Source organism: Rhopilema esculentum, chromosome 16, assembly GCF_057945365.1.
Source record: "Rhopilema esculentum isolate cy_ngs chromosome 16, ASM5794536v1, whole genome shotgun sequence".
Lineage (NCBI taxonomy): Eukaryota > Metazoa > Cnidaria > Scyphozoa > Rhizostomeae > Rhizostomatidae > Rhopilema > Rhopilema esculentum.
Window position 1 is genome coordinate 2,791,543 of NC_142830.1, and position 142,676 is coordinate 2,934,218.

Sequence of the window (142,676 nt, forward strand, 5' to 3'; positions counted from 1 at the left end):
ATTATAAGGGGGAGGGGGGCAAAAAGTTGCTCTCAAACTGCGTACGTACTTTATGGATTAATCACATTATCTTCCTTTTAATATCCTCCTCTCCCAGATCCCCAAAACAATTGTCTTTTTTGAACGATTCATAATATGTATTGTTGGGTTCGTGTTAGGTTTCTTTTGTTTGTTCTCCAAATATGCATTCTTTGCACTTAGCAACAACATCGCTATCTTGTGTTTACTGACAGGTAGAGGGTTGTGTTGCCTTGGTAACGCATGAATGAAGGCGTTTTGATTGGTTAGTATGTCCCATAAACAATTTGATTGACAGGAGCTGGTTGAGGAAAACTACTAGTCTGGGGCGTGTTCATTATTCGTGTGGAAGAAGTTGATTATTGTTGGTGAAAGTAAGGCTCGCTGTGTCGACCAAAATCTACAATATGAGTAACGACTGGCAAAATGGCACCTTTGGTTGCTTTAGCGACATTGGTAATTGCTGTTTCGCATACTTTTGCCCATGTATAGTGGCAGGTAAGAACGCCGAAGCCATGGGCGAAAACTGTGTACTCTACGGATTCCTATCGACGCTTGGTTGCATTGGCTTATTCACGCAGTCGACTATTCGCCAGAAAATCAGAGAAAGATACGGAATTCAGGTACGTGAATTAACTATACATCCTTCAGGATTCGTTCCTTGTGCCAAATTGTTTATTCTCAATCGTTTTTGTAGCAATGAGTCCTCACAAAACACATATCGGCGCCATATCATGCACGTCGGGACATTTGTGTGATTCCATTTCAGGATCGTATCATGCATCCTTTCCTATGGAATTTTCTCGATAAAGAAAGCGCTTTAACTCGATCTGCTAGAGGAATCATCTGCTAATATAAAATTTCAAGGAAAAACACATTTGCCATGTCCGCTTACTTAAGGACTTTCAACGACCAGGACAAAACCTTGATTTCCCTTTTAGGGGCTCAGCGCTATGAAACCTTGAATTTCAAGACTTTAATACCTTCAATGAATTTCCAGGCTATAAAACCTTCCTTTTGAAGCACAGTTTTCTCGTGGAGGCGGTGGATGGTAAGGCAAAACAAAGAAAACACGAAAGACGCCCTTCCTGTGGCGATTGGAAGTGGTTGATTTTTTGTGAACCCCCGTTCGACGTTGCGACCTTTATATTAATGCACTGAAGCAAAAGAAAAGTTTCTAGCATCCTGGTGGTAAAGGAAAGTCCCATGTATCTCTTTCATTTATATGGTCACATGAAGTAAAACAGCAAGCTAGAAACTTCCAAACAGGGGTTTTTTCTATCAGTATGGTTTAGAGTTCGCATTACCAGTTACTTTCAAGTTTATTGTGAAGTAGCTGCGTCGATTCTGTATCAAAGCCCAATGTTTTCCTTAACTGTAACTAACGAACAAGGCCCATAGTTAAAGGTAATGTGTCCAGCTAAAGCAAGCAACTCTGCGGGGGTTTTCAGAAACGTGATTTTTCATATCATCGCCACAGCCATTGCGGTCATTTTGTTTATTTACCCTGCTGTGAAGTTTGGTTTTCATGTGAGCAGTTTTGCATCGCAAGAACACTAACCAATAACAAGTCGTTAGTTTTATATTACTTGACAAGTTGGGTATACGCAGTCTTTTAAGAGTGTTTACATATTTCCAATTTTGTAGTCTTGTCAGTTGTAAAAAGAATCAATTCCTGTCTTCATGTCTCTCTGAATGTTTGTTTGTTTTTTTTCTTTTTCAGCTCAGTATTTGACGAATTGTTTATTTTTTACAGGGGAGTTTCGTGAATGATCTAATGTGCTATTGTTGCTGCCCTCTTTGCTCGCTCGTACAGGAGAGCAACGTGAGTATTTTCCCAATTTATTCTGTATAGACCAACTAGTGTAGATTTCAAGTTCAAGTTTAAGAGATTAACTTGATGTTTTCTGCCAAGTTGAAAGATATTTTATAACCAAAACAAACTCACGTGATTTGGTACCTAGTGAAAAAGTATTTGTTCATGAGACCAAATTTCATCAATTTTGTCACAACGCTGGGCTTATATTGGACTATTCCATTTTTTCTCCATACAGGAGGGGGATGAAAGTAAGATTTCTGTTAATCGTATATCCCCCGGAAAGTGAATTTGAAGATCATGATCACTCTGATTTTGATTCTTTCAACCCCCCGGAAAATTCAGGTCGTTCTTTTTACATTTGTCTGATACCCCCTGGAATATCCTTCGTGCCAGACCCCCCTGGAATTTTACTTCCGTCTCCATGTACATATATCAAATGGAATAGCCCATTGTCTTCTAAGAAGAAACTTTAAGGTTATGTGTTCCGAATTCAAAGTTTTCAAAGCTTGTCTTTCTATGGCGTCAAGACGTTGAATGTTTTATTTCTAATATTGTCTGTGTGGCAGGAAATAGCAGGTTTGTCAGCTGGGGGTTTACAGTAGCAGGTCAGACCAATGACAAACGTAGGCCAAAATGCGCATGAACAGGGGAAATAAAAGTAGGTTGCGCAAGGCAGGAAATATTTGAAAGCATGAGCCCTTTGAATAACTTTTAAAACTCAAAGAGAAACTGGGCAATATTCTCCTGAAAAGAATTTATTTGGTACGTTGCATTTGGTTTTAATATTGTAGCATTGCTAAGTTATATAAAACAAAGGACTGTACGCAAAATCTCGACTGAAAAGGCCGAAAAGAACAAATATAAGTAGTAGGACAGAAACAAATTATCCAAGTAATTTAATTCTGCAAAAGTCCTAAATTGGTAAATTCTGCCTGAAAAGGTCCATGGGATATACCGGTCGGTGAATGTCACTGTATTAACAACATTGCATGAAAACTTTAGTGCGTAGCAAATTCTGTTATGGGGGGATGGGATATTCAGTTACTTGAACATGGATTTAACTATTGTGCTTTGTAATGTTTACATGTTGATCGTGGGTCAAACTAGGTTGTTGAAGATTACGACAAAAGGTCGGAATCTTTTTCTCATTTCTGTTGATTCAAAAATTGCAAGCCCCATTCTACTCGTTTCTTTCTTTACTCTTTGTTGAACGACGAATCGTGCCACGGAGGGGTCTGGGTCCTTTTAGAAAAAGGAAACTCATTTTTCGTAAATAAAAATTAAGGCTATTTACAGACAGTAGGAAGGTTTCATCGAAAAACTTTACCCACAGAGCAAAAGGTTTTGGTGAAAGGGGCGGCTTGCAGGGCTATTAGTGTTATTAGTCTTAAAACAGTTTTTCCACAGCTCTAAGCATGTAGTGACCGTCATTGTTTATCTTCATAGACTCTGACTTGGATTCGTGCTCAAGGCACCGCAAGTCAATAGACTTTTATTGAAATTCTTTCGCCTTCAATATCCTTAGAAAATGTCAACAATAGCCCTTGCTAACATTTCCGTTACTAGGACTCATTTCTAAAAACGCGAATCACAATTTCCTTTGTTTTTACTCTGTGTATGTGACGTATCGTCATAGAAAACAGGGCACAAAGCCATTGCATTTTACTCGCACGTTATTATCCTCCTCAGTCTAATAACGCATTCCGGGATATCGGCCGCTTACTTTGTGAAACATATCGCAAAAAAATAACTACCATAATTCAAACTTGTTCTGTGCACTGGGTTGTTTCTCGAGTTTTTTTTCCGTGATTTCAGCTTGAAAAAGTCTAACGCACGAATAACTTCTTTCGCTTATAAACGATGGCTTACCTAAAGACTTCTCTTCTCTAAACAAGATCGTTACAGTGTTAACGAGACATTCCCGTGGATTTGCGGGGAACAAATAAAGAATGATACTTATTTTCGTTGCCCGGGAAGCCCTCCATGCCTCCACTGCTTGGCTGACTAAAAAACAGTTTATTTCTGGTGCCAGCCGCCAGCAAATTTTTGAAGAAAAGGTTAACTTGAGCGAAGTTAAACACATAGCTAAATACTTTTGGGACCCCTTTTGGTCGGTGGCCTTTTTAACCATTCTGAGTTGCCCTGAACTACTTTACGCCACTGAATTATGTAGGTATTTTGTCATGTTTTTGTTTACACTAATTTTAATGTGAATCCTTCCTCATTTCCTAGGAAGTCAAAGCTCACGGCGGTGCCCCTGGTGGAATGGCGATGGCTCGGTCTTGAATTTTCACCAAGAACCTTTTTAAGTGCATGACCACATTTAATGACTTTGTGAAGAATTTTTACAATCTTCAGTAAAACCTTTTGTATTGTTTATGCTATGCACTTCAAGGTTATGCAGCTTTTGAAATATTAACCCTTATTTTTAAAATATATATTTTAACTGAATTGTTCTCAACGGGTTGCTGTGTTGTTATCTGCTTATTGAAACCAGTGACCCTGGCTATGAACCCTTGTTTGGGGCGCTTCTTGTATCCGGAATTCTGACCGCATTCCCTCAAGTAAGACAGTTGCTCCCTCTTTAGATTAAACTTTCGCTTAAAAGTAAAGTGGGTGGTTTCTGGAAGAGTTTGGAAGTTTTTTTTATAAGAAGAAGAAGTTATTGACTAATACATCCGTGCTCTGCCAATCTTCTTCGCACATAGCTAGATCAGCTTGTGCTGCTTGTATAATGCTGACTTCAGCATAGCATGAGCTTCAAATCTTTGATTGGTTAATAAAGCAGACACACCCCCGAGTTCTGACCAATCAGATAACGGAAAACTGTAAACAAATGCCAACGAAGGCCACTTTTATTAATTTTAGCGCTACCCACTAAAATTACCCGGTGTAAGATCTGTTACGATAGATTTCAAAAATTTTAACTGAATCGTGCTCATAAAACGTGAGAGCAAATTTTTGTCGCGAACTTTCTCTATATTCTAAATACTCTTTAATGAGAGCATCCTAAAGATTACGATTGCATTTCTCCACTATACACTGCAAACATTTATCTTAAAAAACCCTAAGTTGAACGAAAAAGTTCTGGTTCAGCATTGACAGTCCAGTTAGTCATTCTCAGAATGCAGTCGGTTTAGGCGTTGTGGATTAAAGACATTTGATTTATATAATGTTGCCGAGCTGCTTTTCAAAATCAGATTGAGAATCAATCTGCTATCTTGATAAATGACGATACACATGAGTATAACGAAGGTTCTGACGATTGATGATGATGCCAAAAACTTTTCAGGTACAGTAGAAACTAGGCCTGTCCACCGAAGGTCGAATAATCTGTATTCGGTTACCTGTTTCACTATTCTGTTAGCTGAAGTCCAAAGCGAATATTCGGTTACAAGCGAATAGTGAAAATAACCTCACTGTTGGAGGTCCACGATGGTTATTTGAATAGCCGTGACTCATCGATAAGCGTTGACTATTCGAATAACAGTTACTATTCGAATAACTTGTGACTGATCGAATAGCAATTGCCAACCGAATTAAATAGCACTGACTGGTCGAATAGCAAGGATTGTTCTAAAGGAGAAAGGCAACTTCCTATCTTCAATCTTGGAGAGAGTTTCGTGGATACGGACCTTCTTCAATAATCGCAAACCCAAGAGATATTTATAAAGCCACTGAAGCAAGATTGTAAGGGGGCAGGGGGAGTGGAGCGTGGGTTGCGGGTGGAGGTCATGGGGCTTTTCCTCGGGAAATTTTTGTGTTACAGTGCCTCCGACGAAGGGAAGGCCGGGGGGCTATGGCCCTACCACTATCTTGCAGAATAATATAACTTTTCACAAAATCGTTTGTTGTGACTGTTAAATTTTCTTTTGCCCCCCCCCCCCTCAACTTCCCAACCTGTGTTGCAGCCCTTGCTAGAAAGCCTTTCACTCTTAAAAATGTTAGAAAAGGACCATTTTTGAAAACGTATGACTATGGTTTCTTGTAAATTTGATACTGAATTTCTGGCCATTAGGGGCAACTAATGCTAGGGAAGGTTAGAGAAAACATTTATTTTTGAAAAAGAATCGTTTTAAAAATTGCTTTGCAGCACAAAACACAGGAAATATCAATAGGAAAACAAAAAAAAATTAATGGTTCTGACTTATCGAATAGTAATGACTGATTAGTTATATTCACAGGTTGGTTACATTACAAGAAATTTTCAGATTGCAGTTAGGCGCGCGACCAGAGCGAATCAAGTGGAAACCGGCCTTTAGACTGGAATTTGGAATAGCTGCCTGTTATTTAAGAACCTATTCAGGCTGCCACAAAAACCTAGGTTCTTTTTATTAGCCGGACTAACTTGTCTTATGCCAGGTAATTTTTAAAACATACCTTTGTGCAGCTGATTTTTTTACTGGAATTCATGAAAATGATGTTCTGCACGAAAAGGTAAAATTAAGTTTAGGATTTCTCGGTATGAGATTTCGCAATAAACATATCGAAATTCATAAGAATCGATTAATATACCCTTTTTCCACGTTCGAACTTTGGTAAAACGAGGTTTCAACATAGAATAGAGGCTCACTAGTACCAAATTTTTCTGAACTCTTTTCTGAACGTTTTTTGAACTCTAAGCTGTCTAGTTTCCATACTGCTCGACCTGATGACGTAATCAGTTTACCCTAACCCTTAGCCTAGCCCTAAATCTTTACTTGAAATAATTAATCATACTAATTTATGACTATTAATCGTGCTTATTTATGACTATCAGGTCGAGCAGTATGGAAACTAGACAATTCCGTTGAACTCAGCATATCGAAAAAGATAATAATCAATTATTTTGCAAAACTATTGCTAGACGTTCCAATTGTGATGAAAAGTAGGTTTGAACATGAAATAAAGGTTATCTGGTACCGAATTTCCCCGAATATCGGAGTTAGCATTGTAAATTCCCTCGATGGATGCTCGCCTGGTCTAATAACAAGGTTGAGACAACACCATCTCACGAAGGCCCTATCACGAAAGTGAGACAATTTTAACTATAGATATCGTTAAAGAGCAGTAGCAGACGGGTTGTCACCCCCTGGTCCACCACAAGGACGTTGCCTGTTGACTGCACCCCAAACCGCATGCCCTCTTCAACAACCAACAACAACACTGAGTGTGCCATGAGATATTCTCATGTGGAAAATTTTAAAGCTATCTGCTTGACATGATATTTACAATTTACAAAGTCAAAATTTACTCTGAATCAAAATCCTGTGACATCAGGATATTGAATGCCTAATTTATTCTTATTGAACAAGCATCGCGTTAACTTCTAATTCTTATTGAAATTTTGCTTTTAATGGAAATAAAGAGAAGGTAAGACAGTTTCTAGCTGAGATGTTTGTCTTAACGGCCTTAATGGGCAACTATTTGTAAAAACAGGGCATTGACCCAGACTAGACTATACAAATTAAAGGCAATTTTCTATTCATTACATTGTATTGGTTTTTAGAAAGCTGTAACATGTTAAAAGTATCTATGAAATATTAATGTCCTGAACTCGCTTACAGTAATCATTCACCCTTGCTTTCACGTAGTTTTACATTTTTCCGAATGTATTGAAGAGTGAGAAAACTTATTTGCAATATTTTCATTGCTTTGACACTTTCCCTTTAGTAACTCTCCCGAATATTTAAAAAAAATGTTGGTATCATTATTTGTCACATATTCTCCAAATCTTCTGGTGTTTCAGTGAAAAGATGAGAGCTTTGAAGCACTCGTACTATAACATATGACGTAAAACCTAGGCTGGTTGCCAAAGCATTTCTTGCTCTCTTTGTTTTCGACCTCAACGATTTGTAAATACCTGCAGTCATTGGTCATATAGCTAGAAGCGCAGATCGAGATATGACAGTGGCAAGGACTTTTCTGGGATTACGTCCACTCCATGGCAATGAAGAGGTGTTACGTAGTGAATGCTTTTTTGGTTCAGACTTGCATCATGCTTGTCAAAAGCCAATTCTCTACCTTAGGCAACTTCTTTGTGCCTTTGAAAGTCGACGATGAAGTCAGCCTTGAGGAAGGTGAAACATTTATCACGCAAAACTTTTTAAGTTGCAGTGGAACAGAAACTTGTTCTCTTGTCTTCAAAGAGAAGAATACTGAAATGAACTACCACTTAACAAAAGAGCGTCGTTCTGTGCTGAAATACAAAACTGAGGGTGTTTTGTGGCAAAAAGTGAAACAACCAACAGGTGTGGTTTGTCACTATTTCTGCTTCCTACATTTAGTTGTCGAATATAAAAAAGGTATTGGCTTTTATGTGGAAAGAGTAAGCAAATTCTAGGTTGTCAAAATATAAGAAGTTGCGTTCTAATGATTTTGGTTGGACTAGTCAAGAGAGTAATTGAAATTGAAAATAGGAGAGGATAGATATAGAAAGAGTCTTTTTTCGTTTGTGTGTAGAAAAATCAATACCTACTTCAGTTTATCGTCATCAACGTCAATACACTGATTTGAATATTATATAGACATCATTAGCCACAAAACTACTTATTAGTGGAGATGTATCACTTCTACTGAATATGGTGCTAATTAGGTTTGATATAAACAGACTTTATATGTATCGCAATATTATTTCTTCAGCAGATTGCAAGGACCTGTATGACAGTGGCAAAAGAGATAGTGGCATCTACCATATAGCCAGACCTAATAAAGAATTGTTTGAGGTTAACTGTGATATGGAAACAGATGGTGGAGGTTGGACTGTGTTACAACGACGTATTGATAATTCGACCGATTTCCAACGTGCCTGGTTTGATTATAAACATGGCTTTGGCAGTATCGACAAGAATATGTGGATTGGCTTAGAGAACATGCACTTGCTCGCTGGTCCTACTGTTAGCAGCAGTCTTCGTATAGAAATAAAGGATCGCCTGAGTGGAGAAAAAATATTTTTCTCAAACTATGACACCTTCAGTATCGGCAATGAGACCGACGGATACCGACTGCGTGTTTCTGGGTATTCAGGAACGGCTGGAGATGCTTTTAATATGAGTGTTTCCGAAGATTTTGCACAGAATGGACCCAATTTCCAGATATTCATGGGCAACGATGGTATGAAGTTTACGACGATTGACCGTGACAATGAGGACAATTTTTTAACCAACTGTGCAGTTGAATACAATGGTGGATGGTGGTATAGTATTTGTCATAGCTGTCACATTAATGGGTTAATTCCACTTTCAAAAACACCAAGCTATACATGGAGAATCGTGGATTCACGTTACTGTTGCATCAGTTTTTCTGAAATGAAAGTCAGACGTAACCATGTATAAGACAAATGTTTCTAGGTTCAAGATTGTTTGCTGTCGTAAAGGCTCGTGTATCTGCGGTTAAAGGACTTGCAGGTCTTTTCATTCAAACCATCGTTATTTGATTACTTCTCTTTTGAAGATCGTATCACTAGACAAAATTGTTTACGTGTTTATGTATGTGATTCAAATGTATTCATTCGCTTTATGTGGAAAAGTAAGAAAATGCTAGACTATCTTACAAAATATAGAAAGTTGCTTTCAAATGATTATGGTTGGACTAATGAAAAGAATAATGAAATAGAAAATACGGAAGTAGGATAGATATTAAAATGGCTGTTACATTGCCCTTTGTTCATCTGCTGCCAGACTACTCACTATGGCAAACATCACGCCATCTTGTTAGTCATTGTAGACAACACTTGGGTAACAACAAGAAAGGGAAAATCATATTATGTGTCTCTTCATACACGAGGGATCATAAAACAGAATTCTTTTAATGACTTCTGCATTTGAGTATTTAATTTCTGCGTTTGAGATAATACTAAAAATTACGCGGATTTGCCAACGCTCAATTTTATGACTGCTGTTATTAAGATATTGTTCAGAATGGTACTCTAAGGTTTTAAGTAACGAACCGACCTCCAAAATTAAAGAAAATTTAAAAATTTTATTTACATTGACAGTTGGAAATTTGTTTTAGAACCACATAGTCAATTATTAGTCAAGATGGGAGAAGGTTCCTTCTATTTTTGACACCAGTGTTTACCTTTATTTCATCTAATTGAAAAATTAAATCGGCAACGTGGCCTTGGCACCCCCTAAGAAACTTTCCTAGCACCGCCCCTGAAGGAATGGCCCCACACGTAATCAATAAAGCCCTTCTCTACCGCTGCGTCTGTTTTAGCTTACTGCACCTTCTTGTTGATGCAGTTAATAACCATGATCTTTCCTTATTTATGTTAACTTTCCGTTAACTTTCGATCACTTTTTGCAATTATCAATATCAAACATATTTATGTCACTCCTTTAATTTTTCAGCAAGCTCGTCTCGAATGCTCTTATCAGTTATTTTGAAGAAGATGGTACAGCACTCGTATATATCTTAGTCACTAAATAATCAACATGGCTTACTCAAATCTCTATATCATTTGAATTAAAGGTCCATTACCACACTGGATTGTCTTTTTGGGAAAGAACTAATGTTTTTCCTCGTTGCTTTCAAACTGAATTTTCTTGTTTGACTTCTGGTTTCTGCGACACCAGCCTGAACATAGATCTGAGCAGGTCCAAACTGAAAGTCAAAATAATAAGTACTTCTAATTGGTTTAATTGAGATCTAATTGTTCTTGTATTAACTAGAATCAAATAGTTACATCTTAAAGTCCACCACAGATAAGGAGTATCTTGCGAAAAAGAGTGAGCACTGACCCTTAAGGAACTCCACAGGTAAGAGGAAAGTAATGGGTGGCAAAAGCTATGTCCATGTGTGAATTCCCACTTGGCAAAGTCCCCCAAAAATTGGCATTCTTTTCCAGAAGCGATTTTTAGAAAAGCAAATCTATTTCCTTGAATACATCGATTCTTGAGTTTTGAAATGAATTTGATGCTTTCAATCACGAAACTTTACCAAATGGACCAAAACACCATGACATCGCAGAATAGCTGTATACTATCCAAATGATCAGACACGGACATCTGATAAAAGGTTGTGTGTAGATAATAGCTAATTATAAAATTGGCGTTCCGCAAGCTACTGTGCTGGTACCATTACTTTTGTTTCAAGAGACAAGCTTAAAATGTCAGCAGTTATATGTGAATCTCTTATCCTTATTGAAAAGTATATCTATTGTCATATGTCAGCCTTACTTATCATTCCAAAGCTCTTTGAAAATCATTCTTCTGACCAAATGCACAGTTTATAAAACACAAAGGTCATATTTCCTCTAACCTGCTGAAGTTATTAATCTATTAACAGTAGGCTGCTTTGAGAAGAAGCTTATTTACAACTAATAAAACCCTATTAAAATGGTTAAATTCGTAACATATAGACAAGGTAAAATTGAAACATTTAATATCTAATAATATGCAGAAACGACAATAAAATTCACATTCACACTTAGCGACTTTTGCATTTTTAAATCACTGAAGCCCACTTGTTGCTTGTAATTTTTACGCAACCTGCGATTACATTATGCACCTTTTTTCTCATCTGCAACATAGAACAGAGATACATTCTGAATCAAATGCAGTAGTTCGACTTTCGGGAGCTGAAACAAATTTTCAGTTCTGAGTCAAGTTTTGGATAATGATGTCATTTATAAAGTTTGGGTTCAGAACTTATTTTGTTTTAAATATTGCAGCCACTTGCACGGAAAAGCACATTAATTATTTCACATTTTTATGCTGACGCAATGGTGGCACCAAGGGGTGGCTTCTTTAAGGGGAGGTTAGTTATCCCCCACCTTTGTCAGAACATGGTCCACCGAAATTCATCACAATGAAAAGAGTAGGTCATATTTTCTAAGATTTACAGCTAAGGGAAATAAACTTGGTATAGAGCACTAAAATGAAGCAAAAAGGACGTGGTCTCACGTGCCACGCCAGCTACCTTTTAAGCCTGCAGTAGCTGTTGCTGCAACTGGACGTAAACATACCATAATCATTATGAATAATTGGAAACTGTAATCAAAGGCATTCGACACAGTTGGAAGGATTGTAAAGGACATTTGTCGGGCAAAAGAAGAAATTTGCTTTCTCATCCTCTTGGATAGTTGCAACCATTCTGTAAGAATCAAAACGTATTAACATTTCTGTAGCAGCTAATATTTCAAAGCTTGGCACTGAAAATACTTGAAATTAAATCCTTAATATTCAAGTAAAAAAACCCATTAAATCAGCAAATAGAAAAGTTATCTTATGAACACACCCTGAGAGATTGAGACAAGGCTTTTTCGGCATACTGCACCTCTCCAAAAAATTTTTCTGGTTTCTCTTTTGGACAGGGCCGTCGAGAGCCAACTCGGCCCCAGGCGATTCACAAAGCTGGACCCCTTAACAAAAGGTACATGGCCACCCCCTACCGTATCCGGAGAGCTAGGGGAACGCCCTTTTAGTTACAATTGGTGAAAAATATTTTTAAGGATCTTTGCAGAAATGAGCAAAAACATTTTACATAAATCAAGGACATGTTTTCCCTGCGATAAACTTACAGGCGTTGGTTCCATATAAGTAGCTGAAATAGTAGCTTTTTCCGCATTATAAATAGAGCTTATTACATTAATACGGGCCCCATCAGAGCACGGGCCCCGAACCTTTCACACCTCCTAACCCACCCCCACCCCCTCTCGATGCCTCTGCACATGTTGCAAAAAGATTAGAGTTTCCGTTTTGAATTGTGACTGCGCTTCTCTCCGTTCTGTAGCTGCTGCGGGGGAACATTTAGTTTCTTTAGGTCCCTGCAATAATGCATGTGGCAAGGGTAAAACCATTTGGTTTATTTTCGCAAGAAAATTTCCGGTTTGCAGTGTTTATGAATGTTTACCTTACGTAGAAAATCCAAGGCAAAAAATCTGCAGGTAAGTGCTTTGCTGACTGGTTGCTGGTATGTAAATTACGATAATGGCCTAACCATTGGTTAGGCATTAGGTAAACAGATAATTCCTACCCCGGTGCGGAATAATTGTGTTTCATAGAAACCTTATCGTTCTGCTTGCAAAGATTTCTATAGATTACTGTGTCACCATTCAAAATTTCCCTGGAATGATATGCTTGATGGGGGTTTCATGTGCTTGGACGTCAATGCTGTGGTTGTGTTTGTCCTTTGATGATAATGCAGAAAGTCGCAGCTCGATCTGAGATTCCTAGATTTGCTATCATGGTAACAAATACGTAGAGGGACTTAAGAAGACAACGTGGTATCATTATCTGTGTGAAAGTCTTCATGCAAGTTTGAGATATTATTGCCAAAATTGAACTTCAGTTGCAAAAGGCAAGGTGCGAAACAACAGAGATTTCTTTAACATAGGTTATTGTCATCTTCATGTTGTATGAATGATTTACAAATCCAATGAATGTTTGAGTATAATGGGATATATGATGTAATGTCCAAAGTATGGGTTTGATGTACCTGTGCTAGGAATGCAAGTCTGATTAACTGTGGCTTTTTACATTATGAAGCGTGTCCACATAAATAAGCACCTTTGGCAAAATATAACAAAAAATATCTGGAAATCACAGGTAAATGATCTTAACTTGCATGCTCACATCATGATGTGCACAAAAGTCAACATGATAACCATGGTTTTAAGGGGGTCAAGGGGGCCATGGCCCCAGACCCTGTGCTAATGATAGCCAAAAGGGGCCCCACTCCTAAGAAAAAAGATAGAAACTGTAAAGAACAAGGACCTGCAGATGTTTTTGGCACTGTAGTCCCTAAAACAGCCACTGGATATATCTTGGCAAAGGCTGTACATGGGTATTAGCCAGTCAGCAGAGTCATGTTTTTTTTAACAATACAACTTTTTTCTTTGTATTGACAAAGAAATGCAAACAGACTTTTTCTAGTACAATACTTCTACAACTTTAATGTGGATATGCAGTTTCCTTGTCTTTAATCTGTTTTCATTCTTTTTTTCAGATTACTTAGATAGCAATGTTTTCTATCAATCATTGTCTTAACTAAGATGAACGAATAGTCAAACGTTGCCGGTTAAAAATGGATGTAGAGCCTTTATTGGCTCATAGGGAGGACAAGAATATCAATTCAAAATCGGTGGTACAAAGAAGGCACTGCAGAGGATCTGCTGAATCGTGTCAAGAGGTAGAACTGACAGATATGGGACAGTCTAACACAAGACATAATAGAATTGAAGATGCAGCTGGCTCAGACTGGAGCCTTCCTGACTCAATCATTAAGTGTAAGCTATTCAAATTCCCTTTCAGTGTTTTTATCATGACATCTGAACATGGGCTTTTTGTAGAGTAATTTGACCTTTACCCTTTATGGATTAGATTTGCTGGTGATTAAGCTATTAGCCTCACATGTTTCCACTGCCTTAGATATGCCAAGATTCTTGCAATTTCCTTTGAAGAAGGGATAAAAGCATGATTATATTTTTGAGAAACCTAAAAATAATAAGCCTTTCTGACTGTAAAATTGACAAGTTATTACACAAAGAAACTCATCATATATTTAATTGAATTGTACAAGAATTCAGCCAACAATCAAGAAAAATAAGTTTTGTGTTTTGATATAAGAATAAGCAGTATTATTAAATAGCTGCTTGAAATGCCCAATGATGCTCACAGCAGTGACAGGTAAGATGATGGAGCATGATAAACCTATTCAATTCCAATAAACAATTGACAATGTCCATGTGTCAGCAGTTTAGAGCCATCCTATGTTAGGAGTCAAACAGGAACAAAATTATGTCATGGCCTCAGCTTACAACAGCCAATGCTAATCAAGCAAGTTGCACCTTGGGTTTGCTACCTAGAAACCTCTCTGCAAACTCTAAGTCAAAGCTACAGCAGGCAAATCATTAGCAAGACTTATGCTTGATTATGCATCATCAGTTTGGGATCCCAATCATCAAAACAAAATTGAGCAGCTGGAAAAAGTTCAAAGAAAAGCTGCCAGATGGGCAGGGCTTTTCTTTTACCCTACCTTAAAATACCGAAACTTTCAAGGTTATTCTTGATTTTATTGCCCCATTAGCCATGTTATTTGCAAGAATAGAGAAAGTTGTTTCAACTTTGATTAAGTTTCAGTAATTCTTGTATTGTTAAGCCACCTGGCTAAAGCTAATTGGTTTTAATAGATGTATAGTGTGTTAAATGAAGCCACATTCTTTCTTAACAGTAAATATTCAAGAGATCTTGGAACTGAAGGATGTCTTCAAAAGGCTTGCACTGCTTTCTCCAGAGGACCAGTGTATTAGCAAGCAGACCTTGTAAATATTTTAAAATCATGTTCAATGTTAAAGAAATCTTCCTTATCATAATTGTGCTCATCATAATCATCATAATCATTAGAATTGTCCATCGTGATCATCTGTGTCATCATCATAATCATTAACATCATCATCATCATCATTGTCATAATCATCATCATCATCATCATCATCATCATCATCATCATCATCATTATGATCATCATCAACTATAACTACAATAATGGGTCATCATAATCACCAACCAATTCACCAATCATCACCACCATGTTAACCAACATTATAAAGCGTAGGGTCTTGTACAGATCCACCTAGAGGGGATGGCAAGAGGAGAAAATTGACCTTCAGACCCATAAGCAAAGAGGGAAATTCATTGGTCTCTGTTTTAAAACAAGACTCTTTCTTTATGACATGGTGATTTATAAAAATTGTATCTGTACTGGGAACATTTTAAAATGTGTAAGGAATGTAATTTGAAAACAAACAAATAAAGTTTGTTGTGTTTTTTTTGAATCCTAATTATTGATATGTGCTTTATTAAATCCAAAAACAAGTAAGTACTTTTTTAATTCCTTATTAAACACATTAGCTTTATTGCTTAGGGTAGAAATGGACCCAGACAACGGACCAGCCCCTGGGCCAGGTGTTGCTCTTGGGAACCCTGGTCTTATGTTTGCTAAAATATTTCTCCAATGAATATCTGTGAAATTAGTTTGTGGATCAATGTTTGGTTTTTTTCTTTATCATTCATCAACTTATTCTTTTTCAATTGCATCTCATTGTATTTGATTGCTCCTCATTGTTTTGCGCTGCCCCTGCCTAGGGTCTGATGTTATAACTTCATTTTTTACTGGCATATTTTGAACAGTTTACCTCATGTGAATAGCAAGCATTTATTTTGAAACTAAAATCTACCGTTTTTTTCAAAACTAAATGATCACAAATTGCGTCTTGATTGCCTTTCCATGTTCTTTCATTCGGAAATATTATGGTTGAACTAAATTTTACCAATTTACTCTAGCTTGCACTATTTTCCACTTGATGGCATGTTGGGACAGAGGCTTTTTGGAATTTTCGATAAAGATAAAGACGACAAAATCAACTCAGGAGAATTTCTGAGTGAGTAGTTCTGTTTTTTATTGTTGCTACTAGATGAGTGATCTGGTAGTTGCTTGTACGCAATTCAAGAATGTGAGAAGTCTATTGTTTATTAATCAAAAGCTAGTATTGTTTTTGCAGGTGGCCAGAAGGCTTGTTGATTAAGTGCCATTCAAATCGGTTTTGGTGTTATTGAAATACCATATTTTACTCAGATGAGGGATTTTTCCTCGCATAATGATGCGAATGAAATTATACAGCCACCATTTTGTAAGCAATCTGGATTAAAGTACCAGAAAAGAAGGGCCGGACACGTGCCATTCAATTTTTTTGTTAAAACATGTGAAATTTGCCCTTTTAATCAAAATAGTTTCCAGACTCGTGGTCAAATCTTTTATTAACGAGACGTTTTTTTGTAGTATCTTTAATGACAACAATAATAGTATCTTAAATAACAACCAACCCCCTTTCCCGGTCATCCTGTTTGTGGGTACTATTTTCTGAATTTGTTCACCTTATCATATCGTGCTGTCTTATCAGCCACGGGCTCCTCAGATAATGGGTCAAAATGCACTCCAATCTTATCATTCGCAACCACAGTTTTATTGACAAGTGGAAGGGCCGTTGTAAATAGATTTTACCAAGGAAGAGGAGTTGTAGGATAAGAAATTGTCCGCTAATTTAGGTGTGACGTGTTTTCTGTTGGTGCTAGATTTGCCGACGAAAGGCGGGACTTGACAACGAAAGGCAAGACAGATCCTTATTCCAGCGTGACTGTGTGACTCCCCCAAGCCCCTTTATCGTGGCAACCCCGCGTATGACATTATTAGTGAGATTCAAATTTTAACCTGTTTCAGACCCAGATTGTATATTTTTGCTCGGACACATGCAAAATGTCTTTTCATTAGCCTTTGAAAAGTACCATATACTATTATAGTACTATTATACTATATAAGTACTATTATATGCAAGCCAGTTTGCCAGCGTTTAAGGTTATATTTCTAAATAGGTTGATTCACGTTATGTAAATACTCGCATCATGCTGAATAGTAATCAGATTCCCACATAATGCCATTTATAATTTATGACGTAGCTTGCAATCTGACGTAAACAAGGTTTGAGAGTCATTTCGGAACTGATTTTAATAGAAACACATGTATATGTGATGTAGTGACAATCTCATTTACAATATGTGGAGGGTTTATTTAGAAAAGGAACTATAGGAGAGAAAACACATACTGCTTATATGATAGTGCTTATTGTGAAAACATACTGGTTAAAAGACATTATTTCCTGCAGTCAATAGGATTCTAAACTCATCCCATCGAAAACAAGAAGCATCATTGCAATTTTTGCTTTTTCTGATCCTTTGGAGCTCTTGTATTTTCAGTTTTGACATAAGTTATGGGTTTCGTCAAACTCTTGAGATGGTTAGAGGCTAAAATTAACACTCGAGCAAATCTGAATCATACCTAAGTTGATTTAGTGCTGCCACCCATTTCTTTACTAGCAGAATGCTAACACAGAGTATCGTCGCAAGAATCTAATAAAACGTCTTTGTAGAAAGCTGTTCTTGTAGATCGTCTCTATAGTGATGGCTTACAGATTCTCTCAATGAAAGTCATAGCAATAGCCAAAGACTGTGTTTAGCATCTCTTTAGGATCCTTGATCTATTGGATTTTGTTGGGTGTTGTTGAAAATTTCTAGCTTCTACTCCACGCTTAAGTAAATTACTTCCCAGTTGTTTAAGAAATCAAAACATCATAACTAAAGTTCTCCTTGCTTAGGAACAGGAGTTCATTCTAAAATGGCCTTTACCCATTCCTTACTCTTCGTTCCTTCTTTTTAATAGAGAGTAACTTTTAACTCTTTTTGTACAAACCTCTGCATCAAATGTTAAGGCCAACAGAATTCATTTATATGCAATCAATATGTCGGTCAGTGCACTTTCACACTTCGCCATTTTCTCATTTTCCAGATTTTTCGGCAGATCTTAGTGTGGTCTGTAGTTATGCAGCATAAACTTTAATTTTTTCGTGTTAGGGCCATTACCTTCATTCATCCCAGTATCTTCCCCCTTGCCAGCTCTTGTTAAGGTTTTAAAAAGTTTCTCAACAAGTGTAGTGTATTGGCTGACCCAGCGCTCATGTTGTTTCCACAGTTTGTAACCCAAGTATAACCCAAGTATGTGCTACAACAAGTATAAAGCATGTGGGGAGCATAGGATATCAGATATAATCATCATCTTTACACCAGATTCCCGCCGATTCCCTTTTAAAATTAGTACAGAGTGCAAACATTTAATGTTTTTGCATAACAAATACTTTTATCTGGCAACTTAAATACTTTTATCATTTCTCATAATATCCTACGAATTCTCCGAACAATGATTTATTTTTTTGTCCAGATGTTCAAATTTATATTCCGAAGTTTGGTTTCCAAAACTAATTCCCATTCTTTTTGTTTCCACTATATATCCTCAACTGCCCTTTCGTATGACACTGAAAATCCTTTTCTTTATGTTCTTTGTTTCTTGCCGTTGCTTTTCTTTCAAAGAGAATCACAACGCTTATTTTTCACGCCACAAATTTCAAAGTTTTTTAAACATTCAATTGGCTTTGGTATCATGCTTAATATTAAGTTTTTGTTTTTGAATGTAATCTTCTTTGAATTGTATTTTAATCGAAAAACAAGGCTCTTTACATCAGAATTTTTAATCAATTTTGCCTGCGTTGCCCCCGTGATGTAGGTTTCCTTGGCGACGACCATATAAAGGACACGAACAGTAAAGGGACTTCACAATAATTTTGTAAACACACATGATTTGTTAGATTTCCTTCGCTACCTCTTATTTTATCATTAAATAAAACATGGTTTTTCTTACTTTTTCTTTCTTTTTAACCCTCTCTGTATGAATCCCTCTATCATTATCTGTGTGACTCTCTGTATCACTCTCTGTATCACTCTCTGTATCACTCTCTGTAACACTCTCTGTATCACTCTCTGTAACACTCTCTGTATCACTCTCTGTATCACTCTCTTTATCACTCTCTGTATCACTCTCTGTAACACTCTCTGTATCACTCTCTGTAACACTCTCTGTACCACTCTCTGTATCACTCTCTTTATCACTCTCTGTATCACTCTCTGTAACACTCTCTGTATCACTCTCTGTATCACTCTCTTTATCACTCTCTGTATCACTCTCTGTAACACTCTCTGTATCACTCTCTGTATCACTCTCTGTATCACTCTCTGTATCACTCTTTTCATCACTCTCTGTATCACTCTCTGTAACACTCTCTGTATCACTCTCTGTAACACTCTCTGTATCACTCTCTGTATCACTCTCTGTATCACTCTCTGTATCACTCTCTTTATCACTCTCTGTAACACTCTCTGTATCACTCTCTGTAACACTCTCTGTATCACTCTCTGTATCACTCTCTTTATCACTCTCTGTATCACTCTCTTTATCACTCTCTGTAACACTCTCTGTATCACTCTCTGTATCACTCTCTGTAACACTCTCTGTATCACTCTCTTTATCACTCTCTGTATCACTCTCTGTATCACTCTCTGTAACACTCTCTGTATCACTCTCTGTATCACTCTCTGTAACACTCTCTGTATCACTCTCTGTATCACTCTCTTTATCACTCTCTGTAACACTCTCTGTATCACTCTCTGTAACACTCTCTGTATCACTCTCTGTATCACTCTCTTTATCACTCTCTGTATCACTCTCTGTAACACTCTCTGTATCACTCTCTGTATCACTCTCTGTAACACTCTCTGTATCACTCTCTGTATCACTCTCTGTATAATTTTTTGTATGACTCTCTGTATCACTCTCTGTATCACTCTCTGTATCACTCTCTGTATAATTTTTTGTATGACTCTCTGTATCACTCTCTGTATCACTCTCTGTATCATTGTCTGTATCATTCACTGCCCATTCTCTATATCACTCTCTGTATTACTCTTTCCAGGTGTGGAAATTTTGTAAAATGTTCCATGCTCAGCTTTTTTGCACTCTTTTCTTTGCCGTATCCTTGAAGCATTGTCAGTGGAAATAAAGTGTAAATGAAGCTGAATTCTTCAGAGAAGTCAAAAGATTTGCATTGAAATAGCATGAACTAATCCCAAAAATCAGGCAGAGAATACTTATACCAGAATCGAGGCCATAAAATGTTCAAGGTCTACCTGTTATCTAAAAAAGAACCATAAAGCTCTTTCTCTGTCCAAGATTCATAATGAGAACCTCAGCTATTTGTTTCATGAGCGCTTTCTCCCTAACATATCTTATATTCACCCTCTGAAAAGGGTAAAAGAAGAACTATTCAATGTTCATACTGAAATTCTTTCGAAACAGCCCATAACCTTTTCTTTGCTTACTTGTTTAAATTTTAAGCACTAGTTGTCAGAAAGTAAGCTGTTCTCGTAACCTGGAAAGAAATACAATACTTAATTCATTAAAAAGAAAGTATGTGATTCACAAAGAAAGAAAGAAAGTCACAAATTTCGGACCTTCAATCTTAATCTTTTCTAGTTAGTGATCTCACCGTTATATGCACAAGCCAAAGATACTATAGCATACATCATGAACTTTCTATTTTTACATTGTGCATAAATCCTCTTTTTGTATTGGCATTCAAAATAAATCTCAAACTGGTACAGAAATGCTCCTTTTTGAATTCTCACCCTCTGTTAATGTTGATAAGATCAATTTAAGCATGTTTGCTCATTTTAAACACCTTGATTCTGTTAAGCTTTGCTAGACCTTCCGGAGGGAGAGCAGGACCAGATTTTTCTAATTCCAGTCAAAAGTTAGAAATGCTAAGGACCTCCGTCTTACGTGACCTCATTCTCTTTCTCATCGATTGCAATGTCTTTTATCTTACAATCTGTTTCCCAGCATCAAAGTATTTCTCATTTTGTTCGGAAAAGACACCAGATAAAATGCTTTGCCTCGCAACCTGAAAATGAAATGAATAAAACCAAATATTCACGAGACCTAACAATACGAGGAGTAGAAACTCATTTAATTTATGAAAAAAGTTTGAACCCAAGTCTATCTTTCATCCACTCTTTCATCACAAGCCACTTTATCGTTCTTAGTTAAACTCTGATATAAATTCTTCTCTAACACGCCCAGTTTAGTAGTCTCCGTATACCTTGAACTGATATTATTCGTTTTGTATATGCTATGTTTATGTCAATATTTCAAAGTTATTTGGCGTTATTAAATACGTTATTTGAATACGTCAAAGTTATTTGGCGTTATTTTGCAACCTCGCTTTAGTTAGTCTCGTTTACATCACGATTCCCAGTTACAATTACATAAATAATTATGCAGTGAATCAGCTTATACATACTTACCTAAAAATCTCTGTATTGAAATCCTAGCTTGTCTTTATTGCACTCTATCTTTTTAGGTATTCTATTAACTCTATCTTTAGCTGTAAACTCACGCCGTTTTTCATGTTAGTTAGAGAGTTAAGAGGAAGATTAACGATTGTGCCCGAGAGTTATCTGAAGATACTTAACTAGTTCTTGGCATACAATACCCTAGGCACCAAAGTCCAAAATTTGGAATTTAACATATTTATCCTTGGGTGCAATTCAGTTAGATAATCAAACTGCTTTCCAAATGTCCCAGCAAAATAAAAAACCTAACTACACCCTTTTTTTATGAGAACCAGTAAATTTATGTTCAGGCTGACTGTTCTTAATTTTTTCGAAAATCTGAGGCTGGAATGTTCTTAATTTGTTCTTAAATTAAGAGGCTGTAAGCAGTGCTATTGCTAGCTTTTTCGCTCTAAGGAGGTGTTCAGGCCTCATTTGCCAACAAAGTGAGTGAGACAGCCTTAATTTGCTGACAAATTTGAATATTCACCGAAAAAGCACCCACACATCGCTAAAAATCCTCGATTTTGAGAAAAAGCGTTGTTCAAAATTGCATTTTGCAGAAGCTCAGCCTCAGCTTGTTCTTAATTTGTTTTAACTTTTGACCAGTTTTGAGGCTCGTGTTCTAATAAAATTGTTCTTATAAAAAAGAGTGTATTAAAGATAAAAACCTGTTTGTCATAATTAATGGGAGAACGGGATTTCCCGGGCTCTGGCACCCAGGCTAGGCTAACACGTTCCACTTTTAAAAATAACAATTAGAAATTGAAATAACAATTGGGTTGACGTAGGCAACTATCATCACCATGAGATTTGTGTGCAGGAGACATTTCTATTGTTTATGTCGATGCATATTTACAGATGTACAAGGAAGGAAGAGACGAAAGGTTTATCGATAAGTTTAAAGATAGATTTTGTCAATAAGCTATGGTTAATGCTATATTGTGTATTAAAATCTTATTTATCGAATTATGAGCTCAGAAGAAAGAGATCGCTCGATTCTACCCTTGAAATGTTATGTCGCTCATAATGTACTGTTTTGACTTGATGATAGAATATTTTTCTGTCTGCAGGTGGGATATCGCTGTGCCTCCGTGGAACAATGAGCGATAAGTGCAATTTGTTGTTCCATATGGTAAGTGATACCCTTTAGTGACAATTTTATTAGATTTCTAATAATCTTATTTATTGGATTTCGAGGCTAATCATTTGAACGAGGCATAGCTGAGGACACTTTTCGTTTGTTCAGACTGTCTCTCTGCCCCCTAAAAAAATTAGAAAGCTCATTTCGCAATTTATCGAGGGCATCCCCACAAATCATCTTATGATATTATTTTAAATACTTTGCCCTTTATCTAAAATACTTTGCATCGTTTTTATAAGAAAGCTTTTTCCCTTTCTAGTGAAAGTATATATATATAGTTACGTGTTGGTCTTAGAATCTACCACATCCCAACATTAATCCAGCATTTATTCTGTATAACACACCTTTATAGAACAAAAGTTCGCAAGCGTTGGTTATTTTATGCAGAATTAAATCTGCTTACTGTTTTTTGTTGAATTGAATCATCAGGGATTTTTTAACATGGTTTTTTATTTAATAGATTCATTCTAGGTATGCCAACCCAATGATATGTTCATATTAGGTGATGCTGACCTTGAGAGAGCATTTTAATGATTTTTCACTAATTTGTACATATTAATAACACCGGACAAAAATGAAAAATTTCTTTCCTTATTAACGTAATGCTCTACATTATTTTTATGAGAAGCAATTCTTGTGATATTCTTGTATTTGGCCAGTAACAGACAGCTATTTCCCTCATAAATTCTCTTATAAATTTACTTATGAAAAACTTTCGGTGCATATCAAATAAAGTAATAAACAACATAAATGATTGCTAAATTTTGTCTGTTTTTTTATAGTTCGATTTGGATGGTAAGTGAATTTTTGTTTGACATTGGTTGAATTGCTGATTTATGTTAAAGCTTGAACTATTATGACTAATTCAGAAACAGAAAATCTATTAACTGGTTATTCTAAGATAATATATTAATTGAGCCAAAAATTGAAACTATTCCACAAGGCCAATATTGGACATTTTCCTGCTCTTTCAATAGTTTTCTTTTCGTATTTTAATTTTTTTAGTACTAATTCAGATTTTGATTGTTTCCATGTTAGGCAGAGCTGTTTTTTGAGAAATTTTTGATATTAACATTTTTGAGATGCATATTTGAATAATCCTTTTTCATGTAATGTTGTCATTAATTAGAGGCAAAACAGTGGTTCTTAATAAATTGACAACTTTTGTGAGGCCTACATAGTCAAACAAATAGGATTTTAAGGCCACAAATATGATATTCAGTTTTTATAAATGCTCTGCAAACCAAGCTTCGTTACGTTTTCTAGCTCTGTTCAAAGATACATTGAAATGAGAAGGCTCGCCTAGCTATTAAAATTCTAAACAAGGTTTTATTAATTACAGAGGACGACGGAGTCTCTGAAGATGAGCTGTATAGAATGTTAGAGCCAACTCTCAAAGCAGCTGACAGGTAGAGAACTTTCCACGCCTTAGAAAGTCATGCGTTGGCTTAAGTGAATGAATTCCTAAACGCCTGATGCCTAATCTTTTGTCTTAGCCTGAAGAAAGTAACGCTTTTTATAGTCTCTTTACAGATAGTATATTTTAAATAACTGTAACAGAGGTTTATTTTAAGACGAGCAAATTGTTTGAAGCCAGGCTCTAACTAATAATACTGCACTAGGAAATACATTTACCCAGTTATTGATCGAAATAGGCCAATGAGAAACGCGAGCACGTGACTTTTGAGGTTCCCCAATCAGTGCCGCTTGATAATAGACAAACGGCACTGATTGGGCAACCTCAACAGTCATGTGCTCGCGTTTCTCATTGGCGTATTTAATAATACTGCATTACAATTCAAAACTGACATTCTAAAACCTACTTCTTTGATGGCCATCGTGGTTTAGAGCGGAAAATTTCATGATTCATTTTGAAAAGATTTTAGCAAATATTTACATATTTCATGTAACTTTTTCTCCCTAAAAAAAGTTTATCCTTTCCCTTTGACCATTAAATATGCACCTCATGCTTCCATTCCATAAATTCCGACTTTGATTTTTTGAGATTAAGAAGGAGACCATCATATCAAGGATAGTAGTCTGAATTGCATACCACGCAGTTATCCTTGTTATTGAATCAGTTTTCTTGCAAAATATAACATACAATGTAATCTTTGTATCAATCTGTTTCCTACTTACAGCCTCAAACGCAGCAGTGAACAAGATTCAGGTTTCTATAGTAGACTTAATTATTTCATTCAAGATTTATTTTATGTACCTCTTTGTTGTATTAAGTTTCAATTTCAGTTTCAATGTTAAGACGAACCTGTGCTTGATTATAAAAATAAAAAACCTGTAATGCGAATGGATGGTTTTTCTTTTCTAAAATTAAGTCAGGGAAAAGATGGAGATAAATTTTATGACCTAGAATACATCTTCAACTTTAAATAAAAAGCTATTCAGTGCCTAATATTTACATTCAAGTGAATGTTATCTCTCTGTTTGAATGCTCAATCATAAACCCATACTCTAATGGCATATGCTATTTGGTTTTCCTGCATATTCCCCTCATTTGCCAGCTACAGTTTATATACAACAACTGTTATCATCGTAATAAATTATCATAATTAACTGTATAATTTAGACCTCGTGTTCTCCCCAACTCTCTGTTATTTTATGATATTGGTGAGCCTACACGTTGTTCTTTTCTCCGATATATTTCTATTATATGGTAGATAACACAACCTCTATTTTCAATTCTACTTTGTGTCCCCTTTCCTGTATTCTATTGCATCCTCAGAGCCCTAAGTTATTTGTGTATTTTTTGTATTTCAGAAAGCGGTGACTTAAGTGATACTGCTAGAATTCTTGTAAACGAGGCTTTTGAAGAATGTGATGTAAATCAGGTTAGTGAATGTTTTGTCCTTCCTGAGATATTTTCCAGTTGGTTTAGTTGAGGCGTGGTAAGGTTACATGGATCATGACTTGACAATCCTTCACAATCCTTCTTTGTACCTAGAATTCCCTATCAAAATTACTTGGAACAACCAGTCATCTTCAAGCCAGATTTTTAGTCAATAAAGTATATAAATGGTTAGGATTTTTTCAAAGATTTCATTTCATATACTTCTGAATATGTATTTAAAATGTATGACTATTTTGAGCTTAAATGACAATTTTGCAAAGAGGTATTTAAAATTTTGTATTGTTGATATTATCCATTACATAATGCTTCTTGTTTTTATAATTGTGTTTGTTGTACCAGAATTTTACAGCAAATAGTTTTAAAAAACACCATTTACTGGTATGAAGCCATATCATATAACTGTGAGCTTAAATGGAATATACCGAAATCAGTATTGAAAATGCTTTCTTTTATACTCACTTAAAAATCTCTGATAGGCCAAATTGGCGCGTTGATATTTTTTTTCGTTATCATAGCATAATCAAGACTTATGTATTCTAGACCGGTAGGCTATCACTGGAGAACTTTCAGGCTTGGCTGGGTGGACACAAAGAGCTAGTCAGAGCAGTATTTAACTATCCATTTCAAAAGTTTTTAAAGAAAACTTGGGTAATGCTTTCATTTTTCTTTTTATAGCACCAATCAATTTTGATACTATTAAGACGAAAATAGTCTTTCTTTTTCTCGTATGACCCATTCCGTATAGTATTTTTTAACTTCCAGCCTGCTTTAGTTTACCCTATTTCTAGTTTACCTTTGTACATAGAGGTAGGAATCGTGAATGGTTAGGCACAAGAGGCATGTGCCCCCAGTTTTTAGAACCAGAGTTAGAGTACCTATTTTCAGCTCGTGCCCCCTGTTTCATACATGTGCCCCTCCCAGTTCTGAAATGCTTGCATCTATGCCTTTGTACAGTCCCTTTTTTTGCTTGAAATTGGTAGTGGACTTGAGTTATCTTTCTAATACAAATTCAAATAATCTATCTAAACTGATGTTGGCGTTCATCAATGCTGCTCAATTTAATCATAAATAAAAACTAGATTTGGTTCGAAATTGTTTTCTGAGAAACGACGTATGTTCTTTTATAAAGTTGAATTAAGAAACCGATGCACTTCTTTTCTGACCATGATGATCAACAAAGAAAATCTCTTAAAAAGCATAGACATAGAAATTTTTATCTGATCAAACGATAACGAAAGAATCGTTTACACTGTTTCATTATGTACGGTTTCTTGTTGATCAAAAAGATTTGCGGGATAAACTCGAAGATAAAAAAACCTTTACTCTCAACTTCAGAGTTTGATTCTTTTTGTTCTATTCCGTAAAAGAATTTTAGATAGAAGAAGAGTTTGCTGTAATTTAAACTGCGTTTTGTGTTTTAAATTCCGGCAAATTTACTTAATGCTCAAAATCAAAGACAAAGCATAATCTCACCTGGTCGCCTACAGAAGTACGCACTATCATACGACACTACCCACTGACCTTTTAAATATGATAGTCTCTACTCAGTTATTCCTTTATGCAATTCAACATTCTTTCTTTCTCCACTCTTTCAGCGACCCCTTAATGATAGAGACATTGATCTCAGAGTAAGTCGCATTAATTTCTACCTCATTTTTAGCTTTTGTTACCCGTACATCTATGTTTCCTTGCACAAGGCCGTTCTAAGAAGCATCTTACAATCGTCTTGGACATATACCAAAGCGTGTACAACTGTTAATGATGGACCTGTAAAACAGATCTTTACATTAATACATCACTTACGTACGTTTTTATGCAATAAAAATAGCCTGTTCAGCCTAAGATCCAAAGCTAAAAAAGTGTTTTATGTAAAAAATGATCCATCTCAGCAGAGAAGACGTGGTACAAAGGAGGAGAAGGGGAGGGGGATCTGTTTCATGATGGAATCAAGCCGGTTCCACACTTGCCCCACGATAAGAAGCGGGAAAGCACTTTGTACCCAAAATTTGCTTATTGCAAGAGTAATTAAATGTCGGTTTGAGTATTTGTAGATTTTAGCCCTTAAAGATGACTTTAAGTAGAAAAATATGAATAAGGTAATTTTGAGACAAGCATTTTTACCGATATACACCCAATGAATTCAGTTTCACTCTCGATCATCTGCAGTACGGTTTCCTATACCAGTTCTTTTTTATCCAGGAAATAACCCAGCTAAGGCTAATAAACTGCAGGAGTAATTTTCTTTTCAATGGGATGGGGCAAGGGGGAATGGATGAGGAAAGGATCCCATAATGATGAGGCGTATATATATGGAGAGATGAGGCGTATATGAGGATAACAGGCAAGGAGATTGTGGTGTAAGAAGGGGACGTGGCAAGGGGGGATGAGGTCAGGAGGGGATGATAAGGAATTCAAGCAGGGTGGATTTTTTAGAGATTTTTACTTTTTGTTTCAGAAATACCAAGAATTCAATGCAAGGGATAAAAGAAACAACAGGTCAGTGATTTTCCTATTTTTTACAGATCAAAATTATTTCAGCTTCTCTGACTGTATAATCTGCAACACAGACGTTACAAGCTCAGTCATGTTTGCAAAAAGCGTGAATAGATTATATTTAATGGCAGGCTACCCTAACATTTTCCAGACCTATGATCTCTTTACCTTTGAATCTGTCACTTCAAAGAGTTCATTTTGTCTCAGTTGAAAAAAGAGACTGATTGTTGGTGTAAACGGTCTAAGACCTACTGGCTTATTTTGCTAGTTTTGTACGAATACAGATCTTAAGGGAGAACAGGCTCGACTTACAAGTTGTTCTCACTGTCATTACTGTCATTAGCTCTTTTTTGCCGGGATGCCATAATCCTCAGAGTCTTCTTAGTCTAATTTCAGAGTTATGTTTCAAGGATAGTCACAGAAATGTTTATTCAAACGAGGCTCTGGTACTCAGGGTGCCAAGTACAAAGACTTTTATACAGTTAACATTACCAAGGTTAGGATTTAAAATGGGGCTAAGACTGGGGATAACGGGTCTGTAATGCTTTGCTGACATTCAAATTCAAAGATACTATACATGAAATCAACATTACACCGCTTAAGAGGTTTATAAGAAAGTATTCAGATTGATGATCTAAGCAAATTTGAATTCCAGCTTTTTTATGCCCTGTTTGGAAGGCAGTAAGAGAGTTTCATGTTGCCCAACCATTTTTAGTAAATCAGGGTTGTGTTAATCGGGGAAAGTTATTGAAAGGACTAATCTTCTTATTGACTCTGCTTTTATTATCGAGATTTAGTTCAAGTCGTTTATTCTTTTTTGTATTTTTGGGAGAACCAGAAAGCCCTTCTCCTTTTTTCAATGTTTTGACATAACACTGGCCTCCTAAAATACACTCTTTTTTAATAAGAGCCAGATAATTTTTGCTGAGCCTCGATGTTCTTAACTTTTTGACGATTTTAGGCTCCAATGTTCTTAAAACTGTTCTTATTTTAAGAGTGATTTTTTGCAAATATTTTAGAAGTTGCATACTGTTTATAGTTTCTAAGATGTTTTACTGGGTAAGGTTTAAAAATACAGCAATGACTGCTAGTGTTTATGGACAAACTCATCAATGTTTTTTGTCATAAGAATGTCGGTACAGTAGTTGAGTGCTTGCGAATTTCAAAATGCGAATTGTTTTTTTTAAATTTCTTTTCTGAAGCTGAGCATGTTCTAGAGTTGTTTTTATTTTTTGGGCCAATCGAACCTCAATGTTCTCATAAAGTTTGTTCTTATAAAAAAAAGTGTATCGATAGCAACAATGAACAGATAAAGCATTGTACAATGATACCTTTTTTGGTCACACTTACTATTATTCAAATTCATCAATTTTTGCAGGAGATTATGTAATGTAGTAAAAGCAGAATGCTTAATAAAACTTTACTGTCGAAAATCTACTTTAAATGGCAAGCCATAGCTCAGTTACATAGGCAATGTTTTTGACTTCTAAATGTATAAGTTGTATGAGTTGAGGTGAATGGATTGCGATGAAGATAATACGCTCTTTAAACCAAAATCTTGTAACTGGTAGACAGAAGACAATATTATTTATAAAAATAATAAAAATGATAATATACACCTCTTATGATATATTCTTTTGAATAATTTCTTTTCATCAAAATCCATACCTCACTAAATCTAGCCAGCACACATTTGGCATGCTTGGTATGATATGTAGCATATCCAATGTTATTAAACAAACAAAAAAATGAAAAAAGATAAGTAAGTATTGAAAGCTAAACGGGAGATGTTCCCGATTTGTTTCGACATCGTAAGATATTTTGTGGCTCGTATGGCAATTTTATTAGATTTGGAGATTACGTATTGTTCATGGCGATGATCCAAGAGAGAGAGATGGATAGATTTCTAATTTTAGTGGTCAAAGGAAGCCAATTTTTAGCGAGTTTAGCATATAAGGCTTGGTTTGAAGGTTGGTTTCAAAACTAGCAATTACGTACAATAAATTATTGTATGTTTTTCAGAAGTAGGTCAGACCTTATGTTGTCGCATGGTGATAATTCGAGCCATACTGTTGCCAACAATATGCCCTTTCGAAAAGTACATATTGCACAGCTCATAATAATTTTTGCAATCACAAATGTTTCTCGCCTTTCGCTGGTAGGCAAAATGAAGATTTCTTTGAAAACAACTTAGACCGCCCCTGTAGCCACTGTGAAGGAGGACACCGTTTCCCATTCGGCACAAAGGCATTGTCAGTATGCTAGACATTTCTAAAGATTTCAATGTTGATATAAGAACCATTGAATTGACCGCAGTAAAGTAGTTTGGGGAAACTGTCGAACAATAAAAATGGAATGCGCAGTATTGTCATTTGTAATATGCCGTTTGAAAGAGATAACGTGATTCTTGAAGCAGTAACCAGCCGCACGAAAACCAAATATTGAATACATGAAAACTGACCGTTGCGTCATTGTAAACAGAGACAACGTAGGAAGACGGACAGTTTCGAATGTTGGCACCCAGGCTGCATGCTCTTGATCATATTCTTATTATTGGTTAAAAGGTCAAGTTTGTTAAAGTTTGCTTCAATCAGTAAGCATTAGACGATGAGAGAGTACGAAATGAAGATTTTGCGATGTATTTTGCCGGCAAACAGGTAACAATTTATGCTTTTATAAACAGTTGCTTGATGATTGCATAAAACATTAAACTCACAAATGCAACCCAGAACCTTCCTATTCTTTATACCAACGCGTGTATAGCTTCACCTATACGGCATCGAGCACTATATCACAGTTTGGTAAAACAGTAATTTTAATTATATTATGCTTACCCAAACATATTTTTAGGCCGTCGCTTAATCAAAGGGGGCGTCGCCTCCTCCTTATCGAAGATTTGTTCATGAATGCTCTAGTTTGAAGAATATTTTCATAAACAATCAAATATCCGAATATTTTCATAAACCATTTAAGTATTGTGTTTAAAACTATGTTCGTAGATAGAAAACATAGTTGGTAGTCGAAACGGAATGAAAGCCATTGCTTCAGTTGCTATGTTGCTGGTGCTTCATTGTGTAGAATTGTGCTTGTTGTCTGTCGCTAGACGAGCCAAACAAGACATAAACAAGCAACATGCCATGATAGTTATTCCTCAAAGCTGTGACAGCCATTGATTGCGTGCATGATATCAAACTCATTAATTCTGAATGTTTCTAAATAACTCTTTGAAAATCACATTAAGAGGTCGTTGAGATTCTGTAGTTTGTTATTGTATTTTAATCCGATTGTAATGAAACCGCAGATGTGACAATTGCTATTACCATTTGCTTTTTAAAACGGTTTGAAATCTGTTGATAATTAGATGGCAAAAGGAATCGAAAAAAATTAAAAAATACGCTATATAGCTGTTTGTTTGTAGTTTCCTTTTCTTGTCAAAAAATTTTGATTATGAAACTGTACGTAAAGGTCAAAGACGTCTCGAAAAATCTCTATGTAAAGAAACCCAGAATGTATGCAGATCACTTTAGAAATTTCTTGTTTTGACTAGGCCACCTGAAGATTATTTTAGGGCATTTTTATGTACGAAGAATGAGTACATGAAGGGGGGATTTTGCTCAGCTCGATGGGCATCCATATATATAGATATATATATATATATATATATATATATATGTAGAATTGTTGCCAATTGTGTAACAATGGATCGGCATTTTGATGAGTTCAACAATGGAAACATAGAAGCCGAATTCAAAGGCGGGAGACAATCGAAACAATGCAGGCATAGAATTCCAAAATCAAAGGATTTTCCCAATTTTCCCAAAGGAACAATCGAGAATCGTGAGTTTCCCGATTAAGTGGGCAATTGAGGTTCGCTAATCGACACTTAGGTCTATAATCGTGCTATTAAATTGGGTTCGGCTGCTAGCCTGAGATCCCCTTTGTGGTCATCCTCTTAGATTCGACCAATCACCTTTAGATTTGCACGTGACGTTGTGCAGTTAAAATTGGTTCTGCACGTGCATGTTGAACGGTAGCCAGAATAGATCAGAAACTTCTCGTAATCGAGAATGGTGCTTTCATCCTGTCAAGCGTCAACGTAATTAGACGTATAATTTGCAATTTGCTATGTAGGATACAAAAGAAAGTGCGGGAATATGCGATTTCACGAGTTTCTGCAAGAATTAACTTTCATGCATGAGTCGTGGAAAATATATTGTAAGTGTTTGAAAAGTTTTGCAAAGTCGGTGAAAGTTATTCGAAGATTTCCAGGCTTTGCGAAATTGTCGCAAAATGCTTGCAGGGACTTTTCAATTTTCTCTGGGGTTGATCCAAAATTCATTCGAAATTTTTCAGACCCCATATTTTTTTTAAAGAAAGGGTCAATATGTTGGATAAGATAGTTTGGTGCAGGAACAACGTAAAAAAAATAGAAATTTGGAACGTGTGAGGTCAGACCAACAGTTACGAGAATAATCAATGAATAATCTTGGGGTCTATGACTACATTTCTTCATCAAATAGTTGAATTGCCGAGTTGAAGAAATCTTTGCACTCGTAACTTGGAAGTTTACGAAATTAAAAGTTTGGCTGCTCACAATTACGTACGAAAGATTCCCCTTCGTAATCAAGTAATTGCACTGCCGCGAGATCATTATGCTGGAACCATTTTGTCAGCGCTGGTCGTTAGAGATCGTTAGGCACGCATCGATTTCTCCTTCTTGCAAAGGTTGATAGTGGAATCAAAAGATCTGGGTTTGTAAACTTACTGCGTCATAGCAGTTCCCGCCGTTTATCAAGAAACTGTAAATATGCGAAACGCATTTTGATAAAGCAACCGAATAAAAATAATTTTTCGTGTTATGCTATCAAGCAAAAAATGTCCTTCGTCAAATAAAAAAACAGATTCCCAGTTAGGTTCCACTCACAGAGCCCCAATAAATGAGTTCTGTAATCTTGGCGAGTCATAGCTCGTGCCACCGTTTTTTAGGTATTTTAAGTCTGTGAATCGCAATCTCATAGAGCATAAAGGTTCTTAGTTGTCTGGGAAACAGACTGGAAGCGCATCTAGAAAAGTTCAGACTTTTAATATATTTGGAATCTTCGTTGTCGTCATCATTGTCATCGTCGTCATCATAATCATCATCATCAATCATCATCATCATCATCATCATCATCATCATCAATCATCATCATCATCATCATCATCATCATAATCATAATCATCAATCATCATCATAATCATAATCATAATCATCATCAATCATCATCAATTATCATCATCATCAGTTTTGTCCACATCGCCAATTCATAATATCGAAGTACCATTCCTCCACATTCTTCGTACATTGCAAAAGCCGTGCTATTTTTCTGTTTATGGTACATTATGAACAAAGCTCTAAGAAAAAACTGGGTAATTTTGCCGTTGAATTTTTATTACTCCTCGTTAAACTGCTGAGTCTTGGAAAATTGAAACAGACTTATAAACTTTTGGTTTCTCCTAAGAAAGCCGATAAAAACTTCTAGTTAATGCATTACTTCTTTCTAGTCTTGTAACAAAACGTTAAAAAGTTGATATAATAGAAAAAAGCTCCGGTACCTTCAAGTACACTTACACAGTTTCGTAGAAAGGACAGTAAGGCTTTCCTATCAGGGGATTTTGCTGATCTAGACACATTCCTAATGTTGTTAGAGGTCAGCCTGTGGTACAAGGTCTCAAACTTGCTGAATTGGAATTGCTGACAAAACATGTTTGTCGAATTTCATCGTTTGAAGGAAATGTACTGATGTTGCAGATGTTCTGCGTTTTGTCTTCAACGGCAGAGTTTAATGAGCTTTAACACACCACATGCTGTAGTAATAAAATTGGCACAGTTGTAAATCCACAGCTCTCATCTGAAAGAACCTTGAGAGTGCACTAAGTACCACAATTTCGGTGGGATTTATTTTTCAGTAAAACTGGACAACTGAAGATTAATCCCACCGACACTTTTCGAAACCAAAGTTTATTCTGAACAAAATTTTCAAGCACTAGGGAAGCCTCTTCAATTTTTGTTCGCGACTTTCAAAATAACAAAAAGTATTTTCAGTGATATTTCAAAGATGCCAGAGAGTGTACAGGATTTCCAGTTGTCAAATCTGACATCAGAAAGTATGACTGAAGTAAATGGAGATCTCTTTATAAAAAGTTTTTAGCAAACAACTTTGTTTGACTATCTAATATACCATATTTTGACATAACATTGTTTAACAATATGACAATTCAAATTCCAACATGAAATAAATTGTTAAAAACAGACATTTCAAGCATTTAGTACTCGTTATCAAGTGACTCGAAATAAACTAGCCGAGGAAAGAGAAGCAAGATTCAACAAAAGAGCAGAATGCGAGGTATTAGGTCCATTAGGATAAACTGTTTAAAAGCTAAAAATTAAACGTTTCTTCAAGGACTTGCGGTGCATGTAATAACCCAAGAATTGACTTGTCGGCTGTTGAGCGGCTTGTCGAGTTGAAATGTTTAGATATGTTCACCAAACGCAAAACCTCGAAGGCACCGAATTTTCTGATTTATGGTGTACATCCTAGGAAGGACGGTAATTTTTAAATTCAAAACAACCACGCCAATTCTTAGCCTAGAGGTACTGTAATATGGTTGTAGGGATTTCAGATTGACTTTTATTGGCAGCTTCTGGGAACGGCGATTGCTCATCAATTTGGTATTAAAATCTCTGCGTAAGATTTGTTTTTAACTGTTTCTCTAACAGTTGGAGATTTGCTGACCGAGCAAAATATGATACTCGAGAGATCGTTTTTTTAATTCTGTGTCAATATCACTTGACCATGAGTAATGTTTCCATGGAACGGATACTGTTTTGTTGACCTTCGAAGACAAAGCGGTTTCTAAGACACGATGCCTTGCCTTGCGAATAGTCTTTTTTCCAATGCCAAGGAAGTATTCGGCAAAAATGGGCGTTTAGGACAAGGCCCGGAGGCTCTTTAATTCTTGACATTGCACCTTATATTTCAAAGGAATCTTTTACTGAGTGAAACCAATAACAAAGTTTTAAAAATAATGATATTTCGGTTCAGTAGTAGAATGTTTTTTTGGTGAATCAAACTTTGTTTAGTTATATGCTGACAAATATTGTTAACGTTATAGCTATTCCAAAGCTTTCAAATCCCTTGCACGCTGCATTCGTTTGCTTGTTGGTTTTATCACCCAGTCCCTACATCCTTTTTTGGTTTCCCCATCGACTACTGTCATTAAAATGCTTATACGATATTGCCTTCTCGATTAAGAGTACCTCCCCAAATTGAGAAATCACTTTATTATCATACCTGTACAGCCATAACCAGTGGCGGCGCCAGCTACTGCTAATTTAGATGGTAGTGGGGTAGTTCCAGTAAGGCCACACCCCTTTTGCCTTGTTTCAGTGCTTCGTACCAGGTTAATTTTCCTTAGATAACTTGATCTACCCCTACCACGCTTTTTTTAATCCATTTCTAGAAGAAATATGTAGACCATTTTTCGACAAAAGTGGGGGTAATTACCCCCATACCCCCCCCCCCCCCTTGGCGCCACCACTGGCCACAACTAGTGTAAAATTTTACCATGCAGTTAGATACCTTGCCAGATACCCAAGGAATCCTGAAAGGGAAAAGCAAGGGAACAGAAAACTTCATGTCGTTTGCAAGAGTACTCAAATCTTGGTTTAATTTTTTCCTCAATAGTTTACAACCATTCGAAGTCGCAAAAGTATAGACTGTAAGCGGTTTATTACATCCACACACAATTATATGAGCATCATTAAAGGAGATCTTATCCAAAGGTCATTCTGCTTATCAACAGGCTTTCTGATGAATACCTGCAATGCTTGCCAAAAGTCTTGGTACAGTAACGTAATTTTTCAAGGGCAAAATCAGCCACCCCTCCCCCCCCCCACCACCCTTGAACAATGTTAGTTTACCATAAAACGACGTAGGGGATTAGGAAGAACGCTTTTTTCTGCAACTTCTATGATATTTTTCTAAATTATCAACATTGTCTGAGAGGCAAAAGAGAAACGACTTCAAATCGATGTTCCATGTACTTTTGGCAATGATTGTATGCACGCTGAAAATTATAAGTTTTCTCTCCAGTGGCTTTTGGCATGACAATTCTAATGTAGTGCTCTCATCATTCAGGGCTGTGTTTTTTTGAAAATTACACGGGGGCCGTCTGTCTCACCAATTGTGATACTTTGAATGTTATTCATTTAAAGTTAAAATGCTATAAAACTAAACCTATCATATAAATATTGCTCCTCATGAAAAAATTTACCTCTTCCGCCCTCATTCCTGGTATCATGCCCACAATAGTGTCGCTGCGACAGTAACATAACATTGCGCAGCATCGACTTGATTTATATTGTCAAATTTGGTCGTGATCGAGATGGTATATTATTGCAAAGTAAAGCCTTATTGAAGGAATTTTTGAGGCCAAGATTCTCTTCGTCGCCGGAGCAAGATATTTAGGGGCTTCGGTGCTTGTAATTGAAAAATGTGCTTTGCTTTAGATGTTTTTGTTCCATTGCAAGAAGCACATGTTATGATATGCTTTGTTTTGCTATGTTATGCCATGTTATATGTTTAATGTTTTATCTTTTATGTATGTTTTATGTTATGTTTTTTCTCCATAGGTTCAAATTTTAATAAAAGCTTTTTTAATTTTTAGGCTTCTTCCTCAAACTTGGGTGGATTATCCCGCTGAGACTCAATCGAAACTAGGTATGCCTTATATTTTTTCGAGCCTCTTTGGTGTGTTTTGTTTTCAACATTGCTAAACTGCAAATAAATTTAAGCAGCTGTCGCTATCGTTAGTAAGATGCTAGATAGTGATTTCTGTCACTTGTATGTCTCCGTTATCCTCAACTTCGTATCTTCTTTTCAGAGATGGCAAAGGAACACGGTAATTAGCCTTGATAACTCCAAAACTTTAATGACCTAATTCTTAGGAATTCATTTATTCATTAAATTTATATTTCTGCTCAAGTCTCTTTCCCGATAAGCAGGCGCTTCGAGCTCAAAACCGAACTTTGAGAAGCAGCCGACCCACAGATCTTCAACCACCTGCCTCTTGAGCAAAATCCATGTTACTGCGATGTATAGCGGAAGTTTGGGTTTTAGGATTTTGATCCATGCTTTATCACTGTTGTGATTTTTTAGCTTCATCATATGTTTTTAATTCACCGTTTAAACTGTTTGGTTGTCTGTTGTGAATTCGTAAAAGTGACACACCTAAACTCTACTTCACTTTTTGCCATTGTACCATTCAGTTCTTTGGTTAAAGAGACACAGTCATTGTGGTGGCTTCCTCGAAGCAAACCTCCTCGAGCCTGTTTTCTTTAAGGACATTGACATGTTTGGGTTCTTCAAGATGTTGCCATTAGAATTCAAAACAACTGTAGGATATTTTCAAAGTGACAAACTTTTTAAAGGAACGTGGCATTTGATAACATAACTACGGGGATATAAAATTCACCAACAGAAAACAGAAGTCTTATCAATATTCAATATTCGTGTTAAGATGAACACTCTATCGACATATCTTTCTCCGTAACATATTAAGAGAATTATGAGATAAATAGAATGATTACCTTTGCCCTTTGCGATTAATTACTTAATATTTCAGAGTCTCGATACTACCTATTTTAAGGCTAAGTGATAATCAATTTGTGCAGTGAAAATTCAAAGCTATGCAGAAATTAGCTGTTAAATTTCTAAGGCAGACGAACTTAACATAACTATGTAGTCATATGAAATGCAAAACAAGACAAATCAAAAGAAGCTTTTTTTTAAATTACAAAGCAACAAAGATTTTTTTCTGCCCCAATCTAAAGATGTCATAACATGACAGAACTTCTGATTAGACAATACGTATTCCCTTTTCGTACTGCCTCGTAAACATACCGTCTCGGATTCAATTTTTCTAATATTGCAAATTATCGTGTGGCGATAGCCATATGGTAAAGGTCCCCTTTGATGCTAAAACAATTTTATTTCCTGAGGAGCTTTTAGAGAACCTGTGCAATAGGAATTTTTACATGATAGCCTTTTTACAAAAAGTGACTGCTGTGGAAAGTACTGTTATTGTGAAGAAACCAGTCTTTCGCTACCTTGTTTATATTTTATCTTCATAGGCAAAGATGACACCATTCAGCTAGAAAACTCACGATATCTTTGGAGTCCATTGTTTCCAAATTCCAGTGGAAAATTCCCTCCCAGCAGATCAAAGCATACTGCCGTTTTGTATCATGGATACATCTATTTGCTTGGCGGGCGTGGCAAAGCTTCTACTCTGAAGGATCTATGGAGATACAGTCTTGGTAACGTATGATTTGCAATTCTGTACCGAAAACCTTGCAATTATTTTAAAACTTTTGTCATGTTATCCTATTTGCAAACCTTTCACAATGTTTATCCACACTCGTCTGATAAATCTTTCTGGACCTTGTCGCTGTCATTTATTTCGATGTTAGCTCTCAAGAATTTGATTGACCCATAGCAACGAACTTTTGATCCTCAATTCTCCCAATTTCTCCACAACATAAACCTAAAAATAGGCTCCTTTGTCCCTCAGACCTCTAGTACCAAAATGAATACGCCTGCCCTTTGCAGATATTTCAATAAACATGTAGACTATATTTCAAAATGTGCAGTGTGATAACAGGATGATAGTCCTGTGTACTTTCTCTTTATCATGCAGGCTAAATATTTAGAGCAAGCATTCTTGGCTTTTGTTCTCATATATTTAAATAAATGTATTTTCAAATTTTATTACTATTCTCATACATTATTTTGAAGGTTTTTGCTTAATTCCGTCACTCACTGCTAGTTCATTGCAATAAAATTTGCCGTTCTTTCATATCGTTAGGCAACATTAAGAAAGAGGCGAATTTGATAGACAATACAATTGATAAGCCTTTCTTATTTTCATCTCCAGCTGAAAACAGTTGGGAGCAGGTTAAAATCGGTGGAGGAACACGACCACCAGCTCTAGAAGGACACTCTGCGGTGGTTTTCAGGGTACTGTCTTAACTACAATGCTTTTACCCTTTTTTGAAAAATATTGGTTGGCAAATGGAGCTTGTTGCGAATTTGCTTTTCTTTTGTGAATTCTGATCTGAAAATGAATAAACGTAGTAGACATAAATATTAACCTGCTTTCCATTTTTTTCTTGAAACAAGTTTTTTATTTCTGATTCTTCGAGCTTCCTTCTCCCAAAATAAATCTTCTCTTCAAAAATATTTCTTTTTAGCTTCTGACTTCAGCAATGAGTTAAATTAAAAAACTTTATATAGCATGAAGGTTTAGTTTCACGTCATCTTTTAAATGTATGTACATTGATTTTTATTACAGAATCAAATGTTCGTGTTTGGAGGAGCATTTACAAATGATAAAAGCACCCCTTTTTGGAATTTTGATTTCGGTATGTGTAGATCTATAATTTTGAATCATTTATATGTTTTTTAGATATCTTAGTTATAGATGTATGATTTGGTAGTGTTTCAGAAACATTCTGGAAAAACTATTGAAGTCTTCATAAATATATATCTAGGTGATTTCGAAAAAGCCTGAGATGTTTCTTTAAAACGTCAATCTGATTACGTGCAGAGATTCTTTCAACTGAGATATAAGGCTGTTCTTTATTAATGGTTACAGGTAAAAAACCTCAGAACCTGACATTTTATTCAATTTAGCTTGCTATTTTAATAACATAGCTTTGTTATTGCACGCCGCAATGAAGATCAAACGTTTCAGTTTAATTTTTTGAGTTGTTGCTTGTTTAGGTATTAGCAATCAGAATTGAAAAGGCACTCTTAATTGTAAAATATAGCGTGACTCAGCTGGTGTCAGTATTGAAATCTTGATGTCCTAAATTTCTTATAAAGTCTCGGTAATGAATTTGTCGTTAAAACAAAGTTGCGAGTGGTTTGCTATAAATTTCTACGAACTTCATTATTCTTCAAAAAGGAATTTTTTGGAAATTTGTCGGCTTAGGTCCTTAGCTTCATTGAGCCGCAATTTTGGCTAACTTTTTTTATACCTATCGTGCGTGCGTATTACAAGGACTAAACATATATTACAAAACGATACCACAAGGAGCATGGGAATACATTGCAATCCTTTGCCCTCAACACGAAACATTATAAGTTAACATATTACAGCATAATCTACAAGGGGCAAAAGAGAGAACGAAACTACATAGAGCTGGGAGGAGAGGAGAAGATTCCGAAGAATTTGTTGATACAACCTCTTTGATGATGAAACACTAGTGTGTTTCGATGATGGTTTTATTTGATTTATGAGATAATCGTATACCACCATACAACATTATTGAATCTGATTCCTCATTTGAAAGGCCTGACAAACCGCATGAAAGCAGAATTGCCTGTGCTTGGTTAATTGCCTGTATAGGCCTACTATTGCAATGCTTTCCTTGTATATGTTCCCAAACAAAGAAGCTTATTGCGAAGCGTTACTGAAGTTGTCTTTTACACTTCATGCATGAATGAAACATTTTGGATTTAATATGTTAAGTTATAATGTTTCGTAGATTATGCCCTTTCTAGATTATGCGGTTAATGCAATATACCTTTCAGTATTTGGTTTAAGTTTTGAATGAAAATAAAGATGGGCTAATGAACATGCTTTCGTGGTTGGTGTGAAAAATATTTTGTGGGAAATAAATGATAAATACCCGACTTTTATCCAATAAAAATTACGGATGAGTGAATTAAATTAATATATAACCACGTTTTTGGTCCGGACAGTAGCTCAAAAGTGCTTAGGATTCTCATTGACTCTTTTTCTCTGATGTTTTGATCCTTTGCCATCGTGCAGCAAGCTGCCAAATTCATGTAAACGTCTGTCTTTAAATTCGCCTCTAAAATCTAGAATTTTCCATCATTAACCTGTCAGTTTTTTTAAAATAGTCGCAGGATAGTCGCAGGATAGTCGCAGGATAGTCGCAGGATAGTCGCAGGATGGTCGCAGGATAGTCATCAAAGATATTCGCAGGAATCTCATTTGTATTCTTTAACTTTTATCGACAGAGACCATGACATGGAAAGATTTAAGCCAGAGCAAATTTCAGCAGGTAACTAAGTAAAGTTTTATCTGCTTTGACTTCCTTTGCGGCTCAGAAAAACGTTTTCAAACCATCCTGCCTGCAATTCATTTATCTCGATTACACATCCTTTGATTCTGATATGAGTGTATTATTTATTCAAATTTTTGATTGATTGAATCTGTAAAAAAAATTCTACTTAGTAAAAAAATTTTGAAGCTAGATAGAATCTGGCTTTTTGACCACGCTAAAGAATATGCATTTTATCTAAACAGGGAAGTTTGTTTGAAGAAGAAAGAAATAAGCATGCTCAGTCAGCCTAGATCGAGTTATTGTTTTAGCCAGCAAAGCCCTAGCACGTTGCTGGTTATCATCTTAGATTCAAGCGTTTCTGTCTAGGACTCGCTCTCTCTAGAAGTCAAATAACAAGGAATTTTTCTGTTTCGCAGGAGCCTTCTAATCGTAAAGGCCATTCTGCCTTTGTGTACAGGGATTCGATGTTTTTATTCGGAGGTTCACTAGACAATGGCTCTCTGACCAGCGAACTATGGAGATATGATTTTTGTAAGTTCTTTTTCCATGCTATTGTCTGGTATAATGTTCATAGCTTGTTGCTTATTTGCATCATTAAATTTCGTGCTCCTCACCAAAGGCTGTTTGTCGTTGTTTCCTTTGGCCCTGCCGTCATCTTTTTAGTTTCGCCTCTTTATGAGGTATTAAATTGGTGCATCGAATATTGTCATAAAGTCAACTCACATTTTAAAATACAATGGCAGTTTAAAGGGCATATGTCGCATTAGCAGTTGGCAAATACAACATAAGTGTTTGGAGTGGACTCCATCGTTTCGTGATTTTCATTACTGCTTCTTGAATTTTTATTGCCGAAAAAACTCATCCTTGATTAAATGTTTTGTACTAAGCAAAACAGATAATTGTATTGCATTAACCAATCAGGTTTTCGACACGTGCCCTTTAATTTTTTTGCTGGTTCTCTACCTTCTTTTTTCTCATTTGGCTTGTATACCCTGCTTTTATCATGTCTAAATGGAGTCAAATTCTGACTGAGTACCAATTAGTAACGCCATAAAAAACACGTTCTTATGATTTTTACATTTGACCAAATGGCGTAAAAGAATACCATGAAATACCTTTAAGGTTGCGAAATCAGTTAGCGCCATTGCCATTGAATGGCATAAAACAAATCAAGTGGTTTTGCTATTGGATTAATGTTATTTTGGCTTGGTTTGTAGAATTCACAATCAATACCAATATGTTATGATTTGATATGAAAAGAACCTGTGCTCATGATGCCATATCTCTTCCGATTTCTAACCCATGACTAACAGCATAACTGATGTTGCACATTCACGTGTACTTCATAATTCTCTTTCAGGTTAAGAAGTCATAATTCATAAAAATCCCAAAAATTTAATTTTTGTTTCATCATAACTTTTGAGCTCTATTGCACCTTGAGTATTATTTGAACCTATGTATGCTTGCTATGGCAAAACTACAGAGTTGTCAAAACAACACAGTTTTATAGCATCGTAAATTCCTTGGTGTACCGAACTACCGAAAATCAGCCACCTTTCCACTTTCACTTAAAAGCCTCAGTGCAGCTTATCCTGAAGCCTAAGTCCCAGTCTCTTATTAGCTGCTTGCCATTATGACATCCTTTTGTTAAAATTACTCAGCATAAAGCAAAACCAGCTCAGATCATTTTCAGATTAGGGATCATGAATACATAAAAGAATAAAATGGACTTCAAGTATTAAAAATTGTATTTTTATTCCATTCAAGCTACATTGCGTTGGCATCTGATGCCGCCCAGGGAAGGAACTGAGTTAATAACAGGACGGCATTCGCATTCTGCAGTTGTCCACAACAATGCCATTTGGGTTTTTGGAGGGCTTGACAGCAAAGGAAGGAAGAACGACCTTTGGACATGGGAATTCGGTTTGTTGCTTTCATTGCATATGACTTAATAGCTGTAAAACCCATTGACCACCTCCTATAATTATAGAACACTGGACGATGCAATATGAACCATTAGTGTTCATGAAGCACTGTTATAATTTTTCGCTGGAAACTTGTTTGATATTCTTTCCTAAGGATGCAGACGATATCTAAGGCTCATCGCATAATCAAATCAGGACAATATACCACCCTGGTGTATAAGATATCGAAACTCGTGGGGTACGTTTTAGGAACGTTTTATATTCCAAGAGAGGAATACTGTCCAAATGGATAGAGCGCTCGACCGAAGTGCTGAAGGCTGTGGTTTGTATCGAGGCTGGTCTCCTGTCCACGTTACAGCAACCGGGAACCGGTGGCATACTAGAGAAACAACGAATAAGAGGACATATAGTATTAATAGCTCAAACAGAAAGTGCAATGTGAAAAATTTAAATCTTCTTAACATTGCGACGTTTCTCTTGATCAGTAATATTGCACAAAAGAGATTGAGCTAACATATACAAAATAGACACAATTGAATATTGGGTATTGTTGAAAGATGTAAGTCTTTTTGAGAGTTGCGAAGAAGGCATAATATCTGTATAGCAAATGTTTTCAATTCCAATTTTCTGTTTTCTTTATTCAGAGCTTTTTACTTGGACAAGGGTACGACAAAGAGCTGGCCCGTCACCACTGGCAAGGCATAGTGGCTCGAAGGTAAAAATGTCTTTCTGTTTGGTTTACTGCCCCGCTTTCTTTCGAGCTTAAATCAATTTCCTATACCTCTTTTTTTTCCTATGCTGTCAATAACCGCACACATATATATAAATACAAAGTTCAAGGTTTTTCTACTATTTCCGAGGTAAGTTTCGGTGAAAAGCCAATCATTGTTGAAATTTTGATAAGGTGCCTCGTATAAGTTCAGTTTCATATTTGTTGCCGAATATGGCTTTGGAAACTTGCTAGACTTTTTTTTGTGAGGAAGGATCATATCAGCTTTTTTCCAAATCTAGGACTTTGAACTGCTGCAAGAGAAAATTCGAAATTTGCAAAAAATTGTGGCTAGAAAACAAGGTCAAAACATTCATTGATTGCAAATAAATGGAACCGTGGAACCGAACTATCGATTGATTAAAATGATGAAATATTAGAATCGCAAAAGTTCCGTCTAGGATTTTGCCTTTAGTAGTAATAGCTCCTTAAATGTTTGGATTATAAAAAGCGAATGGCTTTTTAGATTAAGGTTCCTCCTTTATCTGTACTTTACAAAAGCTTTTATATCGCTGTCATCAAATTCTTCGTTTGGTAATTTAATTTACTGATGTGCCATTAGCTTTGATAAGTAGATTTATTCCTTTTGTTTAGATTTTCCGGATGTACGATGCAGTGTGGCATACAAGCTCCCATAGGAAGCTCAATAATCCAAAAAGATCTTTACAATGATCTTTACCTTACGTTTTAGTAATTACTTTGGTCCTCATCCTAATCATCGCACATTCTATTCAAACAATCGTTTCTTCTATTTTTGTGTGTCATTTGTAATTTTTTCAATCCCAAGGTCATGGCAACTTTGACTGCAACTGATGTTTGTAAGATCTCAAGAATTTTAAATGTCCTCATCTTGATTTGCAGCAATCCTTCAATAATCGTTCTCTTTTGAAGCAGAATTGTTTACGAAAAAGCCTATGTAGAAATGCAAAAGAATCTTTTGATAGCCAGCGTTTGTGGCTTTTCGTAATAAAAAATATTTAATCACCAGTGGCATTTTTGTTGAATTCACATCAGCTGCTACCGTGCAGAAATTTAGTTAATATTCAAAATTTGGTCGTTATGTATATATGGATATAAATTCTCAATGTTTCTGTTTTTATTATAAAATTCATTGATTTAATAAAGCGGGTCAAGTAATCACGACCTCTTTTCGACAATTTCGCGCGAGTGATGAACACTCTGATAAAACAGGCTATTAATCTTTTATTAATAATAATATACAGTTGAATCCCGTGAAGTGGTATCCCGGATAACTCGGACTCTTAATATGCCGTATTGATTTTCAATTCCCACCGGATTTTCCTATCTTATTCGCCTTCGAACCTGGGATAAGTCGAATATTCGCTAATTCAGCCCATTTTCTTGAAACAACCCCTCCCCCCCCCTCATCCATCCTTATTCCTGTAACTAATATCGACAACAGCATCGGGTCTTGAATAAATTGCTAGTGTGTTATCTAATTCCACCTTGTCGTCCTTCCAAATGTTTTCTTTTCTCATTTTTTCTTCGCCCTTCTTCCAGTTTGCGTATACTGTATATATTTCTTTCTCAATTTCCAATTTATTTCTCTGTTTCTTTATTCATTCCTTCATACATTATTCATTCCTTCATACATTATTCATTCCTTCATTCATTATTTCTTCAATACCTTTTTTATTGATATCTTCTTAGGTTCCCAGCTTCCTTCATTACTTCCTTCCACCTTTCCTTTCTTTGTTGCTTTCTTACTTTCTTCGTTCTCTCCTTTTATTCCTTCTTTTTTAAGTCTTTCTTTCCTTTATCCCTTTTTTATTCCTTTCTTCATCATTGCTCCCTTCCTTTAATTCCTTCATTCGTTCATTCCTTTTTTTCTTCCTGTGTCTATATGACATGTTTGCGGTGCCTGCCGTTCACAATCCAAGCAAACAATCAATTTATTTCATTTTTGTTTCAGGTTGGTTCTTTGATGATAATCTGTGGAGGTGAAGGCAACGAAATCTTACACAATGAAACGTGGACATTCTCTTTTGGTAAAATACTTTAACCCATGATTAGCTTTGTCGTGTTGCTAAATAGATCTAATCGATTTTTTCCACAAGCAGAAATTTAACTGTTGGTTTGAGTCCAGTAAATATTCCTTGCAGAAGCAGAAAGTTCATCCTTGATTAATGAAGCTAGTAATCTTTGCCTAAGCCAAACATACACTAATTGTATTCTGTTCATAGCTTAGAAGACGCTGTTTATATGCTCTTGTGGTTTTCACCATTTTTATGGGATAACTAGACGCTTGAATTTCCTTAATCCTGGCAGCTCGAGCTTAATTCACCCAGATGTTGTAGACAAAACCATGCCAAGACTCACCAGCACTGATTTGACCTCGTGAACACACGTAAATGGCTGGGATTTGATAATCCTGGAAGACAGTTTGTGGAAAATCAGCAAAATGTGCTCTGCATATAGTTTCTGCTCCCCATTTTGAAGATGTTTATTTCATCACGATCGCCAAAAAGTCATCTGCGTACACGTTTCGGTATAATCAAATTTTTTAGTGTGTCTTTGATTATCTTAAAGATGCAGCGATTCTACCTACCTGCTGGTAAAAATTGCATTTTTATGGTTTTTTGCCAACCAGTTAGCTAAACTCACAGACCAGCAAATGTTATGTGATTTATCCAGGGCCGTAGGAAGCACCTTAAGTCTGGGGGGAGGGGGGGGGCACAACACTTTAAAGGCACTTTTCACTAAGGTGGGGGCACTTGACATATGTTTTGTGTGACATGCGCTGCAAAATTGTGTAAATTGTGTTATGAATGATTTTCGCTTCAGAACATAACAAAACGAGTTTAAACATAATTGAAGTACAACCAAAAACGATGTAGACTAAGATTTCAAGACTGGGATCAAACGAAAGTGGCTGACACGGAGTTCCTTTCCGTCTGCAGTCTGCTTCTTGTTTCAGGGGAATATAGAACAAAAAGGGCACTTTCTGAAGAAGGACACTAATTCGTTTACTGCGAAGTCTTGGAAGCACATGCCCTTAGTGCCCCTCGGTTCCTACGTCTCTGGTTTTATCATCGATTCCTACGCCAAAATTAGTGTGGCGAAGCTCAGTTTATACCAAAGTAGAATAAAATCGGTGCATAATTGCAATAAAAAGAAAATGATTTTTCATCCGATCTGCTGAGATAATGTATTTGAAATTTATATTCATAGTCATTTTTGTAGCTCTTTGCTATTGTTTCTGTTACACATGGTTGCTGATGAATTTTATATAAAACCACCGATTAGCTGTCACTCGAAATGAGTCAGGGCTCTGCTATATATTGATGAGTTTCTATTGAGAAGCAAGATGATTCTATTGGGAAGAGGATAAAAAATCTGAAATCGTTCGGTTATTACCAGACTTGAATTTGGAAGAACAGATACACACCCATTCTCTCTACCGCACTGAATGATCTTGATGCTGGATTAAAGTGCAAGTTTCTTGTTCTGATTTATTTGCATTGCTTCTCTTCTAGATTCTTTACAGTGGAAAAAGATAACACCTTTCAGTTCAATAGCCCCTACACATAGATGCAATCATACTGCCATTGTGTTGAATCCATATTCTGCCCACATTGGCAGATTAAGGCCATCAACGACAAAATCTGCTCCGGACGAACACTTAACCGGGCTTAGAGGCTTTCATCCTGTTCGACAGCAATTTACACGAACAGGATCGGTTGACTCAATTTTGGACTATCATGAGCAACGAAAATGTAAAGGGAAAAGCTTGGATCTTTCATATGAATTAGACAACCCTGGCTATGATAAGAGTTTTCCGGATATACCGAACGATGATGATGTAGAAACGTTATTGACCGGTAATTCAACCATGGACAGTAGTCGTGTAATTCAAGTTAAGCCGTATGGCGATACAGATTCGCAGAACTGGGAAGAAGGAGAACGCTATCACCAGAGTAACTGGTCTGTTGTTATTATTGGCGGAAAAGGCAAATACAGCGCGGACCTGTATAAATCCTCTATAGACATATGGAAATGTGATATTGGTCCAGGTTGGTCTTTGTCAATTCATCAATTTGTTATCCATGATTTTGCAATAAGCTCAGGTGTGGTTACCTATGACTCCTAATGGTTGACTTGCCCAAGTTTCAGTTATTAATCAAAGAAAAATCATTAAATTTGAAAAAATGAACAAAAAAAGGGGGAGGGAGGGAAGGAGAGGAGCAAAGGAAGGGGGAAGGAGAGGAAAAGGGAAGAGCGAGGGGAAAAGTTTTTCCTCCCTTCCCAATTGTCTTTTTTGCTCTCCTCCCTCCTCTTCTTTTCTCCCTTCCTCCAGACTGGGACAAGTTTATTTATAGTTTTTTTTATTAATAACTGAGACTTGGGCAAGTCAACCCTAATGGTAGACATGAGGTCCCTGACACTTCAATCATAATGTCTTCTTTGGGATAACGGCTGATATGTGTTGACAACTGACTACGTGTTTTGCACCCATCTCCGAAATTTGGGCTGTCACCCTGGCTGGAAGGATCCAAATGACAATTTTAAGCTCTTTTGAAAACTTGAATCCAAAGCTAGTCGCTTAAAATGCTTTTCTTGTCTAAGACAGAAATATAATGTCTCAAAAACCTTTTTGCCATACTAGGTTTGAAATAAATTCGTTAAAGTACTTGGTATATACCCAATTTCTGCCTTAAATTGTGTTATATTATCAAATTGCTCCAGATTTCATTGGAATTATTTTGGACACGTTGTATTATAGCCAAGATATACACTTTACGAACGCCATTCTTGTCGGTAAATCTAGAGACCTCCCCCCTCTCCCCCCCCCCCAACAATTTTCTTTAGCCCCTGGTGGTATCCCCGAATGCTCAACTGATGCCTGACATTAGGCTAACTCTTGATCAATCCTATACCTTCTCGTTATTGGCACCAGTTTTGCTAATAATGTCTGTTTTTTAAAAGATGCAAGCTGAAGTATTTATTTTTTGTTTTTTCATGAACTGTCAATCTTTTTGTAGATGTTGGCTCATATTATCACAAAGAAGTTAATCCGACGATTTTCAAAACCGCAGGAAAACGCCAGACAGCCGTCATATCAGTTGGAAACAGGTTTGGTACCAAAGAGCAGAATTTTCGTAATCAATCAAGTGATTGCGACCGCTTAATTATAACTGACCTAACAACAGATGAAAACTCTGTTGTTACCACCGAAATTTAAATGTTTTGTAGACGAGGTCTTCCAAAGTGACGTCGTGTTTGTAAGAAAAATTAAAAGGGAGTTTGACGATTAGCATTTGAGACTCCTTTTCCAGAGCCGATTTGACGAAAGCAAAAGTTTGAAACTTAATTTTGTTATGGAAAATCTTTACCCAGTTTTCGTCACTCTTATGTATAGCAACAAAACTGACACCGCGCGAGAGGGATAACATTCCATATTTATTTGTGAAGGTTTTCGTTGCCTTCAAATATCAGATTTTGTCAAACAGTGTGTTAAGAGGCGTATATGATAGAGAGCTGGAATTTTTCTCATGACGCCAGTCTAAACAGCACAAAAAGGGACAGTTTCACCAGGCTTAGTTGCTCAGCCTTTTAGAGACTGGCTACATTACGCGATTAAGGTGTTACACGATTCTCTAGCCAGACTGTTGAGCCAAGGTGATTTTACTGTACGTCAACATTTTAGATAAACTTGTTATGAATTTTTTCTTAGATTTAATACATGTTTGTTTTAATAACGAGGTAATTGGGTTTTAATGGTTTAACGTTCATTAGTTATGTATATACTTCAACAGGTAAATTTTACATTTACCTTTAAATGCAATGGTTACAGTAAAGCTGGTTTATCAGTTCTATTTTATTTTTTATCAAATTTTGTTGTAAATATGTATTCTTTAAAGCGCAATGTTTTAATCAATTTGAATACAATGAACATACAACTCGTTATACGTACCTAAAGAGGGAATATTTGGAAGTTTTTTTGGTGGCTTGTCTTTCATGGTTGATATGCAGTGGTTGTGATTTTTAAGTCGGAATAAAGTCATGAAAGGTTGGATAGATTGTTCAGAACAAAACTGACCTAAGCACTCCTTAATAATTTACCATAACAGTAGAGGAGTTTTTTCGAAAACAAATTTCCTTAGTGATTAATGTGTTACAGCAAATGTGTCCGGCAAATTTTAATTCTGATGCTTAGGTAACCCTCGCATGACAATTCTACCTCGAGACTTTTACAGTTAAAGCAAGTATCAATGGATGCTATAAATTATGTATTAAGATTTTGCCTGACAGACCTCTTCGCGTGGATTTAAGAGTACCAAGGCCTAAGAGAAAAGGACAACACATTTGACTACAACGTTGCGTACCACCCCATTTACCTGGCTGCCTCTAGCCGCGGTTTGTCACGGATTGTAGCATTCTTACTGGCTTTGATGCGGTACCCATCATTCGTCTACTTGCATTAAGAGTCTATCTTTATTATTACATGTAAAAAGATCATCGCTTTGAATTCGAGTCTTTTTACAAAAGGATCGCAGTACCTCTCGTAAACTTCCACCATTTTCACCTAGAGAAATTCTAGAGAGAACTCTTGAGATGGCTTTCATGCTGTTCCTAGCAGGACATTCATAGCTACTGACTGTCTGTCTCTAAATGTAGGCAGTGGCTCCTTTCTTGTTTTCAAGTAACGTTTTTCAAAGTTCGACCCTCTTGTTTTTGTTTCGTACTCCTTTTCTTTTGAGTCGCTAATTGTATTTATATCAATTCATTATACAGTTTTGTATAATGTTTATGAATGTCATTACTTTAAGTAGTCTTGAACCTAAGTTCCACATACGACCAAATTTGCGATTAACCAATGTAGTATACTTTTTTCGTGGTTTTTGTGTTTGTTAAAAGTTAACTTATTTGAATTTGAATAACTCTGAAACGTAACGAGCAGTCATAATTCATTTATTTCTTATTGTCCCGTTTTAAGTTGGTCTACAATGCTTGGTTCGTTTGTTCAGTGTTGTTTTTAAACCAAACCCTATTGCCTAGATTTTGATTCAGCGCTATGGTTCTGGCATTACGTACAGATTTTCTACGAAATATCGCCAAAATATTGCTAAAATGTTGTTCAAATATTTCAAAAATATGTAACTTTTAAAAACACTTTGCTTCTTACTCAGGGAAAAAAACTTCAACAAAAGAGTTCCTTCACTTTAGATAAAATTGATTCCTCAGAAGACATTAACACAGCCTTCGTCGAATCAGGTGTTAAAGTTACATTCCCTCATTATAGGAAGCGACCATTGGCTGTTAGTGCATCGGTACAAGTCGCTCCACATAACACATAAACCCTAAACCTTAAATAAAACTCAATTGACTCAAGTTACAAAGCAACTTAAATAAAAGACAGGGAATTGAGGAGAAAAATTCACATTTCCCCACCAAGAAGCTGATTGCACCAATCGTACCTTAGATACCTAGAATATGAGAGAGGAAGAGAAACAAGATCCCTCATGAAATAAAGTCACGAGCATTTATTAACGATTATAAATGCTATTTAAAAAACTTAGCATTTACAATAGTTTCACATTGCAAGCTTTTTATCTACAAAGAGTTCATTTGTAGCTCTTTTATGGTGTTTCTTACCAAAGCTGGGTCTCTTAAAACTTTTTGTGGCACCGGTTTCTGTTTAGATTTTAAATAATAAATTGACACAGAATAAATAACCATCTAATAGAATTAGCTTCTAATCGAAATCAGCTCCAAAATAACGCCTTTTATGTCCTAGTTCTTGTAAAAAGAGGTTAATTAAGTGGTCTTCTTCTCAGGTCCTCCAGTTTGCGTTAGGGCTAAAAAAAATAACGCGAAAATGATCATTTCTTTCGCAAAGCCTTCCAAAAAATGTCTTCTCAGTGTTCATCTGAATATAAGATATAGCTTTTTAGGCAGCAACGTTTGGTTTTAAACCCCGACGCATAAGGGGTGGGACAACTTTCAGATGTCTTATTGACAAATATTTATGATGTTTAAAAGTTAGGCTTCGCCCCCCTTTGAATAGCCCTCTAATGTGCCTACCATAAATATCTTTAATACGTGCTATACCACGAAGAGACTCCTAGAAACCAACAAAAATAAAATTGAACGCCAGTTTTTACAAATCGTCCCATTTGGCAGGATAAATGTTCTTTTGTATTGGGACTTTAATTTTATACTTTGGGTTGGAAGCAGAGTGCAGAGAAGAGGCCTTCCCTCCTTCGAACACTAGCCTCGAGCTGTGAAAATCTTACTCGAAAAAGACAATGGCAAGGCGGGGTATAAGCGTGGCTTTTTCTTTTGTGTTTATTGGTCTTCTCGTGGTCCATGGCCGTGTGACTGCTGTGGTTTTTAGGCTCTGGCTGGACGTATACAGCAGAAAGAGCAGTAGTAGACATTGATCTGATCGTCGTTCTTTAACGACGCGGTATATGATAACTTAAGGAATTTTAATCCGCAAAAAGCTTTTCGGAAATTGACTACAGGGGTTTGAGGACTCCCTTCAGGGTTCTATGAATATCCAAGTTCTTGGCCCCATTAATTCGAAAAACCTTCCTTGAAAAATTCACGTCTGATAAGATTAAAAAGGGGTTTCCATAAATGATTATCTTCTTGCTTAGGTCAGTGGTATTCTAATCCATTTCTTTCACCAGTTTAATCTGAAATAAACCAACATAGTAGCTAAATTGATTACAGCTTACGCCATAGAAAAGATTTTAGGCCTGCATTGCGGTCAATAAGCATGCGCACAAGCCATCACTTATTTACACCTGACTATGCTGCGTTAAAACAGCTGCTGGAATGTAAACAACTTTTGATTTAGAATGAGAGCTCTAGAATTGCCTGTTTCAACTAAAGCGGCATTCATGAAGATTTGTGAAGCTCTGTGACGCGTGTATAAGACCTGATGGCAATTACAAAACGTTTTCTCTTTGTACAGCAAATGCAAAAGAAGGTAGAAATAGCAGTCAACAGAATTAGCAGCTGAGCTACTTCGCAGGTTAGATTTGTAATCAAAGCCTTTTGAAAGCTTCACGCGCATTATTGACTTTCTTTCTGAGCTGCAATGCAACTAGTATTTTATACGTCTTTTTTAAGTTGGCTACAAAGGCCTGGGTTTTTCATAAACTCCCCGCCCAAAGTCCTTGGAATGTCCTGTCGCTAATAAAATTTACTATTCTTCAACTAAAAGTAACCGAACTTTATCATCTCTCTTCCCCAAAAAATTGCTTTTAAAAGAGTCTTATGTCATAATTATTCAACTTCATTGTAACTGTTCGATGGGAATCAATGTGAATACACTGAAGGTCTGGGCACATAAAACGATTGTTTGAAAAGGGAGAGAAGGTGAGTGTTCATGAGTTTCCATGCTTTTTTTGAGAAGCAGATAATTTTTTCCGAGGCTCGATGCTCTTATTTTTTGATAACTTGAGGCTTCGTGGTTCTTAATATTGTCATCCTTTCAAGAATGCTTTTTCTACATTTCCATGCTTATAAATTGTTACGAAGACCGCAAAAACACAGTTTTGCGTGGCAATTTCAGTACGCGGTTGATTACCTGATAAAATCTTTTCTGCTTTGTTAACTCTAGAGAACTTTTTCAGCGACAGAACACATTGTTTTGTTTCTTGCAATTTATCATCGAAGGCTGGGCATATTTTTACGTTGTTATTGTTCTGTGGCAACTCGAGCCTCTGTGTGCCTAAAAGGGCGTAATGTATAAAGGTTATGCGATGTAACACAAAAAATTGTTGTTAGAATTTTTTAATTTTGATAAAAACAAAAAAATATCATGAAATTCTTCTGAAAATGCAAAAATAGCTAGATATGTCAAAAGTCGGATGAGATATTGCCAATGAAAGATTTGAAGTTTGCGAACAGTGTACTGTTATCTTGGCTCTGTCCATAGAGTTATGAACAGAGGCCAAATATCAAATGTTTGATCGTGGAAAAGCCTGTGCTTATGTGGTCATATCTTAGTCAATTTGTAACTTACATTGAGCTGATTTTGCACAAATAATAATGCTTTTTTAGGTTATTGAACCCAAATTAAAAAATTATGAAATTAGATTTTTGCAACGTCGTGACTTGAGAACTTTTTCGGAGCTGATAACTGCGTTAAGAAGAATTACATAACTTACAGTCGTACGACATGTATTTGTTGCTTTGATACTCGTAACGACATTTAAGTTTATTTATATGTTAATGCTTCGAGGTTATATACACTGCCAAGACCAAAGTCTTAGGACGATCGCCTAAAAGCAAATGTGGTTAATCCTTTGCTCAAAGAACAACATAGAAAATCGGTGGAACATAACGAGATTGCTTGTTCAGATTTTCGAATGCAATTTTACCCTATTGTAGAAATAAACATAGATAAATTCAAAAAATTGCAAAAAAGTAAACTTTTTAGACAAGTAACATCTGCTTTATTCTAAATTTTGTCAGATGCTCTCCAAGAATTAAGGCAGCCGCCATTTGCATTGAAACTCATTTCATTAAAATAATTTTCCAACGAAATATCTTCGGATACATGAGGAAATCTCAACAAAATTTTGAAATAGCTTGTTTTTGTTCTTAGAAAGTTCCATTTCTAGTATTTTTTATTGAAAGCCAGTTGTTTTCAATTACATCAAGGCTTTGAATTTGACGGGGTTATTGAAAGATCATTATGTTATTGTTTTTGGAAATTTATTTCACAATTGCAACATAACAAGGTTTAATCTCTTGCTTGAAAATAAATGATCTTTGCAAAGAATCATTAGTTGTCTCTGTACTTGCCTGGGGACTTTCCACAAATAATTGTTCAAAAATTCAATATTGATTAACTTCGCTCAAAACACCAGCTTGTCACCGCCATTAGGCGTAACCAATAGTCTGCCTGTCCAGGCCTACCATTCTTTGAATTTTAGTCGGCCTTATTAACTTATTGTCCTTGTAAATAACATGCGTTGTAGACTTGCTGCAACCAAACATTCTTGCAGTTTCAGCAAACAAATGAAACGCTAGATCCTAATTTTTTATTGCTTCTCGTTCTCTTTCTGGTCGTTTTGTGTTTTCGGCATTGAAACTAAAACATTGATATTTTCCATTTCTCCTTGACATTTTGTTACCTTTCTACCAAAGAAATGTAGGAAATAAATTGAATTTGCTAGGAATTGCATTTTTGCTGACGCCGTTTCTAGAATCCCGCCAAAACAGCAAGATTTGTTCAATCAATGTTAGAATGCTAGTTTTGAAGACGCCATTTTGTTATTCGTCGTCCTAATACTTTTGTCGTGTAATTGTGTATATTTGATTGCTAAACAAACAGTCTCCTTTTTGCTTACCCAACAAAATGGTGCCGTGACCAGATTTCATATCGCTCGTCTAGGTTTTGTTCGTTCGTAACTGTCCGCCGTTAGAGTTTTCAAGTATTCTTCACAAAATGTTCAAATCGAAGTTAGAATAGTTGAAGCAGAGAGCAGATAGTGTGTTTAGCAATCGAATAAATTATTTTAGTTGAAATTATGAGGAAGTGGAAAGTCACACCCAAATTCTCAAATTCAAACTATATGTAAACAGATAATAAAGTTGAAAAATCGTACGAAGGAAAACGTTGTATGTGTAAATTCTACATTGCAAAATAGGTTGAGTCAATGGGAAGATAGTGCCTTATTGATAAAGCACGTTGCCTTTAGAACAAATGTTGATATTGGATATTCATTCATTCAAATTTTTGTTTTCTGTCAGAGACGTCTTGTTGATAAGGAACTATTCCTTGCAAGATAATATTTGTATTCAAAGGAGTGGTTTTTGGCTTCTTATATTCCATCTTAACTTATTGTCCTACCTACATGTCCTAGCAAAGTTGGCAACGATGCCTCAGCACTTTTTACTTCACAGTTAGTGTGTTTAATACCCTGGCTATTGATAAAATAATTATCGTGTATATTTATTTAACCTCTCTTTTCATTTGCTTTTTTCTAATTTTGCTTTTCTGCTAGGTTTGGGAGTGACAAATCACTCTTTGCGTACGACGATAACTGGGTTAGGTTTTCAGTTAAACAATACGATCTCCACCAAAGATGTACGGGACTTTCGTAGAGTGATTTACCCCCCGATCGTTTGCACATTTGCTTTAATTTCGGGCTTAATTCAGTAGAATAACATTCAACAATCATTTGCCTTAATTATGGGCGAAAATTCAACTACACCACATCAACCAATGTTTGCTTGGGACAGGTGATTTTTTTTATAACTTTTCAACTCCACCTAAAAAAGTGTTAATGATTCATAGCCTTCTCAGATGCCGTTAAGCGTTTTATGCATAGCAGACTTAATAATTGCTAAAGTCAGTGTTGGAAATACAAGTAAAGAATCCAGCACTTGCAAGAAAGATGGCGCGCGCGAATGCAGCTAATTTTCAAATACAGGCGCCAGTATGAAGGTGTTTAAGTTTAGAAGACAAGAAAAGCCGCTCGTTTCATACAGGAAGTTCGATTTTCATTGATTCCTCTCAAAGCGTTGTAAAAACATTGAACGAATTTTTGTTACATCATTAACCGCTCAGTCATCAGTCAAAATTGTTGAAGAAACAATCATAAACCACATCAGGCTTTCTCCGAAGAAGCTCTTAATGCATAGAAAAATGCCATCATTCTGAAAGGAAATAAATGCATACTTGTTATTCGTGCCACTTTTAAGGCTGTAAGCGTAATTTTATCTATATTTACTACCATCTTATCATATATACTACTATTTTTATCTAATGCTGTCTGTTTTTATCACTATTTTGTTGTAACACTTTTTCAGAGTATCCAGAAAATGGCCTCCAGTAGTTATTCTTTTAAGCAAACTTTTCCATCACAAACAAGAGAGTCTGGCACCCTTTTACAGTTGCTTCTTTCAGAAACCCCTAGGCCTGGTTGCAGCAAAGCACAATTTTGAACAACTTTAAACGAGACTCTGTTTTTCTTTTTTCCCCTAAAAGTGAGCAATGCACTTTTCAATGTTTCGAAGAATGAGATCAGCAATAAATTTGATAAGGAAATAATTTTGAAAAAACGTTAGTGCATTATGATTTATCCATAAGACAATATTCGTTATCAGAAAAACTACTGATTGAGTTAGAACTTGGTTTGCACTGAAGCAAGCTCGCGATATATCTGATGTCCAGACTTATTAAAAAACGCCTCTCCAGAGATTGGAGTTATTTTTGTATTTAGTTCTACTTGGGCATAACTTTATAGCCTGTCTGCTGCTTGAAAAATTTCACAAAAATCGAACATCCGGAATGTTAATAGAACTTATATTAAGCTTAACAACGATAGGAAGAAATATAGATATCGTTTCTCTATTTTTAGCATAACTGTTCATAAACTAAATAATATAGAGGGCAGCAGTTAAAACGAAACTGAAAACAATTTATAGAAAGAGTATAAAAGGAAATATAAAACCAAAATGAATAATAAGTAGAATGCAAGCAGAAAAAAACATTTTATTTCTTATCTCTTATATTGCTGAATATTATATTTTTCAATCTTACTATAATCATTATTCTTTTTCTCCCTTTTGCATTTCTCCCGTCCCACTTTTTCCTTCTAAGTCTGTTCTTTATTCCCGATGGATTATGCTCTGATCGCAGAAATGAACTTCTTCCTTTGGAGTGAATTTGTATAATCAAATTGTTGCCGTATAATTTGTATAATTATACTGAGTGTTGGTCCATTTGTGTAGTTGAATTTAAATTCATCTTTGCAGTTATTTGACATTTTGATAAGACCAAAGAGGTTAGGTCATAGTTATACCAGACTTTTGTGCAGCTTGAAAAATTCATTGACCTGGAGCCAAATTCAAATATGCGTCCATTTCTTTCATCTCATCTCCATTTACTTGAAATTGTTGCTTCAATCATTTCAAATTTGAGGTCAAAGCCAGCAGACCTTGGCTAGGCTCCGCTATGAAAATGAAGTCGAACGAAAATAGCTTGATAAAAATAAGAGCGCTGGGATAATAAAACTGGATGGAAATTAAACGATAGGATAAAACTATCGTTGAAATGTGAAGTCTTTGCTTACTTAGCATTGAAGATCGGTAAATATATTTATATATAGATATCTTGAAGAGGAAAGAAAAACAATAGTTCAGTAACAGATAATGGAAAGTTTACTTTTCAGCAAACTTACTTTTAAAGTTGGTGCCTGCAGCTTACAATATTTAGCAAATACTATTTCAGTTATGTCTCAATCCACTATGTTGGGAAGCAGCCACAATAATATGTAGAGATTGAATGTTTGTATTTGCGTAATGTGCCACCTGTTTATAAATAGTTAAGTTTTAACAACACTATTCGCTTTGCTAAAGTTTATTTTTATCAACGAAAGAGAGTCTTTCTGGATGACACGTTGGCCTTGCAAGATCACTGTTTGCCATTGAAGCCTCATTTCAGCGTCGCGGTAGCTTCAGTAGATTTTGGATTTCATATTTTTCGACAAACAAATATTGAAGATTTTGCGAAAGTACCTGTCTAGATTGTTAGCGAATGGCTCTTAAAAAGACATCTGACAAGCGAGTAAGCCACAGCAGTAAAGCTATTCACAGGTTTAAGATTTAAGCTGAAGCTGGCAACTGTTGTCCGCCTTAGACATTCTGTAAATTAAAAATGCAAAAGGAACAATATATTGGCGTGAACTCACGACTAGTCAAAGCCAGAATGATACCTTTGTTTCGATGTGGTCTATGAAAATATTCATGAACTACGAGTCGTTATTTAGAGAGCGATTGCAGGTAATTAAAAAGTCTCTCCACCAAGTACAGGTGTACCGTTCAGAAGGAATCTCGTCGTGGCTAACATAGCACTGGATATTCTGTTTCATTTGCAGTTGTCTAAAGGTAAGCTGTGGAATATTTGCGTAACGAGACGCTTTTCGGGTATGCCTTTGAAGAAGTTTCATTTAGGTGGATGATTTGATTTTTGGTTGGGCTAACTCTATTAAACCATGCAAGCAATCTTAAACGTTTGAAATTAGTGTAAGCTGGCAAAGTAAAACAGGATGATTTTATTTTTGTTACAATTTAGGATGTTTTCCAATAGTTCATTCAATTTCTGACTGTGAAATTAAATGTATAAAAGGCTTTTTAGGCTGTAAAATCAAGCAATGCATAAAAATGCTATAAAATCAAGGAAAAAGCTTGCTGGAACTTTCTTCACCATGGCATGTTTCAAAACCAAAAAGCGTGATTGCCAATGCAATACAATATCTTTCATATTTCTTGTGTGTATAAATTCCCAAGTACTTATGTCGTTTTATTCATCCAGCTGAAACTTTCTTCTTGATTCTGATCTTATATAGAACAGTTGCAGGTACTTATTCCTCATAAACTTTTGATGAAGAACGTCAATAAAACTATGCATTTGGTTATGAGCGGATGATTGCATCATAAGAGGTGTGCTTCAATAGTCTTGTGTATTATGATTTCATAATTCTAGCAAACGTAACAATTTCCAACAATTTCTTTATAATCAGACTTCAACAGGATACTTTTCGACGTGAATTAGTCAAAAATACATTGTTATTGCTAATTTCAAAAGCGTACTAATCAAAGAAGGTTTAAACCTGGGTTGATCTGCTTTGAAACTGGAATTTTGCCTTAGTTTTAACCAAGCATAGAGCTAGCAAATTATTTTCAGACAGTGCCTTTTCTGCCTATAAAAGGCATCTTCGTTTACAGCAAAGCAACTTGCAGTGGTAATGTAGAAAAGACGATTTTTTAATTATCAAAACTCGTGTTTATTCAATCTGGTTTGCAAAGAAAGGCTTCAACAGCATAGTCTTTTGTCGAATGGTCCAATTGATGGACAAATTCTATGTACATAATCAAAGCGCACCGCAAGGCAGACCTTATAAATCTTTTCAATTCCACAACTGCTTTTAAGTATGATATGAAAGCTAGATGTCAACTATTCTGAAGATTGTGTATTTAGTGAGGTCTATTGTCGTGAAAGTCGAAGCAACAAGGAACAAAGCAACGAAGGCTTTTTAGAAACACTTATTTGCTATACATCGGTGAAGTAGCATTAAGAGCTAGAACTGCAGCGACAACCACTTCTCTCAACAGGTTATCTCAACAGGTATGTCCATGACACTGGTGTTAGAACTAGCTAACTTAGATTATAAATGTATATCCCCTGAAAGTCTGCTTCCTCGAAATAACAGCGATTTACTGAGTTGCAACTGCAAAGAAATAAGCATGCTCTTTGCCTCGTAATTCTTCACTTAGAGATTCCACCAAGCAGTAAACCATTAATCAAGAACAACCATGACTGATTTATTGCCTGCTTTTCTCAAACAATATCCAAGCTTTATTTGTGGCTAGTTGTAGTTATTCACGTTCTACCGTTTGCATTAATTGAAAGCCTTCAATTGTAACTTGAATCGAAAAATAAATATTTCTGCCTCTTCTACTACTTGCTACTACTACCACTACGGCCAACGTTTTAAGGTCAATAACAGCCAAATATAAAGGCCTTCAGTATTCTGCGGCTTAACAGCAGTAATGAAAATTTGGCCTTTTCTTATATTATATTCACGTTTTCGTATTGAATTGAAAATTTCTTCTTTGTTTATTCTAATTACAGGGTCTGCATATACCTGCTGAAGCTACGCGATTGAATTTACCTACAGCTAAAGAAAGCACGATTTGTCATATTTCGTGCTTGATCGATGCAAAACTGTCATAAACTGCTAGACCTGCAGGAAATGGGAGAACACATGGAGTTTGATAAGTCGTTACAGAACGGTGTGCAACCCTGCACTTGGCAAGAGTCGGACGGAAAAAAAGGCACACAAGAGACTGGAAGCAGCGAGAAATTGTTTTTTCGGTTTGCAAAGCGAAGACCAAAAACGTCCAAAGAAAGAGGGGCTGCATATCGTGTTCCAGTGCAGAGTGAAGCAATTGACGAAGACAAAGAAGCAAGCTACGTTTCAGATTTCACTGGAGATCCTTTTGATTGCAATGACGATTTTCTGCAAGAATCGAGCAAAAAGAGTCGAAAAAGGCGAAAGAAATTGGAGAAGAAAGCAGCTTCGTTTGATTATGCTGATTTGAGAAACGAGATCGATTATCCTTCACGTATGAGCGTGCGCAGAACGGCCATCTGTGCAAAATCGAAGAGCACTGATGCGATTCAGTTAGAGACGTTCATTGTCGTTTCGAGGTTGAAACAGTTCGATTTGCTGTAAGACTCAAGTAAACCATGTTGTGAATGATGAATTGCAGAACAACTGACGTTGTTACAGGAGCGAACTTGCAAAGATTAATTTCATTTCAGGAACTTTGACTGTAGCTCAATGCGACCACAGAATAGGCCTATTCTGTGATACGATTGACAGTGTGCGCTGAAATGGATGAGCGCTCTTTATTGAGCGCTGAGGCTCTAAATTGATGACATTTTTCACAATAAGAGACTTCCTGACAGTCAAGCAGGATTGTAGCTAATTAATTTAAATTGCTTGCTCGGTGAGCTTGATAAGACCAACCGCGTGATTATGTAAAAGAAACGTAGTACTTATCTTTAACAATTTGATTATTTCTTCGTCAATGGTACGGACAATGGAATAGGAGAAGGGCTACTGTCTCGAACTTGATATTCCCTGGAAAATTGGAAATACGAACAAAACTGTTAAAATATAACGATTTCCAAAGTACACTGCTTGCCAGCTGGCTAAAGAGAACTGTGGTCTTTTTGCATTCTTAAGATGTCTGGCCGTAATTAAGTACTTGTTTTAAATCTCTCATATAAAAAATTTGGTACTTAGATTCTTCCGTTGTTCTAATGAAAAGCAACTACACATTTTTCTTTATATAAACTGTTTGTTAAAGGTTTAGAGGTGAAATACGCGAAAAACGTTTCAAATATCATACGGTATTTTCTTTTATTCTACTTAAGTTAAAAAGGCTGCTATGATATTATCTGCTAATTTTGTCAATCTAACCAAAGAGAAATGCAGATTGTCAACACGTTGTAATAAGAAACAAGAATTTTCCAGATCTTAATTAATTATGTAGTTTTTACCTGTATTAAAAACTATGCAAAAAGATGTTTTATTGGATGAATTCATAAATACGTGATGACGTCATAGCAAAAGAGAAAGCTCCCTTTCCAGTCTGTAAGATGATTGTAGTTGAATATTGAAATGTTGGCTTGTTTGATTTTTTAGAATGTGAAAGAAGTGCCTTTGTTCACAATAAGATCTCATATTAAAGGACCCTGATTTTTTTGCGATTGCACTTGTTGGCAGTTCATAATACAATAAAGGTTTTCGAAAACACATTTCAACAGTATGGAAACCTTCTTGTCAGTAGGCATGGAAAAGAGCAAGAGGATACCTATCCACAAAAGATTTTGTAAAGTGTGTATGCATTCAAATGCATTCTATATTCCTTGTTTTACATGAAGCATTTGCTACGTTTTGCCGCGCCATTACAACATCCACACCTGCCACCCGTAGGTGTGGATGTTGTAATGGCGCGGTTAGTGTGTACGCAGTTAAATGCATGCAAAATCTCATTACAAAGGATAAATGATACCTAATTTCCTCAAATTAATAAAGTAGGTTTTAATGTTTCTTTTTCACCAACTTCGTACTCACTCAGTATCATTGTAGAACGGATTACATCCACTAAATCGCATGCTTTCAGCAATATCTGCCTACTTTAGGAAATAAAAAAGAAATATTCACAAACATTATCTCGTTATTAAACGCTTATCAATCTAAAAGCAAGGAATCATTAACCGTACATTAGGACCGTGAAAAATCATCAACCATGCCGAAGGCAGTTAAAAAGCATTCGTCTTGCATGGAGGCTGTAAGTGTAAGCAATCGTTTTCTATGCGTCGAGGCACAACTTTGAATTTAGTTCACATCAGTGAAGAAAAATGCTGATTAGCTTTACTCCTTTTCATCAATGATTTCTCGCACAGATCTTCATCTTCCAAAAAACATTGAATATGCAAATTGGATTTGAAGATGATAAATCTGCTCTCATGTTATTGAAAAGGTAGTTTGCCATTGCAACGTAAGAATGTAAACAATGAAGGGAATTTTCCACTGGTTTTTTAAGTCAAGTCAAGGCTATCAAATCTTGCAGTCGAGCAAATCTTGCTACGAGCAAATTTTTCTGTAAAGGTTTTTCAAATAATTTTGTTTTCGCAAATTTTTTCAAGCTGTTTTAAATTACTATGCTTGGCAACATTAACTCAGTTTCTTCTGACTTTTAGATAAATCAGAAATCATTATAAGAATCGAAACTGATAATAAATATATACAGTCATGTTCCACCTTTCAAAGCCTTAAAAGGCCCAAGCCTAAATGTTACTCTGGGCACAAGAGCCGCAAAAATTACCGGCAGCAAAAAAATGTCTCCCTTCACCTACGCAGCTCTTTTTTGCTGCAATCTTCATTTTTGCTGCCGTTAATTGGATACCTAAATGTATAATGCATTCTTAGGAACTCCATTCTTGAACGGACTGTGGAAGTGTGAGGGCATGGCTGTGCCTCTTTTCTGACAAAAAGACAAATAACAAACTGCACTGATAAAATAAAATAAAAATGAAAGTTGTGTAAATAATAATTTCAAAGCGAATACATTGTTTCACACATACATTGGACTGCCTAGGACTTTGAAAACCTCTTGTGTCTTCGCGAGGAATCCCTTCTCACATCGCGATCACTATTTCTAAGTTTGTATATTCAATTTTTGTAATCTAAAGACGTGATGCTAATGTAAAACGTATATGAAAAGGTAGCAGCCGATTTTTAATCGCGAGATAGGATTCGTTTAAGTTACAATCAGGTATTAAATTAGCTGTGCCGACAATTTTAAAACTAATATACAACGGTCAACTTCCTACAAGAAAAAGTTATTTTTAAGGAAATCTAAGTCGTATGCTAAAAGAAGAGATATGTGACGAAAGAGGAGACAATGATATGAAAGAAAAAGGCGAAGTACAAAATGCCTTAAAGACGAGGATTTGCTCAGCGTAGATACTGAAACCTTATTTTCAAACTCGACAACATTTATATTTTGATGATTGCATCATATGAAATGCGGCGCACTACAGGGATCCAAGGTGAACGCTGTGGACTTGCCATGTGGACAAAAATGGCGGCTCTTTCAAACTTCAGAAGGGTATTGATTACCGATAAAATTGATCAGTCCTGTAAAGCCATTTTGGAGAAAAATGGAGTGGAGGTTACCCTGAAGCCAGGAATGCCAAAAGATGAAATTTTACAAGTTGTTAAGGTATGTTTTCCATCCTATTCTCTGGCAAACAAAAATTTCCTCAGGCAACCCAATGTTGTTGGCAAATTTCACATTTTTGTGATAATTATTCTAACAAATTGTGACCTGTAGCATCAACCAAACTATTTATTGCCACATGTCAATTTTAATTGGTAGGAGTAGCGCTCTCATACTTATCTTCATCTTCATCGGTATGTGCCTCTTTAGTAATAGGTATATTGACACTGGCTTAGGGCGACTTTTTAGACCAAACAGACGCATTTCCCGGAAAATTTTACCGAATGTGTACGAGAAATAGGTAGGTTATAATACAGGCCTATTTGTTAGAAACTTTCCACCGAGTTTGCCAGCAAATCCAACAAACATCAGAAGACGAGGGGCTAATTAATGAATAATGCCCTCTGGCACCCATCCACAATTCAGCCGCGCTCGAGGGCCAGGCTTCCCTAGGCTAGTTTAGCAGGAAGATAATAATGGATAGTAAAATAACTCTGAAGATGTCAATTTATCTAATGGGCAAAGATTATATCCCAAATTAAGCATTTCTCCTTCACCTAATCTCCCTCCGTTTTCCTGAAAATTGACAATCCTGCAAAAAATTTTGTGAAGAGGCAATATTACAAAAGTGGCAAAATGATAATTTTCTTGCTGCTGCGAGTTTTGAACCTTCTCTTTTTGATATAAATCAGGCAATACAAATCAAAGACTCAAAACAAAGAAACAAAGAATCAATACAAAGGAATGTATCTAACAGTGGCGATTCTAGCCTTAAGAATCTGGGGGGGGGGGCTAACCGGGGCCAAACTTTCAGTTATAGGAGCCAACACTAGCTATTACTTTGGGAACTAGTAGAATGTAAAGCAGTGGGGTGGTGGCTCAAAATTAGCTAGCTACAAGGCACCAGTTCTTAGCTCCCCGTAGATAAGTATGTCCTTGGTACAGCTCTATCAAGGCTGTTATCATTATGCCAAATAGTTTTATTAGTGGTGTAAGGAGCAGCTGTATCCCCTAGGAAAAATTGTTGCTGGGGGCCCCTAAAGGTTCGGGACTGTTTGTTATTTGACTAAAAGTAACTTTGTTCTGTTACTCCACTGAGTTTTATCTGTTTAACAATAATGCATCATGATCATGGTTTTCAACAGAAGAACTAAACTTCTAAAAAACAAAAGTCTAATAGCTTTGTGAGATTGATTGGTAAAATTTTCCATAGTAGTTATGTCTTATATCCAACCTCCATGAGATCAAGCAAATTATTCTGTTACACAGAATTTCAAGTCATACAATCTCGATAAGCAATAGTAGATTGCCAAGGTATACTGGGATAGTATTGGGCTGACCCTGCGCACCCCACCGCAAGAAGGTGGATCTTCGTGATAATATACAGCAAATATAGAATTTCAATGATTGTCAAGAATTAGTTTTGCTTGGTAACTACAGAACTCTTGTTAACTCTTGGTTTTTACTTGGTAACTTGTTAGAAAGGATCAAAATTTCATAAATGTCCACCTCGGTTACAAACCAATACGCTCATTGGGGCCCTTAGTTTGTTAAAGGCATTGAGTCATGATAAATAGACTGGGTATACCCTAAGTGCCAAAATCCGCTGAGTCATGATTTCCATGACTGCGATGCTATGGGTTGACCTTGAAGTGGTCACATGAACTCACCTTGTACTGACTAACATAACAGTTTCCATCAATAGCAAGTTGTCAACAACAGATGCCAATATCACATGAAACAGCAGCGATCAGGCCGAAACCAAATGACCCCCTATAGAGAAAGCCTATTTACCATGACTCAATGCCTTTAAATAAATGCAATAAAGAGAGCAGCCCTAACAAAGACATAAAACGATTGGACAGCTTCGAAAGAAAACATTGAATTTTTAATAGAAACTTTTGAAAAAACTGGGGGGGGGGGCAAAACCCCACCCCCTCCCCCATATTGTATGGGACAACTTCCACATGCATTTTACAAATTTTCCAGCCAACCAGATGATTAGGTTAAAATTGATTTCATTGTATCTGATTTTTGCAATATGATAACCATTTCCAAATCTTTAGTGCTCTAGGCCCGTGTAACTTGTTGGACATTTAAAATTTGCTTGATCTTTCCTTGTTTTATAGACAAATTATCTAAATTCAAGCTAAAGCTAGACTGCCCTGTTTCTCATGACAATGCTCAAGCAAAAGACAGAAAAAGTTGTCTTTACCTTAACTAAGTCCTTTTGTTCCAGTTTTGATACCACTTGATGTAGTTTTCCAGATGAATCCAATTGCCTATGATTCTCATTATTATTAGATTATATTGTTAAGCATGGTACTTTGCAAAATAGCTGTTAGATCTTATAAAAGTTATCTAGTTCTGTTTATACTTTCTGTCACCAGGATTATGACTGCCTGATAGTCAGATCAGCTACCAAAGTTACAGAGGATCTCATTGAGGCTGGAAAGAATTTGAAAATCATTGGTAGAGCAGGGACAGGAGTTGATAATATAGATGTTAATGCTGCCACAAAAAGAGGAATATTTGTTATGAAGTATGTATATAGGTTGACTTAGATTTTTAAATTTTTTTAGTAATATTTGTCCAAGTTATAAGGAAATCAAACTTGTAAGTATATCAAATCTTGCATCTTCTTTTATGACATCTATTTGTTTAAAATTCTAGAATAATGGTGCTTTTAGATTTTTCCAAAATAAAAAGTACATATCTGTTCAAGGCCATCAAGGGGGTGTGGGGGCCAATTGCCCCAGAGCCTTGAGGTCTAGGGGGCACCTCTTTTTCTATGTACTTGCAAGGGATGTACATTTCAGTGAACAAAATAGAACAAATCCAAGAATACTTAAAGAAACCAGATACAGGATGGAAAGATTTTCAAATCCATTGTCTTACCAAAACATTTACAATTATCTAGTAGATACAATAGGTTTAAAATCCATGAAGTTCTTCTTGATCATCTGCTTCACCAAAAAGATCTTAACAGTCTTTCAAATAACATCAACAGCCACCAGTACCTGCATCTGTCTGGAAACATAGCATGTTTTCCAAGATCAGTTTGCTTTGACTTTGGGCACTTCTGTCAAATTGCCCTCCTGTTTTAACAACCCTTGAATCTTTGCTTTGTTGTTTCAAAATTTTTTCCTGTCTTCTTAATTTTGATGTGCCAAGGTGTTTTATATGACTCTATGTTTAAGACCCGCAAGATAGGATACGCATTATTTTCTATTTCAATGAATGCAGCTGTTCTGTCAAATGAGAATTTACCCTGTTTACAAAGAGCAAAAGTAAAGGGATCCAGATTAGGACTGAGATCTCGCTGGTGGTTTCGTGGTCTTTTTTGTTGTCTCATGATCAATTGTTACATTTAAAAAGTCCAATTTTTTAATTAAGAAAGCAGATGCTCCAAATGCTGTAATATTTGGTTTATAAACTAATGTTTTTATCTTAAAAGCTATATGATTTGAAAGTCAATGTTTCTATGTATAAGACACACCCTCAAACAAAAGGTGTGTCTTATACAAGGCAAATGGGTTACATTGTAACTTATAAACAGACACCTACTTTCTGTCTTTTTTGTATGAAACCCTTTATGACATGGCTACAATGTGCCTTTTTTCTCCTGCTAGCACACCAGGTGGAAACACGTTGAGTGCTGCAGAACATACATGTGCATTGATTGCTGCGATGGCAAGGTATTCTTTTCTAGCAAGCATTTTTATATTTCATATTTTACACAATGGCATATATCTTTGAAGTACCTATTTTTGTTTTTTTGGATAATGCAATCAGGTAACATAGATCAGAATTCAAGTAAGCTGAAGCCAAGTCATTCTTTTCAACTTAAAGAGGTTCAAATTGCTATGAAATTATGTTATTGATTTTAAGTGATTTTAAAAGCACTATGCCCTGTCAGTAACATTTTAATAATAGATTCTGCAGTGCATTTAAAATTTGAAAATCAAGAAGTCAGTAATCAGAAGTTATGTGCTACTTCAGCAAAGAGATGATTTCACCAGTGTTTTTCAATCTTTTTCGATCCACGACACAAGTTTTCATTGCAAAAATCATGACACACGCCAACAGCAGAAAATATTTAAAATGAAACTCCATGGCTTATATTCACAATGTTATGTCGTTCTCAAAGAGATGTTTGAGTTTAGACTTTCATGGAAGAATTAATGTGCCAACCTTGTTTCTTTAAAGCCCCTTAATTTTTTCCCAACCCTGCTTAGCTCTCTTCAGAAGTCAAAATGAAATAAGCACTTATTGGAACATGTAACTATATGCTATTTTATCCAGTGTGAATTTTAGTCTTTATTGAACTTTCTCAGGAACTTAAAGATGCTTTGTATTCAGATATGAGAAATTGCGCTTCGTTCTTTCAAGATTTTCTGCTAATTGCAAAATCATAAAAATTGCAACAGCAAGCTGAATGTTTCATTAGAACCGAAGCGACAGAAGGATAAGGGTTGAATATAAGTCTGCTTATCTCAATACTACGGCGGGGCTTTCACTCTCAGGAATCAACGCGCGTGACTAATGACGCACATAATAGCAGCTGTTCGCGCGAATCTTAATTCTGTTATTTACTGCGGAAATGAATGATCCTAGGTGAAGAGTTTGCTGTTTTTAAAAAATCCATCTTTAAACGCTGTGCTTGAGGCTCGTGCGCGTTTTTAAGTTAATATATCCAAAGAAACTATTAGGTGGTCCATCGTGAAAAAGAAGGGAGATCAAAAATGTTATCAAGTTGTAAATCTAAAATTAAGCTAACAGATAGTAGCACATATGCGGGGAATCTTTTCTTGGAAATGTATAGTTGTTTATGGCAAATCAAAAGCTTGATAAGTAGTTCCATATAGAACGAGCAACAATCCGCCCTTGATTTGTCGCCATCCCTAGGTGTATCGAGTTAAGCCAGAAGGTACACAAGGACCAGTTTCATGTATTTGATCCGATCATATATTTGAACAGAATTGAGTGAGCGGATCCATATGGAGCATAGATCACTGATAACAAGTTCTTTGCAACTTGAAGTGAGTTTCCTGCGCTATCAAAATGTCGCCGTGATTAAGTTGAAACAAAGATTGATAGGAAATAGTGCAAAGATCATTAAAGATCATTTATGTCAATCAAAGAAAACACGGCAGAGACTTTGGTAGTCTTGTTGTCGTTTTGTAGTCTTGTTTCAGTCTTTCCATGGTAATACACAAACTCACTGTAAACATCTGGATTTTTTCCATTGTTTGAAGTAAAAATGTTCCTAGCACAAAAACTAGAATTCTCAGTTTATAGATAAAGAACGTAATCGATTGACTGATAAGCAAATTTCTGAGTGGCATATCAGGAAGTCTCTTTTTACATACCTAAGCATTAAATCAATAAATGTTTATATATACTTATATTCTTAATTCCTGGTGAATGCTGTATTACACAATCCCACTGTATATGTGCCAAACTGTTTTGCTCCACACTGCTATTTGATGTCTTTGATTTCACCAGGAATATTGGACAAGGCCATGCCACAATGCGAGAAGGCAAATGGGAACGATCAAAGGTTTGATTGAATACAATTTTTGCTCCATTTTCCTGAAAAACAGAAAAAGAGAAACAATTCTGTTTTGTTAATTAAGAACAGTACGACTAAGTATTATATTTTGCCTTGTGTTTTGAAAACACACATCTTCATCAACGGTTCAAGACTTCAACGCTTTGTTACGTCAAGTATGCTATACTGAATTGTGCTATGCTATGATAAATGTATTTCTAAAAGCGTAGCCACCAATAAAAGTTATATATTTAGTCAAATTTCATTTCTACTTAGAGTGTACTTAAGAAAATAGCTGTCGTTTTCACGATTAGTGTTAAATGTGCTCTTCTGATTGCTTTTCTCGTTATATAGAATTTTATGAATTATTCAATTGTTGATTTTTCATGCAGTTGATGTTTCTTCCTTGTGAACTTTTTTGATTGTTCAAATGACTTCTTTGTGCAGCTTATGGGTTGTGAGCTAAATGGTAAAACGCTGGCCATTATAGGCCTTGGAAGGATTGGAAGAGAGGTTGCTACAAGAATGAGTTCTTTTGGAATGAAGGTTGGAAAACCTCTTTTTCATTCTTGACGTCTGCCTTATCATGTCTAGGTTTTGCTATCAACAATTTTCACTGGATATATTTACAAAATATATGCAAACTTTGGCTAAATTAGTTGACTATGTAAAACTCATAACTACTTTAAATAGTAAGTGTAATAAAAGAATTTGAGACCAGACAATTTGATTTTGGTTATTCTTCTTTATCTGTGATCACTAACTATCCTGGACCTCTTTTTCGATGACAAATTGCGATTTGGCACCTATTTCCTTAAGGCTTCAGATAATTCTTAATCTTTAACTTTTCTCTTGTGATAACAATCGAAATGAAATTGTAAAATTGAAAGTGTATTCCTAAGAATGTATTTTTTCACTCATTTATCAGGTTTAATTAGTTTATTTCATCGACTTATAAGCAGACGTTAACGTGATCAACTAGCTGCTCCATGTTTGGTCAAACTGTAAAACCATTAACTCCACATAAGGAACTTACATAAATGTGCATCATTTCCAGCCTTAATATATCATAATAGTATCACAATTAACTATATTTTATTGTAGTTTCTAGAGAATGAATCGTGTTTTGCATTTTTGAGCGTTTCTGTACTTTAGTATTGGAATTCTCCTGTTGCTTTACAGTGAACAAAGAACCATTTTTTATTTTTCTTGTAGATAATTGGCTTTGATCCCATCGTCACACCAGAAGAAGCTGCATCGTTTGGCATAGGCTATCATTCATTGGAACAGATTTGGCCCATTGCTGATTTCATCACAGTTCACACTCCATTGCTGCCACATCTGCGAGGTTAAATTCTGTGGTGTCTTTTGTAGTTTGTCGTCTAATAACCATCCTTATCACTTACTGTGTTATGGAATTCACAAAGAGCTGCACTTTTTGCTTTCTTATGTTTCCTGCTATGTTGTGTTGAGATGATATCTCCAAGTAGCTGCGATAAAAAGCCTGTTTTTCAGGTGATTTCTAAGACTGTTCTGTTTTGCAGACAAATCATCTGATGCGTAATCGGTTTTTGATTGTCCGCACTTCTGGAAACAGCGTTTTGTATATTTCAAGCAGAAAATGCTTTGATGGTTCGACGTTTTTTATCAAAACCATCTGAAATTTGACAGCATTTTCGTAGCAGCAATCGATTTCGAAAAAAAGATTAGATTAAGAAAGATATTTTTGGTCTCAAAGTAACTTTAACATCAAAAAATCATTTTCACCATTGCAGGTTTGCTTTCTCAAAAGACCTTCAATCTTTGCAAAGATGGAGTCAGAGTTATAAACGTTGCCCGTGGTGGATTGATTGACGAAGGAGACTTAATAGAGGCATTAGACTCGGGCAAAGTCGCCGGGGCTGCCCTAGATGTTTTTGTTTCAGAGCCTCCTTCTGGTAAGTGGACAGTGTTTGCAGTACTTGAAAACAAGGTTGCTTCCCAATCTTCTCTGTATGGTAAAGAAGAGGTCATATTCTGATATTGTCACGTGTGCGATTGCTAATAAGTTAACTCTGTTCGACGCTCACCCCAGTATCAATTTGTCACATGCAGCCTACCGAAAGTAATCTTTTCCATTCCTTTCGAATCATTTATTTTTTTTGCTTTGTCATCAATTTGTGCTTTCTTCAGATTTCTCAGCATTTCAAACATTAAACAAAGCTCGAAGAAGACAAATTTCATATGTGCATTATATAAACTTTGCTAAATCTGCTTTGATATCAATTCAAACTAACCTCGTATTATTTAACAAACAGGAATCAGTGCAAAGCTTGTTATGCACCCCAAAGTTGTCTGCACCCCTCATTTGGGGGCAAGTACCGTAGAAGCACAGAAGAGGGTTGCCATGGAGATTGCCCAGCAGATAGTCGATGCTATGAATGGGATGCCAATCATTGGTTTGGTAATTACTGTTTGTTTTATATCTAACTGGGTACCCTTGAATATGAACTTTCAAAAAGTTTTCAGGTGTACATCTTCATGTCTCTTTCATATGCAAGGCATTAATTCAGTGAGGATATTTGTAAAACTTTAACTGATTGAGAAATGATGCACATGTGAACTCCAAATGTTTGAAGTCTGAAGGAATCGTATACCAAGCATGGTCAGGTTCATCTTGCAATTTTTTCAAGACCTCTAATTTCCTTTCGTAACTATTTTTCATCAAAATGGCATTACGATCTTATTTTCAATTAGTTTATTTCAAATATTACATACCTAGAATGCCTGCTAAAGTCTTGGTACTCTACGCATTTACTGTTGTAAATGGCTTTGCAAGAAGCAAACATTTGAGTAAACTAAAGCTTATCGTCTGACACTCTTCAGAGTTTTATACCACCAAAAGGTTTTTCACTGCTGCATCCCCCTCCCCAGAGCTGCAAAAATATTTTCCTTAAACTGCAAAAAAGTAAATACTTTCTGAAAACCTGCGAAACAGGACAAACATTTTTCTGAGGTGAGGTGAAAACATTGTGTACTTCAGCTCTACCGATAGTACGCACAGATTTTTACGCAAGGGCTTCTAATTTATTGCGTCTAGAGAAAATTACCAATAAAGTTTTCGTAATTTGGTTCTTTATTGCATCTTTTTTGTCTTTGGCAAAGATTGATTATGCGAAAAAGGTAAATTAAATTTGGGGATCAAATGGCGATATGTTTGTTTACTGGCAGAAACTTCAACAAAACTGTTGCTCTCAGCAATTACCTGGTGTTTGGGAAAGGTGATAGATGCTAGCTTTAGGGGAGATAAATTTTGTTACCTGTTTATACTTATCAGCCAGCTTTTTCAGCCTTTCATTTGATACTTTACAACATGATATTTTACATCAATAAATGGTGACATCTCAACATTCAAAGGACAAATATGACCACGAGGATGTAATTCAACACGAGGAAAGAGCACGAGGATGTAATTCGAAACCAATCAATAACTTTGCCAAGTCTGCCAAGAACTTACTTTTATAAGTCTGCCAAAAACTCAATCAAGACTCAAGTCAAGTATTGTATTGCTAGCAGACAGAAAACCTAGTATACTTGCAATTTTCATAACTTTTGATCTTTAAGATCCAAAAGCATAGCCCGATATAAGGCAACTAAAACAGCACTTTTCAAAACACATATATTGCCTACTTCAGGTCTGCAGCTTTATCTGTTTTAATGGTCCTGGACAAAGTAACTGAATTTTTCTTCCAAGTTATACATTTTTTTTGTTATATTTGACAAAGGAGTAATAGTTTTTATAAAGGTTTCGAAACTTCTTTATTTAATGCATTCTACAACCTGCGTAGGTTAAGCTCACATTTGTATAAACTTTTGATCTATTGTGAAAAAGTCAAGGAAAAAGTTTTGTTGATGCAAAAACAGCTGTTTTTTATTAGGTTTTTATGAAAATTTTCTTCCAAGCCATAAGTTTTTCTGGTAATCTAGTTCCCAGGTTCCGATACGTTTTGCAGCTCTGCCCCTCCCCTCCGAATTATTTTGTTTTATGCAAAATAAAAAGATTCAATGTAGGCCAAGAGATTCATTTCAGATAGTTATGATGTATTATTATAAAACCAGGAGGTGCGTTGTCATTTTTTCACTTGAAACGATTCGTTTTTTTAAGTAACACTAAGCAACGGGGTGTTCCAGGGACTTTTGGCAGAGATTGTGGGTGTGCCTCAGAAGCTCTGAATTTCTTAAACTTTTGGAGCAATGCTTTCGTGAAATAAGCGATGAAGACTTGAGATTTGAAATCAACGTTACTTAAAGTGATTCTCTGTTGAACATCATTAAAAAGTAAACTATAGCATCGTCTGTAATGAGTTTTGCTTTGTAAAATAAATGAATAATTCATTTCGTGGTACTCTCAGTTTTGGGGGTCGGACGAAACAATCAAACAAGTAGGGAAAGCGTTGAAGAAGGCGTTGAAGACTTGTATATCTTTCTTCGTGTTGCTTTCCGTTCTAAGACTAAAAAGAGTTATCCCAGCCGTTTTATTTTTTCAGCATTTTTCACTTTTCTGATTCGAAGGGAAACCGTCGCGTAAAAAGTAACAATTCTTTGAACCTAAACCACCAATTTTTTAAAATACAAAAAATCAAGATGGAACAGAACACCGGACTTTTTGCAACAAACTGCTGTCGTTCATTCGCTTGACATGGCTCAGATTTTAGACATAGGATAACGAACAAAAGTTGAACGATTACACAATGATCTCGTGTCAGAATTGACACATTTTTAGCGGCAACTTGCAAAATAGATAAAAGTATAAAAACTGGAATTTTTTGACAAAACATCTAGTTCACAAATAAGACCTGGGAATAATTATTGGTTGTGTAGTGTTATCATTACCTGCTTTGCCTAATGCAATGCCAATTTTGCCATTTGTTTTTAGGTCAACGCACCTTTTTTGATGAATATGGGAAAATCGGATTACAAATGCTGGATGGAACTTGGGAGAAAAATGGCAACGTTACTGCGATGTCTTGTGAAGGGGTGCACCAAACTTGAAATTGAAGTGACTGGCAAAAATATGGGAGATACTAAGGGACTTATAAATGCGGGTGTTGCGTATGGATATCTGCAAAAAGTTAATCAGGATTCTAACTTGATAAACGCAATGGAAATTTTGAAGCAGGAGGGAATAGAGGTATATCCACAATTGATTAATAATTACTTTGTTATCTGATATGATTCCTGGTGGCTATTATTCAAAGCTTGATCTTTTTAGGGTAAAGAGGGGGGGACTTTTTTGCTCTCTTAATAAGTTTAAATATATGCTGAAAGAGTTGTGGCCCAAAAACTGGATAGAAATGATTGGATAACAAAGCACTTAAATGTGATCATACGAAATAACATAAAAATTCTAGTGCAAAGACCATTGTACAGAAGTTCAATCAATTGTATGTTTATAGTTTGGCAGTATCGTAGAGAAGCTTATTGGAGAGAAAAGTCAATTCAAAACTCGATGCTAAAGTGAGGGGCTGATTTTAGAGGGGGCTTTATTGATTTATAGAAAACATGTCAAAATTTATTTCTCACTACAAAGCATGTTGGGAACCCCCTTTACGTTATGGATGATTGCAACTTATTAGATGCAATTGGTTGCTCATCCTGTTTGCCACTATTTGCCATAGATAATGTAAAACTTACAAGTACTTTGAAGTGAAGGAGAACTCACAAAGGCATACTGAAGAGAAGTTCCCGAGCAGTTATATCTCTTCACTTTTTTCCTGCTAAACACTTATGAGAAAGGAAATTTTACTAGAAATGATTGTCCTATTCCTCTCAGGCATCTTAAAAGCAATCTGTCTCGTTGCAAATATAAAATTTAATTTTCTTGCAGCTAACATGGGTGCATTCAGAAGGCGTTCAGCCGCAAGTTAGTTTAACAGCTACAACCAAAGAGAATACCAAAGTGGCCATGAGCGGTTCCATTGCTGGAGATAGCTTGCTTCTCACCCGTGTAGATGGTGAGCCCTTGTCCGGTCCTGTTACCTTGTCACAGAGAGTTTTTGTCTATAATGCTTCTTCCAAAAGCAATTTTTTCAAGCTTGTTGCAGATAATGCCATAAAAATTGAGTCTTTTGTCATGACAAAAACTGGAAATAAAGTTTTCGGTACTGTTGCTGATGATCAAGACAAGAAAATAAACGAAGGGTTTATTTTTTGTAATTTTTGATTTAGAATTTAACATTCATGGGCATCAAAATGTTTCTAATTGAAGGAGTGCTCATTTTTGTGTACAAACAATTAACTCCCCTTGCCAAATTTACCTTTGATGACTGACAAATTCGTTATTACGTGAAGTTACGGGTGTGATATAGGAATGCTACTTTACAAATTCCTCAAAAACACACCTTTGAAGCTGCATGCCCATCACTGCTCATTCCTTAATGCTGGTAATCCTAATTTCACGTTCTACTTAACTTTTGAATTTTATTAACAAAATGATATTTTTTTTAAAAAGCCTCTGTATGATCAATCCCTAAAATTGAAAATTAAATTAAGAACATCCTTAATGCAAACAATTTTTGCATAAAAACTTAATTAATATAACTCAAATACGATATCTTTGAATAAATTCTTTAATTAAACTCACCCAATTTTTTATTTCTTAATAAAAAACAAAATTGTTAATTGCAGTTGATTTTTCTAGAAATCAAAATCCTAACTGATGACCAAAACTTTCATAGGTTCTGCTTTCATAAAATGTATGTGTTCAGTAAATAACTCCGCTAAATCTACAAACACAGCATTAAAACCCGAGAAAGGGCTAATATGGAAAAAAATTTGGCATTCTGTTTTATCCTCATATCAACCGTTTAGAGTGGAACTGCTAAAATGTAAACCAATTCGAGGGCTCGATACTGTAGCTAGAACTCAAAAAGCCAAAAGGGTATCTATTTCGCTGCTGTCAAATGTACTTAACCTCATCATGTCCTATCTATCTTAGCCTATTACCCTATTAACTTACCCTATCACAATTTTGAGATGTGCCATCAGGGTATATTTAGAAACTCCCAAACTGCTTTCCTTCAGAGTTGGTGGGTTGCTTATCAAAGAAATCCTCTATTTTTTGCTGTTATAGGTGAGAAAGTAAAACCAGTCTCCCGTTTATCAGTGACCTAGGCTATATTTTTGGTATTTTAAATTCAGCTTCTTCTTATCCATTCGAGTTAGACCAGTTCTTAAATCATCTGCTAAATAGCCAAGTTAATGCTACTCTCGTTGAGGCTGTGTTTATACTGCACTGAACCTGACCTCCATCAAAGACCACAAAAGTCCTTCGACATGTAAGTGGAGCGAGTTTTGAGTACCGAGTTTAGGTTGTAAACCCTGTAGCTTGTTTTTGGAGCCAGGCCTGAATACTTTATCCGTCCCGCACCCCGTTATCTGCAGGGCTGGGCACCTTTTGGTTCTTCGTTGCATCTTTGGCGACACCGTGGAGGGGAAAGGCCCATAAAAGCCGTCTTGAAAGGGGCATGACTCGATTATTTTTCTCGAACTTTTTTCTAACCCTTTTTTCTTACGAATTTTTTTGAAAGGATATTTAGAAGAATATATTATTGGTTTCCGTAGGGCCATTCTATATGTTTCTAGTTAAAAGATTTCGGCTTTTTGTTGACTATCGATGCTTGGTAATGGACTTTAAACTCAAACAAGCAGAGAAGAGGGTTGTTTATTGAAGCGAGTCACCTTTCGAAGATAAAATATCTTGCCCCAATAAATCCCGTCGTTAGATTTGGGTTGTAGAAGAGTGATATTCAGAATACCTAGAAATGAAAACACTGGGATGCGGGAGTTTTATTTTGTTGGAAACTTGGTAGTTGTGAGCAAGGTACCGTGTATTGCCCTCTCTAATACACGGTAATGTGAGCAAGGTACTTGCTGGGTTGCTGGCAAAGGGAAAAAATTTAGCGCTCTGTTTATCTGTGCCTCTCCAAAAATGCATGTTATTATGTACTCGGTCACAGAGCAAATATGTCGGGTAGAAGGACTTTCCTTTTGAACTGCAGAAAAGCGGTTCAAAATCCCATTCGTTGAAGTCACGTGAAACTAAAAGTAACTTCCTACTAAACAGAACAGAATTGTATGGGGATCAGTTTTCTGCCATGTACAAGTCACATGATCTAGTATTAGGAAGCTAGTGTTTTAAGGAAGATGGTGGCTATGGTGGCTGTTGTATCTAACTTAGTACTGTTCGTGTTTCTGTTCAGTTACATAAAAGCACAAGATACTTGTGATCCTAAAGACCAGTGTACTTGTACACTTAAGGACAACAGAGAAATAAGCTTATGGCCTATTAACAGCGCAAACTCTGCAAGGTGAGTCAATTTGAGTTTTCCAAGCATCATATTCGCTAGTTAGATCTTAAACCAAGGAAGAACAGTAGACCAAGTAAGGGTGCAGCATTTGGGGGCTGCGGGGGCCTGTAACCCTTATAATTTCCTTAGATACAGTGTCATTGGAACAAAAATTCATATTAGAGGAGGGGATGACCATTCAGTTTCTTTCTTTTTAGTGCTCTATTAACTGTAAAGAAAAAAGGTTTTTGGCGATTATTTCCGAGTTGCACTCTTTGCTGCTCCAAGCTCGTGACATCTGCTTGGGAATTTTGACGTCTTGAGTCTGCCGATTCGTATCCCTTTTCTAGAGTTTACAATAGAGTGCGCCAAAAATCGCAGGAGAGCACCAACAAATACTTTAAATGTACAAAAACAGCTGAATGCGTCAAAATTTTGCTGAGATATAGCCTAGTTAGCACAGGCTCTTTCTTGTCTTTATTCTAAAATCTGCCAACCAGGCCAAGAGTTATCTATTGGCAGCACTCAGTTCTTTCACGTGCTGTATCACATCCAATAGAGTTTGATTGAATTCTTGGAAAAATAGCTTTGAATATGTAAACACTGAGACACCCCACCCCCAACCATTGAGCCCCATATCCACAATTCAATAAAGTATGAAAATCAGCCGATTTTTCACATGCAAAGTTCGATTTTTCACATGCAGTACAATTTCGTTTCTTCCCAACTTTCCTCAAATGAAATAGTTGATATACAAAGATCCTAAATGTGGGCCCCCGATTTTTGATAATTTTTGTCTGGGGCCACTGGGGTTTTCCAGAAGCCTCTGTCTTTTGTCACGCTACTGTAACATTTTCTCTCCCGTGAAATTTCCCCCCCCCCCCCGTCCTTACCCCTTGGACTCACCGAGGCTCTGGTACCCAGCCCAGAGTATGCCACTGTGTGTACCACAAATCAAAGAAGAAATCTGCTATGCTTTTGCCAAAAATGGTTTCTAGTCGGTGTTACAATTACCAGTTAATACTTTTAACTAACATTATGAAATGTCTAAATGGAGTTCATTATAGTCACTTCAAGCTACAACAAACTGAGTTAGCTTTACTTACGATTTCTGCACGTTGTAGATTTTCATAATTATGGAAGCTTGATTAGTTTTTGTAACATTTTGTTGCATTTCAGATTTTTAAATGTGAAAGATAGACTTGGGCAAACATATCTTTACGATTACAATCCTTGTACGACATTTACAAAACCAGAAATTGCTGGTGAATGTGTCAATGTATTGGTAAGAGCTTATCTTTCGTGAGATACTTTTTATTCTCTTTGCCAATGTTATTTGCTACCCTGAGCCTTGAAATTTCCGTAAATTGAATAAAGATGGCAGCGCCTACAAAGGCTGGGCATTGGACCTTAAAGTACTGTAGAATTATCAACAGTACGTATATTCAGGGCCGCGGAGAGGAAGCCCAGATAAAAGATTGGGCCCCCTGCGAGCCAGGCGAAAATTTTTGCGACCACGCCCTTTAGAGTTCCTAAAAATACATTCCAGAATATTTTTTGCAGTCATTTTCTTGCAAAAGCTCAAAGTGCTTTACTATTTTTGTTACATTTGCGTTATTCAATTCTTATAGTAGAATTCATTACCTCATAAAGCTCCTAGCTAGACCTCGAGGCCCTGGGGTAATTTGCCTCCCTTGCCTCCCTTCTCGGCGGCCCTTCATATATCTTTTTATCTTGTTGAACACCCTCTCAGCTCAGGGCAAAAGGCAATCTGCCCCCTTCCCCCTTTTGGTGGGCCTGTGCACGTTGACCAATTTACACGTGCAAATAGTACGAAGGCACAGCCATACATGACATTAATGGCTTTGCTGAATATAAAATTGTTAATTCAAAACTTGAACTTTGCCTGCTCTAGTAGAACTCTTGCATACTCCATGCCCATTCTTTGCCCTTGACCTGCAGTACTCGCGTCAAGGGACATTTAATCTAGGGATCCTGGCCATAAAAAGTTACTTGATTTTTAATCAACTTTTTTTATTATGAAATCATAATAAAAATTTTTCATTATCAGAAATCATAATCAGAATTCTGAGCGATCAATATCAGCTTGCAGTTTTTAAATTAACGATCATTTTTTACAGCATTATTTGCCGATTTGTTGGTCTTGCCTAAAAATGATATTCTCTTTCCTCAAAACAATAAACTTCGAAACATGCCTCTGTTATAAAAGTAGACTTTGTCTAATCTAATTTTTGGCGCATATTATTTTATAAGAAGATTGGCGCCAGTATCGTGTCAAGCCGCAGTTAACGTAAAGTCATTAGTACGATAACCGCAAATCTTTTGCATTTTGTAGGTTTTTCCTTTTGCCATCTTGCACTTTTGCCTCAAATGATATTACAAATTACTCAGTGCGGCTGGCTGCAAAAGGCTCAATGCTCGCAAAGTTAGGCATCAGTTGACTTTCTGGAGGCGCAAAATCGATCATTATCTCACATTTTGATCGAAACTCGGAAACTTTTTAGCACCCTTCCATTGTCTAACAATACTTTTGTGCAATTTGGATCTTTAGCTTGATGTTTTTGGATCGCAAGAGACACGAAGCTCGCATACATTAAAAACTAAGAAACATCTAATAAACGTTTCCAGACTCAGATAGAAGGATCTCTGTGAAAAAATGGCATTTTCTGGTGTTATATAGTGTGTGGATCCCAATTTTCCCCTCTCTCAACTCACCGTTGCCCCCTGCCTTTGTCTCCTATGCCATTGATTTGAAAACCAAATCACCTTTAAAAGATTTAAAGTACTTTGGCCAAATCTGTGCCCGAGGAATTCTCTCTCTCTACCAGAATGGAAATAAATCCACAAACCGGTTCCATTTGCAAGAAGGCAGTTTGCACCCTGATTGATGAAAAGGATGGTAAGTGATTTGACCAAACATTGTTTTAGACAGTTTTCGAGCCTATTAATTCCTTAAGCCTGTTTTTTGAAATTCCAGGGATGTCAAGGTGGTCGCTTTGGAGGAGATCCAGTGGCTATTGCGTACTCAAGCAACCCTAAAGTGAATTACGATAAAAGAATTAAGATGTACACATTCACATATACTGGTAGCAAACTCGATGACAAACGAAGGTATTTGCATATCACTTTAACAAATACATATGCCATATGAGACTTTGCATCTACTTAGTCACTTAAAGTCCGATGTTTTGCTTTTCTGGCGACCTTGAAACTGCACTTTTCTCTTAGCAGTTTATACGTATATCTTCTGGTCATTCTTCCAATCTTTTAACTCCTTTATTCATTTCATATTTGCTCAAGAAGAGTTATGTTTAGTATCCGGTGGATCATTGATAGGAGGTCAGACATCTACCTAGCCACAGCTTTTTTGCTCCGGTAACCGCCTAACCGTACCTGTCTTGCTCCGATATCCGCCTAACTGCGCTATTTTTGCTCCGATCTTCATTGACAATGATATTTCTTGGCATATCCGTAATCGCAGTGATGCTGTTAGCCGCTGAAATTTAGGCCTAATCCATAATGGACCCACGACTATTCAGTATCGACATTATTTCTCAACGTTCTTTCTGATTTTGCATTAAGACAGATGGTTATCAGATTAAAGTGTAATGGCAGTGCGACAGAACCAAAAATTGAACAGTTTTTGCAGACGTACGAAAATGTTTTTGTAAGTTAAACTTTTTACCTCATTTTGTGAATGGACCTGCATTTTTTAAAAGAGTTCTTTTAGCTGTATAAGTCGCAGCACAATCTTGTTTTGTTTTACATTCTAAAGGAAACATTTCATGTTACACAACATAATACTAGCCCTCGCATGATAATCTGTTTTTCTGGATGGCAACCTATTTAGGAATGTACACAGAAGATTGCAGTCGTCTGTTTCAGCCTGTTAAGGGGATCATAAAATATTCATAAAATTTCTTGTATAATATTTCATCGTCTAAGTTCTGTGATAGGTTACACAGTATCTTTTGTTTGCTTCTAGACAACGACATTGACAAGCAAGCATGCCTGCCCGAAATCACTTCCAAGCATCGGGATTCACATTGGCACTTATCTCTGCATTTTGTAAGTTTCTTCTTGTCACTATCCGGCTTTACACCAATATTGCGTAATCGGGACAAATTGGCGCTATCCGTTAAAAAATTAGTCTTTGTGACATTTATGAGAATTATTACATTGGAATTTGCACGGACTGGTTTAACTAGTTTTGTTTATGCAAGGATAAAACATTAAAACTTAAGACTACTAAAGATGCTATTGATACTCCATGTTGTCATCTTCGCCTGACGTTTATTTTTTTTACCAGTTTTTCAGTGGCAGTTTTCCTGTACGTCTTCCTTGGAATATTGTTGAACAGATTTGCTAGAAAAAAAACACTCTCTGATTCCTTTCCAAATAAAACATTTTGGATAGGCCTACCATCATTGATCAAGGTAAGTGGAATAAAATGTTGCTTACAAACTAATATAAGATGTAGGAAAATAACTTCAAAGCAGTCAAAACTTTGATTGACTAAAAGTTCTTACCACTGCTATTTTTTCCCTACAGTATTGCCAATCAGCACACAGAACTTTTTTAGCAAACTCGCTTCATAGCCAGAATTAGGTCTGTTTTGACCACACTATCTATAAATACCATAGGACTCCTCTAGAAACTCTGCTCCGATTGGCCAGTACCATAGAGAGAAAGGGGTGATATTTCTGTCAATCGAAAAATTTGACTGCAATGCTGCAAATGACCATTTGGTTCCTTAACTGTTTAACTTCAAATTCGGAATCTAAATTCTTCTAGTAGATACATTTATTTCCCTGAGGTAAAACCATGTGCGAGAAATCTTTTAACAAATAGAAGCTTACTAAGATTCCGGTACCATTTAGAACAATCGTCCTAGAACCATGTTTTAGAGAAGAAATAGCATAGAAATTCATAGTTTAAAATACAGAATTTTTTTTTATATTTCAGGCACTTTTAAAAAAATTGGAAGTTGAATAGGCTTTCTTTATCTTCTTGAACACTTAATTTTATGTCGATGTCCAATGTCATATTGCATAATTATTGCCATTTTTGTCAAATCTCGAGTATTCAAAGATAAATAGCTGAAGTTATCTTAATTTTAGGATGGTGTGATTTTCACTGCTGGAAAAATGAGAATCAAAGGGAGTCAGTACGAAAAATTGTGAAGATCATTGTTCATATCTTTAGCTGGAACCAGGGGGCATAAGGGGCACGTGGTTAAGAAAGTAACTTTATTTAAGTTGCCCTCTTGATATTATATTTAAATAAAGAATTTATTCAAGTTATGCTCTTAATTATTATAGTACTTACTTATATCAGAATTTCTTTTGCATCCATGGTTGTGGCTCTTAAGGTAAAGGGTGTGGTTAAAGTGCCCTTAAACCCTTGTACCCTCCCTCCGCCTTCCTTAAACCCAATTGCTTCCTATGTCTCTGTCTAAAATGTAATTGCTATTTATCGAATTCTCTCTTATTTGAACAAATAAATAGACAACATTGTGAATGCTTGTTTATAGCGTTAAAAGGTTTTATGGGCATTTTAATTAACACCGTTTTAATAAACAAGCCAACAGGCTTAATAAACGGACAAAACACAAGAACAAAACTTTGCACTCTACACGAAAATTATCTACCTTATTCCGATAGCAGGAACCTTGAAATCAATTGTCAATGTCAGTTTAGAGAGTTAGTAAACTTTACAAACAATTTATCATAAAGCCTATAGCATTATGAAAATCGCCAGAAAAATGAATATACATTCTAAATGTCAGTATAGAGCTTGATGGAGATTTATGAACATTTTAATTTTTGGTAAAAACAGTGAGCCTATAGTCAAAAGAAAATTGCCCAAAATTCGACCATTGCTTTTTCTTCTCTTCTTTTTCTACTTAATTCTAATTAAAGGAATCTTAAAATACATTTTGATTATCCGTTTTTTTAAATGTCTTTTGATTTTCGGGAAAATATCAAGCCTATATGCTTAGGAAAATGGCACAAAAGCTGACCATGACTTTGTCACGCTTCCTCGTGTTTTTCTTTTATCTGTTCTATTAGTTAATAGGCAGTACAAGGAGGCTTTAAGCCTCCTGGGGATTGATTTGTAAAACTAGGGTGTGGTGCATGTTTCGTTGCGTTTTCAATCCCTTGATTAATCTAGGGGTAACCAAGGTTTTGGCATGGCGAAGGTCTCGCCTTGCTTGGCGAAGCCTCAGTATAAGTATAACAAGATGGCGTCTGCAAGTTGAAATAGAATAAACTTGGCAAAGCAAATTGAAGAAAAATATTTTTTTGGCTACTTGACCCAATAGCTTAAAGATTCTGGAAGCCTCAATACAAGTATGCCGTTTATTATCAAAAGGTGACTCGCCAATTATGCGTTCCTCTACTGATAAACCAGGTATGTTTTCAAGCTGTTTTGGATAATGATTTGGTGTTTTCGCAATTTCACCTGGTGTTAGTACGAATTACAGCGTTCAAGGTCCGTTCGTAGAAATTGTTGCCACCTCGTGCTCCGGCTTTCTCAGTGGACGTCTTCGCTCATAATGTAATTGCAGCTAATTCTGCCTACAGTTCCACAATAATTTCGCCATCAAAATTTCTTTTGGGTAGTAATTGTTTACGGCTCTTCAGCAATACCTTTTTACATTGGCAACACGGATAGATAAAGTTTATTTGTTTGAATTTTCATGACTCGGCCCGTATCTTTTGCCCTTTAATAGCCGTTATCCTTCAACTGCTCCTCGCTAAAAATGTAAACAGTATCGGAGGTTTTGCTCATTGTTGGTGTTAACGCTTAGAGATTCCAATTTTCGCAATCTAAACAAAGTTTTGAACCTAAAATGAATTCAATTTGTAGCATCTTTTATAGTTTTTAAGGTTGTTTTGTCGGCAATAATTGTCGACAAGATGCCAATGTTGATCATGAGGCCTCATGGAGTTTTTGTTTATTGCTAGCCCCAAGCTTGGTATCGGTATGAAGATTTATTTTGCAATGATAAACTTAATATTATTCATTTTGGAAAGGCTGATTGTTTCCTTTATTTAAAGCTGCTGTTTTTAGATATGATATTCTTTTTTTACAAATAAAACATAGCCCTTTCTCAAAAGATAACAAAGGATAGCTAAATTGAGTTCTTTTTAAAACTGTATCAAATGAATATATCGGAATTCACAAAAAAAATTATTTATGGTCATTAATTAACATTTTTTTCTTTCTTTGTAAGAATTTTACATTTTTAATCAATTCTAAATAGAAAATGAATTGTTAGAATTATTGCAGCTTATCAGTAATAAATCTTCCAAAACTACTGATTTTCGACTTTGCTTTTTTTCGGAAACCCATGAATTGATATGCTTAAATTTTTATTGTTTTACTTAACTGAGAGCAGCTAGTTTTCACTATTCTTGAATCAGGAGTACCGCAGGATGCAAACAATCCGAAAGATGACCCTAAGGTATTTTCTTAAGATAGGCCCGAAAGTTTCAATCAAGAGAGGGATTCACGGATCTTTCAATTTACATTCCATTAATTGTAAATTAGCAAACCTATAGCCTTAATGAACTCACCAAAAAATTGTCCATAACCTTTACTATTTCTAAGTAAATTTTTGATTATTCTGTTAAAGGAACCAATAAATACATTTTAATCGTCTTTTTAGAATATTTGGGAGCTTAGGGGGCATTTGAATTGAACTCGCTTTTCTGGAAAAAAAGCAAAGCTATAGCCTTAGGAAAATGGCAAAAAAACTCGTCCAAAACCTCTATCACTTTTGGAAATAGCTGCTGAATTTTAATAAGAAAGACCATAAAATGCATTTTAATCTTCTTTTTAGATTATTTGGGAGCTTAGGGGTCATTTCAATTGAACTCGCTTTTCTGGAAAAAAAGCAAGGTTATAGCCTTAGGAAATTTGCAAAAAAACTCGTCCAAAACCTCTATCACTTTTGAAAGAATTGCTGCTGAATTCTAATAAAAAAGACCATCAAATGCATTTTAATCGTTTTTTTAGATTATTTGGGAGCTTAGGGGTCATTTCAATTGAACTCGCTTTTCTGGAAAAAAGCAAGGCTATAGCCTTAGCAAAATTGCAAAACAACTCGTCCAAAACCTCTATCACTTTTGAAAGAATTGCTGCTGAATTCTAATAAGAAAGACCATAAAATGCATTTTAATCGTTTTATTAGATTATTTGGGAGCTTAGAGGTCATTTCAATTGAACTCGCTTTTCTGGAAAAAAAGCAAGGCTATAGCCTCAGGAAATTGCAAAAAAACTCGTCCAAAACCACTATCACTTTTGAAAGAATTGATGCTGAATTCTAATAAGAAAGACCATTAAATGCATTTTAATCGTTTTTTAGATTATTTGGGAGCTTAGGGGGCATTTGAATTGAACTCGCTTTTCTGGAAAAAAAGCAAGGCTATAGCCTTAGGAAAATTGCAAAAAAACTCGTCCAAAACCTCTATCACTTTTGAAAGAATTGCTGCTGAATTCTAATAAGAAAGACCATAAAATGCATTTTAATCGTCTTTTTAGATTATTTGGGAGCTTAGGGGTCATTTCAATTGAACTCGCATTTCTTGAAAAAAAGCAAGGCTATAGCCTTAGGAAAATGGCAAAAAAACTGGTCCAAAACCTCTATCACTTTTGGAAATAGCTGCTGAATTTGAATAAGAAAGACCATAAAATGCATTTTAATCGTCTTTTTAGATTATTTGGGAGCTTAGGGGTCATTTCAATTGAACTCGCTTTTCTGGAAAAAAAGCAAGGCTATAGCCTTAGGAAAATTGCAAAAAAACTCGTCCAAAACCTCTATCACTTTTGAAAGAATTGCTGCTGAATTCTAATAAGAAAGACCATCAAATGCATTTTAATCGTTTTTTAGATTATTTGGGAGCTTAGGGGGCATTTGAATTGAACTCACTTTTCTGGAAAAAAAGCAAGGCTATAGCCTTAGGAAAATTGCAAAAAAACTCGTCCAAAATCTCTAACACTTTTGAAAGACTTGCTGCTGAATTCTAATAAGAAAGACCATAAAATGCATTTTAATCGTCTTTTTAGATTATTTGGGAGCTTAGGGGTCATTTGAATTGAACTCGCTTTTCTGGAAAAAAAGCAAGGCTATAGCCTTAGGAAAATTGCAAAAAAACTCGTCCAAAACCTCTATCACTTTTGAAAGAATTGCTGCTGAATTCTAATAAGAAAGACCATCAAATGCATTTTAATCGTTTTATTAGATTATTTGGGAGCTTAGGGGTCATTTCAATTGAACTCGCTTTTCCAGAAAAAAAGCAAGGCTATAGCCTTAGGAAAATGGCAAAAAAACTGGTCCAAAACCTCTATCACTTTTGGAAATTGCTGCTCAATTCTAATAAGAAAGACCATAAAATGCATTTTAATCGTTTTATTAGATTATTTGGGAGCTTAGGGGGCATTTCAATTAAACTCGCTTTTCTGGAAAAAAAGCAAGGCTATAGCCTTAGGAAAATGGCAAAAAAACTGGTCCAAAACCTCTATCACTTTTGAAATAATAGCTGCTGAATTCTAATAAGAAAGACCATCAAATGCATTTTAATCGTTTTATTAGATTATTTGGGAGCTTAGGGGTCATTTCAATTGAACTCGCTTTTCTGGAAAAAAAGCAAGGCTATAGCCTTAGGAAAATTGCAAAAAAACTCGTCCAAAACCTCTATCACTTTTGAAAGAATTGCTGCTGAATTCTAATAAGAAAGACCATCAAATGCATTTTAATCGTTTTATTAGATTATTTGGGAGCTTAGGGGTCATTTCAATTGAACTCGCTTTTCCAGAAAAAAAGCAAGGCTATAGCCTTAGGAAAATCGCAAAAAAACTCGTCCAAAACCTCCATCACTTATGGGATAATTGCTACTGAATTCTAATAAGAAAGACCATAAAATGCATTTTAATCGTCTTTTTAGATTATTTGGGAGCTTAGGGGGCATTTCAATTGAACTCGCTTTTCTGGAAAAAAAGCAAGGCTATAGCCTTAGGAAAATTGCAAAAAAACTCGTCCAAAATCTCTAACACTTTTGAAAGACTTGCTGCTGAATTCTAATAAGAAAGACCATCAAATGCATTTTAATCGTTTTTTAGATTATTTGGGAGCTTAGGGGTCATTTCAATTGAACTCGCTTTTCTGGAAAAAAAGCAAGGTTATAGCCTTAGGAAATTTGCAAAAAATCTCGTCCAAAACCTCTATCACTTTTGAAATAATAGCTGCTGAATTCTAATAAGAAAGACAATAAAATGCATTTTAATCGTCTTTTTAGATTATTTGGGAGCTTAGGGGTCATTTCAATTGAACTCGCTTTTCTGGAAAAAAAGCAAGGCTATAGCCTTAGGAAAATCGCAAAAAAACTCGTCCAAAAGCTCTATCACTTTTGAAAGAATTGCTGCTGAATTCTAATATAGAAGACCATGAAATGCATTTTAATCGTCTTTTTAGATTATTTGGGAGCTTAGGGGGCATTTGAATTGAACTCGCTTTTCTGGAAAAAAAGCAAGGCTATAGCCTTAGGAAAATGGCAAAAAAACTGGTCCAAAACCTCTATCACTTTTGAAAGAATTGCTGCTGAATTCTAATAAGAAAGACCATCAAATGCATTTTAATCGTTTTTTTAGATTATTTGGGAGCTTAGGGGTCATTTGAATTGAACTCGCTTTTCTGGAAAAGAAAGCAAGGCTATAGCCTTAGGAAAATTGCAAAAAAACTCGTCCAAAACCTCTATCACTTTTGAAAGAATTGCTGCTCAATTCTAATAAGAAAGACCATAAAATGCATTTTAATCGTTTTATTAGATTATTTGGGAGCTTAGGGGGCATTTCAATTGAACTCGCTTTTCTGGAAAAAAAGCAAGGCTATAGCCTTAGGAAAATTGCAAAAAAACTCGTCCAAAACCTCTATCACTTTTGAAAGAATTGCTGCTGAATTCTAATAAGAAAGACCATCAAATGCATTTTAATCGTTTTATTAGATTATTTGGGAGCTTAGGGGTCATTTCAATTGAACTCGCTTTTCCAGAAAAAAAGCAAGGCTATAGCCTTAGGAAAATCGCAAAAAAACTCGTCCAAAACCTCCATCACTTATGGGATAATTGCTACTGAATTCTAATAAGAAAGACCATCAAATGCATTTTAATCGTCTTTTTAGATTATTTAGGAGCTTAGGGGGCATTTGAATTGAACTCGCTTTTCTGGAAAAAAAGCAAGGCTATAGCCTTAGGAAAATGGCAAAAAAACTGGTCCAAAACCTCTATCACTTTTGAAAGAATTGCTGCTGAATTCTAATAAGAAAGACCATCAAATGCATTTTAATCGTTTTAATAGATTATTTGGGAGCTTAGGGGTCATTTCAATTGAACTCGCTTTTCCAGAAAAAAAGCAAGGCTATAGCCTTAGGAAAATCGCAAAAAAACTCGTCCAAAACCTCCATCACTTATGGGATAATTGCTACTGAATTCTAATAAGAAAGACCATTAAATGCATTTTAATCGTCTTTTTAGATTATTTGGGAGCTTAGGGGGCATTTCAATTGAACTCGCTTTTCTGGAAAAAAAGCAAGGCTATAGCCTTAGGAAAATTGCAAAAAAACTCGTCCAAAACCTCTATCACTTTTGAAAGAATTGCTGCTGAATTCTAATAAGAAAGACCATCAAATGCATTTTAATCGTTTTATTAGATTATTTGGGAGCTTAGGGGTCATTTCAATTGAACTCGCTTTTCCAGAAAAAAAGCAAGGCTATAGCCTTAGGAAAATCGCAAAAAAACTCGTCCAAAACCTCCATCACTTATGGGATAATTGCTACTGAATTCTAATAAGAAAGACCATCAAATGCATTTTAATCGTCTTTTTAGATTATTTAGGAGCTTAGGGGGCATTTGAATTGAACTCGCTTTTCTGGAAAAAAAGCAAGGCTATAGCCTTAGGAAAATGGCAAAAAAACTGGTCCAAAACCTCTATCACTTTTGAAAGAATTGCTGCTGAATTCTAATAAGAAAGACCATCAAATGCATTTTAATCGTTTTTTTTAGATTATTTGGGAGCTTAGGGGTCATTTGAATTGAACTCGCTTTTCTGGAAAAGAAAGCAAGGCTATAGCCTTAGGAAAATTGCAAAAAAACTCGTCCAAAACCTCTATCACTTTTGAAAGAATTGCTGCTCAATTCTAATAAGAAAGACCATAAAATGCATTTTAATCGTTTTATTAGATTATTTGGGAGCTTAGGGGGCATTTCAATTGAACTCGCTTTTCTGGAAAAAAAGCAAGGCTATAGCCTTAGGAAAATTGCAAAAAAACTCGTCCAAAACCTCTATCACTTTTGAAAGAATTGCTGCTGAATTCTAATAAGAAAGACCATCAAATGCATTTTAATCGTTTTATTAGATTATTTGGGAGCTTAGGGGTCATTTCAATTGAACTCGCTTTTCCAGAAAAAAAGCAAGGCTATAGCCTTAGGAAAATCGCAAAAAAACTCGTCCAAAACCTCCATCACTTATGGGATAATTGCTACTGAATTCTAATAAGAAAGACCATTAAATGCATTTTAATCGTCTTTTTAGATTATTTGGGAGCTTAGGGGGCATTTCAATTGAACTCGCTTTTCTGGAAAAAAAGCAAGGCTATAGCCTTAGGAAAATTGCAAAAAAACTCGTCCAAAACCTCTATCACTTTTGAAAGAATTGCTGCTAAATTCTAATAAGAAAGACCATCAAATGCATTTTAATCGTTTTTTAGATTATTTGGGAGCTTAGGGGTCATTTCAATTGAACTCGCTTTTCCAGAAAAAAAGCAAGGCTATAGCCTTAGGAAAATTGCAAAAAAACTCGTCCAAAATCTCTAACACTTTTGAAAGACTTGCTGCTGAATTCTAATAAGAAAGACCATCAAATGCATTTTAATCGTTTTTTAGATTATTTGGGAGCTTAGGGGGCATTTCAATTGAACTCGCTTTTCTGGAAAAAAAGCAAGGCTATAGCCTTAGGAAAATTGCAAAAAAACTCGTCCAAAACCTCTATCACTTTTGAAAGAATTGCTGCTGAATTCTAATAAGAAAGACCATCAAATGCATTTTAATCGTTTTTTAGATTATTTGGGAGCTTAGGGGTCATTTCAATTGAAATCGCTTTCCCAGAAAAAAAGCAAGGCTATAGCCTTAGGAAAATTGCAAAAAAACTCGTCCAAAACCTCTATCACTTTTGAAAGAATTGCTGCTGAATTCTAATAAGAAAGACCATCAAATGCATTTTAATCGTTTTTTAAATTATTTGGGAGCTTAGGGGTCATTTCAATTGAACTCGCTTTTCCAGAAAAAAAGCAAGGTTATAGCCTTAGGAAAATGGCAAAAAAACTGGTCCAAAACCTCTATCACTTTTGAAAGAATTGCTGCTGAATTCTAATAAGAAAGACCATCAAATGCATTTTAATCGTTTTTTTAGATTATTTGGGAGCTTAGGGGTCATTTGAATTGAACTCGCTTTTCTGGAAAAGAAAGCAAGGCTATAGCCTTAGGAAAATTGCAAAAAAACTCGTCCAAAACCTCTATCACTTTTGAAAGAATTGCTGCTCAATTCTAATAAGAAAGACCATAAAATGCATTTTTATCGTTTTATTAGATTATTTGGGAGCTTAGGGGGCATTTCAATTGAACTCGCTTTTCTGGAAAAAAAGCAAGGCTATAGCCTTAGGAGAATGGCAAAAAAACTGGTCCAAAACCTCTATCACTTTTGAAATAATAGCTGCTGAATTCTAATAAGAAAGACCATAAAATGCATTTTAATCGTCTTTTCAGATTATTTGGGAGCTTAGGGGTCATTTCAATTGAACTCGCTTTTCTGGAAAAAAAGCAAGGCTATAGCCTTAGGAAAATTGCAAAAAAACTCGTCCAAAACCTCTATCACTTTTGAAAGAATTGCTGCTGAATTCTAATAAGAAAGACCATCAAATGCATTTTAATCGTTTTATTAGATTATTTGGGAGCTTAGGGGTCATTTCAATTGAACTCGCTTTTCCAGAAAAAAAGCAAGGCTATAGCCTTAGGAAAATTGCAAAAAAACTCGTCAAAAACCTCTATCACTTTTGAAAGAATTGCTGCTCAATTCTAATAAGAAAGACCATAAAATGCATTTTAATCGTTTTATTAGATTATTTGGGAGCTTAGGGGGCATTTGAATTGAACTCGCTTTTCTGGAAAAAAAGCAAGGCTATAGCCTTAGGAAAATTGCAAAAAAACTCGTCCAAAACCTCTATCACTTTTGAAAGAATTGCTGCTGAATTCTAAAAAGAAAGACCATCAAATGCATTTTAATCGTTTTTTAGATTATTTGGGAGCTTAGGGGTCATTTGAATTGAACTCGATTTTCTGGAAAAAAAGCAAGGTTATAGCCTTAGGAAATTTGCAAAAAATCTCGTCCAAAACCTCTATCACTTTTGAAGGAATTGCTGCTGAATTCTAATAAGAAAGACCATCAAATGCATTTTAATCGTCTTTTTAGATTATTTGGGAGCTTAGGGGTCATTTCAATTGAACTCGCTTTTCCAGAAAAAAAGCAAGGCTATAGCCTTAGGAAAATTGCAAAAAAACTCGTCCAAAACCTCTATCACTTTTGAAAGAATTGCTGCTGAATTCTAATAAGAAAGACCATAAAATGCATTTTAATCGTTTTTTAGATTATTTGGGAGCTTAGGGGGCATTTGAATTGAACTCGCTTTTCTGGAAAAAAAGCAAGGCTATAGCTTTAGGAAAATTGCAAAAAAACTCGTCCAAAATCTCTAACACTTTTGAAAGACTTGCTGCTGAATTCTAATAAGAAAGACCATCAAATGCATTTTAATCGTTTTTTAGATTATTTGGGAGCTTAGGGGTCATTTCAATTGAACTCGCTTTTCTGGAAAAAAAGCAAGGCTATAGCCTTGGGAAAATTGCAAAAAAACTCGTCAAAAACCTCTATCACTTTTGAAAGAATTGCTGCTCAATTCTAATAAGAAAGACCATAAAATGCATTTTAATCGTTTTATTAGATTATTTGGGAGCTTAGGGGGCATTTGAATTGAACTCGCTTTTCTGGAAAAAAAGCAAGGCTATAGCCTTAGGAAAATTGCAAAAAAACTCGTCCAAAACCTCTATCACTTTTGAAAGAATTGCTGCTGAATTCTAAAAAGAAAGACCATAAAATGCATTTTAATCGTTTTTTAGATTATTTGGGAGCTTAGGGGTCATTTGAATTGAACTCGATTTTCTGGAAAAAAAGCAAGGTTATAGCCTTAGGAAATTTGCAAAAAATCTCGTCCAAAACCTCTATCACTTTTGAAAGTATTGCTGCTGAATTCTAATAAGAAAGACCATAAAATGCATTTTAATCGTCTTTTTAGATTATTTGGGAGCTTAGGGGTCATTTCAATTGAACTCGCTTTTCCAGAAAAAAAGCAAGGCTATAGCCTTAGGAAAATTGCAAAAAAACTCGTCCAAAACCTCTATCACTTTTGAAAGAATTGCTGCTGAATTCTAATAAGAAAGACCATCAAATGCATTTTAATCGTTTTTTAGATTATTTGGGAGCTTAGGGGGCATTTCAATTGAACTCGCTTTTCTGGAAAAAAAGCAAGGCTATAGCCTTAGGAAAATTGCAAAAAAACTCGTCAAAAACCTCTATCACTTTTGAAAGAATTGCTGCTCAATTCTAATAAGAAAGACCATAAAATGCATTTTAATCGTTTTATTAGATTATTTGGGAGCTTAGGGGGCATTTGAATTGAACTCGCTTTTCTGGAAAAAAAGCAAGGCTATAGCCTTAGGAAAATGGCAAAAAAACTGGTCCAAAACCTCTATCACTTTTGGAAATTGCTGCTGAATTCTAATAAGAAAGAACATCAAATGCATTTTAATCGTCTTTTTAGATTATTTGGGAGCTTAGGGGTCATTTCAATTGAACTCGCTTTTCCAGAAAAAAAGCAAGGCTATAGCCTTAGGAAAATTGCAAAAAAACTCGTCCAAAACCTCTATCACTTTTGAAATAATTGCTGCTCAATTCTAATAAGAAAGACCATAAAATGCATTTTAATCGTTTTATTAGATTATTTGGGAGCTTAGGGGGCATTTCAATTGAACTCGCTTTTCTGGAAAAAAAGCAAGGCTATAGCCTTAGGAAAATTGCAAAAAAACTCGTCAAAAACCTCTATCACTTTTGAAAGAATTACTGCTCAATTCTAATAAGAAAGACCATAAAATGCATTTTAATCGTTTTATTAGATTATTTGGGAGCTTAGGGGGCATTTGAATTGAACTCGCTTTTCTGGAAAAAAAGCAAGGCTATAGCCTTAGGAAAATGGCAAAAAAACTGGTCCAAAACCTCTATCACTTTTGGAAATTGCTGCTGAATTCTAATAAGAAAGAACATCAAATGCATTTTAATCGTCTTTTTAGATTAATTGGGAGCTTAGGGGTCATTTCAATTGAACTCGCTTTTCTGGAAAAAAAGCAAGGCTATAGCCTTAGGAAAATTGCAAAAAAACTTGTCCAAAACCTCTATTACTTTTGAAATAATAGCTGCTGAATTCTAATAAGAAAGACCATAAAATGCATTTTAATCGTTTTATTAGATTATTTGGGAGCTTAGGGGGCATTTGAATTGAACTCGCTTTTCTGGAAAAAAAGCAAGGCTATAGCCTCAGGAAAATTGCAAAAAAACTCGTCAAAAACCTCTATCACTTTTGAAAGAATTGCTGCTCAATTCTAATAAGAAAGACCATAAAATGCATTTTAATCGTTTTATTAGATTATTTGGGAGCTTAGGGGGCATTTGAATTGAACTCGCTTTTCTGGAAAAAAAGCAAGGCTATAGCCTTAGGAAAATGGCAAAAAAACTGGTCCAAAACCTCTATCACTTTTGGAAATTGCTGCTGAATTCTAATAAGAAAGACCATAAACTGCATTTTAATCGTTTTATTAGATTATTTGGGAGCTTAGGGGGCATTTGAATTGAACTCGCTTTTCTGGAAAAAAAGCAAGGCTATAGCCTTAGGAAAATGGCAAAAAAACTGGTCCAAAACCTCTATCACTTTTGAAATAATAGCTGCTGAATTCTAATAAGAAAGACCATAAAATGCATTTTAATCGTCTTTTTAGATTATTTGGGAGCTTAGGGGTCATTTCAATTGAACTCGCTTTTCTGGAAAAAAAGCAAGGCTATAGCCTTAGGAAAATTGGAAAAAAACTCGTCAAAAACCTCTATCACTTTTGAAAGAATTGCTGCTCAATTCTAATAAGAAAGACCATAAACTGCATTTTAATCGTTTTATTAGATTATTTGGGAGCTTAGGGGTCATTTCAATTGAACTCGCTTTTCTGGAAAAAAGCAAGGCTATAGCCTTAGGAAAATTGGAAAAAAACTCGTCAAAAACCTCTATCACTTTTGAAAGAATTGCTGCTCAATTCTAATAAGAAAGACCATAAACTGCATTTTAATCGTTTTATTAGATTATTTGGGAGCTTAGGGGGCATTTGAATTGAACTCGCTTTTCTGGAAAAAAAGCAAGGCTATAGCCTTAGGAAAATGGCAAAAAAACTGGTCCAAAACCTCTATCACTTTTGAAATAATAGCTGCTGAATTCTAATAAGAAAGACCATAAAATGCATTTTAATCGTCTTTTTAGATTATTTGGGAGCTTAGGGGTCATTTCAATTGAACTCGCTTTTCCAGAAAAAAAGCAAGACTATAGCCTTAGGAAAATTGCAAAAAAACTCGTCCAAAACCTCTATCACTTTTGAAAGAATTGCTGCTGAATTCTAATAAGAAAGACCATCAAATGCATTTTAATCGTTTTTTAGATTATTTGGGAGCTTAGGGGGCATTTGAATTGAACTCGCTTTTCTGGAAAAAAAGCAAGGCTATAGCCTTAGGAAAATTGCAAAAAAACTCGTCAAAAACCTCTATCACTTTTGAAAGAATTGCTGCTCAATTCTAATAAGAAAGACCATAAAATGCATTTTAATCGTCTTTTTAGATTAATTGGGAGCTTAGGGGTCATTTCAATTGAACTCGCTTTTCTGGAAAAAAAGCAAGGCTATAGCCTTAGGAAATTTGCAAAAAATCTCGTCCAAAACCTCTATCACTTTTGAAAGAATTGCTGCTGAATTCTAATAAGAAAGACCATAAAATGCATTTTAATCGTCTTTTTAGATTATTTGGGAGCTTAGGGGTCATTTCAATTGAACTCGCTTTTCTGGAAAAAAAGCAAGGCTATAGCCTTAGGAAAATTGCAAAAAAACTCGTCCAAAACCTCTATCACTTTTGAAAGAATTGCTGCTGAATTCTAAAAAAAAGACCATCAAATGCATTTTAATCGTTTTTTAGATTATTTGGGAGCTTAGGGGTCATTTCAATTGAACTCGCTTTTCTGGAAAAAAAGCAAGGTTATAGCCTTAGGAAATTTGCAAAAAATCTCGTCCAAAACCTCTATCACTTTTGAAAGAATTGCTGCTGAATTCTAATAAGAAAGACCATAAAATGCATTTTAATCGTCTTTTTAGATTATTTGGGAGCTTAGGGGTCATTTCAATTGAACTCGCTTTTCTGGAAAAAAAGCAAGGCTATAGCCTTAGGAAAATTGCAAAAAAACTCGTCCAAAACCTCTATCACTTTTGAAAGAATTGCTGCTGAATTCTAATAAGAAAGACCATCAAATGCATTTTAATCGTTTTTTAGATTATTTGGGAGCTTAGGGGTCATTTGAATTGAACTCGCTTTTCTGGAAAAAAAGCAAGGCTATAGCCTTAGGAAAATTGCAAAAAAACTCGTCAAAAACCTCTATCACTTTTGAAAGAATTGCTGCTCAATTCTAATAAGAAAGACCATAAAATGCATTTTAATCGTTTTATTAGATTATTTGGGAGCTTAGGGGGCATTTGAATTGAACTCGCTTTTCTGGAAAAAAAGCAAGGCTATAGCCTTAGGAAAATGGCAAAAAACTGGTCCAAAACCTCTATCACTTTTGAAATAATAGCTGCTGAATTCTAATAAGAAAGACCATCAAATGCATTTTAATCGTTTTATTAGATTATTTGGGAGCTTAGGGGTCATTTGAATTGAACTCGCTTTTCTGGAAAAAAAGCAAGGTTATAGCCTTAGGAAATTTGCAAAAAATCTCGTCCAAAACCTCTATCACTTTTGAAAGAATTGCTGCTGAATTCTAATAAGAAAGACCATAAAATGCATTTTAATCGTCTTTTTAGATTATTTGGGAGCTTAGGGGTCATTTCAATTGAACTCGCTTTTCTGGAAAAAAAGCAAGGCTATAGCCTTAGGAAAATGGCAAAAAAACTGGTCCAAAACCTCTATCACTTTTGAAAGAATTGCTGCTGAATTCTAAAAAGAAAGACCATCAAATGCATTTTAATCGTTTTATTAGATTATTTGGGAGCTTAGGGGTCATTTGAATTGAACTCGCTTTTCTGGAAAAAAAGCAAGGCTATAGCCTTAGGAAAATGGCAAAAAAACTGGTCCAAAACCTCTATCACTTTTGAAAGAATTGCTGCTGAATTCTAAAAAGAAAGACCATCAAATGCATTTTAATCGTTTTATTAGATTATTTGGGAGCTTAGGGGTCATTTGAATTGAACTCGCTTTTCTGGAAAAAAAGGAAGGTTATAGCCTTAGGAAATTTGCAAAAAATCTCGTCCAAAACCTCTATCACTTTTGAAAGAATTGCTGCTGAATTCTAATAAGAAAGACCATAAAATGCATTTTAATCGTCTTTTTAGATTATTTGGGAGCTTAGGGGTCATTTCAATTGAACTCGCTTTTCTGGAAAAAAAGCAAGGCTATAGCCTTAGGAAAATGGCAAAAAAACTGGTCCAAAACCTCTATCACTTTTGAAAGAATTGCTGCTGAATTCTAAAAAGAAAGACCATCAAATGCATTTTAATCGTTTTATTAGATTATTTGGGAGCTTAGGGGTCATTTGAATTGAACTCGCTTTTCTGGAAAAAAAGCAAGGTTATAGCCTTAGGAAATTTGCAAAAAATCTCGTCCAAAACCTCTATCACTTTTGAAAGAATTGCTGCTGAATTCTAATAAGAAAGACCATAAAATGCATTTTAATCGTCTTTTTAGATTATTTGGGAGCTTAGGGGTCATTTCAATTGAACTCGCTTTTCTGGAAAAAAAGCAAGGCTATAGCCTTAGGAAAATTGCAAAAAAACTCGTCCAAAACCTCTATCACTTTTGAAAGAATTGCTGCTGAATTCTAATAAGAAAGACCATCAAATGCATTTTAATCGTTTTTTAGATTATTTGGGAGCTTAGGGGGCATTTGAATTGAACTCGCTTTTCTGGAAAAAAAGCAAGGCTATAGCCTTAGGAAAATGGCAAAAAAACTGGTCCAAAACCTCTATCACTTTTGGAAATAGCTGCTGAATTTGAATAAGAAAGACCATAAAATGCATTTTAATCGTCTTTTTAGATTATTTGGGAGCTTAGGGGTCATTTCAATTGAACTCGCTTTTCTGGAAAAAAAGCAAGGCTATAGCCTTAGGAAAATTGCAAAAAACTCGTCCAAAACCTCTATCACTTTTGAAAGAATTGCTGCTGAATTCTAATAAGAAAGACCATCAAATGCATTTTAATCGTTTTTTAGATTATTTGGGAGCTTAGGGGGCATTTGAATTGAACTCGCTTTTCTGGAAAAAAAGCAAGGCTATAGCCTTAGGAAAATGGCAAAAAAACTGGTCCAAAACCTCTATCACTTTTGGAAATAGCTGCTGAATTTTAATAAGAAAGACCATAAAATGCATTTTAATCGTCTTTTTAGATTATTTGGGAGCTTAGGGGTCATTTCAATTGAACTCGCTTTTCTGGAAAAAAAGCAAGGCTATAGCCTTAGGAAAATTGCAAAAAAACTGGTCTAAAACCTCTATTACTTTTGAAATAATAGCTGCTGAATTCTAATAAGAAAGACCATAAAATGCATTTTAATCGTTTTATTAGATTATTTGGGAGCTTAGGGGGCATTTGAATTGAACTCGCTTTTCTGGAAAAAAAGCAAGGCTATAGCCTTAGGAAAATTGCAAAAAAACTCGTCCAAAACCTCTATCACTTTTGAAAGAATTGCTGCTGAATTCTAATAAGAAATACCATCAAATGCATTTTAATCGTCTTTCTAGATTATTTGGGAGCTTAGGGGTCATTTCAATTGAACTCGCTTTTCTGGAAAAAAAGCAAGGCTATAGCCTTAGGAAAATTGCAAAAAAACTGGTCCAAAACCTCTATCACTTTTGGAAATAGCTGCTGAATTTTAATAAGAAAGACCATAAAATGCATTTTAATCGTCTTTTTAGATAATTTGGGAGCTTAGGGGTCATTTCAATTGAACTCGCTTTTCTGGAAAAAAAAGCAAGGCTATAGCCTTAGGAAAATTGCAAAAAAACTCGTCCAAAACCTCTATCACTTTTGAAATAATAGCTGCTGAATTCTAATAAGAAAGACCATCAAATGCATTTTAATCGTTTTATTAGATTATTTGGGAGCTTAGGGGGCATTTCAATTGAACTCGCTTTTCTGGAAAAAAAGCAAGGCTATAGCCTTAGGAAAATTGCAAAAAAACTGGTCCAAAACCTCTATCACTTTTGGAAATAGCTGCTGAATTTTAATAAGAAAGACCATAAAATGCATTTTAATCGTCTTTTTAGATAATTTGGGAGCTTAGGGGTCATTTCAATTGAACTCGCTTTTCTGGAAAAAAAAGCAAGGCTATAGCCTTAGGAAAATTGCAAAAAAACTCGTCCAAAACCTCTATCACTTTTGAAAGAATTGCTGCTGAATTTTAATAAGAAAGACCATACAATGCATTTTAACTGTTTTATTAGATTATTTGGGAGCTTAGGGGTCATTTCAATTGAACTCGCTTTTCCAGAAAAAAAGCAAGGTTATAGCCTTAGGAAATTTGCAAAAAATCTCGTCCTAAACCTCTATCACTTTTGAAATAATAGCTGCTGAATTCTAATAAGAAAGACCATAAAATGCATTTTAATCGTCTTTTTAGATTATTTGGGAGCTTAGGGGTCATTTCAATTGAACTCGCTTTTCTGGAAAAAAAGCAAGGCTATAGCCTTAGGAAAATCGCAAAAAAACTCGTCCAAAACCTCTATCACTTTTGAGGTAATTGGTACTGAATTCTAATAAGAAAGACCATAAAATGCATTTTAATCGTTTTATTAGATTATTTGGGAGCTTAGGGGGCATTTGAATTGAACTCGCTTTTCTGGAAAAAAAGCAAGGCTATAGCCTTAGGAAAATTGCAAAAAAACTCGTCCAAAACCTCTATCACTTTTGAAAGAATTGCTGCTGAATTCTAATAAGAAAGACCATCAAATGCATTTTAATCGTCTTTCTAGATTATTTGGGAGCTTAGGGGTCATTTCAATTGAACTCGCTTTTCTGGAAAAAAAGCAAGGCTATAGCCTTAGGAAAATTGCAAAAAAACTGGTCCAAAACCTCTATCACTTTTGGAAATAGCTGCTGAATTTTAATAAGAAAGACCATAAAATGCATTTTAATCGTCTTTTTAGATAATTTGGGAGCTTAGGGGTCATTTCAATTGAACTCGCTTTTCTGGAAAAAAAAAGCAAGGCTATAGCCTTAGGAAAATTGCAAAAAAACTCGTCCAAAACCTCTATCACTTTTGAAATAATAGCTGCTGAATTCTAATAAGAAAGACCATCAAATGCATTTTAATCGTTTTATTAGATTATTTGGGAGCTTAGGGGGCATTTCAATTGAACTCGCTTTTCTGGAAAAAAAGCAAGGCTATAGCCTTAGGAAAATTGCAAAAAAACTGGTCCAAAACCTCTATCACTTTTGGAAATAGCTGCTGAATTTTAATAAGAAAGACCATAAAATGCATTTTAATCGTCTTTTTAGATAATTTGGGAGCTTAGGGGTCATTTCAATTGAACTCGCTTTTCTGGAAAAAAAAGCAAGGCTATAGCCTTAGGAAAATTGCAAAAAAACTCGTCCAAAACCTCTATCACTTTTGAAAGAATTGCTGCTGAATTTTAATAAGAAAGACCATACAATGCATTTTAACTGTTTTATTAGATTATTTGGGAGCTTAGGGGTCATTTCAATTGAACTCGCTTTTCCAGAAAAAAAGCAAGGTTATAGCCTTAGGAAATTTGCAAAAAATCTCGTCCTAAACCTCTATCACTTTTGAAATAATAGCTGCTGAATTCTAATAAGAAAGACCATAAAATGCATTTTAATCGTCTTTTTAGATTATTTGGGAGCTTAGGGGTCATTTCAATTGAACTCGCTTTTCTGGAAAAAAAGCAAGGCTATAGCCTTAGGAAAATCGCAAAAAAACTCGTCCAAAACCTCTATCACTTTTGAGGTAATTGGTACTGAATTCTAATAAGAAAGACCATAAAATGCATTTTAATCGTCTTTTTAGATCTTTTTGGAGCTTAGGGGGCACTTGAATTGAACTTCAATTTCTGGAAAAAAAGCAAGGCTATAGCCTTAGGAAATCGTAAAAAATTTGTCCATAAACTTTATCATTTTTGGAAAAATGCCACTGAATTCTAAAAGAACAAAAACATAAAATGCATTTTAATCGTCTTTTTAGAATATTTGGGAGCTTAGAGGGAATTTGAATTGAACTTTCTTTTCTGGAAATATAGCAAGGTTATAGCCTTAGGAAAATCGCAAAAAAAATTGTCCATAAATTTTTCTTGTATTTATTCATATTTTACGCATTTTTGACAAGTCATGTCATTAAATCAGTTTAGAGCGATAGGAAGATCTAATAGAACAAGCTTTAATTAGAATTTTTCGAACAAATCTGGTACTTTCACCTTGTTTTCTAGTTTTGATAAAAAAATATGATCAAACAGCTTTTGAGAAGGTCCGGAAATGGAAGATGCACGTTGAAAGGTGAACATTATCCAGCCCCCCTTGAAAACTTTTTTGGCTTGATTATTGTAGGGCCTGATTCGCTAAACATCTGGCAAGGAATGACGCGAGTGAGGATATTTTTACTCGAATCTACTTGAAAAATGTCTGTTGAATTATTCATTATTATGGTATAGAGATTGGCTGTAACACGTTTTCTACTGTGAAGAGTATCAGACGAGATGTCTTAAAATATTTGCCTTTTTCAAAGCCACTTCTAAACTTTATTTCCATTTTACTAAGAGGAATATGATCGTCTGATTACCTGGTTGCAATATTGGAAGTTGATGCAAGGCTGGTAAAACACAAAGCAATATGAAAGCATGTTGGGTTCGCAAAATTTCATGGTCTTTCCTTTGTATCCTATAAAAGTACTAAAAAGACAAATTGACACTAATAAAACTAGTGAAATTTAAAAAAGTTACCAATAAATAACATAAATAATGCAATCGATATAATCTACAAAATACAGTTTATTTCATAATTTTTTTTCAGGCAATGATGTCAAAATTAAAATACTCTTAAATAGATCTTGATGAAGATTTCAATCTATGACGTGAGCTTCTAGGATTGATCTGCGTCAATACGTCACTCAAAAAATGATAGATTTTAGCAAGTTTTGTAAACTACAAAAGCGCTGTGGGAGAATTGATGTAATGAGGGGGGAGGGCGCGCTCCCAAATAAGCAAATATCTTGGAGAGAGATGTTTAAGTGGCCAAAAAACAAAAAATTGGGCTTTTACAAGTTACGATTTACTTTTAAGCGTGCTCCAGCTACACTAGACAAGCACTACCTAAATAAACTAGACGTACAGTATTATCTGCAAACAATATGGACAAATCACGGAACATTTCAACATTTCAGAAGAAGCCCACTAGAGAAAAGGAATGGCCAGCCATATGATTGATAAAGCATTTTCTGACCCAAAGCATAGGTTACTAAGGCCCAAAACTTAGCCTGTTCGATAAACTCTCTGCTCACAACATGAATACTACCACTTTCTTCATCTTTCCTCGCTCAATGCCCTTCTGTAAAAACAAAAAAAATGTATATATCAATGGCAAAATTTTTCATGGTCCTAGAAAAATACATGATCCTAGAATGAGAGGAAAGGCATTCGCAGATCTTCGCAAACCAGACTGATCCTGCTAAATTCTCTAGACGGATTATCTCGGATTGTCTATTTCAGAATCACGAACTTTAGGTTCTATTTAAAAAAATCTGACTTCAATTGCTAGATTAAATTATATTGAATAGTATTTTGGATTTGAAAAAGTAGTAATCGAAGAAAAAAAAGGAATATAACATAGAGTAAGACATGGCTCACCGAATATTGCGAAAAAATGGGGTCCTTTGGGCGTAATCGTATTGCCGAGTTCCTACAAAGCTGACTTGAACCTCGTCTTTGCTCTCAGTGATGATTCCATTGTAAATATTAAAGGCAGCTATAAGACAACATAACACGATGGGACCAACAATAGCACCTTCTAAACCAAACCAGTACATTCCCCCGGCTACAGCTAAGCCAGTCAGGTATGGGTGTCCTCCGCTGAAAAAAAACGGAACAGAGCATAAATCATCCAGGCATGCTTTATAATAGCCATAACAATCCGAAGAGCTAGATTGTTGCATACATAAATGGAGACCTGCTTGCAATGCTGGAGCAACATTATCATAAAAATAGGGACGGATTTAACGGGGGCTTGTAGGAGGAGGAACTACCAACGTAAAATGTAAAAGGAGAAAAAGCAGAAGAAATAGGTCAAACAAGGTGAGAATGGATCGGTTGAAGAGAAACCAGTCATAAAAACAGAGGATAAAGAAGGGGAAGGAAAAAAGAACAAGAATAAAAAGAAGAAGAACACTGAACACGATGAGTAATCATATTTGATTTAATCATGTTTTTCGTTCACATATTATTATCTTTATGTTTTTCGGTAAATTTTGCTTCGATTCAGTTAAAATCATTTTCTGGTTGTCGGTAGAAACAAAATGACACAAAAAGTCCTTTAGTTATCTTCTTATCTTCTTTATTTAAAAGCTAAAAACTGAATTTTAAAAATAGGCTTTTTGATTATTTTCCAGTCATTTGAAGTGTGTGGCACCAGAATCAAATTATTAACTAACACCCCCCTGCCCCAATCCTTGCCGCTTAAATCCATCCCTGTATTAAAAATTGTCAGTATAAAGATCATAATAACCTATAAATAGCAAATATGACAAAAAACTCTCTTCAAGAAGCCTCGAAGGAAAACATAAAAAACCTGGTCAAACACAATGAACTCAAGAAACAAATAGATAGAAATTAGCTTGCTACCCCAAATTCTTTCAAAATTTCAGAGAATATTACAAATATTTAGAGAATATTTCAATATAAAAAAATTCAACTGGCTAGCAGTACAGTTGATCGATACAAAAAACAAAAAAATGGCTAATCTACATAATGTATAATATTGAATATGGGTCAGCACGAACAAATTTTATGTTTATTGCTGTTTTGGTAAAAGGGTGTACGTATAATCAATTACAATTAAAGCAAAAAATCAAAGAGGTTGGTTTAAGAATCAATAGCTTTCTAAAAGATATTTTACATACCCTGATATTTCACTGTATATTGCAATATCAACAACATAAGTTGGCAGAAAATGAAGAGCGATGAGTAAAAGTGCAAGCAACTCCTCATCGTGCACAAGCCAAAGCTCCAACGCACCAGGTATGGCAGCGAAGTAGGTGCCGATGAATGGTATGGCTGCTAGCACGGCGGCTAAAGCTGGAAGAAATGCAGGTACGTATGAAAATAATATCCCAAAAGACTTGAATATACCGAACCTATTCTAAATTTCTAGACTTTCTTTTAAGGTTGGCAATAACTGTTTTTAGAAAAGAAAAGAAAAGAAGTCTATATCATAAAGCAATCAACATGATTCTTCTCGCGGCAACAGATTCAAAGTGGAACGATATCTTATCTGTGATTAAAAGGAATGTTTTTCTTTGTGTTTGATGTGAAGCATAGTGAAAATTCTGTGTATTCTCGTCATAATTTCGGAGCCTATTCACTGAAGCAAGGTTGCAAAATCCAGGAAAGATGTCAACCTTGAAAGAAAATCTTATTACAAAACCTTCCTCATTTTCAACTGGTTCAAGATGAGCGTGATCAGTAAATTGGGGGTACTCAATTACTCTTGATCCCCTATTTCTTGCAACTCTGTTTTTCCAAAAGATTCTACAAAACTGTAGCTTGTTTTCCATTATAGAATTATAGAAATTTTTGAGAAAGATGTAAATTTAAATGCTTACGTTTATCAATGTAACATCGTGTCATTCATAATTTTAAGATATGAATTATAACAAGTTAATGCCTAAATTTTACAGTGCAAAACAGTTCTGCAAATGCATTCATATTAAAAATCATGAGATTTATAAATACTATTTCATTTTTTACTTTTTGTCTGACTGTATTTTGAAAACCAAAATACAATGCAATTTCTTCAACTTCTTCATGTTTCAGAATGTTTGGCCACCTTCCTCAATTTCTTCTTGTCTCTACAACCTTCCTCCGGCCAGTGGCCGTGGAACCATGATGCTACTAACTCTGCAAGGCTGTATAGCTATAGTGTTATTGCAGATTCGTAAGTTAGTGACTAAGTTAGCAGGAACATTACACATAGCATACCTGAAGGGATGAAAACAATATTCAGTCCAAAGATACTGTGCATCATCCACGTGTAGAATCCATAAAATATAGCCATCTTTAAAGTAGCGCCAAAAACATCCCTGACAGCGATGTTAACATATTCGCTGAACCTCGTTCCCATACTGACACCAGATATCCATTCAACAACTTTGTACTGGGAGCCAGATGTACTCAGCAGGTAAAACAAGGCTGTTAGAAACACGACCTGTGGAGCCGAAATAAAAATCTGTTGGAGTATGAATGCAAGATGTTTTTTCGGCAATTTCAATTCGAAAGGGCTCTGCAAAGATGACATAGGGGAAGCAAGAGAAAGGGGGGTTTGATATTCAAAAAATTTTTGGCAGCAATGTATGAATCCTGATCTTTATTTAATAAATAACAATAGTTAAACAATGTCTAAATTAATAAATCAAGCTCTTAGAAAAGCCATTTAATCTTTAAAAAAAACAATTTTATCAAGCCCCTTCTATATTTAACCAGAGAATCTCATTTACTCAAAAAACGGTAAGTCTCAAGGCTTCAGAATTCCAAACTTAACCACGGCCTTTTTCAAAATGCAAGCATTTTACTAAATTCCTATTCGTTTGCATAAAATTTCAATACAAACTGGTTAAGCCTGGGAACAACAGTGTAGCTACATATCAAGATTACACGTAGAGTAGGATTTTGTATCAAGTGCAATAAGCATCTATTTCTTCTTGCAACATAGTTTAATCATTCTCTTGCATTTTCAACTTGCTAATAAAAGAAAAACTTATGACGTCAATATCTTACTTGAGTTACATATTGAATTTACTATCAGGAAGATTTACGTTGAAACAAAATTGAGTTCAAAACCAGTTTCTTGCACGACAAAACATGGATTTACCGACCCATTAGTTATGTCACATTCAATAATATCAGAAGCTCATTGTCATCACGTTATTTAATTACGAGCACTATGGGACATGTTCGTAAATCTAGATAAAAGCTTTTGGATAACCATGAACTTACCGATGACAATCCCGCGTTCAGTATGTACGTACCACTGAAGAAAATGGTAGAGAAAACAGTTGTAACGATGCTGAATGCAAGATTGACATTGCCTTTCAGAATCGACCAAAGCGACTCCAAGAGCTGTGAGAAAAACATGTTAAGTTACACGAAAAGTCACACGAACACTGAGGGCTGATTAAGAAATTTAAACAAAACATACCAATTTGGATTTTATTTCTGGAATCAAATGGTGTGTGAATGTGAGCAAAATTGATAAAACAAGTTATAGCTCTTTTATATGCTTTGGCTATTGAGAGTAGTTGTGTCGAAACGGGCACATTTGTAACAGATGGGGGTTCAAGGAAACTTTGGTCCATAACTTTTGTCACACACAAGGTACCTTAAGCAAATATAATACTAAATGAAAGATCTCATCAGGAGGATTCGAAAGGTGGTGCTGGTTTTGGGAGTTTTATCTATCCTTACTTGACAATTTTTACCGTGCATTGAAAGTCACATTTGTCATATCGATCGTTGTATTTCTGCTACTATACGGGGCTTATACCGGACAATAGCGAGTCAACTTAGAACGAGCATATATTACTTCAGTGTTTTATTTCTAAGCATCCAGTAGCTTGATCTATAAACACAAGTGATTTAATATAAATTACTTGATAGATCGATAAACAGTAATCCATAATTAAATGAAATCGATTCATAAGAAATTAACAAATTTTGATTCAGTCACAGTAGGTTCTTCAAAAAGATGTCAATAAGGACGAGTGTAACTTACAGCTTTCAAAGTGTCAACGTTTTCTTTCACAATGGAGAAAATTGCACTGACATCAAAGGAGTCGTTCCCCAAAAATAGCTTTTTAAGATGATCAAATGAAAAACTTTGTCTTCGACTGTTCAAGATCTGGTTTGTTGAAGCTGCCTTTGAGCTTTGCTGAGAACTATTCTGAAAACATAAATATTACAAATTAAGCAAAGAAACATGTCGTCATAGATTCAGTAGTTAGGGATGAAGGTATTATTGCTCTTGGATTGGGTTCATGCCCCTCCAAAAATTGATTCGGGTTCATGTCCTTAAAAATTCTTTGTTTTCAATGAAAAATCCCATCTGTTCTATTTTTCTCAAACAATGATGCAACTCTGACTTAGTAGCACAAAGGCACAGAAATAATGAGTTGTGGTCTTATATAAAAAAGGCCAAGGTACTGGTTTTTAAGAATATTCTCCACGGGTATTTGACAGGTCATAGATTGAAGCAAACAAACAAACAAACAAACAAATACGGGTTCTCTGTCTTCAAAAAATAATTTTGCTCTTGAAAAAACTGCAAGGCAAATGATTTTGGTAGCTATTTATCAGACAGATAAAAATATTTGCAAATAAGGATTCAAGCATATGAATACGTTGGTGAATACTTTGTACGGAACTATGGTGAAAATTAGTAATTTTTTGAAGACATGATTTCATCGAATTTAAGGAGTTCAGCAGATTTTATTTTATAAAAAGCAGCTAGAGATCCGAAAATCAGATTATCAGAAAAAAGAGAGGCATAAAAACAGATGAAAGTATTTTAAAACCTTTTTTGCAAAAGTTCTTGAAATTTTCGCCCTCGAGTCAAACCTACTGTAAAAAAGTCGTTTACTGAGAACAGGAAATTTTTTTTTCACTTGTGACATCACAATATTAAGTCAGTTCCTAGATTTGTTAAATTGGTTTAATGTTCTAGAACTGAATGATACCATAGAATACTGAAATTAAGGTCAGCAGTTTAAAATTCCAGTGCACACTATATATTTACCCTGCTAATCCATTGGCTGTACAAGTTATCCACGAATGAGATCATCTGCTTTTCAAGTACTGTGCTATTTGTCTGATGTCCTCGAAGAACTGAACTCAGCTGTAAAAGAAGATAATAAAATACTAAGACAAAATCTAAGACAATCAAAAATGTTAAATCAAATAAATTTTTATTTTTGATAATGGATGTAGTAAGTAGGCTATCATTAAAAATTAGAGAAGGGTAAAACATTTCATCCACAAGAGTGTGTATATCGTCAGGTAACTTCAATTATTGCCAGGTAACTTCAATTATTGTCATGTAACCAAATTTAAGTATCGTAAAGGCTCTATCCAGCCCCTCTTTTAAGCCCTCTTTTAAGCCCCCTCTCTATTGAGCCCCTCTCACCAAGCAAAAATTCAAAATAGGCCCCCCTCTCTATTAAGCCCCCCTCTCTATTAAGCCCCCTTCTCTATTAAGCCCCCCTCTTTAGCCTTTGATGTCAAACAAGGAAAATATGCGCATTTAGTGGGTCGCTTGACAGGTGTGATGATGATAAGATCATGTCGATTAATTACGGCCCTTTAAAAGACTTACTTGTGCCCCTTAGAATGGATGAGAAATGAGAAATCTGTTACTTGCGACAATTGTCAAGCAAAGAGTAATAATAAGTTACTTTAGCAAAAATAACTGAAGAGAGAAATACGATAGAGGGTTTACACGGAGTCTCAACTGTTATTAAATTTTAAACATCCCTTGATGGTAATATATCGTTTTGTATTTCACCCTAAGAAGAAAAAGTGTCATCTTCCACCCAACTTTGTCATGAAGCAATGGAGAGTAGTTCCACAAAAGAGAATCTTGATGTAATTATTCGATACAACAAAGGACTGCTAACCTTCTCAACCATCCATTTTCTACCGTAGATATAAGCTCTATGAACCATCTTATCCAATGCTTCTTTCACATCTGTATTTTCAGGCAGCCATCTAGAAAAATGTAAACCTTTACAAGTTAATCTACGCTTGCTAAACAAATGTAACCATTCCTAGAGTCAAGCAAATGATAAGGCTAAAAAGGATTTCTGTAAAGGCAGGTTTCCACTTCAGCAAATTCTTCAGCGAATTTTTTAGCGAATTTGCCGACCCTCGGCGGGAAGCTGTGTTTCGCTGAGAAGTTGATGTCCTTTTAACTTTCAAATTTCGCTGGCGAATTCACCCACGCCCGGAAAGAACAAAAGACATTCCAATCGCTGACGAATTCGCTGAAGCTTTCGCACAAGTGGAAACCGGCCTTAAGATCTTTTAAAATACTAAACCAGTAAACAAAAGCAGCAACGCGTAAATATCTAATACAAACTGTAAACATACATTACGGAAGAATTCGGTGGTATACCATTGGAATTTTGTATACATTAAAATCAGACAATAAATTGAATCGAATCCTATATTAGAAAATATATCATATATTGCTCTTGAATAGAGCCAACCAGTGCTTGCCCAACAGAACGTTTCTGATACAAACAAAACACTCTACGAAACAGTTCTTATACAAATAATTAGGGGCTATTGCGACAAATTTAATCAATTTCATTAGTATAAAGCTATTACCTACACGTCTTACTAGTGCTTTGGTCTTACCACTAGTGTCTTCTTTACTACAAAACATTTCATTACCATTGTGGGTGCCTTTAAATATATGTTCCATTCAAAGAAGTAAATTTATAGATGTATCTAGTAGGAGAACATTTTTGATGAGAGATATATAAGGCATATATAGGTAATTAACTTTCTTTTATTGCAAGTCTTGGGCTAGAGTGTTTTGCAAATAGCCACTTAGTTAAAGTCGTGTTTCCATGGAAAATTTATCAAGAGCTAGAACTTAAAATCCAGTTTAGCATAAATTTTTATAACAACCAACAGCAAATTACCTGAACAGCTCTGGGTGAGTAGTAAGGGTTTCATTGACTGCATTATTCACAAGACTTGCCATATAGACGCTTTCTTGTTGGACCTACAATATAAAAACGATCTCAGTTTCTTTGTCAGTTTAAGAAATGGTTTATTGCTCAATCAGTTGCTGAAAAACAAGCAAGAGAGCAAGCAAGCACACAAGCAGGCAAGAAAACAGGAAAGCAAACAAGCAAACAAACAAACAAACAAACATCCAAGCAAGCTTCTACTTTAATCTGAATACTTTGTACTTCAAAGATTTAACCAAATAAATTATTTCTACACTGATAAGGAAAACTTAAGTTTGTAAGTCAAAGTTTGAAAAAATCCAACCAAATAGAAACTGTGAATTGTCAGGGTAACATTCATTAACATAAAGAAATACAACAAGTTACCTGAACAGCCAAGAATATAACAGCTATTGTTGTTAAAACTATTAGACAGAGCATAATCAGAATTGTCACTAACTTCTCCATTGAATTATCAGTCCATCTAATGACCTGTAAAATAACAGCTTTTCAGACATACAAACAATTATAAGTTTACCTGGTTCCTCTTCAGCATAACATGTTATGATACAAAATACTTAATCTATGACACTTCAAACATGATATGAAAACATTTAGTTGCCTGTGCTTCAAAAATAGAAAGTTTTGAAAGCAGAGTAGTGTGAAAGATAGAAGGGGATACAGTAAACAACTTGAGATCTAATAAGGCTTGAAACAGAAGGATTATTAAATGGAACAGAAGTATTTTCCGACCTACTTTTATCACAAAAAGTTTTGATGCTCATAGCCTTCATTCATGATAAACATTTTTGTTGCACCATAATTTATCTGACAGTTGAGACTTGAAAACTTCAAGTAAGAGTACGTAGTGACCATTGTCTAAACGTAATCATGTCCTCCATTGTGTCACTGCCATTAACACTTTCGATCATAAGCGTAAACTCAGGGGGGGCTCTGGGGCTTCAGCCCCTCCTGACGAAAACCGAGGGGGGCTGAGCCCCCCCCCCCCCCTGGAAAATAAGGAAGTGCTTTACCAATTTTTAGATTAGTTTGTTTTATTATTAGTTCCACGCATAAACATTTTGGGTGCCTAAATAGAACTGATGCTCTCAACCTAAAGAAACTGATTATGATTTAAAAATAAACATTCAATCATTTCATCTGTGTGTTTCTTCTTCCTATATAATGAAAAATGCACGGAAAAATCACCTTTAAGCCCTTAGCTAATCCACTTTCTATCCTGTGATATCAGCAGCTGCCATAAGGAATTGTCATTAATTTTTTGAGCCCACCCTGAAAAAAATGCAAGTCTACGCCTATGCTTTCGATTGTCTTTGTATTCACACATTGTAATAAACAACACATTTGTAGCGTCCCCTCGTTTTATGTGTATATGCCCAGTTTTGTATTTATTAAGTCAGTCAGTAAGTTAATCAAGGTGCAACGGTCACACAACATCATCTCTTGCTGCACATTAATTAAGACATAAAAACGACAGCAAATCCATAAAAAACTTCCCAACATCAAATGTAAATATAGGAACATCATTAATCAGCGTTCCTATAAGTATACCTTACAAATATTTTCCATTAAAATGTTGATACTTATATGATACCATACCTTTTTATCTCCTTTCAACATTAACCTATAAACACCTCTCACAGGACCAGGTATGATAGCATTTCTTCTTTTGAATGTCCATTGTTCACACTGTCTTAGTAATTGACTCAATTTTATTGATAGCAACTCAGAAGTTTGGAGCCAAGAGAAAAGACTCTTGGCAGCAAAGATAATCACTAAAATTGGAACAATTTGCAGTATCCAGGTGTGAAACCACAGTCTTGTAATCAAAAACATCCAAAATAAACCAATAAAGTATGGGTCACTCTTGCCGATCCTTTTCTTTTTTGATCCTTTACGACATGTTTTCTTTCTATGTGTTGGTACACATTTTGCTTTTTCTTTGTTTTTCTCAGACTCACTGTCAACAGTAGCATCTTCAACAGGCCCTTTATCTGCTTCAACAGGTGTTGGCTGGCTACTTCCATCTACATTTTCAGTTTCGGCTGTTTGTGTTGGTCCTAACCCAACCATTGATAATGACTTCATCAGTATACTTTGTACTAAAGACTCTTCTTCAACAATTCCACCATCAACGCCTTCAGCTTCTTTTTTCTGGCACCCCTCTTTTGCCTCTGCAACATACAGAGCAATGTTGAACTAGTTAAATAAGACTATTTTGTCATCAAAAATCGTAAAATTTTGATTAAAACGACTTAGTTTTGGTGGAGTGAATTTCAATAGAGAAAATTCTTCAAAGAATTTTCCCTGGCCAGCAAAAATATCAACACAAAATATTAACTGTAATACCAATAGAAAATGTTTCAAATGGGGACCACAGACATACCCAGCCAGCGAACTAAGCAAGAAAAGATATCTAGCTAACAATGGCAGCAAGAGAGTTGTTTTTAGTTGGTTAGGGAAAGGTCCATGAACAAGGAAAAAGAGGAAGGAATAAGAAGAGAGAAACTAAGATCAAGTTTGTTGATTTTGTCAAGTTATATTATCAAGTTATAACATCAGGTAATAAGATTCAGGAAAGTAGACAGAAGAGGGTAGAAGGTTCAAAAGTTTACAAGATTTTGGGAGGAAGGATGAATTGTAGGACAGAGTTTGGGAATTAGGTAAGCAACACGGAAAAGGCGAGTACAGAAAGAGTATCTTATATATTTACATGTTTCAGGAGACACATAATCATATCTCTGACCTCCTAGGAACAAACTGCAAATGGTACAAACTGCAAAAGGAAATAACAAATGAGGCAGACAAAAGAAAAGTGTGTGCAACAGGAACAAATATGGCATGTCCAGAATTGTGTTCTTTCTTCCTATGGCGTAGATCAGGGGTGTCCAAACTACAACCTGCTGGCCAACTGCAGCCCAGTCAAATTTTTGCTGGCCCACAACAAGTTTTGAAAATATACTTAAGTGCTGACAGGGCAAAAAACCGCTGGTGCCACATATGTATGTACACATGGAAGCCTTCTGTGTAAAGCAGGGAAGCCTACATTCAAAGAGTGCAACAGGGGCAAAGTGCCAAGAAGGGCAGAATTTTTGTGAAAGGAAGAAAAATGCTAAAAAGCTTTTAAATCGACGCTCTATTTAATTATGTCTGCTTCTCCATATGTTGACCTTTCTAATAAGAAGGAGAAATGTCGTTCATTGCATTTCTTGTCACAGAGTTCAACTAGCCTTTTCAAGATTTTGTTGTCATTGAGAAAGAAATTAACCTGCTCTGGTGGATGCAGAAGTGGAAGAAACACAGTGTGATGATTCTCTAAAGAGTCAAAATCAGCTACTCTACCTCTTCTACTTCTATCAGAGTTCAGGTAATAGCAAGTTTCCTCTAATGAGAAGCCACGCAAAAAGAATGATGAGCCTTTCTGGCTCAACATACATTTTTGGCAAAACCTCTCGAAAAGTGGACTACAGACAAGAATGATGGGTAGCCACATCTGTTTAGTACTTTGTGTCCCAACCACCACATTGTCTCCTGACCTGTCAGCCATCTACTTTCATTGAAGACAAATTTGTTCAAATTACAGAAATAAACTTATTTCAAATTAAAGAATCCATGTACTTTCAATTTGAAATTGACTCCCATGTTCTTGTGTTAATATGTTGCCTGTAGTGTGGCCCAGCCCTTTGAGAATTGTTCTGCATTGGCCCTCACAAAAAAAACTTTGGACAACCCTGGGGTAGATTGTCGCACTTTTGTTTCTTTTAGCTTTTTTTATTTGATACTGAAAGCAGATATTTACTTTTGCAACTGATAGGTTGACTTATAATTAGTTGTGAAAATGCGTGATTCCAGAATTTAACAGTTCTATATCTGTACTGACTTCATTGAGTGCAGCTGATAAAAAAACTGAGAAAAGCAAACTTTAAAAGTATATGATGCAACTAACTAAATTTTTGTTTCTTTTTCTATTCTTCATAAAGACCAACAATGAGAAGTGACAAAAGTATGAGAAATATAATGACCTTCCATCATTGAAACTAAAGAATGCAACTAACCTATTTTACGCTTCTCTTTCCATTCTTCATAGAGACCAACAATGAGAAGAACCAAAAGTATAAGAAATATGATGACCTTCCATCGTCCAGCATATGAGGCAAGATGGATAAGTAGCAGTGTCCAAATTGGCACTGAAAGTGCTGAAAGCACTTTAGATGAGGAAGGAGTCCACCAGAATATGACTATCAGGATGTAACCAGCAACCAGCGTCCACACCTGAAAATTTTGAGTTGTCTTAAAGTCATTCAAACCACTCAAATTTTTAAAATCACTTTAATTATATACTAAAACCATTTTTTTTAAATCATCAAACTACATTATGCTCAAATGTTGGTTTGATACCCCAACTACATTAATTTCAGAAAGAATTATCCTCAAATTTTTGATCCTCAAAATTAGAAGAAGGGACAAGCCCCGACTATCTTTAAAATCACCCACATGCTTTTGCTGACTCTTATACAGCCATGCATGTAATGGTTACAGACACTTCATGTCAAGCAAAAATTAACACGATCCTATATGTCACACAGCATTTAATAGAGCTTTATATGTCTTGCTTTGGTCATGGCATGTGTCCATACAAACATGATGATTCTTTTCTAAATGCAAACACAGCTGAAGTGATGCATTTCTTAAGGCTGGAATACACTAGGCATTTAATTGCCAGTCAACTAAATGCCTGTTGTTTAATCCAATTAAGATGCCTTTCGTCGATGATACATTTTGCGTCATTGTCCCTTACTCATAGCGTTTTGGCTGGAAATATATGTTGCCTTTCTTTTATCCGTTCTCGGGCAAAATTTTTCAAAAAACGCTTCTCTGCATATATTGACTAACATGAAGGCTGCTCGAAGGCTGCAATGTGCAGAAGCAGTAATCGCTTTTCTGATTGTAAAGGAAGGGGAAAATGCATAAGAATAGACATCGATAGAAGTGGGTTAATCGTAGAAACAAAGTTGGCGTTGATACGGCATGTTTTCGTACCGTCCACAAATTGACAAGCAACTATTGGAAACTGTCTTTCAAACGCTCTTGTCAATACACTGAACAATAGCAATCAACAAGGATTAGAAAATACAAAAAGAACTTCTGGGCATTTTATTGTCCAAAAGTTGAACATGTTCAACCTTTAAAACGGAAACTCCGGAATGTTGATAATTTGAAAATGTATGGCAATAATTAGGTCACCTCTGCCAATACACTAGGCATTTTATTGCGAGTCAACTAAATGCGGCAATTAAATACCTAGTGTATTCAAGCCTTTGAAGAGATGTGTTTGATGGCCCAAGGGACATTTCAATGTGTGCAAAGTAAGCTGAATTGAAACAAAGGATTATGTAACATCTGAATGGAAGGAAACAAAGGTAATAAATGGGTTGTGTTAAAATTGATAAATTGCTATCACCATTCCAGATTTTAAATCAGTTTAGAAACCATTATGGTTTTGGCTAAACAGGGGGCAAGCCATAAGTGGGATAAAAGAATTTCATGTGCAGAATATATTCCTTCTTTCTTATAAGAAATGAGGAGAAACTTTTTGTAGTGTAAGCGAGGATCTTTAATTTAACATGTAAATGATACATAGGGAAAACTTTTCCCATTTATTTTTTTAGGAGCCTTATAGATTATAGATATTTGAGATAAATTCAAATGAACTTTAATCATAATTCAATCACATATATATCTGATCTGAAAATTTATCAAAAATTTTTTAATTATAATAGAGATATTCAAAGCTACTATACAAGACCAGCGAGTAGTTTGCATGTTCAAATATCAACTTCTCCAAGCCACAACAGAACGTTCAAGACTTCAATGCATTACCAACAACTTTGAAACAAGCTCCAAGCTTTGGACTCGTTTTTTTTTAACCACTTGATTTTGTATAAAGAATAGAAACTTTGCATCTCCTTTCATAAACAAACATACATAACTTATTTAATTAATTTACTTAATTTCCAATTCAATTTATGCGCTGTGAAAAACTTTGTATTAAGATCAGTGTTTTATTATATATACAATTATATACACAAATATAGGCCAAAAACAAACAACTCACCCATAGAGGTCTTTGGAAAATCTCCAATACTAAGCCGATTACTCCAAAAGCTCTCTCAAATACAATGAATATTTGAGAAAATGGCTGAAAAACGATTAAGTAGTATGCAATCGGAAATAATAACACAAAACTCAGCAGCAACCTGGCATTAGACTTCAGCAGTTTTCCAAAGAGCTCAGCAGACTCATTAACAGCTCTCAAAGGAATCAAACCAAATCCAATAGCAAATGGGGTGTCTGTTTCATCTAGAGATTTAAGCCATTGTCTTACAGCTGATGTTGCAGTTCTTTGAAATGGGTGAAGGAACGCCCCACACAAAACCGCCCACAGAAGTGGCCTAATAAATGCCTCCAGAACATAGTATACAACAATGGCGATTACTCCACTCAGTAAAACAAAAACCAGCGCAGCAGTATTGTAAAATGCCTGTTTTAATGCTTTATCATGTTGAGGACCTGTTGAACCAAAAACGACATTGAGAGGCGAGGCTAAGTAGTCTGAGCTTTGTCCTTGGGCAGCCATTTGTTTTAAATTTAGGCAATCAAAACTTTCGATTGGAAAGTTTGTTGTTGTTGTCTTGTTTCCAAAACGAGGCAGCCAAGAGGCTAAATTCAATGAGAAAATATTGGCGGAGCGGAGGGGTAATATTTTTGCAAATTATTCTTTGTGATGTAATTCTATGGCTTTGAAACTGCCTTTACAAAGCAAAAATTTAAACTTGGGCGTTCTCTACTTGGTAAAATAGGCGTCACCTGTTGGCAAAACGGCATTTCCTGAGAGTGAAAGGGCTTGGCTTTAATTTTCTTGTTTTAAATTTAAGTTAACTGGCATTATCACTTTCATGACATATGTTTTAACTGCAGTTCATGCATGGGTAATAATTTTGTGATATTGATTGATTGATGTAGAGTTTGATTGAAAAGCTCTGCTTACAGTATAAAAACAAATGTCAAGAAGTACATTGATAAGTTGAAATTAGTTTAAAGCAATATTATCCTTTTACAAAGGTCAAAAATCATTGGTTTGATATGCACATCTTCACCTCTCTACCATTGCTAAGGTTTTGCTAGGCCTGTGCATTTGAGCAACCCAGGGAATAGCGACAGGCCACTGTTGTCTTTTCACCATGATATCTTAAGCATTACCAGAAGAATCAATAAATTCCAGTGAACATCTGGCCTCATCATTGTGTTCTTAATGAACAACATAACTTCCCAGTCTACTCCACTGCTCCAATAATTAATCTTTCTATGGCAGATACAATACGCTAATTAATGCCATTCGGAAACCTTTAGAAAAACACAAAATTATTAGAATTGAAAAAAGTTACTTTCAACATTCTTACTTCTAGGGCAAGGATCATCCCTTTTGGTTTTGTTTAACAGTAAAAGTAACATTTGTTTAACAGTAAAAGAAAAGATAAATCTAAACTGTTTTTCAGCTTCAAGTAGTGAAGAATATATAATAGTGATATTTTTAATCAGGCACCGCGGAGCGTTGAGAAAAGTGGGGGGTCTAAAAAAAGTGGGAGGGGGTCTAAAAAAAGTGGTAGGGGGACTAAAACCGTATTAAAAGAGGCTTTTCTGGTAGTTTGATACTTAATATTTGGCATTTTTGCAAAAAGTGGGAAGGCTAAAGCCCCCCAGCTCCCCCTGCTCCGCGGTGCCTGTTAATAACACAGGGGATAAAATGATTCAGAATGAATGCATAGTATCGTGAACAAGATCTATTTTATATGTGCACCGGTAACAAAATAGCGAGCTGCAAAGATCAATTAACAGTAAATGCCTTTTGAAAGTTTTCTGATAAATGTATAGAGTTTTACAAAAACGACCTGCGCAAATATCAAAAACGTGCTTATCTCGATGATCAAAAAACTAATGGTTTACATTGTAGCAAATGGTATGTTAGTGTTGTTAGTGACTACAAGGCCATAGCTGGAAACTGCTAACGAGGAAACTGGGAACTGCAAAATCATTGATAAATGTAAAAAGTTTGAATTTCGAAAAACAAATTTTGATAAAGACTAAGAAAGAAAGAAGGATTTGAGAAAGAAAGGCAAATCGAATCTTCAAAATGCAAAGGTAACTTAATCCAAAAACAACACGTTCGGGGAATTTTGTTTACAAAAGGCGACGCTTTTATAAGTCCTCATAAATTATTCAAAAATTCAACAAAAATTAGGTGATCTTGGTCTTTGAAGACACTTGTTGTAAGCGAAGCTCGATGAATGGTTAGATCTCGTCAGCTTGGTGTAAGCTATCTAAAAGAATTAGTTCGAAAAGAAAGAAACAATTGATGTTGATTAAAGTTACTAACCCGGGACTAGCAATTCTTAAATAACGGTGTTTCAGGAAGGTTTTCAGTTGAAAAAAGACAGTTGGATACTTTAAAGGTAAGTGTATTCTTTCTCTTCAGCATTCCATAAATTTCACCTTTTCCACAAATAGTTGGTATGTGAAGTCAATGTTTATGAAGTCATTTTTGAACACGCATCTTCTATCCTACAATGTCCTCTGAAGGTTGGTAGAAATAGTACTTTATCAGAAGGAAATAAAGACATATAACAAGCATAAAAGTATGGTCAGGACAACTACGCCGTTGGAAGCATCTCAAAGTTGGAGATGCATAAATAGAGCGGGGAACTGTCTGTACAAGGGGGTACTTTTCCAAAAGTTCTTGAAGTCAATTTTCAGAAAAGGGGTATTTTTGAGAAAATGGAGGAGGCACGTGCCCGCTGGTGCAGCCTTGTTTCCGACATCCCTCAACCTGAGTAGAACGAAATAAAACATTTGTTGTCACTTTATCAAACAATTTCATTTCGATTCTTGTGTGATTATCTCGCTGATTATGAAGACGATCCAACTAAACTAATCATTTTTCTTGACTCTGATGAAGTGAATTCAAATGAATGAAAGTCATAGATTTTAAATGAGTAGGAAGTTCCATATAAATTAGCTCGAAAATAGTTGCCTTAATATAAATTAAGACATTTTCTCCCCTCAGCTCTTCTTGCTTTGCTATCCCTTTGAAGTTTTCTGTTAAAAAGAACGCCTTGCTCATGTCTATGTAATCAAAAGATGTGCTTTTATGTCTCGGTAGGCTGAACTGATGACGTAACAACACCTGCTTTTACTTGTAATTACGAACTTGTCAAAAATACACAAAAAGGCATTGCTAGTTTGACAAATAATCTAGGTTTCGTAACTGGTATGGTGGATGAAATTGGCAGCCATCTTTGACTGATTGTTGCTTTCATTAATGATTGACAGATGATAGTGTAAAAATGCTTTAGGATAGTAAACAAGCTTTGGCATATTTAACAAGACGCGAGGAAATCCAGTTACATTAATATAATGCCAGTGAATTTGATCCATTCTGCAAGGCAAATTAAACTTCGGAAATCATTTTAAGATAGTATGGATGTCTGATTCTCATCTATGCAAAGCAATAAACGTCTAGTTCGTGAGCAAGAGTTTTTAAATGAAGGCAACAGTTGGTGGTGAAAATGACAAGTAAGATGGCGCCTAGCTAAAATTTTTCACCACACTGTTTCATCATCTCTTAAACTCCCAGTCTAATGTAAAAGTCTAAAGAACTGCAAATGAATTGACGTGTTCATTGTTATTTTTCCTTACTTATACCCCCGTCTAAAAGCCCCAGTGGTGAGAGGTCAGACTTTTGCCGGGGTGGCGGTCACTTTTTGGTGGGGAAAATGATGGTCAAATTTGAAACCGGAGATTCCTAAATTTGTACCGAGGACAGTTTCATTTTGAATGGGGATATAAAGCAACAGGAACATGGCATGTGTAATTTGCCTGCATCAAGCATTCTTTTAGCTAGACGACTGCACATCAGCACGACACTAGCTGCACATTACACATTTCGCAATTATACAAACATTAGCAAACAGTAAATAGAAAGTTTGAAAACGTTCCTACTATGCTACTGCTTAAGCAGCACCAACACTTTTAAGAGAGTTAGCAGTTACTTGAGGAGGTATTTTCACGACAACAGTTCCCCTAATTGTACTGGATATTCCTTCATTTTCGCAAATAGATTTTGCAGCAGATAAAAAACTGATACAATTTTGCCGTGCTTTTGCGCTACTTCTAAAGCCAGGTAAACAGAACTACTAATTGTCAATTTTCCCTCTGGTCTTCACATTTTGGAATTTCTTTTTTGCATGTAAAGAAGGTCTGCAGCTCATTGTGAATTTCAGTTAACGATTCTTCCGAAAAAAAGGAAGAGAATTTTGACATGGTATAATTTTACCAGAGAAGGCTCTTGATTTTGATTTAGTACCAACAAAAAATCTATAAATCATTGGCTTCTGTAGAAAATGGCATCCAAGTGAGGGTGCCAGGACAGAAAAGGCGCTGCTATCAAAAGAGTGTGACTGAAATGCTCCTCCAGTTAACGTTTGCTTTTTCTTTCTCTTTCTCTTCAGACTTTCTGTGGCTGTTCCGTCATTACTGGCCTGTTCTAGACCAAGCAAAACTTCATAATGAACTCCTGCTATATCTCAACGCTTTTTTAGTCCTTCTTTTTCTTCTTTCCATGTAATTTCCTAGCAGAATTACAGTCAAATAATCCCCACAAAAATTGGTGAACAGTCTATCCAAACCAAAGGGCAAATTGTGCAAACTTTTTACAGAAACTGATGGATGAGATTCAGTGGTGGAAATACCACATCACTGAATTTTGTAAGAAGCTTTCTAGGACTACCTGATCATTTCCTTCTTCCTTCTCTCATCTGCCTCTATAGCTAAGGTGCATGGAGCCTAACCCACGAAAAATATTCTAATCTATTATTCCGACTACAGAAGAAAATTAGAAGCGTTTTCTGCTTCCTCCTCGCCAATTTTTCATCCTTTAAAAATCAGCCACAAGAAGTATTACACACAATTATTTCAACCTTAATCTATAATGCACTTCACAAGCTATCTCCTTCTTACTTTCATGGCTACTTTCAGCTAAATCAACTGTTCATGGGATTGGTACTCGTCAGGCTACAAAAGGTGTTTAGAGCTCTTAAAAATACCACCTTGCATGACCTTAAACTATTCAATAATTTGATCCGAAACTCAAGTCAGTGATAATGGCAATACCGTTGCATTGCTGATCTTCTCAGCATAAGTCTGTAAGTAGCTATATGATAGTCTCGTTTGTGAATTCGCGCCAATAATTTGAAAAGGTAGTTTACGCATGCATCAGCTATAAATGATTATCGGTTCCGGCCTGGATTCCAAAATTTGCTATATGTTGGATTGCCGGGGTTTTGGTACCGAGGTTTGCAAGACTTGTGACCGAGGAATTTGATCGAGGCGATCTATCCAGGGGACAGTTATTTTGTACAGGGGAGGATCTTGCCTTGCCCGGGGCAGAATTTTGCTTAAATTATTTCACCGGGGAATTCGCCGGGGTAATTAAACAGGGGTGTTTGCTTGCTTTTGAGGACTGAAAATACTTAAGAAAGCTACATAAAATGATGCTAATTGTTTGTCAAGAATGTTCAAATCATGCAAGGTAGAGAAGGGAAGTTCACAAACTGATATCAGGTGAACATAGGAAAATTTTCCAGTATTAGGTCTGCAGCCGACAAGTTTTGGAAAGTCGCATTTCCTCCACTGCATCGCTTTAAAAATACCTTTCAGGTCAACTTTGTTCTGTCATGTCAGTATTACTACAGAGGTGTTTAGATTACAAATACAAATTACAGATTACAAATTATTACAGAGGTGTTTTGATGTCATCGTTCACATTAAGTTTTGATGACTACTTCTTTTCAAAATGGACTGGACAAAGAGATAATTACAGTTGCTGGTTTCGTGCTTGTGTTTTCACTCACGAAGCCGAACACAGCTGTTCAAACTTCAAGCTAAGCACAGTTCATGATGCTTTTAATAGAACACTGCTCAAGTAATGCGTAATTTTGATGCTAGGGATTCCACGTTGATTGCAAGTCTCATTATATTGTCTCCGGGGTTTATTATATAGACGCTTACAAACCCAAAATACAATCTCTGCGTTTGATTCAAAATCACAGTTAATAATACTTGACGTAGTACAGACATTAGAGCCCAGACTCTTTTGTGATTGGTGATGCATACTTGTAGTCTTTGCATTTTCTCTGTGTTATTGCTGCAACTTAGCACTTCACAGTTCACAAAACACTAAGTACCAATTTGCTGAGAAAGTACTGCATTGCAATTTAAATGGCAGAAAACGAGACTTATTAAAGCACCGTGCAATGATCAAGTACATTAGATTTGACTATTGCTCTAATTTTTTTATGTCTAGCATGAACTATGGATGATGTGAGGAGGTGCACAGTTTAGACTTTTCAAAAATTGCACAAAATAAATGGTTCCAAAATTAAACAAATGGCTTTGAAAATGGCAAGCATTTTAAACGTACTTGAGCTTTTTGTCTGGGACTCTTCAGAGTATAAAACATCAGAACATTTGAAAAACGAAAATTTGAAGCATCTATCAAATTTTTTCCAGAGCTAATTTTATCAAACTTTATAGTCTTTTAAGGAAAAACCAAAGAAACATCTAAACGTGAGCTGTTTCCATTTGATTCACTACCTCTCCAGATACTTCAGAGCCATGCGTCTTCAAAGTTCTAGTATAACACTGGTCTCATAAATCGTTTATTTACAGTTACATCTGTACGTCGCATACCTAACTGTAGTTACGAAAAATTTGGGCTGCTAGCAGATCATGAAATTTTTGTTCTCAGAAAATATATGCTTAGTCGCTTTGCAATAAAATATTTGTAAAATTAATAGGTACTTTTGTGAAAGACCCAGCCGCACAAATATTTCACAAAAAGATGTTTATCTAGGATGTGAAGTATTTGCTCCTAATATTACCAACGTGCAAAATCAATTAGGATGTAGGCAGAAAAGCTATTACCAAAGTTCGGTTGCATCTGCTTTTTCCCATTTGAAGCAATGGTGTAGACTTTTGGTGTTTCTTAATAGCAGGTTTATTGTTTGAAAACATAAACATTCTATATGACAAACATGCCTTCTCAGCTTCTACGTGAGCTTTGCATAGACAAACTTGTACAATAAAGGCGTTCTTTTAATGTGTTTTGAAAATAAGGGCTTAAGCTCAGGTTGCGAACTAAACTTGTTAATTTTGTTGATATAATTTCGTAATTGTTCGATGTCAAATGCTAGTTAGATTAGAAATTTCTTACTGGCTATTAGATAAAAAAGTGTTTAAGAGCTACATTTTAGAAGCACATAGAGGTAATTTATGCGAGAAAATGTCATCCTGAAAAAATATTAGACGTCTTATTTTCAAAAAAACATATTTTCCATTACATCTACAATTTGTCAAGTTCTATCATGGATATGAGGCTTTGAACGAAATTTCCTGATTAGCTTGTCAGCAGTCTTACTCCCACGATAGAAAAGCTTTAACTAACAAGTTACTACTAACTGGTCTCAGCTCGATCAACTAACTAGTTTGTTTTGAGATCAACTGCAGAACCAAGAACATCTTTTGAATGCTGCAGGTGGGGCTTTAAATTTTTTTCCGTCCGTACCTGATCATTTCCTTCCATTTTCTTAAAATGAATAAAACAGATTTCGTAAGTTGTCTACAAAATTTACATATAAATGAAACGAACGAAAGATGGAGATGCAATTGCAAAATTAAACACTAAATATTTAATTCAAAAGTTGGGTACCTCTAGAGGAAAACTCTACTGCAACGATAAACAGGCCAGTTGCTACTTTTTTCAATTTATTTTAAGAAAAACCATTAGTGAAACGGAAAAGGGCGTTTCATATCTGTTTAATATTACAAAGCCCTCTAGCATTTTAGCAAGAGAATTGCCAAACAGTGCAGTAATGATCTCGTCAGAAATCTTTTTCCCATGATAGAAAAGCTTCGATTTACTAACATGTATATTAACTATTCTTAATGTATAATCAAGAAAAAAAGAAAATTCTTGATACATGAAAGAAATACCGGTAGTTCAATACATGAATTATATAAAGGATAGAATACAATGTCCAATCATTTTCATGCGCAACTTTATAACTTCCAGATGTTTACTTGTAACTTTGAATGTTTTAAAAATTATCAAAGAGATTAAGTTGGGTTCTGATAGAAAACTTAAGTTTGCAATGACACACCATTTAAAATTGCAATGGAAAATGCTGTTTATATTTGTTGATGAAACCAGAGTTGAAGGAATGTCTAAATCTCTTAATTCCATGACAAGAAGAGAAGCAATATTGTGAAAATTCACATTGGGTATTATTGAAAAAAGTTGATAATTAGAGGCAAAAGTACACCGTCACTATATGGACTAATCTTACAGCAATCAAGAAGGTTGAAAAAGTTATGAGGATTTTTAACATGCTGCTTGAAACAGCTTGATATTTCACATGACTTTGCAGAGTAGCTTTGCCTTCGAGTTCTGTGGAATCGTGAGGTCTTTATGGTTAGAGATAAAACTGGCATTTCTATCTTTTCAGATTTCTAGATGATGTCAGTTGTTTTGAGTATGGTAACGTAGCCACAAAAAGCAGAAAGTTGACAATATCCAGTCATTCATGACAGAGCTGCGGAATCTTGGATTCATTTTCAAAGTTTCATGTTCCTGATTTCCATTGTGACACTTCAAGTGCAGAGGAAATAGATTGACGAAGATTTCATTAGCTTTAGGACAAAAAGCCGAATGTCTGATTAGATTGATTGCTTCTGATATGAATGTTTTTAAAACAGTAGGCCAAGTCTGAAAGGTATTGACAAAATAAAAGGGCCGAGGTGGACTCCTTGAGGGATTTAACACTTGGATAAGTGCTAGTGTTCATAGGGCAGTCAACATTAACGTTAGTTGAAGGTTTAATACAACCAAGCAGTTGCAAAAGAGAGGATGTTACTATATATTGCGAGGTAGTGTAAAATAAATCACATTCAAATAGGCGTTCGAATAAATGATAAACAGCTAGGGGACTGCTGGGTGCGGAAAAACAAAGAAACTGGGAAGAGCCATTTCAGGCCTTGAAGTGAAGACGAACACAAAACAGAAACGGGAGAAGACTCTGAGATTGTGTCTAAGAAGCCCAAACTACAGTCTGCTGAAAAACTTAACAAACAGGATGGAATTGGGAACGTTTATCACAGGCCTCATCCTAAGCTGTCTTGGACTAATCTTGAACACCATTGAGCTAGTACTGTTATACCTCCATAAAACGAGAAAGACGAAATACCAACACTTGATTCAAAGTTTATCTGCAGCTGATATTTGTGCAAGCCTTTTCTTCATGTGCTTATATATAATCAAACAGTTAATCCGTGAAAACGAGGCTCAATACACCGCAGTGTTTGTGACTACGCATGATTTGGTATGGTTCGCTGTCTCATCCTCTTTACTGCACGTTCTTGCCATTTCATTTGATAGGCTTCTTGCAGTACGGTTTCCCCTCAAGCATCGCTTTTGGTTCACCCACAAGAAAAACACTGTTTTGATCGTTGTTATTTGGGTGCTATCTTTCCTGCTTTTGGTTCCAACGATTGTTGTTTATCTTCTCACAAACGACCACCATTTGACAAAACTATTGCTGTCGTCCTTGGTGTTGGTATGCGGCTTCATGATCGTCATCTTGTACGCATACATAATCTATAAAACTGTCTCAAAAGATTGCATCTTCGAAATAATAACACTACAAAGTGGCAAGAAAGAAGTCGTGTCTGCGTGCAGCCCGCGAGAAAAGCGCATCCTTCAGACCTCAGTCCTGATTGTCGTTTCATTCTTCGCATGCAGTTTTCCATTTGCTGTTTTGTATATTGCCAAAGTGAGAAATGATTATACGACACTGTTGCTTTTGTCAAACAGCATATTGAACCCGCTGGTGTACTTTTACCAAAGATACTATCAAGAAAAGAAAGAAGAAACCTTGCGAAGAAAAGCAGAAAAATCAGCAAAGATTTCTCGCGATATAGAGTTGCAGGTCGTAGATGATTTGTCGGCTAAAAAGCAACCGACAGGAGAAGATTCTTTATTGGAGGCTGAGAAAAACTAGACCAACAGGGGGATATAGGCAGAGTTGTTACTCGTTTGCCAAATGAGTTATCCCCCGTCCTTGTAGTTAGAGTATGCGCATTGAACTTTACAATTACTGCGCACGCTCATTAGAAATACTTCGGGTGTTGGACTCCCCCAACCAATGCAAATGTAGGTTCTTTAAAAAAGTAGCGATAATTAACGAACATGCCATTTAAAAAGAATATAGCATGGACGGTCTAACTTTCAAACAAGATGTTCAAAGGCAGTAAACATTATGAACATAAAAACTTTTCTCATTTTAAATGCTAGACCTACAAACACTTAAAAAATTACACTCTTTATAAAAAATAAAAACAAATTGTTCCTAATAGAAACTTTTCATTAATATCTAGGAAATGCTAACTAAAACCGTATATGTTTCGATATCGGCTATAACTAGTTTGCTATTAATTACTTAACGAATCTATTCATGTAACAAAACAAGGAAAAAATGTATTGAATAATGCTTTTGGTATAAATTTGAGTTAAGATGATCGTGAGAAATTGTGAAAAGAACAAAGCAACTTGTTCTACTAGGACTTTTAAAACATGACGTCTGGATAGCGTAGTGAAAAGGACAGTGTATTGGAGGCGAATGTGCTACGGCAGTACGTTCTCTCTGATGGTATGCCTAAAACTCTAGCTAATGTTTGGTAATCTTCAGCCAAAATCAGAGAGGTCTCCTTATGAGTAAATTCAATATTGATGAGAACTGCGAACAACTACTAAGAAAAGGAGAAAGTCGAGCAGCCAATGAATTCCAAAAACAAGCCCCCTTAAGACACAGCAACCCACCATTAAAAACTCAAGCATAATGATGGGGAGGGACATCTATAAATAAATTTTATTTTATGGTGTTAATAGTTCGTGCTAAGCACTCAAATTGATATAAGGTCTTCATATATGCCTAGGTTTGGTATGTCCGCAGAATCCATTGAACCTCGCTTGTTTTAAAGTGGCTACCGTAAAAGTGGGGGAGAATTATTTTCATCCGAAGTATGGAAAATTACAAACACGAGGTTACTTAAACTAGAACGTTTACAGTTTTCTTTGTACCAGTCCATGATTAAGTTATCTGCGAAAAAGCAATATCTATTCTATTCTGTCTGCTTATGGTTTTGCATGTTCTCTATATAAAAAAGACAAATAAATACTATATATAAATAATTATACAATTTTAAACAAATCTATAAGGATTTATAGAACGAATCACGCATGCTACTCAAGTGTAACGTGTGGTTGTAAAACTAAAGTTATGATTAAGTCACAAATAAACACAGCTATCAATGGAAATTTGGACGGTTTTATTAGATAGAAGGATCAATAATTAGTAGAATAGAGACAATCATATGCCTCATCCTGGCAACGAGATTAGAGGTGCTTGTATCGTTACAAAAGGATCTACACAAAGGCGCAAGTGCAATGGGCAAACTTAGGCTCGTTTGTTGCGGCTGTTGCGTTTTATAATTGAAACTGCACCTGAATATTACATAAAGTGTAAGCGAATACATAAGTATCCTATGAATTATAAGAAAAATATTTTCTAAAAAGGAGTGAATTTGCACCAAGCTTTTTAATGTTGCCCCACAGTATATTCAAACTTTGGTCATAATACGCGATAATCGAGTTCATTTTGACGCGTTTTATGGCTGTATACCAATTAACTAAAAACGACAGGCTATTCAAGAGTTAACGTATTGGGAAATATAATCATTCGTTTATTGCCTATTTGAACAAAAAATTATCGGATTCAATTGATTGTATTCTCTTAATTATAGGTTGCTAATGTTGATTAAATATCTAGAAACATTAAGCGTTGTGTATTAGAGGAAGAAGATTGGTATATGAAGGCAGTGGCTTATCGCTGTTTCTGTGTTGAAAGGGAGTACATATCAGGGGTCACACCTCGCTTTTAATTTGAAGTATTATGATCTACCTACGTTAGGCCAGCTGACACTCGTTAGGTCAATCGACACTCTTTATACACGTGTAATGCAAACATCAATATAATTCTAGCTACAAATAGCTATCAATTTGATTCCAACGAGTCTCAGTGAAGAAGAAAGACTTACGCTGTATTTTCATCACCAAAGTTCATTTTCCTTTCATGGTTTGAGCTGCTGAAAGCTAATACCATTCGGTGTAAATTGCTTGCGAGATCCTTCTCACGACAAAGGTAAAGAAAAACTTACTGTACATTCAGTTAAAACTATCCAAGGGATTTCACACTGAACCCAGTGTTCTTTGATGGTAACTTGGGAATAAATGTATTTTATCCGATGTCTCCGGAGTATGTCCTGACACAAAGATATGCGAATTCCTTTCTCGCAGGTTCCCATTCACAGACTAACGCACAATTATAGCACGGGCTGCTTCGTTGATTGATTCTTGTGGTACAAACTGCTAACTTCAATGCACTTGGCTATTCAACAAAAACATCGATTTTCTTCAGGACTACAGCCAGCTCACAAACCAATGGAAATTCAAAGTCAAACATGCCTAGAAGCTTGTGTACAGATCGTCTGTACATCTGTGTAGGCCGTCGCCAGAATCTTTAATATCCCCATACCAATTTGGTCTAGAGGATGGTACTGTACCAAATCTAATGTCTGTCATCTCTACATTGCCTTGCCTTTCATATGGTGGTCTTCTTTTCTGCCATACCGGACTTTTGTTAGCGTGACCATTTGCTTCAGTAGATGTGCCAACCTTTCTTGGAATTGTAGGGGATGTAGTATCAGAGCTAAAGGCCTCCAACTCTTTCAAAATGGTCGTCAGTTCGTTTGAAATATTAGACATCCGATCTGGGTCCATGCTGCCCTTGCTATCCCGTGTTGTGGTATCGTCATCACCAAGCAAATCGTCATCCACATTGTCATACCGCTCCTCAGAATCTGCCCGGCTGCTCGGTTTTCCCTTTTTCTTTCGCTCCAACGTCAGCATGTGCTGAGGAGGAGCCGATCCGGGAAAGTATACCGGGATGCCTTGAATCCCAATCTGTTGGCGGGATTTCTGACGAAGGAAAAGAAATCAATGAACGAGAATCAAGAAATATCGTCAAATAAACAGGAACCTATAACTGATGCTTCATATCATTCTCCTAAAATGGCTTCACCTGTTACGTCATAAATTACAAGAACTTTGTGACGATCAAAACCTCTATGTAGATAAACATATGGAGGACGTAGGATTGCAGGAAGGTGCATAAAATGGCTTTGACGACGAAATTCAGCGACAATACTTCGTTTATGCTTCTCTTTGACCTATGAATCTGCTGATCTTAGATACATATACAAATACAAAATACAACAAAGCAAAACGGGTTAAATCCTACAGCATATTTTCCAAGAATCGTGAAAAATTTGATAAGTAACTCAAGCTGACAAGACCTAATGCGTATTTTTATCTATTGAACAATGACCTTCTTTTCGCCGTTAAAAAAGAGAAAATCAAACTGTTTGGCGCAAAGTAAAAAGAAAAATTCGCAAACTTACAGCTTCGATACTAACAACACTTCCGCAATTGCTTGACGGTTTTCTCTTATAAGCGGATTCAGAATTATTGACTGTTTCAACGCTGATGACACTACCACAGGTACTAGGCGCTTTTTTACGACTGAACGTCTCCACACTGTTAGCATCGAAACTCGTTAGCTGTGTCTCTCTTGGCTCGGACAATGTTTCGTTGGAGTCCTCAGTGGAGTCATCCTTCAAAAGCTGTCCATTTTCATCGATGTCACCCTCATTGACAACAGGCACTCTTCTAGGTGATCTGAAACATAGCATTAGCATTATATGTCATTGAATATTCAATTAAGAATTTTTTTAAAACGTCTTCTTTGAAACAGAAGCGCGAAAGCTAGAAGAACAGCAGAGCAGGTTTCTACAAAAATTTTTAGTTGCTTTAGAAGGTAAAAATGTGCAGTTCAAGAAGAGACATGCAAAACATTAAGAATTTTTTCATTAAGAATTACTTCTTTAATATCGTTGATCGCTGACCAATTACCATTTAATATATCGGACCCTAACATACGTGTTGACGACATGGTGTCATGCATGATTAAGTATGAGAAAATGAAATATTTTATTTTAACATTCAAACATGTCAATTAGCATAACCATTTAAATTACCCACTACATCTCAGCCCCTTATGGCCTTGACATGTTTAACATAAATCATCGTTGCAGCCCTTACTGGGGAAAATGGGCGTGGTCAGATTGCTCTTTGTTAGAAAGCTGTGCCAGCCAATGTGCCTCAAACATCTGTGCCTATAAATGTCGTTCAACAAGCAATATTTTCCTCAAGGAATATTTTCCACAAGCAATATTTTCCTCAAGCAATATTTTCCTCAAGCAATATTTTCCACAAGCAATATTTTCCTCAAGCAATATTTTCCACAAGCAATATTTTCCTCAAGCAATATTTTCCACAAGCAATATTTTCCTCAAGCAATATTTTCCACAAGCAATATTTTCCTCAAGCAATATTTTCCTCGTCTCGTGCTAAATATTTGGTACTAAAGAAAAACATATCCTGTTATTGTGGTACCAACAGCGGCGTTTTATATACATTGACCCTGGCTGTAATCACAAATATTGTAAGATGATACACAGTAGCAATATGAATTTGCTTAATTTTATTATTATAAATCACTAATCTTTAATATTTCTGCCTGAATGGGAAACTGTAAATCGCAAAAAGGTACAACTACAAAAGAATGCGTTCTACTAAAAGGGTACCTCGAGGCGCCTAGACGATCTGATGTTCCGTACATATCAAAGTAGTTTGAATCTGAGTCCTGATCCAAATCAGATCTTTTCGATCCCTTCACGCCAACGGAAACTGAAATTGAGGCTCTTGATACATCCTGAAGGCTTCGTTTCGAAGGCCTCCTTATCAAATACTTTCCATTGCCATCTTCAACGCATGTGTCCCCGCCATACTATCAATAGAGAGACAAAAATTAATTCACGGAAGGGCCTAGATTATCCGATCCTACAAAATTCATTAAAATACTGAAAAACAGACGGACCTGGTGTCTAGGGTTAAAATGGGAATTATTTCATATATTTATGATTTACTTCTGATGTTAGAAAAATGGGCCAGAATTTATTTCAGAGTTCCATTATTGGTGCCTAATAGAGATCCACTTCAAACAAATCAATAAAAGACCATTGGTTTTGACATATACCCTGACACAAAAATTTCAAGATTATGTCTATCAAAAATTATCAACGGGAAAGGATTCGCTTGCCCAAAAGAACGACGACATAGGGAGGACATTCAAAGACAACCTCCAAAAATGAATAAGGTATATATTGCACTGAGTAACTGCGTCAAGTACTGCGTAAAACATCTAAATACAAGCCCATCCAATTTCCATTATTCATCAACCATCAACTTACAGTAATTGTTTCTTTAACACTATAGGAATGATTGCGTTTCGGTCGTTGAGGGCTCATTGCTCCAGACTTTGTCAGCACCTACAACGATTTAAAAAAAGTTATAGTTGAAAACAGAGTTCCACAATCTAAGAATAATACAAAAATGACACAATAGCATCAAATTTTAAAAAACTTGGATCCGTGCTTCATTCGGAATCCTCTCTAATATTAAAATCTTCTAGTGTAGTATGAAACTTGCTCTATTCATTAAGATACTGAGAAAAAAATGATTAGAAATCCAGGGGGTATTTTCAGTTAAAGCATAGTAAACTGGTAAAACGTAGTGACGGGATCATCCTTTATGATTTGCATTCGGTTGGAGAGATGAGATTATTTAGACCACAATGATTAAAAAATCCATAATGATTTTCAAATAAAGATCTCCTGTGAGTTCAAAAAATTCATTTTCACGTCCCTTGGGTAATAAATTTCTCTAAAATATTCTAACAAAATCAAATTTCAAAGTAGAGTATTCTGATGAATTAGAATATTGATTTATTCAAGATAAAGTTGGATTAAAACTAAGAATAAGAAATTCAGTTTTTAACGTACCATTTTTTCTATGTAGCACTGGTACACAATAAGGAATACTCCCTAAAATGAAGGGCGTATAATGATCAGTAACCTTATACATTGTACTTCTTACCCAAGCCAATACAATTGTAAACAATAAATGGAATAAAATTTGCAAAATGGTCGAAGGCGTTATCGACAAAAAGTATTCTGAATAAGGTTTTAATCTTCAGTATTACTGTGGCACAGAATCTAAAGAAGAAAATGGTATTTAGAAGATGCTGTTAACAGGGCAAAGCTATGAGGGGAATGCGTGGGTGTCATATCCCCCTTCGAAAACCATTTGACTGCAAAAACCAGGAGATTTATGCTATCTAGGGGTGCTTCGTCAGTGAATACCCAGACCTGCCAATAAGTGAAAGATGGCTCGCCAACTTTGTCGGTAAATGGGACTGGGACACCGCTCTTGAGCTTAATAGAAAGCGACGGCCCTGGCTGTTAATGCTGCAAGATTTAGATATAATGCTATATCAGTGCATCACTGCTAAGACAAATAATATCTCTCTCGATCTATTTAGAAAACAAAAGTCAAATGTTGCAGCCATTCAATGTTGCAGCTTTGTAGATATTCATAGTTGTTAAGTCTTGCAACCATCTTAGCTGAATCACGTTCCAAGTAGATCATTATCATTTTGACGTATACCAACCTCGATTCCGTACAAACCACCGAGAACATAATGGCAGACATAATTTTCGTTGAAACTGAGAAAGGCAGCGAGCGCCAGGATTGTCAGGATATGCATTGTCAGCAAAATTGGCGAACACCATAAGGCAAATCTAAAAATCGATCATGGTGAGAATTTTAATTATTCTATTTAAAGTAGCGTCATTCGGCAGAAATTTCTTTTAAGCCTATTTGCTTGTGGGAAGCATACACTAACTTTGAAGAGCGATATCATTTTATTGCTTCATTGACACAGCTGCTTTATTTCAGGCTCATCTTCAAAAGATTTTCAAACGAGATTTTAAAGTACTGTTACAATCAAACAGAGGAATAATAAAAGGGATTTCGAGCTTAGATATAAAGTCAAACTATCTCTGAAATCCGAGCATGGATATCATTCTTATTTATCTCTTAAACTTCACCAGTTTCTAGCCTCGTCATTCTTGTACAATTAATTCTCATAAAAAAGTGTGTGTACCAGTCTTAAACATCTCGAGCGAATACTGTTGCAATTCATGAGAAATCGTAAATATTTTGAGTCTAATATTGGTAGACACCCAGCATGGCATTTTTTCAAAGAAACTGTTTGAAGCAATACTTCAAATTGCTTGAAAAATTATTTGCCAATACATAAAGCAGTAACATTTTAACCAAAAATTGATTATTATTTTTACAAGGAAGAAGGCCCCAGCACATACTTGGTATATTTGAGTACAAATGTGTTGAGGAGGTCCTTGTTCTTCTTCAATGACGTTGAAATAAACGCATACAGTATCACCGTTACCTGGCAAAAGAAAGGAAGGGTTCAGGGCCTTTCAACAAACTAACTAACTAGCAAACTAACTAGGGAGAAACCGCCCCTCCAGCCCCTGTGACTTTGTTTTGTATCAAACAATAGTAAGCTATTGTCCTCCTTTTCCATCAACTTACCCCAAACTAACTTTCGAAAAGGTTATGGAAGCTTTAGTATGTAATACTTGCAATATTATGAAAATTATGCAACTAACGAAAGTAGGATAGTTATGGGCTTTGATTAATGAATGTTTTTAGGGGCAAGCTATTTTAATTCGTAGAAGTTCATTGCTGTTTAAAATAAATATTATGGCAATGCTACCTAATGTTATAAATATTTTACCAAAAATCACAACTGCCTAAATAGTATCGGCTTAGGGATGAATGAGACTTCCGATGTGGTTTAAACAAGAAATTATTTTACACTTTAATCGAAATTCGGAAATTATGGGGAAGGGGAAAGAAGTCAGCTTTATCCATAACTGCTTCAATTAGTAATTACATGGAATAACCACAATAACAAAACTGGCAATAAACAAAGTTAATACTTACAATGAATAAGGCAAATACCGGAATACCGGTAAGAAGAAAGTGGCTGTATGAAGAAAGATCGATCCAACACCTAGGAAGGAAATTCAGGAAGCATTACAAATGCGACACTGCCACTTCAGGTTTAGACAATGTAATGCAATTCAATCTTTTAGACTTTGTATAGGTTTGTTAAGTCATAAAAATACGGAAGTAACATTCATGCGGCTAAGCCTAGGTTCCTGGGTGTGATCTAGAAAGAAAAAGAGATCTAGAAAGAAAACAACGCAGTACTACGGAATAAACACAAAAATGTCGATATTAATATATTGTGTATTGTATAATTATATTTTGCCACAGCCTTCAGAAATAATGATATCATGAAAACAACATAATTAGGGGACAAAATACCATTACTGTTCTGTCTTAACAATAATTGTTTTAACTCTGTTCCATCATTGCAGGCACTGTAGGCAACTAAAGTCTTTACCCGCATTCAAAGTGTATGGTCTGGTAAGAAAACTTTTCAAAAGACAAGGGCATGTAGGGGTTACGGAAATTTTATACAATCTTAACTGTAAATCGTTTAGGCAGCATAATTTCGCCCCATCGATGATACTAGGTGAAGATCAGAGCTTGACAGCCTACCTCAGAAATTTTTTCTTCAAATGCAGAAAAAATATAGTTCGAGTTTACTTACCAGGATGTGATCTTTATTTTACCGAAAATAATCAGCACTAGAGATAGGCCAACGACTACGGTGGGAAATCCTGGAATAAAGGGAGAAACACATCAAACCCTGGTGTATTCAAAAAAGTGCATAACATCGAGAGCAAAGCATGCGTCCTTTAAATTTTATACATTCAAACCTTTCTTGTACTGGGGGTCAAGAAAATCAGTACTACAGAAATGCAGGAGATTCCCGCAAAAAAGTTCCTAACGATGCAAGAAGCTATAGACTTTCTTTGATTATGTCCTTGTTTTGCTGGACCATCTAGAAGCTATAGTCTTCAAAAAGCTATAGTCCTTCTTTTCTGGACCATCTAACATCTTGAAAAAACCCTATTGTCAGGTATCGCGGAATAAGTTCATCATCAGCAAAAATTTTATAGGTGAGAACTTGATATAAAACGTTGAAATTATCAACAGCCTTTGCTCATAAGGGCAGAGTATCTAGCAAGCTTTCAGCCCGGCCCCGGAGTTGACTCGTTTCAACTACCCGGCCTACCTAATGCGATATCTATGTAATCTTGATTCACCTGTCAAGCGGAATATAAATTTCTTTAGCTGTTGCTTGACTGAAAGTCCTCATATAATATCAGAACACTGTAAACTTTAATTCATGGCCTGGCTACCGAGACAGTTCATCTATCGTATCAAAAGGTCATCTATCGTAGTCGCATAGTCAGCCACAAGGCCTAAAGTCTGGGACTCTTGGACTTCAAAATGAGTTAGAAAGTTTGAGGGATGTATTATTGAAAACAATGTAAGGGGGTTTGGAAAATTCTGTTAACCTTGCAAAGATAACGAAAGCTTATAAGAAATCTGGAATTTGCTTTTGAATAAACTAATAAACTGGTTACTTACATTATGAAATAAAATCGATTTTCGATTTTCAAATTTTAATGTACTTGGCAGTCATAGAAAATATGTCAAATTCGGCACCTCAAAACCGTAACTTATTGAACCATTCATAATAATCATATCAAATTGAATTTGAATGCAGCAGCTATACAATGTTAAGTAAATAGCAAAGGGATTTTTCTTGTATAATCGATTTTCTTTTTGTAGTGACTGTAAAGACACATGCAAACAATATTTTTCGTTTCTCTTTTTGCTGGATATCTGACAAAGGAGCGGTAAATAGTAATTAACGTTGCATTTTGATGGCAATACCAGCAAAATATATATATCTGCAAAATTTTAATTTCATTACGCCTTCCTAAGATTGTAAATCAAATAGCAACCCCAGTTAGCATGATACAAATCACGAAACGATAGCATGAAACGAGAGCATCAATAGCCTAGGCCTAAGAGAACAGCTGCTTGGCATTCAAGAAGCCTTGCAAAAAATTACAAAAGAACTCCTGGTATCAACATTGCCACGGTGCTCAAGCTGATGATTGCATAAAAAGATTTAAAAGCCAGTTTGTGACATATCCGCTGGAAAATGCAAAGAATGCTGCACTATGAAATTTTCCAAGGAATCATTCAAATCGAAACAATGATCTTGCAAACCGTAGATAACATTTGGAAAATAGCGTGATATAGATTAATCTAACTCGATCTAGATCAGGGATCGCCCCTTTGAAAAGAAAATTAGAGGGGCATCAGGTAAAAAATGGCTACAAATGATATACAATATATCGAGCTAAAACGTACAGGAAAATCACCCTACCCCCTTCGCAAAACCCCCTGCATATACAGGTGGCCGGTTCTCCGCTTCTAATTGTATGCGATCAACAAAATATCCAGCAACGAAACTGAACAGTTGATTAGCTTTGAATTCAATACGTGGAGTTTCACCATACCTGCGTACATGCTAATCCGCCCCTCCACCCTAACTTGCCACTCGTGACTTCATTCCGAATTAGTCACGTCTTACAACTGAATAAGGATTTTCGAAAACGGGTAAGATATTCCTCTTTCTAGTCAAACGTCAATTCATAATCTGAGATCTTTTCAACCGTGCGGTCAAAGATGTACGAAACAAGATTTAGCGTCTTTTTGTTCTAGGGGCAACGTAAGCATAAATGACAAAAGCGCTGCACGATGGGCAACTGATAAGCATAAACTTGCTGAACTAATGAGAATCAAGAACAGACGTGAAATTTCTTGGAAATTCACGAACAAGATCTTTTGTAGGCCTTTGCTATAACGAAGCAATTCTTAAAAAGCAACCCAAAGCATATAAAGGGATCATTCGGATCCTATAAATCTGTATATTTAGATTCGTTAATACATTCGTCGGCTTTAGAGGTGCATGTTTTTAAACTCCGTATATCTTACAATGACAAGACTCTTCAAATAGTCAAAGGTGTATTTGCCGTTCTCTTGAACGGCAGGTGCTATGCCCTTATCTCTAAAGTTGAGGGGACATAAAGTTAAAAAAATTGTTATCAATCTATTTCACTGAAAAGACTTAAATCTTTGTCGTGGTCCTTGAAAGCAGATGAAGGCGCGTACAATATGAATGCAGCTCACAAAGACAAAAATACAAATCTCATACAACAATACTGCATATTTCATTTCTGTATTTAATCTAATTCAATCATTAAATGTACAATAATACGCGCGCCTGGTAACTTATGATCGACAACTTACCACCAAAACAAACCGCTGATAAGGCCGATAAATATAAAGTTCGAGTTTGACATAAAATAACAGTATTAATTTATGTGTTCTGGTAGTTCAGTATTAACTGTAAAAAGGGCAGGACTGGATTTGAAATCACAGTGAAAATGTCTAAGTATTTGATACTCAGAAGGAAAAGAAGGCAAAGTTCGCAATAGGAATAGAACAATATGTATTTACATTTCAAATTAAAATCTCTAGTGTATTTCAAGCAACGTGCATTGAAGGTAAATGTAAAAAGTATGTTAAAATCGAATCGTCGTTAAGTTCGACAGCAATTTGAAAGGTACTTTTTCCATCATCAGCAACCGCCATTATGTCAGCGCCTCGTTTTACTAAATAATCGATAATCGGCAGGTTCTTCGCCAAGACTGCAACTCTCAATGGAGAAATGCCATAAAAATTATAACAATTTATAATAGAACGATTATCAACTAAGTATTCCACGCACTGAATATTTCCACCACAGACAGCTGCAAATAATGGAGTCCAACCCTCAGAGTCAGGAAAATTGACGTCCGCCCCGCATTCTACCAAAGCTTTGACACATTTTAAATTTCCATAGTAACAGGCCTCGTGCAATGGTCCTACGCCATGAAAGTTCAATGTATTTATATTAACTTTCTTGTCTTTAAGGATACTCTTCAATTTTTTATGCTTGCTGTTTTTTATTGCTCGTAACATTTCTTCCAAACAGTCCTGTTCCTCTGAGAAGTACGTATTAAAACTACAATCTGAACTCGCTCTCGACAAATTACGTTTCTCGAGGCCTTGTTCAAGTATTCCTGGTAAAAGAGACTTCTGTTTTTGTTTCGGTGTTCCTGGCGTAAAAACGCCGCTATTGCTGCTAAATTTTCGCCATCTGGCCCGTAAAATAGGCGAATCTATAGCCCTCTGTCTGTTTAACTCCACTCTCCGAGCAAGTTCTGCGAATATCCCTCCTTTACCACTCATGTTTCGCCAAACACGGACGTTACAATCAGCAAAGAAACCTAAATATTTGGCTTTGTGTTTATGGTAGCTGCCCAGCTTTTCTGTGTCTTTGAATCAAAGCAAATCGATCGATTTCTTTGCTTTACGTGCAATTACAAATATAAATTACCAATCAAATATCCAGCATGCGCGAACAGGTTGAAACAAACGAATCCATACACAGCTTTAAAAAAAGTGTCGAAATAACGACGGCTGGTAAAGATGGTCTGCTTTCTCCAATAAACACAATTTACCAAACTGTCACTAAATTGTGAAAATCGCTTTTTCAAGGCAATCTGACGAAATCCTATTTGCATAAACGTCAATAAAAGCGAAAACACATGCCGTATAATTACGCAGACAGTAGAAGACGTCCCAATTCAGGACTCATATTCCTCTGTAACCTGTTGACATCTCTTTCGATTAAACACGTCTCCTCATCGCCATAGACGAGCAGGTCTGGCACTTGGTCATAGCTAACAAACCACAAGGAAGGAACGAGCTAGCAACAAATCAATCGAATGTTTCCGCCTTCAGTTAGAAACTTATAGAAACCATATCCTAAAGCGAGGGAGTGATTTCACAAGCTCTGCAATCATCCGAGGTCTCTGTATTGAAAACATCTATTGTTTCATCGTCTATTGATTTTACGTTCTAAGCTTTTCTCCGTTTGTTGATAAGATGAACCTCGCTGAGAATTCAATTCAGATATTTCTGATCGGCTTTAAGAACCCTAGGAGTTTGTTTTAAACAATGATGAAACCAAATAAGCGACCCCGAATGTCCATCGGCGTTTAGTGACATGTTTGTAAACCGATTAAATAAAGACTAAAATGGACAAACATTAAGTGTATCAAAAATATCTAGCAAAGAAAGACACCATTAATGATTATTTACTCTACTTTATTCATATGGAAAGAAAGGATCTCAAGACAGCTAAACTCTTCAGTCCCTATGAACATAGAAATTCAGCCAAAATTGTACACCAAATTTTGATATTCTCAATGATTATTTTCGATTACAAGGCCACTTGTTTGACTCCACCAAGTTCAAAATTCAAGTTTCATTTTATTGTCAATGGTAGTTTTTAGGACACTGATAAGCTTTGCTTATCGCGCAGTGTCCTGGTCCTTCCACTTAATGTGACCACACCTTGTGATTCCTACACCTGGAAATGCAGAGAGCTGGCGACTCTACTCGCTCTGAATGAAAGTTTGGGTTCTGGATCTGTAGTCCACGACCCTAACCACTAAACCTCATTTTTTAATAAGGACCAGTAAATTCATGTTCAGGCTCATGTTCAGGAAATTTATTGCCAACAAAGTGGGGCAGGCAGCTTTCAGAAAAAGCACCCACACATGGCTAAAATTACTCGTTTTTGAGATAAAACGTTGTTGAAAATTCCCCTTTACGGTAGCTCAGCCTCAGCTTGTTCTTAATTTGTTTTTAAAGGCAACACCGGAACGCTTTGCGACTATCATACAAAATACTGACCTGATACCGTATTGCATGAAAATAAAAAACATAGAGCATTTAACTTTTGACTAATTTTGAGGCTCGTATTTTTTAAAATCATTCTTATAAAAAAGAGTGTAGTTTGCGTCATTCCCCGTTGATTTTTACAAAGCCTTCAAATCGTAGTATGACAGATTAGAAACAAGCTTAATCCTGGCAACACACACCAATAAATGGAGATGGGGTCGCGAGGGCAATAGGTTTGGGCCCATTTTTCGGAAATCCCATATCTATGAAAAAGTAATAGTACCTCTGCCATAGTTTAACCTCTGCCCCTCTCTGTCTGGGGATTTAATTCGCGGTGAAAAGGTTATTTCCTTCAATTTTGACGATTGTGGTTATGATGATGATGGATATAATGATTAAACTACCCTGTGCGGAAATACGCAAGCCCCCTGTTCACACTGCCGAAATATATTGCCATGCTTACCAGGCAGTCACTGGTAATACTGTAGCTATATTTTCAACCATTCACCCCACATAAACAAGTAATTTACTGCACAATCTTCTGTAATTGTGTTTGCTGAATCCTACAGCCTTAAATATTGCATCCGTATGGCAAGAATTCCGTTTGTGAATCAATTATTCGCCCTTAAAAACATAAAAAAGGAACGTCGAATGTAAGAAAACTCTTCATTTTATGGACGTCATAACAAAGAGAAATTGCTTGAAAAGCACAGCTTTCACTAACCCCATCAACATAGAAACGACTGAAGTGCCGCAACATGACTTCATGGCAGCAACAACAGGCTGTGACGCATTAACGACATATGAAGAATTCAATTCATTGAATTTTATTTTGTCTTCTTCGTTCAATTTAATTGGATTTCGGTGTTTTCTAGTCATGGCGACTGTTGTGATCATCTGCTGAATTTTCAATAGCTCGAAACCTAAGCTGCTGAATTTTCAATAGCTCGAAACCTAAGGTTTCGGTCATAAGCCGTTACTTTTATAAACTGGGTAAAGAAAACATAGATATATTGCTTTACAAAATATGATGCTTTTACATCATTAGAAACTAGATCCTTGGTATTTTGCTGCCGGAATCCCTTAGTAAGCAAGTGGAATAAAATTTTGTGAAAACTTTATGATTTAAACACTTTATAATTCATTTTTTTCTTCTATCATAAAAATATTCTGTAAAGTATCATAAAGTTAAAAAATGAATATTTACCGAATAAAAAAATACAAAACCGAATAATGCAAACCGAATAAATTGTGCTGGAGAGTCAGCTTAAGGGAAATTTGCATTTAACCTAACAGCAAGAGTTGGATGAAGGAATGCAGGGGTAGCCACCAGAATTACACTCCAAAATGAACCATAGTTCTTTTTCTGATTGAAGCTTACATCCCCTACAATATTCAAGGGGCACTCATATCCAGCCTCTGCTTGAGAGTGAGGTAGGGATATTTGGCGAGGTATTCCTTTAGGTTTCACGGCTTCAGTAAAAAAAATTCCACAGAAGTTTTTGGCACTTAAAGTATCAACAAAAAAGTCGCATCAATGTAAAGCGACGAAAAAAAATTAACAATAAATTTCGTACACCATAAAGGCACGAAAAAGCGGGAAAAGAACATATGACACCAAAGTATATATTTAATATTTTTTAATAAAATTCGAAGCAGAGTGTGGAAGTAAAATCAGGCTGAAGTGTCAGGCACTGTATCCGCTTTCTCGTGCCTTTTTTCGTGCGATTTTCTCGTTCCAGAAACTGAGAAGATAATGAGGTTCCTAACCTCCTGATGGCTTAAAAGAGGCTGTTTTTAAAGGTAGATAATTATGGTTTCTTAATTCAAGTCTCAATCTAAGCTTTAAAAAAGATCCACGAAAATAGAACCAATCACTGTCTGGAAAAACGTGGTCAGGTCACCTTTTCATAAGTAAAAGCCAAAAAATACGTCATATTGAATAAGGCACCTTAAGAGATAATTGAATGATTATTAATCTAACCACAGATCGGCCCACAAGTCTACCTTCTTCCTATCAACACTGTAATTTTCAAACAAAGAACGTTATGATTCAAATCGCCAGCCACGTTGATTCGAAAATGACAAACATTCACTTTGAAGACAACTATTGGTCATAGCAATAAATCTAAATTTTGAGG

At 35.7% G+C, this 142,676-nt stretch overlaps 10 protein-coding genes across 18 annotated transcripts in view; 7 read left to right on the top strand and 3 right to left on the bottom strand.

The window, feature by feature from the left end:
• The first annotated feature begins 343 nt into the window (after nt 1-343).
• LOC135682772 (uncharacterized) lies at nt 344-4,288 on the top strand. The gene is made up of 3 exons (XM_065197798.2): nt 344-641; nt 1,775-1,843; nt 4,070-4,288. Exons 1-3 carry the CDS (start codon nt 426-428, stop codon nt 4,121-4,123), a joined length of 339 nt encoding a protein of 112 aa, XP_065053870.1. The 5' UTR covers nt 344-425; the 3' UTR covers nt 4,124-4,288.
• Nucleotides 4,289-4,438: 150 nt separating this feature from the next.
• LOC135682768 (fibrinogen-like protein 1) lies at nt 4,439-12,490 on the top strand. Of its 2 annotated transcripts, none has more exons than XM_065197794.2 (2): nt 4,439-8,067; nt 8,459-12,490. In XM_065197794.2, exons 1-2 carry the CDS (start codon nt 7,761-7,763, stop codon nt 9,148-9,150), a joined length of 999 nt encoding a protein of 332 aa, XP_065053866.2. In that variant the 5' UTR covers nt 4,439-7,760; the 3' UTR covers nt 9,151-12,490. The 2 variants fall into 2 exon arrangements, with proteins under 2 accessions (XP_065053866.2, XP_065053867.2); XM_065197795.2 differs by having other exon boundaries at nt 8,462-12,490.
• Nucleotides 12,491-12,551: 61 nt separating this feature from the next.
• LOC135682766 (uncharacterized) lies at nt 12,552-49,870 on the top strand. Of its 2 annotated transcripts, none has more exons than XM_065197791.2 (23): nt 12,552-12,704; nt 13,766-14,045; nt 14,990-15,080; nt 16,102-16,199; nt 22,662-22,723; nt 23,515-23,527; nt 24,075-24,141; nt 24,874-24,902; nt 25,508-25,578; nt 26,139-26,246; nt 27,194-27,226; nt 28,054-28,094; nt 36,801-36,853; nt 38,266-38,451; nt 39,069-39,151; nt 39,486-39,555; nt 41,183-41,226; nt 41,646-41,760; nt 42,997-43,152; nt 43,799-43,869; nt 45,857-45,932; nt 47,421-47,957; nt 48,927-49,870. In XM_065197791.2, the coding sequence occupies exons 2-23, from the start codon at nt 13,844-13,846 to the stop codon at nt 49,124-49,126; spliced, it is 2,406 nt and encodes an 801-aa protein (XP_065053863.2). In that variant the 5' UTR covers nt 12,552-12,704; nt 13,766-13,843; the 3' UTR covers nt 49,127-49,870. The 2 variants fall into 2 exon arrangements, with proteins under 2 accessions (XP_065053863.2, XP_065053864.2); XM_065197792.2 differs by lacking the exon at nt 12,552-12,704 and adding an exon at nt 12,730-13,122.
• Nucleotides 49,871-50,021: 151 nt separating this feature from the next.
• Nucleotides 50,022-63,057, top strand: LOC148958215 (uncharacterized). Of its 5 annotated transcripts, none has more exons than XM_089113264.1 (2): nt 50,022-52,927; nt 60,548-63,057. In XM_089113264.1, the coding sequence occupies exon 2, from the start codon at nt 60,633-60,635 to the stop codon at nt 61,149-61,151; it is 519 nt and encodes a 172-aa protein (XP_088969390.1). In that variant the 5' UTR covers nt 50,022-52,927; nt 60,548-60,632; the 3' UTR covers nt 61,152-63,057. The 5 variants fall into 5 exon arrangements, with proteins under 5 accessions (XP_088969390.1, XP_088969391.1, XP_088969393.1 ...); XM_089113265.1 differs by lacking the exon at nt 50,022-52,927 and adding an exon at nt 52,937-53,274; XM_089113267.1 differs by lacking the exon at nt 50,022-52,927 and adding an exon at nt 53,281-58,002.
• Nucleotides 63,058-64,033: 976 nt separating this feature from the next.
• Nucleotides 64,034-76,012, top strand: LOC135682767 (uncharacterized). The gene is made up of 10 exons (XM_065197793.2): nt 64,034-64,215; nt 66,603-66,754; nt 67,845-67,910; nt 69,721-69,775; nt 70,214-70,312; nt 70,982-71,114; nt 71,542-71,703; nt 72,064-72,209; nt 74,682-74,936; nt 75,633-76,012. Exons 1-10 carry the CDS (start codon nt 64,063-64,065, stop codon nt 75,966-75,968), a joined length of 1,557 nt encoding a protein of 518 aa, XP_065053865.2. The 5' UTR covers nt 64,034-64,062; the 3' UTR covers nt 75,969-76,012.
• A 144-nt stretch (nt 76,013-76,156) lies between these two features.
• LOC135682769 (uncharacterized) lies at nt 76,157-83,989 on the top strand. 3 transcript variants are annotated; one of them, XM_065197796.2, is made up of 7 exons: nt 76,157-78,114; nt 79,273-79,378; nt 81,092-81,225; nt 81,697-81,781; nt 82,100-82,182; nt 82,424-82,550; nt 83,235-83,989. In XM_065197796.2, the coding sequence occupies exons 1-7, from the start codon at nt 77,951-77,953 to the stop codon at nt 83,295-83,297; spliced, it is 762 nt and encodes a 253-aa protein (XP_065053868.2). In that variant the 5' UTR covers nt 76,157-77,950; the 3' UTR covers nt 83,298-83,989. The 3 variants fall into 3 exon arrangements, with proteins under 3 accessions (XP_065053868.2, XP_088969387.1, XP_088969388.1); XM_089113261.1 differs by lacking the exon at nt 83,235-83,989 and adding an exon at nt 82,666-82,747; XM_089113262.1 differs by lacking the exons at nt 82,424-82,550; nt 83,235-83,989 and adding an exon at nt 82,666-82,744.
• Nucleotides 83,990-101,689: 17,700 nt separating this feature from the next.
• Nucleotides 101,690-117,203, bottom strand: LOC135682444 (transmembrane protein 245-like). Its single transcript, XM_065197332.2, has 13 exons — nt 116,650-117,203; nt 114,590-114,806; nt 112,134-112,708; nt 110,901-111,005; nt 110,484-110,566; nt 109,452-109,542; nt 108,575-108,673; nt 107,555-107,722; nt 106,780-106,902; nt 105,766-105,991; nt 104,688-104,862; nt 103,420-103,641; nt 101,690-103,120 (listed from the first exon to the last, which is right to left on the bottom strand). The coding sequence occupies exons 1-13, from the start codon at nt 117,169-117,171 to the stop codon at nt 103,096-103,098; spliced, it is 2,631 nt and encodes an 876-aa protein (XP_065053404.2). The 5' UTR covers nt 117,172-117,203; the 3' UTR covers nt 101,690-103,095.
• Nucleotides 117,204-118,223: 1,020 nt separating this feature from the next.
• Nucleotides 118,224-127,516, top strand: LOC135682442 (uncharacterized). Its single transcript, XM_065197331.2, has 2 exons — nt 118,224-119,044; nt 125,153-127,516. Exon 2 carries the CDS (start codon nt 125,780-125,782, stop codon nt 126,701-126,703), a length of 924 nt encoding a protein of 307 aa, XP_065053403.1. The 5' UTR covers nt 118,224-119,044; nt 125,153-125,779; the 3' UTR covers nt 126,704-127,516.
• Nucleotides 126,925-142,676, bottom strand: part of LOC135682441 (uncharacterized) — a 57,717-nt gene continuing 41,965 nt past the window's right edge. Inside the window, exons 28-36 of the mRNA XM_065197330.2 lie at nt 135,428-135,497; nt 134,752-134,821; nt 134,106-134,191; nt 133,391-133,520; nt 132,723-132,764; nt 132,132-132,209; nt 131,466-131,668; nt 130,221-130,497; nt 126,925-129,738 (exon numbers count right to left, since the gene is read on the bottom strand). Of these exons, the coding sequence (XP_065053402.2) occupies nt 129,226-129,738; nt 130,221-130,497; nt 131,466-131,668; nt 132,132-132,209; nt 132,723-132,764; nt 133,391-133,520; nt 134,106-134,191; nt 134,752-134,821; nt 135,428-135,497 (1,469 nt within the window). The 3' untranslated portion in view covers nt 126,925-129,225. The remainder of the gene's footprint in view (nt 129,739-130,220; nt 130,498-131,465; nt 131,669-132,131; nt 132,210-132,722; nt 132,765-133,390; nt 133,521-134,105; nt 134,192-134,751; nt 134,822-135,427; nt 135,498-142,676) is intronic.
• The window catches only part of LOC148958216 (uncharacterized), a 6,154-nt gene continuing 1,431 nt past the window's right edge, over nt 137,954-142,676 (bottom strand). Inside the window, exon 1 of the mRNA XM_089112881.1 lies at nt 137,954-142,676. This exon is cut by the window's right edge and continues 1,431 nt beyond it. Within this exon, the coding sequence (XP_088969007.1) occupies nt 138,289-139,035 (747 nt within the window). The 5' untranslated portion in view covers nt 139,036-142,676 and the 3' untranslated portion in view covers nt 137,954-138,288.

Excerpts from the sequence above, each read along its gene's own strand:
- LOC135682444 (XM_065197332.2), bottom strand. The coding sequence starts at position 117,171 with ATGGCTGCCCAAGGACAAAGCTCAGACTACTTAGCCTCGCCTCTCAAT. Across the intron at positions 110,567-110,900 it reads TTATATTCTTGGCTGTTCAG|GTCCAACAAGAAAGCGTCTA; the intron begins GTAACTTGTTGT and ends TTTATATTGTAG. Across the intron at positions 108,674-109,451 it reads GAAAATGGATGGTTGAGAAG|CTGAGTTCAGTTCTTCGAGG; the intron begins GTTAGCAGTCCT and ends CTTCTTTTACAG.
- LOC148958215 (XM_089113264.1), top strand. The coding sequence starts at position 60,633 with ATGCAAAACTGTCATAAACTGCTAGACCTGCAGGAAATGGGAGAACAC.
- LOC135682768 (XM_065197794.2), top strand. The coding sequence starts at position 7,761 with ATGGCAATGAAGAGGTGTTACGTAGTGAATGCTTTTTTGGTTCAGACT. Across the intron at positions 8,068-8,458 it reads AAAAGTGAAACAACCAACAG|CAGATTGCAAGGACCTGTAT; the intron begins GTGTGGTTTGTC and ends TTATTTCTTCAG.
- LOC135682769 (XM_065197796.2), top strand. The coding sequence starts at position 77,951 with ATGGTGGCTATGGTGGCTGTTGTATCTAACTTAGTACTGTTCGTGTTT. Across the intron at positions 79,379-81,091 it reads GTGAATGTGTCAATGTATTG|GGATGTCAAGGTGGTCGCTT; the intron begins GTAAGAGCTTAT and ends TTGAAATTCCAG. Across the intron at positions 81,782-82,099 it reads AGACGTACGAAAATGTTTTT|ACAACGACATTGACAAGCAA; the intron begins GTAAGTTAAACT and ends GTTTGCTTCTAG.
- LOC135682766 (XM_065197791.2), top strand. The coding sequence starts at position 13,844 with ATGGATGTAGAGCCTTTATTGGCTCATAGGGAGGACAAGAATATCAAT. Across the intron at positions 24,142-24,873 it reads ACTCTCAAAGCAGCTGACAG|CCTCAAACGCAGCAGTGAAC; the intron begins GTAGAGAACTTT and ends TCCTACTTACAG. Across the intron at positions 25,579-26,138 it reads AAGAATGTGATGTAAATCAG|ACCGGTAGGCTATCACTGGA; the intron begins GTTAGTGAATGT and ends TATGTATTCTAG.
- LOC135682442 (XM_065197331.2), top strand. The coding sequence starts at position 125,780 with ATGGAATTGGGAACGTTTATCACAGGCCTCATCCTAAGCTGTCTTGGA.
- LOC135682772 (XM_065197798.2), top strand. The coding sequence starts at position 426 with ATGAGTAACGACTGGCAAAATGGCACCTTTGGTTGCTTTAGCGACATT. Across the intron at positions 642-1,774 it reads GAGAAAGATACGGAATTCAG|GGGAGTTTCGTGAATGATCT; the intron begins GTACGTGAATTA and ends TATTTTTTACAG. Across the intron at positions 1,844-4,069 it reads CGCTCGTACAGGAGAGCAAC|GAAGTCAAAGCTCACGGCGG; the intron begins GTGAGTATTTTC and ends CTCATTTCCTAG.
- LOC135682767 (XM_065197793.2), top strand. The coding sequence starts at position 64,063 with ATGTGGACAAAAATGGCGGCTCTTTCAAACTTCAGAAGGGTATTGATT. Across the intron at positions 64,216-66,602 it reads AAATTTTACAAGTTGTTAAG|GATTATGACTGCCTGATAGT; the intron begins GTATGTTTTCCA and ends TTCTGTCACCAG. Across the intron at positions 69,776-70,213 it reads GCAAATGGGAACGATCAAAG|CTTATGGGTTGTGAGCTAAA; the intron begins GTTTGATTGAAT and ends TTCTTTGTGCAG.